Source organism: Zalophus californianus, chromosome X (assembly GCF_009762305.2).
Source record: "Zalophus californianus isolate mZalCal1 chromosome X, mZalCal1.pri.v2, whole genome shotgun sequence".
NCBI lineage: Eukaryota > Metazoa > Chordata > Mammalia > Carnivora > Otariidae > Zalophus > Zalophus californianus.
Genome location: NC_045612.1, coordinates 114,860,164 through 115,004,342, shown reverse-complemented (window position 1 = coordinate 115,004,342; position 144,179 = coordinate 114,860,164). Strand labels below are relative to the sequence as shown.

Here is a 144,179-nt window from a genome sequence, read left to right as displayed (position 1 = left end):
GACCTGTACCTCTGAAACAAATAATACATTATATGTTAAAAAAAAGTAGAAGAAGAAGAAGAAGACAGCAGGAGGGGAAGAATGAAAGGGGGGAAATCGGAGGGGGAGACAAACCATGAGAGACTATAGACTCTGAAAAACAAACTGAGGGCTCTAGGGGTGGGGGGTGGGGGAATGGGTTAGCCTGGTGATGGGTATTAAAGAGGGCACGTATTGAATGGAGCACTGGGTGTTATATGCAAACAATGAATCATGGAACACTACATCAAAAACTAATGATGTAATGTATGGTGATTAACATAATAAAATTACTCCTAGGTATTTTATTCTTTTTGCTATTACTGTAAATGGGGTTGTTTTCTTAATTTTCCTTTCTTCTGTCCCCCTGGTGCTGTAGAGAAATGCAACAAATTTCTGTATATTGATTTTGCATCCTGTCACTTTAATGAATTCATTTATTAGTTCTAACAGATTTTTCGCAGAGTCTTTTAAGATTTTCTATATAGAGTATCATGTCATCTGCAAATAGCCAACAGACACATGAAAAGATGCTCAACATCTCTAATCATTATAGAAATGCAAACTGAAACTGAACCGCACAGCAGGCAGAATGGCTAGTATCAAAAAGACAAGAAATAATAAGTGTTGGTGTGGAAGAAAGGAACCCTTGTGCACTGTTGGTGAGAATGTAAATTGGTGCAACCACTGTGGAAGACATTATGGAGGATCCTCAAAAAACTAAAAAGAGAAGTACCATATAATCCAGTAATACTACTTCTGGGTATTTACGCCCAAAATGAAAACACTAATTAGAAAAGATATATGGACCCCTGGAGGAAGGAGCAAGATGGCAGAGGAGTAGGAGACCTAAATTTCGTCTGGTCCCAAGAATTCAGCTGGATAGGGATCAAACCATTCTGAACACCTACAAACTCAACAGGAGATTGAAGAAAACAATAGCAGCAACTCTCTGAACAGAAAAGCAACCACTATGGAAGCAGGGACCCAACAAGCAGCAGATCCGGGGAGACTCCCCTTCCATCCCTGGGAGGAGCAGAGCCAGAGCACACCACAGGAATCTGCTAGGTTTGGAGACTCCACACGGGGTCACGTGCCAGAGATAGAAACGCTCGGTCACAGGCCACATGAGCTTGGAGTGCGGCCGAAGACCGGGGAGACGGGAGTGACGGACTGCTTTTCTCTGGGGGCGCACTGAGGAGCAGGCCCCTGAGTTCTCCGCTCCTCCAGGGCAGAGATTGGGAGGCCACCATTTTCATTCTCTTCCTCCAAAGCTGTACGGACAAAAGCTCCCTAGAGCAAACCTGAGCAGATTACCTAGCCTGGCCCCTGACAAGGGCGGGGCAATTCCACCTCGGGCAAAGACATTTGAGAATCACTGCAACAGGCCCCTCCACCAGAAGATCAACAAGAACAGCCAGCCAAGACCAAGTTTACTGATCAATGAGAACAGCATGACTCCAGCACTAGGGGAATACAGCACAAAGAATTCATGGCTTTTTCCCCATGATTCTTTAGTCTTTCAAAGTTAATTTTTTAAATTTTCTTTATTTTTCTTTTTCCTTTTTTTTTTTGAATTTTTCTTTTTCCCTTTTTCAACCAACGTCTTATCAATTCCTTTTCTTAAAATCTTTTTTTAAACGATTTTATTTATTTAATCATGAGAGACAAAGAGAAAGAGGCAGAGGCAGAGGCAGAGGGAGAAGCAGGTTCCCTGCAGAGGAGGGAGCGAGATGCGGGACTCAATCCCAGGACCCTGGGATCATGACCTGCACCGAAGGCAGATGCTTAACCAACTGAGCCACCCAGGTGCCCTAAAATCTTTTTTAATGTTCATTTTTAGAGTCATATTCTATCCCTTCATTGTAGGTAACCTTATTTTTTGTATATATATAAGTTTTGCTCTCTTTAAAACTTTGGGATACAGTTTCTTCTAACAAACCAAAATATACCCTAAATCTCCAGTGTATGGCTTTGTTCTAGTCTCCTGCTGGATCACATTCTCTCCCATTTTTATTTTTATTTTTTAAAAATTTTTCTTCTTTCTTTTTTCAACCAACTTATCTTATCAATTCCTTTTACAAAATCTTTTACAATTTTCATCTTTATAGTCATATCCCATCCATTCATTGTATTTACCCTTATTATTGTACATATGTAAGTTTTTCTTTCTTTAAAATTTTGGGAGGCAGTTTCTTCTAACAGACCAAAATACGCCCAAAATCTAGTGTGTGGCTCGGATCTATTCACCAGCCTGATCATATTCTTTTTTTTCTTCTATCCTTTTCTTTTCCCCTGGTTTTGGGTCTCTTCTGATTTGTTTACTGCATATTTTTCTGGGGTCGTTGTTACCCTGTTAGCATTTTGTTCTCTCATTCATCTATTCTCCTCTGGACAAAAGGACAACACGGAAAAAATCACCTCAACAAAAAAAAACAAGAGGCAGGACCAACTGCCAGGGACCTAATCAATACGGACATTAGTAAGATGTCGGAACTAGAGTTCAGAATGACGATTATAAAAGATACTAGTGGGGCTTGAAAAAAGCATGGAAGATACTAAAGAATCCCTTTCTGGAGAACTAAAAGACCTAAAATCTAACCAAGGCAAAGTCAAAGGGCTATTAATGAGGTGAAATAAAAAATGGAGGCTCTAACTGCTACGATAAATGAGGCAGAAGAGAGAATTAGTGATATAGAAGGCCAAATGATGGAGAATAAAGAAGCTGAGAAAAAGAGAGATAAACAACTCCTGGATCATAAGGGCAGAATTCGAGAGATAAAAGACAAAACAATATTAGAATAATTGGGATCCCAGAAGAAGAAGAAAGAGAGAGCGGGGCAGAAGGTATATGGGAGCAAATTATAACAGAGAACTTCCCTAATTTGGGGAAGGAAACAGGCATCAAAATCAAGGAGGCACAGAGAAACCCCCTCAAAATCAATAAAAATAGGTCAACACCCCGACATCTAATAGTAAAACTTACAAGTCTCAGAGACAAAGAGAAAATCCTGAAAGCAGCTGGGGACAAGAGGTCTGTAACCTACAATGGTACAAACATTAGCTTGGCAGCAGACCTCTCCACAGAGACCTGGCAGGCCAGAAAGGACTGGCATGATATATACAGAGCACTAAATGAGAAAAATATGCAGCCAAGAATACTATAGCCAGCTAGGCTGTCATTGAAAATAGAAGGAGAGATAAAAAGCTTCCAGGACAAACAAAAAGAATTTGCAAACACCAAACCAGCCCTACAAGAAATATTGAAAGGGGTCCTCTAAGCAAAGAGAGAGCCTAAAAGTAACATTGACCAGAAAGGAACACAGACAATATACAGTAACAGTCACCTTACAGGCAATACAATGGCACTGAATTCATATCTTTCAATACTTACCCTGAATGTAAATGGGCTAAATGCCCCAATCAAAAGACACAGGGTATCAAATTGGATAAAAAAAACAAGACCCATTGATATGCTGTCTGCAAGAGACTCATTTTAGACCCAGAGACACCTCCAGATTGAAAGTGAAGGGGTGAAAACAATTTACCACGCTAATGGACATCAAAAGAAAGCTGGGGTGGCAATCCTTATATCAGACAAATTAGATTTTAAACCAAAAAGTATAATAAGAGATGAGGAAGGACACTATATCCTACTAAAGGGTCTATCCAGCAAGAAGATCTAACAATTGTAAATATCTATGCCCCTAACATGGGAGCAGCCAATTATATAAACCAATTAATAAAAAGCAAAGAAACACATCGACAACAATACAATAATAGTAGGGGACTTTAACACACCTCTCAAGGAAATGGACAGATCATCTAAGCAAAAGATCAACAGGGAAATAAAGGCTTTAAATGACACATTGAACCAAATGGACTTCACAGATATATTCAGAACATTCCATCCCACAGCAACAGAATATACAATCTTCTCTAGTGCCCATGGAACATTCTCCAGAATAGATCACATCCTGGGTCACAAATCAGGTCTCAACCAGTACCAAAAGACTGGGATCATTCCCTGCATATTTTCAGACCACAATGCTTTGAAACTAGAACTCAATCACAAGAGAAAAGTCCGAAAGAACTCAAATACATGGAGGCTAAAGAGCATCCTACTAAAGAATGAATGGGTCAACCAGGAAATTAAAGAAGAATTAAAAAATTCATGGAAACAAATGGAAATGAAAACACAACTGTTCAAAAACTTTGGGATACAGCAAAGGCCAGGCCTAAGAGGAAAGTATATACCAATACAAGCCTTTCTCAAGAAACAAGAAAGGTCTCAAGTACACAGCGTAACCCTACACCTAAAGGAGCTGGAGAAAGAACAGCAAATAAAGCCTAAACCCAGCAGAAGAGAAATAATAAAGATCAGAGCAGAAATCAACAAAATAGAAACCAAAAGAACAGTAGAATAGATCAATGAAACTAGGAGCTGATTCTTTGAAATAAGATTGATAAACCCCTGGCCGGACTTATCAAAAAGAAAAGAGAAATGACCCAAATAAATAAAATCATGAATGGAAGAGGAGAGATGACAACCAACACCAAAGAAATACAAACAATTATAAGAACATATTATGAGCAACTATATGCCAGCAAATTAGACAATCTGGAAGAAATGGATGCATGCCTAGAGAAGTATAAACTACCAAAACTGAACCAGGAAGAAATAGAAAACCTGTACAGACTCATAACCACTAAGGAAATTGAAGCAGTCCTCAAAAATATCTCAACAAACAAGAGCCCAGGGCCAGATGGCTTCCCAGGGGAATTCTACCAAACACTTAAAGAAGAATTAATACCTATTCATCTGAAACTGTTCCAAAAATTAGAAATGGAAGGAAAACTTCCAAACTCGTTTTATGAGGCCAGCATTACCTTGATCCCAAAATCAGACAAAGACCCCCATCAAAAAGGACAATTACAGACCAATAACCTTGACGAACATGGATACAAAAATTCTCACCAAAATACTAGCCAATAGGATCCAAGAGTACATTAAAAGGATTATTCACCACGACAAAGTGGAATTTACTCCGGGGCTGCAAGGTTGGTTCAACATCCACAAATCAATCAATGTGATACAGTACATTAATAAAAAAAGAACAAGAACCATATGATCCTCTCAATAGATGCAGAAAAAGCATTTGACAAAGTACTGCATCCTTTCTTGATTAAAACTCTTCACAGTGTAGGGATAGAGGGTAAATACCTCAATATCATAAAAGCCATCTATGAAAAACCCACAGCGAGGATCATTCTCAATGGGGAAAGCTAAGAGCTTTTCCCCTAATGTCAGGAACACGGCAGAGATGTCCACTATCACCACTGCTATTCAACATAGTGCTAGAAGTCCTGGCCTCAGCAATCAGACAACAAAAAGAAATAAAAGGCATCTGAAATTGGCAAAGAAGTCAAACTCTCACTCTTTGCAGATGATATGACACTTTATGTGGAAAACACAAAAGACTCCACCCCAAAACTGCTATAACTCATACAGGAATTCAGTGAAGTCACGGGATATAGAATCAATCCACAGAAATCAGTGGCATTCCTACACACCAACAACAAGACAGAAGAAAGAGAAATTAAGGAGTTGACCCCATTTACAACTGCACCCACAACCATAAACCTAGAAATACATCTACCCAGAGAGGCAAAGAATCTGTACTCAGAAAACTATAGAACACTCATGCAAGAAATTGAGGAAGACACAAAGAAATGGAAAAATATTCCATGCTCATGGATTAGAAGAAAAAACATTGCTAAAATGTCTATGCTACCTAGAGCAACCTATACATTTAATGCAATCCCTATCAAAATACCATCCACTTTTTTCAAAGAAATGGAACAAATAATCCTAAAATTTGTATGGAACCAGAAAAGACCCCGAATAACCAGAGGAATGTTGTGAAAAAGAAAACCAAAGCTGGTGGCAACAAAATTCCGGACTTCAAGCTCTATTACAAAGCTGTCATCATCAAGACAGTATGGTCCTGGCACAAAAACAAGACACACAGAGCAATGGAACAGAATAGAGAGCCCAGAAATGGACCCTCAACTCTATGGTCAACTAATCTTCGACAAAGCAGCAAAGAATGTCCAATGGAAAAAAGTCTCTTCTACAAATGGTGTTGGGAAAATTGGACAGCCACATGCAGAAGAATGAAACTAGACCATTTCCTTACACCACACACAAAAATGGACTCAAAATGGATGAAAGACCTAAATGTGAGAGAGGAATCCATCAAAATCCTTGAGGAGAATATAGGCAGCAACCTCTTCGACCTCAGCCGCAGCAACTTCTTCCTAGAAACATTGCCAAAGGCAAGGGAAGCAAGGGCAAAAATGAACTATTGGGACTTCATCAAGATAAGCTTTTGCACAGCAAAGGAAACAGTCAACAAAACCAGAAGACAACTGACAGGATGTGAGAAGGTATTTGAAAATGAGATATAAGATAAAGGGTTAGTATCCAATATCTATAAAGAACTTACCAACTCAACACCCAAAGAACAAATGATTCAATCAAGAAATGGGCAGAAGACATGAACAGACATTTCTGCAAAAAAGACATACAAATAGCCAACAGACACATGAAAAAGTGTTCAACATCACTTGGTATCAGGGAAATAGAAATCAAAACCTCAATGAGAAACCACCTCATACCAGTCAGAATGGCTAAAATTAACAAGTGAGGAAATGACAGATGTTGGCGAGGATGTGGAGAAAGGGGAGCCCTCCTACACTGTTGATGGGAATGCAAGCTGGTGCAGCCACTCTGGAAAACAGTATGGAGGTTCCTCAAAAAGTTGAAAATAGAGGGGCACCTGGGTGGCTCCGTCATTAAGCGTCTGCCTTTGGCTCAGGTCATGATCCCAGGGCCCTGGGATCAAGCCCCGCATCGGGCTCTCTGCTCAGCAGGAAGCCTGCTTCTCCCTCTCCCACTCCCTCTCTCTCCATCAAATGAATAAATAAAATCTTTTAAAAAAAAGTTGAAAACAGAGCTACCCTATGACCCAGCAATTGCACTACTGGGTATTTACCCCAAAGATACAAATGTAGTGATCCGAAGGGGTACGTGCACCCCAATGTTTATAGCAGCAATGTCCAAAATAGCCAAACTATGGGAAGAGCCAAGATGTCCATCAACAGATGAATGGATAAGGAAGATGTGGTATATATATATATACAATGGAATATTAGGCAGCCATCAAAAAATGAAATCTTGCCTTTTGCAATGACATGGATAGAACTAGAGGGTATTATGCTAAGCAAAATAAGTCGATTAGAGAAAGACAAGTATCATATGATCTCACTGATATCAAGAAGTTGAGAAACAAGACAGGGGATCATAGAGGAAGGGAGGAAAAAATGAAACAAGATGAAACCAGAGAGGGAGACAAACCATAAGAGACTCTTAATCTCAGGAAACAAACTGAGGGTTGCTGGAGTGGTGGGGGGGTGGGAGGGATGGGGTGGCTGGGTGATGGACACTGGGGAGGGTATGTGCTATGGTGAGCACTGTGAACTATGTAAGACTGATGAACCACAGACCTGTACCTCTGAAACAAATACATTATATGTTAAAAAAAAGATACATGTACCCCTCCATTAATCATAGCATTATTTACAATTGCCAATATATGGAAGCAACCTAAGTGTCTACTGACAGATGAATGGAAAAAGATGTGTGTGTACACACACACACTGGAATATTACTCAGCCATAAAAAAGAATGAAATCTTGCCATTCGTGACAACATGGATGGACCTAGAGGGCATTAAGCTAAGTGAAATAAAATCAAACAGGGCTGCCTGGGTGGCTCAGTTGGTTAAGCATCTGACTCTTGATTTTGGCTCAGGTAATGATCTCAGGGTTGTGAAATCATGCCCCAGGTCGGACTCTGCACTGGGTGAAGAGTCTGCTTAAGATTCTCTCTCTCTCCCTTTCCCTCTGCCCCTCTGCCCACCGCTTGCACAACACACTCTCTAAAAAAAATAAAAATAAATCAGACGCAGAAGACAAATACCATATGACTCCACTTATATGTGGGCAGAGGGGTGGGGGGATAAGCAAAATAGGTGAAGGACAGTAAGAGGTATAAATTTCCAGTTATAAAATAAGTCATGTGGATGAAAAGTATGGCATAGGGAATATGGTCAATAATACTGTAATAATTTTGTATGATGACAGATGGTAACCACACTTATGTGGTTGCACTATGAAAAGCATTTCATAATGCTTACCACAATTGTCAAATCACTATGTTGTATACCTGAAACTGATATGTCAACTATACCTCAATTTTTAAAAATAAAATTTAAAAAGTAATTTAAAAAAAATAATGCAAAAATTCATGATGAAGATAATATCAAATGTTTAAATGGTAACAGGATCCGCCCAGGCTGGGATTAGGGCAAGGTAAGGGAGGTGGGTCATACAAATACTAGGATGGTACTTCCCCTTCTCTTTGCCTCAAGTATCTCTCAGCATCCTCAGACAATGGGACCAATTTCCTATTGCTTTCCTAAGTGCTCAATTTATATTGCTGAGTAAATGAATAAATGAATGAGCAAACAAATTAAAAAGTCCTTTCTGACTGGTTCTTTAGTATTTAGTCTCAAATTTGATTTTAATTAAAAGCAGTAATATACTGGTTTGACACAATTATAGTCAAAATCCCATTAGAACTTTAACTTGACAAATTGATTCTAGCATTTACAGTGAAGAATAAGTAGATGAGAATAGTGAACAAGAACATGAATGAAAGAGGCCTTTTTACAGTCCAGCAGCCCTCAGCCACCCCCACACAGTCGTGCCCCCGCAGCAGCACTCCAGGGTAGGGCAAATCATACTGTGAGGGATCCCCGACAGATCCTTTTAACCCCTCACTCCTACCCCTAGACCACCCCCCCCCCCAATCCCCAGGTCCTGGCTACCTTGCACCCACCTCTCTTCTAGCAGCATATACTGGTGCACTCCATTTCTACCTCTTGACCATCTCTGGCTGCCCCCACTGAGTGGACTCAAAACCCAAGCTGAAGATGGCACTCTTGCTTGGTGTAACTCTATCACTCATGCTTTTCTCCACCTTTAATGTCCTATTCTCAGCCTCATCTCTCTCTGTCACACACACACACACACACACACACACACACACACACACACACACACACACACACACTCCCTTCTTTCTTGGCCCATCTGTCCCAGACAGTCTACGTGTTCTTCTTTCTCCCTTTTCCATCACCCATGATGCATTTGCATTCACAAACATGCATTTGCCAAATTCTTCACTGCAGGGCGCTCTTTCTGCAGAGGGAAGCCTGGGATGGGGGGCCTGAGGCTGAGAATGGCTACAAGCTTAATGAACTACACTGTCTGCAGATGTGGGGGAGGTTGTGGAGAGCAAAAGCCACATCAGATGGCTGGTTGGTGGGACTTTCTCAGCAGCTGAGGGTCATACACAACCTTGCGTTGTGTCAGTGGGTTGATGCTACATGGCCTCACTGATGCTAAGTGTCAAAGGATTTGAGCAACGGAAAAGGGGCTGTAGGAATCCACCCAGGAGAACTTTGAGATTGGAAATTCGGTACCACTTCTGTCAGTGGAAGGCCATGTCCCAGTGTCCTGATGTCACAGCACACCCTCATTTCCTCTAGCACCAGAGGTAGAAATGGGACAGGAGACAAAGAGCTAGACTCCCTTCTCTAGAATGATGTCTCAGTCCATTCGAGCTGCTATAACAAAACACCATAGGCTTATAAACAACAGAAATGTATTTGTCACAGTTCTAGAGGCTCTAAGTCCAAGATCAAGGTGCCAGCAGATTCGGAGTCTGGTGAGAACCAGCTCCCTGATTCGTACATGGCTGTCTCCTCACTATGTCCTCCTATGGCAGAAGAGGTGAGGGAACGCTCTGTTGTTTCTTTTATGAGGCCACTAATCCCATTCATGAGGGCTCCCCCCTCATGACTTAAGTACCTCCAAAGGTCCTACCTTCTAATACCATCACTTTGAGGGTTGGGTTTCAACATATGGATTTGGGGGAGACACAGACATTCAGACCATAGCAAGTAGGTAGGTACTCATTTCCTTCCTTTCTTCCCTTGAAGTAAGAAGCTTGTCCTTTAGGGATGACCTCTGGCTTTCAGCTTTTTGGCCTTTGAAACTGTACTCTGTAATCTGGCTTCTCTCCAGGAAGTAGTTCTGGCCCAGAGATACAAAAGTTCATGGTTACAGCTTGGGCCTTCCTTGACATCAGTGACTGTGACCCTGGGAATGAGGCCCTGTGTCAATGTCCGGGCCCAAGCCTCTGCCATGCTGCTTCCTTTCAACTCCCCTTCACCCTCCACCCATTCTTCCCCCCATTCATCTTCTCCTAGTACCAGACTCTGGGACAGAGCCTTGAGGAATCTGGGTACCTTCCTGCATCACCCACAGCCAAGGCAACATTTATGAAAGGAAAGCTGATCCAAGAATAACTGCTAGTTAACATATTACTGTGATTACTGAAGTAGTTCTGTACTTTCTGGGAAGAAAATAGCAACTAGCCTGTTAAATGGGTCTTCTTGGTCTGATAGGATCCATCTTCCAACATCTTCCTTTCCTCCAAAGACAACTGAAACTCTAGAACCAAGAATTTTCTGACCCCTCTGCTACTCCTTCCCTGTTCCATCAAAGCGTGCCCATCATGTGTTCACATCATCAGGATTTTCACAGTGCCTTATCAGCTAATTAACAAAGCAGTGATTTTCCATCTGATCTGTCTAAAGATTTAATATGACTTTCTTGCCTATAAAATGTTTACATTATTTTAAAAATCCATTACGTTTCAATAGTTGTGAAAAAATGGTGCCACAATTAACATGCAGGTGAATGTCGCCAAACTTTGGAATAAAGTGTCTCCTGTTGTCTCTGAAAGTATTTTTGAGCTTCTTGTGAATGAGCCCTTGGTCAGAAAGAGAATGCCTAGTGAAAATCTTAAAAAACCTCTAAGCCTGCATACATCTGCTCATATGCTGCTCACATGTCCAGGGGAGGCACAGAGCCAAGCCTGGATGCTAGGCACTCAAGAGCCTGTCAGAAAGTTATAGGAGAACACCACGAAGTAAGACATCATGTTATAGGAAGTCGCTGAATTTTTTCACCTTGGAGTTCTTTTCTGTATTTCCCTGCAGAGGACTCTCGTCTGGATAGCCAGGGGCACCCACGTTGCCTCGAGGATTATTGGAAGCAGAATGCAGAGAGGATGTTCAGACTTTACTGTCCAAAATAAGACCTTAAAGCCCACAAGAGGAAAAAAAAATACAATCATTTTGAAGGTGAGAGCAGGACTGATTAAGAGAAAAAAATCCTGATAAAAAGAGCAGTTTTGTCACTGTGGTACAGTCTATCCCATCGTGATGAATAAAACCCCTGGTGACAGAGAGCAAAGAGCCTAATGGAAACAGACGGCAAATGTCAAAAAATGTGGACTAAAAAACGTGTTCTCCAAAGTGATGACGTATGTTTTCTAAGTTTGAGGTTTTTCAAGTACCTCAATTTATGAAGCTTCACACAGAGGAACTTGACCAACAAAAAGGAGAAAGAAAGTCCTTCCTTTCGGGCTTTTTTTTTTTTTTTTCCTGTGTAGCTGAAGATTTATCTGTCACTTGTCATTTAACATTCCTTCATATGATTTAAGTAAAAGGCAGGTGCTATTCCAAAACACAAAATCAAATAAGCCAAAGCATAAAAAGAGTTCTTCCTTTTTTTCTTAAGCAATTTTATATTAGATGGAAATAAATTCTTAAAACCCTGGAGCTATCCTGTGCATATCATAAGTCTACCCTCTTTTTCTTCTAGAATGAATTTTCCTTGCGTTGTGTCTATTCATACAAAAACACTATAGTAGACCATATATAGTTTTCCTGATCAAATGTGCATGGATTATAGAATGTGCCAGCTATGGAATGCACTTTGTGTGAACTTTAAACCCATTTCAGTCCCCAGTTTTATCGGTTTTTTTCTCCATATAATTTTCTCTAAGTTTCTACTCTGTCCAGGGAACAACTGGGAAGGAAATGTGCAGGTAAAATTAAAACCTGCCATTTCCCACATAAAATATGTAAATAATACAATGCAATTTGGCATTTTTAAAGGCAGCAACTTCAAATTCTCTTAAGTAGTCTAAGAAAAAAACAAGGATTAATTTAACCCTGTGACCTCCAACCCTTCACATTCCACAGAATTTTTATTCTAATTAATGGGAAGGCTTAAACATCTGGATGTTTGGCCTCCCTCTAACATCTGCCATTCAGTTGACTTAGTTTATTATCTGCATATGGCTGAATGAGTCCCTTAATCTCATTCTTCAACTTCTATGAAAAGCGACCAAAATAAAAAATCTCTTCTGGCTCCTGCCTTGGAAAAGAATGTACTGGTCAACATTATCAGAATTAGACTATGGGGAAGCACGGTGCATACTGCCTTAGAGCTAGCTACCAACACTCAGGTGTCTAAATGAGATGCTGGAGCCTTACAGAGACTCCAAAGAACTGAGGACTGTTGAAGGACTTGATTTTACTGATATGTTTTTTTGAAATTGTAATTATTTATAATACACAGTTTTACAGTAGTGGGAATAAATGCACATTGTTAATTGATATACATAAACGCTGATGCGTGCCCCTACATTTCCTCAACTCTTCTAAACTTCTGGAGTTGCCTTTTTTTGTTTTAATTTAAATTCAATTTCGTTAGGATATAGTGTATTATTAGTTTCAGGGGTAGAATTCAGTGATTCTTAAGTTGCATATAACACCCAGTGCTCATTACGTCATGTGCCCTCCTTAACGCCCATCATCCAGTTACCCCTTCACCCCACCCCTCCCCTCCTGCAACCCTCAGTTTGTTTCCTAGAGTTAAGAGTCTCTTATGGTTTGCCTCCCTCTGTTTTTATCTTATTTTTCCTTCCCTTCCCCTTTCTTCATCTGCGTTGTTTCTTAAATTCCACATACGAGTAAAATCATATGGTATTTGTCTTTCTCTTATTTCACTTAGCATAGTACACTCTAGCTCCATCCACATTGTTGCAAATGGCAAGATGTCATTCTTTTTGATGGCTGAGTAATATTTCATTATATGGACTATTCCATTCTTCTTTATCCATTCATCTATTGATAGACATCTGGGCTCTTTCCATAGTGGACCTTGCTGCTATAAACATTGGGGTGCAGGCGCCCCTTCGGATCACTACATTTGCATCCTTTGGATAAATACCTAGTAGTACAATTGCTGGATCATAGGGCAGTTCTATTTTTAGCTTTTTGAGGAACCTCCATACTGTTTTCCAGAGTGGCTGCACCAGCTTGAATTCCCACCAGCAGTGTAGGAGGGTTCCCCTTTCTCCACATCCTCTCCAATATCTGTTGTTTCCTGAGTTGTTCATTATAGCCATTCTGACCGGTGTGAGGTGGTATCTCATTGTGGTTTTGATTTGTATTTCCCTGAGGCTGAGTGATGTTGAGCATTTTTTCATGTGTGTGATAGCCATCTGTACATCTTTTTTAGAGAAATGTCTGTTCATATCTTCTGCCCATTTCTTGATTGGATTTTTTGGGTGTTGAGTTTGATAAATTCTTTATGGATTTTGGATACCAGCGCTTTATCTGATATGTCATTTGCAAATATCTTCTCCCATTCCATAGGTTGCCTTCTAGTTTTGTTGACTGTTTCCTTTGCTGTGCAAAAGCCTTTATCCTGATGAAGTCCCAATAGTTCATGTTTGCTTTTGTTTCCCTTGCCTTTGGAGATGTGTCTAGCAAGAAGTTGCTGTGGCCAAGATCAAAGAGGTTGTTGCCTGTGTTCTCCTCTAGGATTTTGATGGATCCCTGTCTCACATTTAGGTCTTTCATCCATTTTGAATTTATTTTTGTGTATGGTGTAATAAAGTGGTCCAGTTTCATTCTTCTGCATGTGGCTGTCCAATACTCCCAGCACGATTTGTTGAAGAGACTTTTTTTCATTGGATATTTTTCCTGCTTTGTTGAAGATTAGTTGACGATAGAGTTGAGGGTCAATTTCTGGGTTCTCTGTTCTGTTCCACAGATCTATGTGTCTGTTTTTGTGCCAGGACCACACTGTCTTGATGATTACACTTTGTAATAGAGCTTAAAGTCCAGAATTGTGATGCCTCCAGCTTTGGTTTTCTTTTTCAACATTACTTTGGCTATTTGGGATCTCTTCTGGTTGCATACAAATTTTAGAATTGTTTGTTCCAGCTCTGTGAAAAATGCTGGTGTTATTTTGATAGGGATTGCACTGAATGTGTAGATTGGTTTGGGTAGCATAGATATTTTAACAATATTTGTTCTTCCAATCCATGAGCATGGGATGTTTTTCCATTTCTTTGTGTCTTCCTCAATTGCTTTCCTGTGTTCTATAGTTTTCAGAGTACACATCTTTTACCTCCTTGGTTAGGTTTACTCCTAGGCATCTTATGGTTTTTGGTGCAGTTGTAAATGGGATTGATTCCTTGATTTCTCTTTCTGCTGCTTCATTGTTGGTATATAGATATGCAACAGACTTCTGTGCATTGATTTTATATCCTGTGACTTCGCTGAATTCTGGCATCAGTTCTAGCAATTTCGGCAGCTGGGGGGAAATCTTTCAGGTTTCCTACATAAGGTATCGTGTCATCTGTGAAGAGTGAAAGTCTCACTCCTTCTTTGCCAATTTGGATGCCTTTTATTTCTTTTTGTTGTCTGATTGCTGAGACTAGGACTTCCAGTACTATGTTGAACAACAGTTGGAGTTGCAGTACTTTTTAGTATCAAATGTTCTGAGCCCCTGAACTAGTCAGGTTAAGCTAGGCCATGCTGCCATAATTAATTCCAAATTCTAACATATATTACTTCTCACACAAAATCCAGCATGGGTGTTATAGCTGACAGGCTCTCCCAGGTGGCTTTACTTCAAGCAGGGGTCCAGACTCTTAACTTATAAGCCCATCCTTCCCTACCTGCTTGGGATTCTCTGAATTTGGTTAGCTGATGAATAAAGTGACTGAATACAGATGATCACATGGTATGATTTAGGGGCCAGACTTAGAAGTGATGGACAGCACCTCCACCCACATTCAGTTAACCAGAACTGATTACATGGCCCCACCTAGAGATGAGAAAGTTGAGAAATGCAGTTAATTGAGTGCCCATGAAGAGCAAATGGGTCAGATGAGCCTCTAGCCAATCTCTGTCAGAGCCCCATGCCACCCACCAAGAGAAACACAGTGCTTTCTCCCACCAAAATACATCATTAAATATCATTATATGTAGTATTCTACATAGTGTTATAGCAATGATTCGCAAATGAGGGTGATCTGACTTCTCTCCAGAAAAAAACCTAGCAGTTTTGGTTGTCGCAAGTTGAGGGTGGCAAACTTCTGGTTTCTGTCCAGCATGTAAGGATCTTGGAAGTCACTACTCCCATCCTCACAATAAGAAAAAAGCTGAAGAAACTGACAACAACTTCTCTTAGGTCCATCCAAAACTCGAGGTCACAGTGCAAACCCCAAAATTTAGAGAGACAAACTGACAGATACAAAGAATCACGGCTTACTATCAGGAGCAGAAACCACTACTGGAACCAGTACCAGTGAAGAAAAACATACATTTTAATTGATAAAATGCTGCTGGCAAAGTATGGACAAGGCTGTGAAAATTAAAATGGCAGGGGGGCCCAGCCCTAAGGTGAGCCCACAGTTTTGTGAGTTTTACCTTCAGAAGCCCTATCAGGTTCTCACAGTTAAGACTGAGCGGCTGGGGGGGGGGGGGGGGGGGGCGGGATCTCCACTTGCTTCTAGCAGGGGGAGGGGAAAAGTCGTCATTTTAAAATATGCCCAGAGCATTCTGTTTTTCTTAACAAGGCCTACCCTCAAGAAAAACTATTTTGCTAGAGCATAACCAATTGGAGTTTTACTAGAGCCTATGTGACCTGGGAAAAGGGAAATACCCAACTTCAGCCCCATCTACCCTTCCTGTCTCACCTAAGGGTGGGGAGGGATGCAAAGCACTTGTGGAGGTCACAGCCCAGGGGCAGAGGCTCACTAAAAGACCAAGACCTAATCATAGGATTAGAAAATGTGTCTCACCCCCGACACCTCACCACCACATCAGTAGGGTTCTTGTATAATAACAGAGGAATACAAGTGAGAGACTTGTACATCTCAGAGCTTATTTAACAAGTCTCTAGGGAAACCCAAAGGCAACAGCGGTACAAAAATAAGGACAACAGAGAAAATTTTAGCCTTTTCACCTACAGCTACAGCAGACAGGAAACATAGTCTAACTCCTAGCCAGATAAAACATAAAACCTCCCACTAGTGCCCTACTTACCTCAGGTCCTTTTGCCCATTATATCATGTCTGGCTTCCTTCAAAAAAAAAAATTACAAGGCATACCAAAAGGCAAAAATCACAGTCTGAAGAGACAAACCAAGCATCAGAACCAGACTCACACAGATATGGTAGAGATTTTGTAATTATTAGACTGAGAATTTAAAGCTACTATAATTAATATACCAAGAGCTCTAATGGAAACAGTAGACAACATAAAGAAGCAGACAGATAATATAAGTAGAAACATGGAAATTCTAAGAGTCAAAAGGAGACGCTGGAGATAAAAACACTAAAAGAAATGAAGAATGCTTTTGATGGGCTCAGCAACAGGTTAGATGTGGCTGAAGAAGGAATCAGTGAGCTTGAAGATATGTCAACAGAAACTTCTAAAACTGAAATGCAAAGACAAAAAAAAAAAAAATGAAAAGACAGAACAGAACTATGGGATAATTACAAAAGTGTCACATATACACACTGGAATACCAGAAGGAGAAGAAGGAGAGGAAGGAACAAAAGAAATATCTGAAATAATAATGATTAAGTATTTTCTAAAATTAATAACAGACACCAAACCACAGATCCAAGCATTCAGAGAACACCAAGCAAAATAAGTATTTAAACTTCAGAAAATCAAAGACAAAGAAAAATATTGAAAGAAGACAAAGAAATAAAAACACCTTACTTACAGAGAAGCCAAGATAAGAACTACATCTGACTTTTCTTCAGAAATCATGCAAGTAAGAAGAAAGTGAAGTGAAATATTTATCATGTTGAAAGAAAAAACCCAACAACATTTCTGTATCCAACAAAATCATCCTTCAAGAGTGAAGGAGAAATAAAGGCTTTCTCAGACAAACAAAATTAAGGGAATTTGTTGCCAATAGACCTGTCTTGCAAGAATTGTTAAAAGAAGCTCTTCAAAGAGAAGGAAAATGATACAGGTCAGAAAGTCAGATCTACATAAGGAAAGGAAGGATGCTAGAGAAGGAATAAAGGAGAAGAAGGGAAAAATGAAGGGATGGGATATCGGAGGGGGAGATGAACCGTGAGAGACTATGGACTCCGAGAAACAAACTGAGGGTGTTAGAGGGGCGGGGGGTGGGCAGATGGGTTAGCCTGATGATGGGTATTAAGGAGGGCAGTACTGCATGGAGCACTGGGTGTTATACGAAAACAATGAATCATGGAACACTACATCAAAAACTAATGATGTAATGTATGGTGACTAACATAATAAAATAAATTTAAATTTAAAAAATAAATAAAAAGAACTTTTTATATTGAAAAAATAAATAAAAGTAAAATAAAACCTTTTATTTTTCTAATTCTTAATTGACCTAACAGATAACACTTTGTTCAAAATAATAATAGCAGGGGCGCCTGGGTGCCTCAATCATTAAGCATCTGCCTTCAGCTCGGGTCATGATCCCAGGGTCCTGGGATTGAGCCCCACATCGGGCTCCCTGCTCAGTGGGAAGCCTGCTTCTCTCTCTCCCACTCCCCCTGCTTGCATTCCCTCTCTCGCTGTCTCTCTCTCTCTCTCTCTCTGTCAAATAAATAAATAAAATCTTTAAAAAAATAATAGCAACAACATATTCAGCAAATATAGCTTATGGATACGTGAAATAAATGAGAGCTGTGCTGTAAGGGATTAGGCAGATGAAATGGGACTACTCTGCTATAAGGTACTCACACTACCCATGAAGCACTATAGTGTTATTTGAAAGTGGACTAGAAATAGTTATAAATGTACACTGAAAGCTCTAGAGCAGCCACTAAATAAAAGTTATTTAAAACATTATGATTGATATGCTAGGAGAAGAGAGAAAATAGAATCATATAAAATGCTCAGTTAAGGGGCGCCTGGGTGGCTCAGTCATTAAGCGTCTGCCTTCAGCTCAGGTCATGATCCCAGGGTCCTGGGATTGAGCCCCGCATCGGGCTCCCTGCTCTGCGGGAAGCCTGCTTCTCCCTCTCCCACTCCCGCTGCTTGTGTTCCTTCTCTCACTGTGTCTCTCTGTCAAATAAATAAATTAAATCTTTAAAAAAAAATGCTCAGTTAAAATCAGAGAAGACAGAAAAAAAGTGGAAGACCAAGCAAATAAAGAACAAGGGCAGTGAATAGAAAACAGTAACAACTAGAGGTATGCTACTGGCATCTAATAAGAGATCAGAGATGCTACTAAACATCCTAAAATGCACAGGACAAGCCCCCACAACAAAGAATCATTCAATCCAAAATGTCAATAGTGTAAAAGTTGAGACATTCTGTATTATAACAATTCCTCATCTACCCTATGGATTACATACCTGAAAATTTGCTTAGTAAATGTGGCAGAGATAGCTAATTATACAATAAAAATCATACATTCCCTTCCATGGTATAGAACTGTTGCTAAGAAATGGCTTCCCAGCCAGGTACTATATTTCCAGCATCTAGGTGGAGCAATATAGGTAGTTTGTGACAAAGGAAGGTGAGCAAAACGATGTGTGCCCCTTCTGAACCCAGGGGATTAGGAAGCAGGTGTGCCTTCCCTACTTTCTTTTCTTCCACTTGGCTACTAGCTAAATGCAAAGGATTGAACAGTGAAGTCTGATGCCCTGGGCACAGCAAAGACACAAGATGCAAGGAGCCTGGGTCCCTGAATGACTGCATGGAACACTCTGCTGACCAGGAACTGTCCCTTGAATAGTTACGAAGGCAAGAACAAATTCTATTGTGTTAAGCCACTAAAACTGGGGGCCAGACTTGTTATAGCACCTAGAGTCTCCCTAGCTAATACAGCAAAAGTTCTGTTTTGTTTTTGTTTTTGAGAAGGAGAGAGAGGGGAGGGAATGGCAGAGCAAGAGTGAGAATCCTAAGCAGGTTCCAAGCCCAGCGTGGAGCCCAATGCAGGGCTTGATCTCACAACCCTGAGATCATGACCTGACCCAAAATCAAGATTTGGACAATTAACCGGCTGAGCCACCCAGGCGCCCCCAGCAAAAGTTTTAAAAGGCTTTCTTCCAAAAGCATCCTGAATCACCAACATTAAAAACTTACCACTGAGGTAACACATCTTTTGAATCTGTTCTTCAACTGTTCTAAGACACTGCAGATTCTGTCATGAGGGCTAGGTTATGAAGATGCCACAACTCAAAGTTTTCAAGTGAGTTTTTGTTATCTTGAAATAATGACTTTTGCATGTCGTTCTACTTTACCCTACTCCCCCGACCCAGTTTAGTGAGATGTACGGTATCATTTTCTTCTAACAGTCCCTAACTAAATTGCCTGGGGACTCCAGGTCAATCCAGCTTCCAGCCCTTCCACAAAGAGAACTGTAGGTACCATCTCACTTGCTAGTAGAAAACCAATTCTGTTTCTGTTCACTAGAAAACACTGAGTCCAGTAGAGTCTGGTCAGTCCTTGTTAATACTCTGCATATTAAAAGAAGTGACACCTTATCTATATCTAAACATACCCCACCTAAGGCTATAGTGAACTGTGATAGACAAATACATATAAGAATCTGGTATGTAACAAAGGTCATCACACTAATCAGTGGTGAAATAAAGGGTTATTAAATAAACTATCCCAGGTCAACTGGTTGACTAAATCAGAAAAAAAAAAAAAAAAGCCCCAAAGTTAAATTCTTATCTCCCCTCATACCACAAAATAATGTAATGGGTTAATGATTAAAAGAGAAACACAAATTTTAAAACAAATGTTTAAATCATACCGATATGGTAACAACTTTTCTAAGTATAAAAGCAGAGAAAAAAAATACTTGCAGGGAAGATAGTGGAGTAGGAGGACCCTAAACTCACCCTGTCCCATGGATACAACTAGATAGACTCATATCCGTGTAAATAACCCAGAAAACAACCCAAAGACTAGCAGAACAAACTCACAACTAAATGTACAGAAGAGGCCACATCTAAAAGTGCAAGAAGGGTGATGTGGTGGGGAGCTAAATTCCATGGGACTGGCTACTGGAGGGAGGGAGCCCCAGGCATGGAGAGCAGTGAGAAACAGACTATCACACCAGGGAGCCTGCATGGGGAAAATAAATCCCCATGGCATTTGGCTTTGAAAAATCAGACAGGCCAAATTTTGTGAGTTCTTACAACCAGTGGGACTTAAAGCCTAAAACTTTCAAAATTAGCAGGCTCAGCTCTATGAGAGCCCAGAGGTCAATAGGAAGCTGAGTCCCTGCCTTTAAAGAAACAGCACAACAAACAGCCTGTGGAAATACAGCAGAGAAGCAGCAGTTTGAAAAACACCTGCGGCATGTGGGAGAGTTATTTACTTATCTAGAATTCTCTGAGGGACTTCTCCAGGAAAAAAGTTGCTGCTAGGCACCATTTCCTTCCCCCACCCCCCCAGCAAAAAACACATCACCACTTGCAGGAAACAGCCTGGAACCAGCGTTCACTACCTAACTTGCTTACACTGCACTGTGCCCCGCCCCCTCCAACCTCAGTCCCAGCACTGTGGGTACTCTCCCCCAGAAGACTGTTGCAAACCTTACCAACACTGTGTCTCCCCACTGTGTGCCCTGCAGGGCCTTAGTCCCAGCAGAAGCGGCTGGTCACCTCTTTCAGAGGACGCTCACACATTGTTAAAACTGCACCCCCACCCCACCCCACTACTTTGCAGAGCAGCCCCATCCAGCCCTGGTTTCCACAGCAGCTGTGCATCCTGGGGTGGGGGAAGAGGGCTGGCACACAAAGCTTGCAAGGCTGCACCCCCACCCATGTGCACTTTGCAGAGTGGCCTCAGCCAGCCCTGGTTTCAGCAGCAGCTTTTTGTCCCCTGTGGGAGAGGACCAGCACCTTGTTAAAAGTGCGTGCCCTGCCCAATACTTTCAAGAGCAAGAGACAGAACTGACTTTCCTAACAGAGTAACAGACAAAGAGAGGGTGTTAGACAAAATGAGGACACAGAGGAATATGTTCCAAATGAAAGAATAGGACAAACAGTAGAGCAAGAGACCTAAGCTGAACAGAAATAAGTAATAGGCTGATAGACAATTAAAGTAAGGATCATAAAGATACTCACTGGACTTGAGAAAAACATGGAGTACATCAGTGAGACCTTTAACACCGAGATATAAAAGAACCAGTCAGAGATGAAGAACACAATAATTGAAATTAAAAATACACCAGATGGAATAAACAGCAGGCTAGAAGAAGCAGAAGAATGAATCAGCAACATGGAGGACAGAGTAATGGAAAGTAATCAACCTGAGCAGGTGAAAGAAAAAAAATTATGCCAAATGAGAACAGACTTAGGAAACTCAGTGACTCCAAAAGCATAACAACATTTTCATTATAGGGATCGTAGAAGCAGAAGAGAGAGAAAAGGGGGCAGAAATGCATTTGAAGAAATAATAGCCAAAAGCTTCCTAAAGGTGGGAAAAGAAAAAGAAATTAGATCCAAAAGGCACCAAAAACTCCCAACAAATTCAGCCCAAGGAGGTCCAAACCAAGACACATAGTAATTAAAATGTCAAAGAAGAGTAATAAATAAAGAATTTTAAGAGGAAGAGAAAAAGAAAACCGTTGCATACAAGGGAAACCCCATATAGCTATCATCTGACTTTTCAGCAGAAACTTTGCAGGCCAGAAGAGAGTGGCATGATATATTCAAAATGCTGAAAGAAAAAAAAAAAAAAAAAACTGCAAGCAAGATTACTCTATCCAGAAAGGGCATCATTCAGAATAGGAGGAGAGATAAAGAGTTTCCTAGACAAACAAAAGTTAAAGGAGTTCATGACCACTAAATCAGCCCTACAAGAAACATTAAAGGGGACTCTATGAGTGGAAAGAAAAGACCATAAGTGAGAGTAAGAAAAGTAAGAAGCACAAAACCAGTAAAAATAATTATATCTGTAAAAATCGGCCAAGGGATTCACAGAATAAAAGGAAATAAAGTATGATGCCATATACCTAAAAATATGGGGAAGTGAGGAGCAAAAATGGGTTCAAACTTAAGTGACCATCAACTTAAGAAAGACTACTATATGCATATACAAACCTAATGGTAACCACAAATCAAAAACCAGTAATAGATATGCAAAAAATAAAAAGAAATCCAAGTATATCACTAAAGAAAACCAACTTATGGTGAAAGAAGAGAGTAAGGAAAGAAAGGAAATCCATAAAAACAAATACAAAACAAAAAAAAAACAAATAAAATGGCAATAAATATATACCTATCAATAATTACCTGGAATGTAAATGGACTAAATGCTTCAATCAAAATACATAGGGTGATGGAATGGATAAAAAAAACAAGACCCACCTATATGCTGCCTACAAGAGACTCACTTCAGACCTAAGATACACGCAGACTGAAAGTAAGGGGTTGGAGAAATATTTATCATGCAAATGGATGTGAAAAGAAAGCTGGAATGGCAATATTTAACATCAGACAAAATTGACCTTAAAACAAAGACTGTAGGGGCCCCTGGGTGGCTCAGTTGGTTAAGTGTCCGACTCTCAATCTCAGCTTGGGTCTTGACCTCAGTGTCCGGAGTTCAAGCCCTGCATTGGAGCCTACTTTAAAAATTAATTAATTAGTTAATTAATTAAAATAAAGACTGTAGGGGCACCTGGCTGGCTCAGCCAAAAGAAAACATGACTCAGGCGCCTGGGTGGCTCAGTTGGTTAAGCGACTGCCTTCGGCTCAGGTCATGATCCTGGAGTCCCGGGATCGAGTCCTGCATCGGGCTCCCTGCTCAGCAGGGAGTCTGCTTCTCCCTCTGACCCTCCCCCCTCTCATGTGCTCTCTCTCTCTCTCTCTCTCTCTCTCAAATAAATAAAATCTTTAAAAAAAAAGAACACATGACTCTACATCTCAGGGTTATGAGTTTGAGTCCCACATGAGGTGTAGAGATTACTTAAATAAAAAACTTTAAAAAAATTTTAATAAAAAAATAAAACAAAGACTGTACCAAGAGACAAAGAAGGACACTATATAATTATTAATCAACAAGAAGACATAACAATTGTAAATATTTATGCACCCAACACAGGAGCACTCAAATACATAAAAAGTTAGTAACAAATATATAAGAACTAATTGATAGTAATACAATAATAGTAGCAGACTCTTGCATCAATGAACAGATCATCTAAACACAGTATCAAGGAAAGAGTGGCTTTGAATGACACACTGGACCAAATGGATTTAAAGATATTCTCAGAGCATTCCTCCTAAAACAGCAGAAAACACATTCTTTTCAAGTGTACACAGAACATTCTCCAGAATAGATCACATATTTGCCCATAAAACAAACCTCAACAAATTCAAGATCAAAGTCATACCATGCATCTTTTCTGACCCCAATGCTATGAAACAAGAAGCCGACCACAAGAAAAAATCTGGAAAGAACACAAATACATGGAAGTTAAATAACATGCTACTAAACAATGAATGGGTCAACCAGGAAATAAAAAAAGAAATAAAAAGTGCACAGAAACAAATGAAAATAAAAACACAATGGTCCAAAAACTTTGGTATGCAGCAAAAGCAGTTCTAAGAGGGAAGTTTATAGCAATACAGGCCTACCTGAAAAAGCAAGAAAAATCACAAACAAAACTAACCTTACATTTAAAGGAGCTAGAAAAAGAACAACAAATACATAAAACCATCAAAAGGAAGGAAATAACAAATATTAGACCAGAAACAAATTTAACAGAAACTAAAAACAACTATAGAACAGATCAATGAAACCAGAACTTGATCTTCAAAAACATCAATAAAATTAATAAACTTCTAGCCAGACATATCAAGAAAAAAGAGAGAAAGGACTCAAAAAATAAAATCACAAATGACAGAGGAGAAATAACAACCAACACCAGAGAAATACAATTGTAAGAGAATATTATAAAAAACTATATGCCAACAAACCGGACAACCTAGAAAAAAAATGGATAAATTCTTAGAAACATAAAACCCACCAAAAATGAATCAGGAAAAAATAGAAAATCTGAACAGACCAGTTACCAGCAATGAAATTGAATCAGTAATCAAAAAAGTCCCAACAAACAAAAGTCCAGGACCAGACAGCTCCACAGGTGAATTCTAGCAAACATTTAAAGAAGAGTTAATACTTATATTCTTCTCAAACTATTCCAAAAAAATAGAAGAAGGAAAACTTCCACATTCGTTCCATGAGGCCAGCATTACCCTGATATCAAAACCAGTTAAAGACATTACAAAAAAAGAGAACTACAGGTCAGTATCTCTGATGGATATAGATGCCAAAATCCTCAACAAAATATTAGCAAACTGAATCCAACAATACATTAAAAGAATCACTCACCATGATCAAGTGGGATTTATTCCTGGGGTGCAAGGGTGGTTCAACATGTGCAAATCAATCAACATGATACATCACATCAATAAGAGAAAGGATAAGAAACATATGAACATTTCAAAAGATGCAGAAAAGGCTTTTGAAAAAGTACAACATCCAATCATGATAAAAAAAAAAAAGTCTCAACAAAAGTTTAGACAGAACATATCTCAACATAAGAAAGGCCATATATGAAAAACCCAGAGCTAACATTATCCTTAATGGGGGAAAACTGAGAGCTATTCCCCTAAGGTCAGGAATAAGACAAGGATGTCCACTCTTACCACTTTTATTCAGCATAGTACTGGAAGTCCTAGCTACAGCAATCAATCAATCAATCAATCAATGGCATCCAAATTGGTAAGGAAGAAGTAAAACTTTCACTATATGCAGATAACATGATACTCTATATAGAAAACGCGGAAGGCTCCATCAAAAAACTACTAGAACTGATAAACGAATTCAGTAAAGTCACAGGATACAAAATCAATGTACAGAAATCCATTGCAGGGGTGCCTGGGTGGCTCGGTTGTTGGGCGTCTGCCTTCAGCTCAGGTCATGATACCAGAGTCCTGGGATCAAGCCCCACGGCGGGCTCCCTGCTCCACGGGAAGCCGGCTTCTCCCTCTCCCACTCCCCCTGCTTGTGTTCCCTCTCTCGCTGTGTCTCTGTCTGTCAAATAAATAAATAAAAAAATCTTAAAAAAAAAAAAAGAAATCCATTGCATTTCTGTAGACCAATAATGAAGCAGCAGAAAGAGAAATTAAGAGAACAAACCCATTTACAATTGCACTAAAAATAATACGATACCTAGGAATAAAGTTAACTAAAAGGCAACCTACAAAATGGGAGAGGATATTTGCAAATGACATATCTGACAAAGGGTTAGTATCCATATTATAGAAAGAACTTATACAACTCAACACTGAAAAAAACAAATAATCCGATTAAAAAATGGGGAGAAGACACAAAGAGACATTTCTCCAAAGAAAACATACAAATGGCCAACAGACATATGAAAAGATGCTCAACATCATTTATCACCAGGGAAATGCAAATCAAAGCCACAATGAGATATCACCTCAACACCTGTCAGAATGGCTAAAATCAACAACACAAGAAACAAGTGCTGGTGAGGACATGGAGAAATACAAATACTCATGTACTGTTGGTAGAAATGCAAACTGGTGTGGCCACTGTGGAAGACAGTATGGAGGTTCCTCAAAAAATTAAAAATAGAAATACCATGTGATCGATTCAGTAATTCACTACTGGGTATGTACCTAAAGAATATGAAAACACTAAATCAAAGGGTTACATGAACCCCTATGTTTATTGCAGCATTATTCACAACAGCCAAATTATGGTAGCAACCTAAGTGTCCATCACTAGATGAATGGATAAAGATATGGAGATACACACACACACACACACACACACACACACACACACACACACATATACACACAGAGGAATATTATTCAGCCATAAAAAATAATGAAATCTTGCCATTTTCAATGACATGGATGGAGCTAGAGAATACAATGCTTCGTAAGTAAGGCAGTCAGAGAAAGAAAAATACCATATGATTTCACTCATATGTGAAATTTAAGGAACAAAACAAAGAGAGAAAAAAAGGAGAGAGAAACAAATCAAGAAATAGACTCTCAACTATAGAGAACAAACTGGTGGTTACCACAGAAGAGGTGGATGGGGGAGACAGGTAAAATAGGTGATGGGGATTAAGGAGTGCACATGTCCTGATGAGCACTGAGTAACTTACAGAATTGCTGAATCACTATATTGTACACCTGAAACTAATATAACACGGTACGTTAACTCTACTATCCTGACAATGCCCACTTCCTGACAATACCTCAGACTTCCGTATAGGTGTCTTTCCTCCTCACTCCACCTACACCTGTGAAAGGAAGCTGACTCATCCCCAATACTACTGGTAGGGCTAACTGGGCTAAATAATTACAGCCCCTTTGACAGCGATTGGACAGACTGCCAGGCCTAAGCCTGTTAGCACATGGTATTCTCCCAGCTTCCTGGATTATCCAGAGGCTGGTGTACAACCAGATTTGGGCCAATGAGGAATAAAGGACAATTTGGGGGCACTTCTTAAAAGAGAGCCAGTTCCTGTCTTCCTTGGGTATTTGGGGGTGTGGATCTGAGCCCCCAAGGGCGCTGCAGTATCCTCTAGCAGCCTGAGAATCAAGCCACACTGTGGAGGAGAGCTGAGAGATTCTCAAGAGAAAATAAGTCAGAGCCTTGAAAGACCCAGGGCTGATCACTGCCCTGCCACTGGGGTCTTCCTTTATGTGGGGCTATTAACTTCCCATATTTTTGAAGCCACTTTAACATAGGTTTCCTAGTATATGAAACCAAAACTGATTTTTCCCACTTGCAAAATGAAGCTATCATGACGCAAGAAGAAATGAAGACAAAACACTTTGAAAACGAAAAGAAATTTTGCTCTTTAACATAGGGATAATTCAGGTGACTGAGTGGCTCAGTTGGTTGGGTGTCTGCCTTCGGCTCAGGTCATGATCCCAGGGTCCTGGGATCGAGCCCCGCATCGGGCTCCCTGCTCGGCGGGAAGCCTGCTTCTCCCTCTCCCTCTGCCGCTCCCCCTCCTTGTGCTTTCTCTCTCTCTTCCTCTCCCTCTCTGTCAAATAAGTAAATAAAATCTAAAACAACAAAAACATTAGGGATAATTATATCTATTTGAAGCAAACCAAAGTTTAGGACAGCTCTCCTGTAATATGGACAAGGGTATTACCAAGCAGGTCTGGTCCAGTATGTCCAGAACCAATAAAGGTTATGCCCGTAGGCCCAACAGACAACTGCTTTGGGGATTGCCTGAACGGGATGTGGTGGTGTGGGTCTGGGGTCCCAGATGGGAGAACCAAAAGTTCTGGAACTCTGAGCTGTGGTGAGGAACAGCAGGAAAATCCACAGAAAACTGGTCGTCAGAATGGGTAGGAAGTGGCACTGAGAGGTCCACCACTTTTGGCCAGTGCCCAAAATGCCATGAGCCCCTTGATTTTTAAAGCTAAGAAGAGGAACATGATGAAGTTTATGAGTCACTAGCATCTCACCACAAATTGGGATTTTTAGCCCCTACTGAGATTTGTGTAGAATATTTGTATGGAATAAGAGAACAGTGGGATGCCACAAAGGTGAAGGGAGAGAGAAAGAGATCCCAAAATCTAGAGGGCACTGAAGACCAACTGCTGAATCACACTTCTGCAGATGGCAGAAAAATGTGGTTGACACAGTTTTGCCAATGGCAGGCCATTTATGTTATTTAAGAGATCTAGAAATAGACCTGCTACATACCAGGCACTGTTCTGAGTGCTTTACAAACATTTATTTATTCCCCTCAACAACCCCATGAAATAGGTATTCTTATCATCCTTAAAGATCAGCAAACTGAGGCACAGAGAGGTTAAGAAACTTGCCCAAGTTCACACAGCTAGAAACCAAGGCACAAAGAGATTAAGAAATTGGCTCTAGGTCACACAGCTGGAAAGTGAGGTACAGCTGGTCACACAGCTGGTCAGTGGTAGAGTCAGGATTCGAACGCAGGATTTACAGCCAGGGCCCATGCTCCTGACCCACCATGTTCCACTGCATAGGCTATCACATTTCAGTGTCTTTGCCGACTTGCTGCTAAATATCCCCTCATAGGGATGTTCCTCTCTGCGTGACAGATCCCCCTGGGGCTTTAGTGAAGCTACGACAGATTTCAGTACATGTGATAGTTGTGGGTGGTTTTTATGTCAGGTCTGGCCCTCAATTCTGGGACCTCGTGTTGCCACAAACTCTGGTTCTGTCACCTTTAACAGCTTGAAGAACAGCCATAACTTTGGGCTTGTTAAAAATGCAGCTGATCAGGAGGGTCAGGCCAACCATTTCCCTCTTTACCCAAGCTTCCTGATCATTCCAGTCCTCTGCCCATCACACACCCTCCTTCTTAAATACTATCATCAGTGCCGGGGTCATTAGGGAGAAAACCAATGAAGAGGAAATGATTATAAAAGTTACATCTGCTGTTCAGGCAGCTGTTCTCTTTCCTCATTAGGACAATCAATCATTTTTCAACATCATTTTTGTAACTAGGAAAAGGCTTCATTTATTCTAAGACTAAGGAGCAGGAATAAGGGAATTAAACCCCACAGGTCTTTAGCTGATGGAATTTTTTTAATATTCTGTCCTCACCAGTGACCTAATTAAGCTTTCAGAGAATGATAAACTCTCAGCTCCTCTGTCTCGTGTCCATCTGTGCCTTTGCAGAAGGGGAGCTCCACACCCCTAGGAGTCCACGCCTTTTCTTCTGGCTTTCTGTTTAGCTTCATCTTCACAGATTAAGCCCAACTTTCTCTCACTTCCTGCAAGGGCTTCTTGGAAAGATGTCATCATCACTAAAACCTTACCATTAAGCCGCAGATTTTCACAGAGACATTAAGTCATATTTCTGTGGAGTCACAGAACAGTAGGGAAGGAAAATTACCCCTTGTAATGACCATGAGCCCCAACCACAGGGGAGAAACTGCCCAGGTTCATATATCAACTTTGTCCCTTACTAGTTATTTGATCTTGGGCACATTACTTAGCCTCTTGGTGCCTTGGTGTCTTCATTTGTAAAATGGAGAAGGAAAGGACATACCTACCTCCTAGGGTTGTCATGAGGATTAAGCTGACAGTACATGTAAAGCACTTACAATGCCTGGCACACAGTAAAGGCAGAATTGTAGGTTTCTCTATTATCATCGTGGCTACTGCTGTTGCTGCTACCATTGGTATTATCTGGTCCGCCCGGCTCTGATGCTTAGGTGCCCTCTTGAACATCCTCCTCTTCAAACCATCAAGGTCGGTTCACCCCAACCACATGCCTTCTCCATGCCTATGCCCTGGCTCTCAAGAGCTTTGGGGAAAATCAAACAAGTGTGTGAACTACAAACTCATCGTCTCCCAGCTAAGCCGACTCCCCAGATACTCTGTCGTCTTGTGCCTCTCTGCATCGGTCATGGTCCAGGAAGAAAGACAAGCAGCACAGTTAGTTCTGCAGAGGTAAAGCAGGGATTGGAGGTGAAATTGCTGAAGTGAGTACTGGAGGACTCAAAAGGTAGACAGGGGATGCTGAGATAACACAGAGATGGGAGCTGCAGGAATTAGAGAGAGACTGGGGTTATCAGAGCCTGGAAGCCCGGAAGAGGGACCCCATGGGGCTGTGACCCAGGCCCCCAAAGAGGCGCGTCACCCATCTCTGATGCGACACAATAAGGCTGATTATGAGACTGTTGGGAAAAATCACAAACTGGATGATTTGAACTGCTACCACCAGGCTGATGCTCACAGCAATAGGAAATAGACACAAAACCCACAGGAAGCAAATGGGAAGGAGTAGCCACCTGTTCTGGCTACCACAGCCAGACTGATCTTTCTAAAAAGCAAGTATGGGGGCGCCTGGGTGGCTCAGTCGTTAAGCGTCTATCTTCGGCTCGGGTCATGATCACAGGGTCCTGGGACTGAGCCCTGCATCGGCCTCCCTGCTCTGCAGGAAGCCTGCTTCTCCCTCTCCCACTCCCCCTGCTTGTGTTCCCTCTCCCACTCCCCCTGCTTGTGTTCCCTCTCTTGCTGTGTCTCTCTCTGTCAAATAAATAAAATCTTAAAATAAATAAATAAATAAAAATAAAATAAAAAGCAAGCACGGCCGGGTCACAAGCCTTCTTAAAGCCCTTCTGTGGCTCTCTCTGCATCTCCAGCGAGTCTGGAATGTAGTTTGGCATAGGGGGGTACTGGAGCCAGCCCTCACCTACGCCTAGTACTTTCCCACACCCGACACTCTCTCCCCTGTGACAGCAGTGCCAGCCATATTGAATGCATCGCATTCTTCCAAACACTCCATGCCTTGTTCCAGCCTGGAAAGCTCTTGTCTCTGAAGTCTTTGTTGATCACCTAAGCTAGGAATGGCTAACCCGGTGTGCACTCACTGTAAGCCCAACATACTTCTTTTAGCAGATGCTGCTGGGGCCCTTCCCACATCTCTTTGGCCTCTGCCTCTACATGGAAGGCTGCTTACTATAAACACCAGTGGCTCCACTTGGGGCTGTGTATCTGCCCACCAGCATGCATTTGGCCAGGTGGTCAGGAGTTGCGCTAGGGAGTTAATCTCCCTTGGGGCAGTCTTCAAACACTGATGGAGAGAGATGTGATGGCTAACTGGCCCAGCTGCATGGCCCCTTGGTGGGGAGAACAAGGCATGTTTTATGCTCCCAGAGCTCCCTGGGGAGGTTGAACCCCAGTTGCCTCTAGTAGTAACTACATGGATAGGCTTTCTTCTGTTCCCTTCCTCAACTCCCTGATCTTTTCTACCAGTGCTTCCTGGGATTGCTTCCCAAATAAACTACTTACACTCAAATCCTTTTCCCACAGCCTGTTTTGGGAGAAAGCCAAAGGAAGACACTTTTCTGATAGCCCATTACATAGTGCTGTACTTATTTGCTTAAAGGTCCCCACCACCCTAACGGCTTTCAACTCTCTGAGGGCCAGGACCTTTTATCATTCTTTTTTGTATCCTCAGATCATAACACAGTGCCAGGCACATAATATGCCCTCCATCCATGCTTATTGACTGAGGGGAGATATCTGAAAACCAGAACAGTGACACTGTAGAATGTGATGCGTGATGAGCACGGATTACTGAAGGAAGCTGGCAAAAAGCTTTGAGATTACAATTCACATTTTTGGAGGGAGGGCTCCTCAGGCAGCCAAAGCAAGGGAGTACAACTGCTACTTTTAATCCCTCCATTTCTTCAGAGGAGAATGAAATAGCAGTACCAGAATTGTAGACACATCCACACACACAATGAAATGTGAGTCACAGGCATTTTGCCCCTTCACCATGTCCCATAGGTATGGTCCCCAGAGCAGCTGTCACCTCTGATTCTAACAAGCATAGATCCCTTCACCGGGCTCGAAGAAATGTCACACCAAAGTCGTATCAGTGGGCCAGCCCTTTTACTCTGAGAAGCTCAGAGAACACGCAGTCTTAATACTGGCATGGCCCATGTCCAGATTAAAGGCCATCTGCTTCCTCTCTAATCAGGACCAGCCATGTTGGGAATACTCCCTCCCACTTAATCCTTCCTCTGAATGAGATTGACCATAAATAAGAGCCCTGCCACAATGCCCAAGAGTGTCCCAGTTCTCTTATGATTGCCAGCATTAGAAATAAAACCTCCATGTACTGGAGTCATCTCAGCTTCTTGCCCAGGAAGACTTCTGCACCGCCCAAGGGCTGGGTTCTATGATGTAAGCTACTCTCACCTCTTCTAGCCAAGTTCCACATCAACAGTTTCCTACCATATGCCCTCCTGCCTGGACAGCTTGGGGGCCTCTAAATCAAGACATTTCCTGACTTTTTCCAATACTGTAACTACTAGACAAGATTTTAAAAATAATAATTATTTTATTTTCTAACTTTTTTGAGCACCTACAATATGCCAGTACCAGTTACAAGCGCTGTGCAAAATGTCTTACATACAGTAGCCCATTCAAACCTCCAAACAACTCAATAGGAAAGGTAGGTGGATTAGCCTCATGTCACAGCAGGGGAAACAGAGGGTGTGCCTGACTTGCTTAAACACAGGCTTTCCAACTCCCAAGCCTGGACACTCTACCACAGTATTATTCTGGCATTATTTCAAATGTGATACAATAGAGTTTTAGTTCTGGAAGGGACCACAGAGATTAACCAAAATCCAACACCCTTCTGAGGTGCTGTTCCTTGGTAATTTAAGGCATGGTCTTGGCAGCCAGACAGACCTCAGTAAGACTTACAGACCTGCTACTTAACAATCTGTGTGATCACAGACAAGCCTCAATCTCCCCCATCTGTAAAATGGGGGTAATAATAGGTACCTGCTGAGGATAGGATTGCTGTGAAGAAAAAATGAGATCCTGTATGAAAAGCGTTTAGCAAGTGCTGATTAAATATTAGCTAACACTTATGTAGTACTAACTACATTCCAGGTACTCATCTAAGTGCTTGTCACATATTGAATTAATCTTAATTCCCACAACATGAAGTAGCTATTATAATCCCTACTTTACAGATGGATTAACTGAGGCACATGCTGGCCACCAAACCACAGATCCAAGAAGCTCAGAGAACACCAAGCAGGATAAATACCAAAAAACCCCACCAAAAATCAAAAACCAAAAAACAAAAACCCACTGCACCTAAACATAGCACATTCAAACTGCAGAAAATCAAAGATAAAGAAAAAAAAAATCTCGAAAGAAGCCAGAGGAAAAAACACGTTACCAATAAAGAAACAAGGATAAGAATTATATCTGATTTCTTATAAACCATCCAAGCAAGAAGACAGTGAAATGAAATATATAAAGTATGAAGAGAAAAAAACCCCACCAACCTAAAACTCTGTACCATTTGAAATTATCCTTCAAAAGTAAAGGAGAAACAAAGACTTTCTAAGACAAAAATGAAGAGAATTTGTTGCCAGTAGACCCGCCTTGCAAGAAATGTTAAAAGAAGTGCTTCCAGTTATAGAACGAGTAAGTCACAGGAAAGAAGTCACAATATAAGGAATATAGTCAATGATATTGTAATACTGATGTATTGAGATAGATGGTAGCTACACGTGTAGTGAACATAGCATAATAGGTAAACTTGTTGAATCACTATGCTATACACTTGAAACTACTGTAATGCTGTATGTCAACTACACTAAAAAAAAGTTCCTCAGAGAAAAGGAAAATTGTATAGATCAGAAACTTGGACATACATAAAGAAAGGAAGAACATCAAAGAATAAGAGAAGGTAAAAACTTATTTTTCTTATTCTTAACTGCTCTAACAGAAAATTTGTTCAAAAAATGGCAACAATGTATGCAATTATGTATGCTTACATGTATATATTTATGCTTACTTATATGTATATATAAGTGAAATGAATGACAGTAATGATTCAAGAGATGGGAGGGAGGAATTAGGATTCTTTTGTTATTATAAGGTACCTGCACGATTCATGAAGTGGTATAGTGTTACTTTAAAGTGGACTTGGGGCCATGCGGCTGGCTCAGTCAGTGGAGTGTGTGACTCTTGATCTCAGGGTTGTGAGTTCAAGCCCCATGTTGGGTGTAGAGATTAAACATAAAACCTTTAAAAAATAAAATTAAATTAAAAAATAAAGTGGACATGGATTCACTGTACTTGTATACTGCAAACTCTAGAGCAGCCACTATAAAAGTAAATTAAGTAGTAGATATACTAAAAAATGAGACAAATGAAATCATATAAAATGCTCAGTCAAAACCACAAAAGGCAGAAAATGTATGGGAGACAAAAGTAGGACCAATATGGGAGACAAAAGTAGGACCAAAAAATAAGGGCAACAGAGTAACAAATATTGTAGATAGCAATCCAACTATATCAATAATCACTTTAAACATCAGTGGTCTAAATACACCAATTAAAAGGCAGTGATTGTCAGAGTAGATCAAAAAAACAAGATTCAACTATATGTCATCTACAAGAAACTCACTTTAAGGGCGCCTGGGTGGGTCAGTTGGTTAAGCGACTGCCTTCGGCTCAGGTCATGATCCTGGAGTCCCGGGATCGAGTCCCGCGTTGGGCTCCCTGCTCGGCGGGGAGTCTGCTTCTCCCTCTGACCCTCTTCCCTCTTGTGCTCTCTGTCTCTCATTCTCTCTCTCTCAAATAAATAAATAAAATCTTAAAAAAAAAAAAGAAACACACTTTAAATATAATAACACAGGAGTGCCTGGGTGGCTCAGTCAGTTAGGCATCCGACTCTTGATTTTGGCTCAGGTCATGATCTCAGGGTCATGGGATCATGCCCCACATCAGGCTCCGCACTGGGCATGGAGCCTGCTTAAGATTCTCTCTCTCCCTCGCCCTCTGCCCCTCCCCCCACCACTCACATGCATGCACACTCTCTCTCTCAAAAATAAATCATAAATATATCAAATAAATATTATTGATTTAATATAATTTATTTAATATAATTACAATTATTAAATAAATAACATATAGATGAAATATAAAAGAATGGAGAAAGATATGCCATGCTAACGCTACTTGAAAGAAAGCAGGAGTAGCTATATTAATTTCAGACAAAGCAGACTTTAAACAAGGAAAGTTTTCAGGGATAAAGAGGGGCATTTCATAATGATTAAAAGGTCAGTACTCTAAGAAGACAATGTGTATGCACCTAACAACAGAGCATCAAAACACGTGAGGCAAAACAGATAAAACTGCAAGGAGAAATAGATAAATCCACTATTGGAGGTGGAGACTTCAACATCCCTCTACCAGAAATAGACAGATACAGCAGGCAGAAAATCAGTAAATGTAGTTGAACTCAACAGCACCATCAATCAACTGGATTTCATTGACATCTATAGATGACTTCATTCAACAATAGCAGAATACAAATTCTTCTCTAGCTCACATGGAACATTCAGCAAGATAGACCACATTCTGGGCCATAAAATGCACCTTAATAAATTTAAAATATACCTTAATAAGTTCAAAAGAATAGAAATCATATAATGGGTGCTCTCAGACCACAATGGAATTAAAGTAGAAATCAGTAACAGAAAGATAGCTGGAAAATACCAAAATACTTGGAGATTAACAATACACTTCTAATTAACATGTAATTCAAAGAAGAAATCAAGAGAAATTTAAAAATATTTCAAATTAAAGTGAAAATACAACTTAACAAAGCTCGTGGGACACAGTGAAAACAGTGCTTTAAAGGTTATTTATAGCATCGAATGCACATATTGCAAAAGCATAAAGATCTAAAATCAATAATCTAAGCTTCTACCTTAGAAAACTAGAAAAAGAAGAGCAAATTAAATCCAAAGCAGAAGAAATAAAAATTCAAGCAGAAATCAATGAAACTGAAATCAATAGAGAAAATCAACAAAACCAAAAGCCATTTCTTTGAAAAGATCAATAAAATCGATGAGCTTCAAGCCAGGCTAAAAAAAAAAAAAAAGAGAGAGAGTAGACACAAATTACTAGCATCAGAAATGAAAGAGGAGACATCACTCAAGATAAAGGACATTTAAAGATCTCATGGACATTAAAAAGAAGATAAAGGAATATTATGGACAACTCCATGCCAGAAACTGATAACCTAGATGAAACAAACCAATCCCTTAGAACACAAAAACTGCTAAAACTCACACTTGATAAGCTGTTTTAAAAAATAGCTAAAAATACTCTTAACATACGATTGGTCCTCGGTATTCATCCAAATGAATTAGAAACTTAGATCCACACAAAAACCTGCACATGGATGTTTGCGGCAGGTTTTTATTTTTAATAAATTGACAAATTATTAATAATTGCCAAAACTTGGAAGCAATCAAAATGTCCTTCAAAAGCTAAATGGATAAACTGTAGTATGTCCAGACAATAGAATAGTATTCAGTGCTAAAAAAAAATGAGCTAGATGAAAAGACATGGAGGAAACTTAATGCATACTACTAATTGAAAGAAGCCAGTCTGAAAAGGCTACATACTGTATGATTCCAAATATCTGACATTCTGGAAAAGGCAAAACTATGGAGAGAGTGAAAAGATCAGTGGTTGCCAGGGGTTAGCAGGGAGACAGGAATAAAGAGAGCACAGTGGATTTTTAGGGCACTGAAACTATCCTGTTATAACACTATAATGTTGGATACATGTCATTATACATTTGTCCAAATCCAGAGACTGTACAATATCAAAATTGAACCCCTAATGTAAACTGTGGTCTTTGGATGATTATGATATGTCAATATAGGTTCATTGATTGTAACAAATGTCCCAGTCTGGTGGGGAATGTTGTTAGCGGGGGAGGCTGAGCATGTGCATGTATGGGACCAGGGGATAAATGGGTCTCTGTACTTTCGCTCAATTTTGCTGTGAACCTAAAACTTCTCTAAAAAAATAAAGTTTATTAATATTTTAATAAGTAAAATGGTACACTCTGCAACCAGCAAACGAGGTCAAGCTTCAGCTAAATGTAATATAAAGAAGAAAAAGAAAGAAAGAAGCTGAGGTACAGACTGTTTTAGGTAATAACAGCAGAGCCAGAATTTGAACCCTGGCAACCTTTCTCTGGAATGTGTTCACTTGCCCTCTATACCACCTTGCCTCTCAACTGTTTGTTACTATTATTACTATTATTTTGCAAATGGGAAAATTAAGGCTCAGAGGGATCTGCCCACTTGCCAGAGTCCTAGATTCAGTGAGAAACAGTCTAAGATTCTGGGTTTCCTGAACCCCTAAATCCCAGTTCTTCCTCCACTCTCTCACATTGCCTCTACATGTCCCCATGCCCCCCCCCCCACCCAACAATATCTGGAAAGATCCATGTGTATTGTCCTGGAAAGGGGGAAACTTTTGTCCAAAGCACATTTCAATATTCAAATCCTTTTGGAAGCAAAACGGTCTCCTCCTCACTTTCAACCTGGCTTTACCATCTAACTGAGAAGATGATATGTGCTAATGCAAGCCATCAGTAAATAAATGGTAGGTAGGGCCAATCTGCTCAGGACTCCAGCACTTTCAGCATGCCCGGTTTGGGCACCAATTTGCATGGATGCATGAGACACATAGCATGAGTAGAACAGAGACCAGAATGAAATTCAAGTAGGTATACAGCTGGAAAATGGCTGGTAGATGCAGATTTAAAAAAGAAAAATAAAAGATACCCATTGAGAGGCACTAGAAAAGAACAGGAGACCATTTTTTTTCTTTTAAAGCTTGTCCAGCTGAAAGAGATCTGCTTTGGTACAATTCCCTGACCCACTTTTTTTTTCCTGATAAGAGATAGATAGCCAAGATACCCAGATGTGAGGGACAGTCTATCTCTAGAAGGCACTTATTTGATTAGACACTGCTTTCATTTTATAGCAATGCATATTTCCAAGGGCATCTCCTTCTTTGCTTCATTTTACATCCCAATTTCTATTTCCTTCCACAAAACCCAAAGCTCTATATATTTCAAGTTAATACCACAGTGCACCAGAATGCATGATTATGTGCAGTCTAATTTCCTTTAGGTCATGCGCTCACATTCAGTTATTTTATACATATTGAGAATAGAGCTATCTTTGCTTTGAATTTTTAAGCTGTGAGTTCTGGCTGCTCTAAGATAAATTAGACATAATTCCTAAGGCTTAGTGTGCTCTGGTGAACTACCCTAAGGCCCCAGAGTTTCAAACAAATGCCTTTCTTTTTCTCCTTTCAGAAAACTAAGCTGGGTCTCAATGTATGTCCCTCACTATTGTGATTTCTTATTATTTTCTTTCATCCTTAGAAGAAATCTTGCAGTTCAGCATGATCCAGTGCCTCGGTCACAATTGGCTGAGTGATGTTTGTTTAAATAATAACACTTCCCAGATGGCTGATGTTAGCTTTAGGTCAAAACATCATGAAATTAAAGAGTGAACAACGTTCAAAAATCATTGACATGTTGCTAGGTATGTAGGCATAAATCAGATTCTTTGATTCATAGCAAACCTGAGAAGAAGAAGTTGGAGGAGGCAATTTTTTTGTTTGTTTGTTTGCTTAGTTGGGGAGTTAGTGGTTAAGAGGAGTTTCTGACTGCTGAGGATGAAGGGCTTCAGAAAAATGACAAAGGAGGGGCACCTGGGTGGCTCAGTTGGTTAAGTGTCTGCCTTCAGCTCAGGTCATGTTCCCAGGTTCCTGGGATTGAGCCCCAAAGCTGAGTGGGGAGGCTGTTTCTCCTTCTCCTCCCTGCTCATGCTCTCTCTCACTATCTCTGGCTCGCTCTCTCTCTCAAATAAATAAATAAAATCTTTTAAAAAATGACAAAGGAGCTGTGTGTATGTGTGTCCATAATTAGATGTCATGCGCAACAATCCTAATAAATATTCCATTTACAATACCCAGTCCAGGGAAGACTTTCAAAGAGGGAAGAATGTACCACCTATTATCAAACCTATGGTAGGGGCACCTGGGTGGCTCAGTTGGTTAAGCGACTGCCTTCGGCTCAGGTCATGATCCTGGAGTCCTGGGATCGAGTCCCGCATCGGGCTCCCTGCTCAGCAGGGAGTCTGCTTGTCCCTCTGACCCTCTTCCCTCTCGTGCTCTCTATCTCTCATTCTCTCTCTCTCTCTCAAATAAATAAGATCTTTAAAAAAAACCAAACCTATGGTAGGTTTTATTGTCTGGGAGGTTAGAAGTGTCTTCAGGAGCCTGGAAAAAATTAGGCTTGAACACAAAATGGTATTTCCCTTAAATCCATCCTAGTATACTTCCACCAAGGCATTCATGTTATGAAATGCCAAAGGTTCATTTACAATCTCTACTTTTGCCCCATATGAGAAAATGTATTATCCCATTAAATATACTTATACTTGGTATATACTGTGACCAACTTATAAGGAGTCCTACCAAAGACAGAACACGTTTTTTTCCACTCCTAAAATTAACACTCAAAGGTAGGTAAGCTAAGCAATAATGATTCCCTTCCTGTATATCCTGTATACGTAGATTTACAGTTTTCAAGACTTTTTCACACAGGTAATCTCCTTTGACCTTTACAATAACTCCATGGAGAAGGAAGAACAGATTTTATTTGAATCATTTTACCATTGAGGAAACCAAAACCTAGAGCGTAAGGCCAGTTATTTACCAAACAGTGTCCCTTTTCCTTTTTGGCATACATCAAGACTACATTTTTCAAGTTCCTTTGCAGTTAGGTGTGAACATGGGATGGGTCCTGTCCGGTAGAAGGTAGGAAGAAGTGATTTGTATCACTACAAGGCCGGACCCATAAAATCCTCCAAAATATAAGCTCCCCGTTTTGTTTTGTTTTTTTTTAACACCAGCAGTTTAGCAAATATTTACTGAGTATTAGCAAGACCAGGCATCAGAAGCTGTAGTACAAGATGTCAGGGAGTAAGTAGAGAGAGAACAGCATTCCAAGATGACGGCAGAACAACTATGAAGAGCTGGGAGAGAACTGGGTGCAAGAGAACAGACTGCCCAAAACAGGCCCCAGCAGGAACCCACTGAAGAATAACCAAAGGGCTAGAACACTGGTCTTGACTGTCCCCTAAGGAATTGGGCAGTGGTCCCAGTGAGAATGATAGGTCAGTACAGTCAGAGAAAGCACACCCCCCATTTTTTCCCCTCACTGACTAGCTGAATGAAGATTACTCAAAAAACTTAGAGAATAGCAAGGCTATAATCTGGAAGAAGTTTGAGTCACCACTTGGAGGAAAGTTATCCAGGAAAGTCAGTCAACCAGGAATATGTATTAGATTGTTGTATGAGTGACAAAGAAGCTTACACTGTTTTAAGTGATTGCAATTTGGGGGCTGTTTGCTGCAGCAGTTACCTTACATTGATAAAGAGAAGTTAAATGATTTGCTCAATGTTATACAATTAGTTAAAAAAAAAATAAAGCCATGGGGCACGTGGGTGGCTCAGTCGGTTAAGCATCTGCCTTCGGCTCAGGTCATGATCCCGGGGTCCTGGGATCGAGTCCCGCATCGGGCTCCCTGCTCGGCGGGGAGTCTGCTTCTCCCTCTGCCTCTGCCTGCCGCTCCCCCTGCTTGTGCTCTCTCTCTCTGGCAAATAAATAAATAAAATCTTTTTAAAAAAAAAGTCAGGACTAGAACTTTGTTCTTCTAGTACATAGTTTAATATTCATTTGTTTACCAGCACCAACCTTATATAAGGTACCTTGCTATACCCTGTTGCTATGCAGTAAGTGAAGGATTGAAAAGTATGACAAATGAGTCACATGTAGTCAACTCTCTGAAGGTGTCTTCTTTCTGTTTCTTTCATGTGTTCTTCTAGTACTTTCTCAGATATGAAGACATATATGAAAATTATCTCTCCTGAGTTCCTTTCCTTCCTGATAGTACAACCAAAAGTTAATAAAACATGTACTCTCTCCTACTGAGATAACTTCAAATAGACTTCCTTTAGGACAATGATAAATGAAGCGGCCAGTACGGGCAGATAAAAAACAGTGACTGAAGTCCCACTAGGCATGAGTCACAGACAGATTGTATCAAGGAGTTAGAGTCCAGAGGCAAGTGTCAAGGCGAGAAGAGGTAGTGAACCCTTTAGGTGAGAGACATTAGTGAGATGATTCCATCAGGTTGGAGAAAGGCGCAGGCAGTTTTTTCAGAACCTTGGAGAGCTCCTAGTGCTCATTACTGCTCTGAGAATGTTTATTCTTAAACCCAAACATGTAGTTTGCCTGTTCTTCTGAACTCTCTAGCTGATAAGTGGGGTCTTATCTTTTCTGTGAAAGTCTTCATCTGTATAGAATAAGAGATTCATTCTCATTCCTCTGAGTTCAAGGCCTGTGTCCAGTAGGTAAGTTGGAGCTGCCTCATCTAGCCTTACTGAAAACCACATGAGAGGCTCACACCATGGAAAAACCAGAGAAGTGAATTCTCAAGGGACTTCGTCCTCTTTATGTTTTAGAAACTCTCTTCTGGGTTAGAGGCTGGTGCTTAGGTGGGCCTGGGCTCCAAACATTTTACCCAACCAAAACCATATTACTCTATGAACTACCTCATAGCCCTATAATCTTAACTGGATGATCATCAAAATTATGGGTCCCTTTCTTCCTGAAGGTGTGTTCTCAAACTTCTTAATAGTCTATGAAAAAGAATTCTATAGAAAAATTAATTTGAGAAAACTTGGATTAAAATATTTAATACTTAAGGTGCTTTCATACATGTTTTCTCTCTCTTTATAAAATACAATGTGATGAACGTCTTCAGGTATGTAAGTTTTTTTTCCTCTCTTGGGATTATTTTTCCTTTTGGAGATTTGTTCCCCCAAGTAGAATTCCTAAGTTAAAGGATTTGAACAATGCTATCAATTGAGAGGTATGGCCAAATCCAAATGGGACTGTGTAATTTTACTTTCAATGGCAGTGTATAAAAGTATCAGTTCCGGGGTGCCTGGGTGGCACAGTCAGTTAAGCATCCAACTCTTGGTTTTGGCTCAGGTCGTGAGATCAAGCCCTGCATCAGGCTCCATGCTTAGCATGGAGCCTGCTTGAGATTCTCTCTCTCCCTCTCCCTCTGCCCCTCCTGCTCATGTTCTCTCTCTCTCTCATGCTCTCTCTAAAATAAATAAACCTAAAATATATATGTAAGTATCAGTCTCATTAGTATCTGATCAGTAATTTGATTTGTATTCTTTGGTGTCTGTACCTAGAACTCCTTTGATAAAGTGCCTAGAATTGTGTCTGGCCCATTGTAGATGCTTAGTGAGTATTTAAGATTGAAGTGAAAGGCAGTATAAATGTGGTTTCTCTATTCCCTAAAAACCTAATATAATTATTTTTCACAAATCCCTACGGCACTTATTTCTGACCCCTGAGGACTTCTCAAGGCTAGAGCCTGGGTGATGGAAATGGAACTGGTCTTGGAGAAAAGGTGTCCTTGTATTCTCTGGTGCTGTGTCCCCCACTAGCCTTGAGGTCAGGGTCCACAGCTTATGACCTTTTTGTCTATTTCTGTTTTTGTTTTTTTGCCTCAGTCACTATTCTAGGAGCATATTGACCCTCTCCCTCTAGTTGCTTCAATCTCATCTCTAGAAATCCTCTGACTCCCTGTCACAACTTCCTTCTCACCCCAGAGTTCACCATTTATTCTCTGTGGTGGCCAGCCTCTTGGCAGGCTTCCAGGCTCCAACACATGGGAACTAAGGTTGACTCAGATGTGTTAATCAAGTCCTCACTGCAGAGGACACTATTGGTACTCCACAGTGATCCCCTTTGCCAACCAATTCAAGAATCCTTCCAGAGGTTGTGTGTTGGTTGCTAACTGTGTACAATGTCCCTTTCTTTAAAGAATGTCACCCAGCTGAGTGGGGGCCACTTTTACCCAGGAAGCTAGGCTTACCCCACCTTTGGGATACAGCCCACAGCCAAGGACTAAATGCTGCAGGGGGGTATGGAATTCTGACCCCCTTGCCTCAAGGGGAAGCAACACTATGGCACAAGTCATACTACAGAACTCCCTATGGGATCAGGCTAGAGCTAAGAACGCATCCTTGCTCAGCACCTTCCCCTGCCCTGTCCCACTTCCCTCACTCCCCTTCTCCTGAGAGCATTCCTCCAATATACAGCAGTCACCACAATCTTTGTCTCAAGCTCTGCTTCTAATGAACATGACCTAAGACACTCACAAGGTCTGATAATGCCTCTCTTTACTAGGCTGAGTCATCCCATGTTGGCAAACAGGTCTCTGTCCAGAGGACTCTTCTGAGACTTTCAAACCATGAATGAGACAAAAGTTTCCTGGCCTCAGTTTTCCCCAGATTTGTCCGTCAGCACAACCCCATCCTTTTCCCCAGGCCATGCCTATATGAGAGTTCTTAATACATCAAAATACTAGTTTTCTCAGTTTTGTGAATTGAAAATACCTTCCCTCACTCTCTTTCTTGGTTTATCTTTGTACTCCTTGTATTGTTCTTTGATGAACAGAAGTCCCCTTTCCCTAAGTTATCTTTTGCATCTTGTTTATGCAATTCTTCTCTACCCACTAGCTCATGAAGATATTTCCCTATATTATCTTCTACAAGCTTCTTATTTTTCCTTTCATGTTTAGGTTTTTAATACATGAGTATACAGGAATATATTTGGGGGTATAGTGTGAGATAGGGGTTTAATTTAATTATAGCCACTCATCTCAGTACTATTTATTATAAGGACTGACATTTCTCCCCTGTTCTACAGTATAACACATGTCAAGTACTGACCTTCTGCATGGATATGTTTCTGAGTTCTCCATTCTATTTCACTGGTCTATTTTTCTATCCCTGAAAAAAATACACACTGTCTTGATTACTAAAGCTTTATAATACTCTTCTTATCCAGTAAAGTCTTCCCCTTTATTCTTCTACTTCAAAAGGTTAATGGCTATCCTTATCTTTTTGTATTTCTATATGAATTTTAAAATCAGTTTGTCAGGTTCCACCAAAACACATTTATTGCAATTGCATTGAATTTAGAATTAAATTTGGGATATACTGGCATCTTTTTTGCTCATATTTACTATGGCATATCTCCCCCTTTTTATATTTCTCTAATGTCTCAGAATAAGGTTTGATCATTTTTTTCTGTAGATGTCTTGAACATCTTTTATTAGATTTATTCCTCAGTATTTTATATTAATTTCATTTTGTTTGTTGCTGGTATGAAGAAATATATTGGCTTTTGGGATACTGAGCTTTTATATCCTGAGACTAGGTTAAATTCTCTTATTAATTCCAAATTCTCTTATTAATTCCAATAGTTTATCTGCCAAACCATTTGGAATTTCTATGAATATAGTTATATCATACGCAAATACTGCCCGTTTTCGGTTCCTTTCTTTCTAATTCTTATGCCTTTTTCTTGTTTTGTGCACTGGCCAGAACACTGAAAGATGTTGAATAGCAGTGATTGTCAGGGGCATCCTTGTCTTGTTCCTGATCTCCAAGGAAAAGTTTTCAACATTTTATCATTTAGTATGTTTGCAGTAGGTTTTTTAGAGACTAAAAAAGTTCTCTTCTGAGAACTTCCAGGGAAGATGGCAGAGTAGGAGGACTCTAGGCTCACCATAGATATGCCTAGATAACACCCACATCAGTGTAAATAACCCAGAAAACAACCCAAAGACTGGCAGAACAGACTCTCCACAGCTAAATGTAGAGTAGAGGCCATATCAAAGAGGATAGGGAGGGCAGAGACACATGGTCAGGAAGCAAGCTGACCTGTAGGACTGTCCACAGGAAGGAGGGGTGCTGCAGGCACAGAAGAGAGAGGAGCACACCCCACCCCAGGCATCCCAGGCATAGGGAACAAGCACCAGAAGACAAATCCCCATAACATTTGGCTTTGAAAACTAGAGAGGCTTACCTTCATGAGTTCTTAAAACCAGTGAAACTTAACAAGTAGAACTTTTAAAAAACAGTGGGCTTGGCTCTTGGAGAGCCAAAGGGTGACAGGAAACAGAGTCCCCCACCCTTAAAGAGACAGCACAACAAACAGCCCCACAGAGATACAGCATAGAAGCAGCAGTTTGAAAAATGCCTGCGGTATACAGGATGGAGATTTATCTACTAATCTCAGGGTGTGGTGGAGGGGCAGGGATCTTTGGGAAACTTCTCTAGGAACAAAAGAGCTTGTAGGCACCATTTCACTAACCCATCCCCCAGCCTAGATTCACAGTCACCTGTGAGAACCAGCAGAGTGTGAACACTCTCCACCTAGCTTGTTAATAGTGCACCTACCCCTGCACTCTTCTGCAGATTCACCCCTTCCAAACCAGCCATGGCAGAAGAACTCCAAAGTAGCTACAAGTCGCCTCCCACAGTAAACCAGCCCAGACCTTGCTAACACCACACACCTCACCCCTGTGTCTCCTGCAGACCCTCCCCCTCCAACACCACCTCCGCAGGAGTCCATCCAAACTGGCACCACAAGCCGCAGTGTGAAAGCAGCCCTAACAGTGGTTAGCACCACCCCAAACTGACTCCTGCCCTGGAGAGAGAGGAGAAGAAAGCCACACATACCAGTCCAACTGAGGCCCCAGCAGTGGGCTGGGGGCAGACATCTGGTCTGCCTGCAGGCCCCACCCACCAATGAAAGCTTTTCAGGGGACAACACAGGGAGAGCACCCTGCAGTTCACTGCTACTGCAGCTCTGGCAAACACCTGGTCTGACCAAACTCAGGCCCAAGGTGGCCCCAGACTGGCCCACTAACACCACCATGACCAATCCCTGCCCATAACAGGCAGAGAAAGCCACTGCAGATGATTGGACTGCAGGCAAATGCAGCTCAGCCACAATAGTAAGGCACATGCAACACGTATGGAATATACCCCTGAAGCACCAGGTTCTGGCGAACAGGGCACATTGCACTGCAGGGCACTACAGGACCTCTTACTCATAAGCAGGATATATAGCTGACTTTCTTAACACAGAGAAACAGACACAGAGAAATAGACAAAATGAGGAGACAGAGGAATGTGTCCCAAATGAAAGAACAGGAAAAAAAAATCACAGCAAGAGAGCTAAAAGAAACAGAGATAAGTAAGCCTGATAGAGAATTTAAAGTAATTGTCATAATTGTCACTGGACTTGAGAAAAGAATGGAGGACCTCAGTGAGACCTTCAACAAAGACATATAAAACATAAAAAAGAACCAACCAGAGATGAAGAACTCAATAACTGAAATTAAAAACACACTAAAGGGAATAAATAATAGAATGAAAGAGCAGAAGAATGGATCCATGGCCTGGAGGACAGAGTATGAGAAAGAAATCCAGCTGAACAGGAGAGAGAAAAAAGAATAATAAAAAATGAAAATGGACTACAGGAACTCAGTGATATCATCAAGTGTAGTAATACTGATATTATAGGGATCCCAGAAGAAGAGAGAAGATGGGGGGCAGAAAATGTATTTGAGGAAAAAATAGCTGAAAATTCCCCCAATCTGGAGAAGGAATTAGAAATCCAGATCCAGGAGGCAGAGAGGTCCCAACAAAATCAACCCAAGGAGGTCCACACCGAGACACACAGTAATTAAAATGGCAAAAAGTAGTGATAGAGAATTTAAAGGTAGCAAGAAAAAAGAAAACAGTTATGTACAGGGGAAACCCCATAAGCTATCAGCTGATTTTTCAGCAGAAACTTTGCAGGCCAGAAGAGAATGGCATGATATATTCAAAGCGTTGAAAGAAAAATCTGTAGCCAAGAATACTCTATCCAGCAATGGGATCATTCAGAATAGAAGGAGAGATAAAGAATTTCCTAGACACAAAAAAGTTAAAGGAGTTAATGACCACTAGACCAGCCCTACAAGAAATGTTAAAGGGGACTCTTTGAGTAGAAAGGAAAGTCCATAAGCAGAATTAAGAAAAGTAGGAGACACAAAGGCAGTAAAATTAAGTATATGCATAAAAATCAGTGAAGGGATTCACAAAATAACAAGATGTAAAGTATGACACAATATACCTAAAACGTAGGGGAGAGAGGAGTAAAAATGTAGGGCTTCTGGAATGGGTTCAAACTTAAGCAACCATCACCTTAATATAGAACGCTATATGCAGAAAATGTTATAAATAAACCTAATGGTCACTATATATAAATCAATAACTGGTAATAGATAAGTTAAAAATAAAGAAAAAGGAATACAAGCCTGTCACTAAAGAAAGCCAGCAAGCTGTAAGAGAAGAAAGAGAAGAAAGGAACAGAGAAAAACTACAAAAACAACCATAAAACAAGTAACAAAATGGTAATAAGTACATACTCATTGATTGATAGTTACTTTGAGTGTAAATGGACTAAATGCATCAGTCAAAAGACAAAAGGTGACAGAAAGGATAAAAAAGCAAGACTTATCTATATGCTGCATACAAGTATTCATTTCACACTTAAAGACACATGCAGATTGAAGTGAAGGGATGAAAAATCATTTATCATGCAAATGGAAGTGAAAAGAAAGCCAGGTTAGCAATACTAATATCACACAAAATAGACTTCAAAACGAAGACTGTAACAAGAGACAAAGAGGGATACTACATAATCATAAAGGGAACAATTCAACAAGAAGATGTAACAATTGTAAATATTTATGCACCCAATATGGGAGCATCCAAATACATAAAACAACTAATAACAAACATAAAGAAAGTAATCAATAGTAATACAAAAATGGTAGGAGACTTTTACACCTCACTTACATCAATGGATAGATCATCCAAACAGAAAATGAACAAGGAAACAGTGTCTTTGAATGACACATTGGACCAGATGGATCTAACAGATATATTCAGAACATTCCACCCTAAAACAGAATACACATTCATTTCAAGTGCATATGGAATATTCTCCAAAATTGATCACGTTAGGCCACAAAACAAGTCTCAACAAATTCAAAAAGACTGAAGTCAAATCATGCATCTTTTCCAACCACAACACTACGAAACTAGAAATCACAAGAAAAAAAATCTTGAAAGAACATACATACATGGAGGTTAAATAACATGCTATTAAATGGTGATTGGGTCAACCAAGAAGTCAAAAAGGAAGTTAAAAAATACACAGAGATAAATGAAAATGAAAATACAACAGTCCAAAATCTTTGGGATGCAGAAAAGGCTGTTCTAAGAGGGAAGTTCATAGCAATACAAGCCTACCTCATGAAGCAAGAAAATTCTCAAATAAACAACCTAGCCTTACACCTAAAGGAGCTAGAAAAAGAACAACAAACAAAACCCAAAACTGGTAGAAAGAAAGAAATAATAAAGATTAGAGCAGAAATAAATGTAACAGAAACTAAAAAACAATAGAACAGATCAATGAAACTAGGAGCTGTTTCTTTGAAAAGATAAACAAAAGTCATAAACCTCTGGCCAGATTCATCAAAAGAGAGAGAGGACTCAAATAAACAAAATCAGAAATGAAAGAAGAGAAATAACAACAGACACCACAGAAATACAATTATAACAGAAATATTATGAAAAATTATATGCCAACAAACTGAACAACCTAGAAAAAATGGATAAATTCCTAGAAACCTATATCCTACTAAAACTGAATCAAGAAGAAATAGAAAATTGAACAGACTGATTACCAGCAACGAAATTGAAACAGTAATCAAAAAACTCCCAACAATTAAAGAACAGTTAATACGTATTCTTCTCACACTATTCCAAAAATAGAAGAGGAAGGAAAACCCAAATTCATTCTATGAGGCCAGCATTAGCCTTCTACCAAAACCAGATAACACTACAAAAAAAGAGAACTATAGACCAATATCTCTGATGGACACAGATGTCAAAAATCTGAACATTAGCAAACCAAATCCAACAATACATTAAAAGAATCATTCACCATGACCAAGTGGGATTTATTCCTGGGATGCAAAGGTTGCAAATCAATCAACATGATACATCACATCAGTAAGAGAAAAGATAAGAAACATAAGATCATTTCAATAGATGCAGAAAAATCATTTGATAAAGTACAACATACATTCATGATAAAAACTCTCAACAAAGTAGGTTTAGATGAAACACAACTTAACATAATAAAGGCCACATATGAAAAACCCACAGTTAACATCATCCTCAGTGGTGAAAAACTGAGAGCTTTTCCCCTAAGTCCAGGAACAAGACAAGGATGTCCACTCTCACCACTTTTACTCAACACAATATGGAAGTCCTAGCCACAGCAATCAGACAACAAAAATAAAAAGCAACCAAATTGGTAAGAAAGAAGTGAAACTTCCACTATTTGCAGAGGACATGATACCATATATAGAAAACCTGGGGTGCCTGGATGGCTCAGTCGGCTGAGCATCCAACTCCTGATTTCAGCTCAGGTTATGATTTCAGGGTTGTGAAATCAGGCCCCACTTCAGGCTCCATACTGGGCATGGAGACTGCTTGGAATTCTTTCTCTCCCTCTCCCTTTGCCCCTCCCCCCCATAAAAAAAAAAAACCTGCAAGACTCCACCAAAAAACTACTAGAACTGATAAATGAATTCAACAAGTTTACAGAATATACAATCAATATACAGAAATTCATTGCATTTCTATACACTAATAATAAAGTAGCAGAAAGAGAAATTAAGAAAACAATCCCGGGCGCCTGGATGGCTCAGTCATTAAGCGTCTGCCTTCAGCTCAGGTCGTGATCCCAGGGTTCCGGGATCGAGCCCCACATCAGGCTCCCTGCTCGACGGGAAGCCTGCTTCTCCCTCTCCCACTCCCCCTGTTTGTGTTCCCTCTCTCGCTATGTCTCTGTCAAATAAATAAATAAAATCTTAAAAAAAAAGAAAACAATCCTATTTACAATTATACCAAAAATAATAAAATACTTAGGAATAAACCTAACCAAGGATGTGAAAGACCTAGACTCTGAAAACTATAAAACACTGATGAAAGAAATTGAAGAGGACACAAAGAAATGGAAAGACATTCCATGCTCGTGGATCAGAAGAACAAATACTGTTAAAATGTCCATACTACCCAAAGCAATCTATACATTTAATGCAATCCCTATCAAAATACCAACAGCATTTTTCACAGAGCTAGAACAAACAATCCTAAAATTAGTATGGAACCACAAAAGACTCCAAATAGCCAAAGCAACCTTGAAAAAGAAAAGCAAAACTAGAGGCATCACAATTCTGTACTTCAAGTTATATTACAAAGCTCTAGGGATCAAAACATTATGGCACTGGCACAAAAATAGACACATAGATCAATAGAACAGAACAGAAAACCCAGAGATAAGCCCATAATTACATGGTCAAATAATCTTCAGCAAACGAGGAAAAAATATACAATGGGAAAAAGATAGCCTCTTCAACAAATAGTGCTGGGAAAACTGGAGAGCTACATGCAAAAGAATGAAACTGGGCCACTTTCTTACACAAAAATAAATTCGAAATGGATTAAAGACCTAAATGTGAGACCTGAAACCATTAAAATCCTAGAAGAGAGCAGAGGCAGTAATTTCTCTGACACTGGCCATAGTAATATTTTTCTAGGTATGTCTCTTGAGGCAAGGAAAACAAAAGCAAAAATAAACAATTGGGACTATCAAAATAAAAAGCTTCTACACAGCGGAGGAAACAATCAATAAAACTAAAAGGCAACCTATGGAATGGGAGAAGATATTTGCAAATGACATATATGAATAAGGGGTTAGTATCCAAAATATATAAAGAACTTTATACAACTTAACACCCAAAACAAACCAAATAATCCAATTAAAAAATGGGCAGAAGACATGAGCAGACATTTCTCCAAAGAAGACATCTAGATGGCCAAGAGACACATAAAAAGATGCTCAACATCACTTATTATCAGGGAAATGCACATCAAAACCACAATGAGATATCACCTCACGCCTGTCAGAATGGTTAGTATCAAAAACACAAGGAATGGGCACCTGGGTGGCTCAGTTGGTTAAGCAACTGCCTTCGGCTCAGGTCATGATCCTGGAGTCCCAGGATCGAGTCCCGCATCGAGTCCCGCATTGGGCTCCCTGCTCGGCAGGGAGTCTGCTTCTGCCTCTGACCCTCCCCCCTCTCATGTTCTCTCCCTCATTCTCTCTCTCAGATAAATAAATAAAATGTTAAACACACACACACACACACACAAGAAATAAGTGCTGCTGAAAAGGTAGAGAAAAAGGAATCCTCGTGCACTGTTGGGAATGCAAACTGGTGCAGCCACTGTGAAGACAGTATGGCGGTTCCTCAAAACTTAAAAATAGAGTTACCATAGGATCCAGTAATTCCACTACTATTTGCCCAAAAAGTACAAAAACACTAATTTGAAAAGACATATGCACCCGTTTATCGCAGCATTATTTACAATAGCCAAATTATGGAAGTAAGCCAAGTGTCCATCAATAGATGAAAGGATAAGACATGGGGTGTGTGTGTGTGTGTGTGTGTGTGTGTGTGTGTGTGGGTGTGTGTGTGTGTGTGTGTGTGTGTGTGTGTGTGTGTGTGCGCGCGCGCAGAGAGAGAGAGGAATAAATATTACTGAGCCATAAAAAAGAATGAAATCTTGCCATTTGTAACAATATGGATGAATCTAGAGTATAATGCTAAGTGAAATAAGTCAGAGAAAGACAAATGCATAATTTCACTCATATGAGGAATTTAAGAAACAAAACAAAGAAAAAAGAGACAAATAAAAATCACTCTGAAGGGGCACGCCTGGGTGGCTCAGTCAGTTAAGCATCGGCCTTCAGCTCAGGTCATGATCCTGGAGTCCTGAGATCTAGCCCTGCACTGGGCTCCCTGCTCAGTAAGGAGCCTGCTTCTCCCTCTCCCTCTGCTGCTCGCCCCTGCCTGTGCTCTCTCACTCTCTCTCAAATAAATAAATAAATAAAATCTTTTTTAAAAAATCACTCTGGGGGTGCCTGGGTGGCTCAGTTGTTAAGCGTCTGCCTTAGGCTCAGGTCATGATCCCAGGGTCCTGGGATCGAGCCCCACATCGGGCTCTCTGCTCCACGGGAAGCCCGCTTCCCCCTCTCCCACTCCCCCTGCTTTTGTTCCCTCCCTCGCTGTCTCTCTGTCAAATAAATAAAATCTTAAAAATAAAATAAAAAATCACTCTGAAATACAGAGAACAACCTAGTGGTAATCGGAAGGGAGGTGGGGGGGGGAATGGGTGAAATATGTGAAGGAGATTAAGAATACACCCATCATGGGGCGCCTGGGTGGCTCAGGTGGTTAAGTGACTGTCTTCGGCTCGGGTCATGATCCTGGAGTCCTGGGATCGAGTCCCACATCAGGCTCCCTGCTCAGCAGGGAGTCTGCTTCTCCCTCTGACCCTCCCCCTCTCATGCTCTCTTTCTCATTCTCGCTCTCAAATAAATAAATAAAATCTTTAAAAAAAAAAAAAGAATACGTTCATCATGATGAGCACTGAGTAATATACAGAACTGTTGAATCATGAGTGGGGGAAGACGGCAGCAGCCATTCCACGGTGGACCTAGACCATGGAACAGCAAGCAGCTACCCAAGAAGGACATTATCAAGTTTTTATAGGACTACAGTTCAGATTTGTTTCTTGCAGAACATAAGTTATTAGGAAACATTGAAAAGGTGGTCAAAACAGCTAACAGGGACCATTTGGTTACAGCCTATAATCGTCTTTTTGAAAGTAAGCATTTCAAGGGTACTGAAAATTTAAGTAAAGTGTCTGAGCAGGTGAAAAATGTGAAGCTTAATGAAGATAAACCCAAAGAAACCAAGTCTGAAGAGACTCTGGATGAGGGTCCACCAAAATATATAAACTGTGTTCTTAAAAAAGGAGATAAAACTAACTTTCCCAAAACAGGAGATGTTGTCCACTGCTGGTATACAGGAACACCACAGGATGGGACTGGTTTCGATACTATATTCAAACAAGTTCAAAGAAGAAAAATGCCACACCCTTAAGTTTTAAGGTTGGAATAGGCAAAGTTATCAGAGGATGGGATGAAGCACTCTTGACCAGCAGTAAAGGAGAAAAGGCTCGACCGGAGATCGAAGCAGAATGGGCTCATGGTAAGAAAGGACAGCCTGATGCCAAAACTCCACCAAATGCAAAACTCAGTTTCAAAGTGGAATTACTGGATATTGAGTAAAAGAACAATGCTTCAGGTATAAAGACATCAGCAACAATAAAACATGGCTTTGAAGAAACTTATGTAACTAATTAAAGCTGGTTACCACTGTTAGGGAAGAGTCAACTCGAAAATTCAAGAAGCCAAATATTGTTTACTCGATTCCCAACTTTTAAGATATGTAAACCATTAAAATTCCCTAAAGTTTGAAATATTTTACTACAGCTGTGTAAAATATTGGTTAAGGAGAACTGACATTCCTTTTACCTCGTGTTGTAAACTAAAAGGCTCAATAAAAATATATCCAGTGTCCAAAAAAAAAAAAAAACAATTTTTGAGTCACTATGTTGTATACCTGAAACTAATATAACATTGCATGTTAATTATACTGGATTTAAAATTTAAAAGAAAGAATATTCTCTTCTCCTACTTTGCTAAGAGTTTTTACATGAAAGGATGTTTAATATTGTCAATGAACTTTCTATATCTATTAAAATCATCACATGATTCCCCCCTTATTCTGTTAATGTGATGAATTAAACGGTTTGATTTTTAAATTTAAACCCAACTTTGCATTCCTGGGTGAAGCCGCATTTGGTCATGATGTGTCATGCCCTATGAACACTCTTATACATGTCTTTTGATGCACTGTGCACACATTTCCTTTAGCTACACATATAGGAGTGGAAATGCTGGGTCATAAAGTATGGAAGTTGGTTTTAAGGAAAGAGCAAGGCTTTAGGTGTACTGAGTCAAGGCTTCAGGAGGACCTCTAGGGGTAAATGTCCAGCAGACAATTAGAAATGTGGGACTGGAGTTTGGGTAGCACCAGAGGTGTGGATTTGCAAGTCATCAACATAAAGCTTACGTCTGAAACCACTGGGACAGAATGCTCTGTGTGGGGGGAGCATCACTGAAGAGAGAAGAGGACTCCAGGTCGATACTTGAGAAACATCTGAGGCTAGGAGGCAGGATGACAAAGAGCCAAGACAGAGAGGCATGACTTCAAATGGGTGGCACAAAAACAAAGAGTATCAAGTTTTCAACATTATGGAGAAAACAAGGGTGGGGAGTCCATAGTTCTGGTGACCAAGAGGCCTTCGTACTCTGTCCTCCCTTGCCGTAGCTACTGCTAGGTTCTTCTGTTTACTTTCCATCTTTATAAAGTTCTTTGGCTACTTCTGGAATCATGCCAATTTGCAGGACTGTTATCACCCTGGCAGCTGCTAAGAACATTCTCTACCACCCCACAGAAATACTCAGGACACAGTACTTAATGAGCACTTACTAATTATAGGCCTATCAGTCAAAATTATGCCCTCCAAAATAGCAGGTTTTCAAAAGGCAGCTGAAGGTGCATGTGTCACAGGACAAAGCAGTGACACAAATGAACAAAGAGAAAAAGAGGTTGCCTTTAAAAAACTATTAACTTCATAGAATTGGGAAGCTGAGATTTCATGACTTGATATACTGAACTTTCCTTCATGCTACCTCTTGTAATTTCCTGTCATACTATTTAAGGCACCTTTCCAAAGGCTACTGGAGAAAAATCATGAGAAAAGAGAAATGGGAAGAAGAGGCAGGTCAGCTGAGTTCTGAGGATAGAAACACTGCAGAAAGTTCGGGAAGGTTTCAGTAGCTTGCCCTACACTCTCTGTGAGCAGAAAGTAAAGCAACATATACACTGTATGTTATTAGGTACACAGCAGCATCCCTCAATATGCAGTGAATGTTATTCCACAAAATAGTTATCATGCTTTTACTCTATTCCAAACAAAACAAAGATAACTAACCTTGCAGTAAGTATCTTCTCGGCAACATAAAAGGTTAAAAGGCAATGGAAAGTGAGGGCAGGGGCCCCTGGGTGGCTCAGTAGATTAAGCGTATGACTCTTGGTTTCTGCTCAGGTCCTGATTTCAGGGTTGTGCGATCGAGCCCTGGGTCACGCTCCTCGCTCAGTGCACAGTCTTCTTAAAATCTCTCCCTCTCCGCTCCCCAATCTCTCTCTTTCTCTTTTCCCCTCTCTAAAATCAATAAATAAATCTTTAAAAAAAAAAAGTGAGAGGGTAAGTGTTAAAAAAACAAAATGGATAACTTCCAAAACAGAAGAAAGCAAAAATCAAATAAACAGGAACAAGAAAGCAAAAATTGAACTCAAGCATATTTGTAATCTAAATTTTTAATCACTATCCTTAATAGATAATTAAGTCTGTTCATACTGGGTGAGTGAAAACAAAAACTAGAGATAGGCACACCTAAAACACAATGACATACATAAGCCAAAATAAAAGGAATGGGAAAAAATATACTAGACAAATAACAAAAAATCTATCTAGCAAAATTAGTAACAGGCAAAACAAAATTTAAAGGGGAAAGACATAGTAGTAATAAAGCAGGACCTCATTTGATGACAAAAAAAGCAACCTACAAGAAGCTATAACAATTTTGAACTTCCATGCATTAACAGTTTAGAATTATATAAAGCAACACTTTTATAAAATCTACCATTCTAGAAGATTTTAGTTTATTTCTCTTAAAAAGTTATCAATAAAAGGAGCAAGATGGCAGAGGAGTAGGAGACCTAAATTCCATCTGGTCTCAGGAACTCAGCTGGATAGGGATCAGACCATTCTGAACACCTACGAACCCAACAGGAGATCGAAGAAAAGAATAGCAACAACTCTGAACAGAAAAGCGACCGCTTTCTGGAAGGTAGGACGTGTGGAGAAGTGAATCCGAGGCGATATTCGGGAGGATACACGGCGGGGGAGGGGGCCTCCGACGGCCGCTTCTGGCAAGTGATAGAGCCGCGGAGCACAAAATCGGAACTTTGAGAAGTCAGCTCCGCTGAGGGACGTCGCTCCAGCGGCTAAGCGGGGGGTGGGACCCTCGCGGGACAGTGTGGTCTCAGGACCCTCAGGGTCACAGAAAGACTGGGGGTGCCTGAGTGCTGCAGAGCTCCCAGGGATCGGAGCGGGGAAGCCAGCTGCAAAGACGGAGCCAAGGGGCGGGCTCTCAGCTCGGGGTTGCCATAAACTGTGATCCGCGGCCCAGTCGGGCCACTGCTCCTCCAGCAGGGACCCAACAAGCGGCAGATCCGGGGAGACTCCCCTTCCTCCCCCGGGAGGAGGGGCGCGGGAGCGCACCGCGGGGATCTGCTGGGTTTGGAGACTCCACACGGGGCCGGGTGCCAGAGATAGAAACACTCGGTCACAGGCCGAGGGAGCGCGGAGTGCGGCTGGAGACCGGGGACACGGGAGTGATTGACTGCTTTTCTCTGGGGGTGCACTGAAGAGCGGGGCCCAGTTCTGGGATCCTCCAGGACGGAGATTGGGAGGCCGCCATTTTCACTCTCGTCCTCCAAAGCCCAGCGGAAAGCTTGCAGGGAACAAAAGCTCCCGAGAGCAAACCCGAGCAGCTTGCTTAGCCAGGACCAGCAAGGGCAGGGCAATTCCGCCTCCGGCAAAGACATTTGGGAACCATGGCAACAGGCCCCTCCCCCAGAAGATCAGCAAGAACAGCCAGCAAGCCAAGACCAAGTTACCGATCAATGAGAACGGCAGAAGTCCAGCGCTAGGGGAATACTGCACATAGAATCCATGGATTTTTTCCCATGATTCTTTAGTGTTTCAAAGTTAATTTTTTAAATTTTTTTCTTTTTCTTTTTTTGAATTTTTCTTTTTCCCTTTTTCAATCAACATCTTATCAATCCCTTTTCTAAAAAATCTTTTTTATTTTTCATTTTTAGACTCATATTCTTTCCCTTCATAGTAGTTAACCTTATTTTTGGTATATATATAAATTGTTCTCTCTTTAAAATTTTGGGAGAGAGTTTCTTCTAACAGACCAAACTATACCCTAAATCTCTAGTGTATGGCTTTGTTCTAGTCTCCTGACTGATCACATTTTCTCCCTTTTTTTTTTAAATCCTCTTCTTTCTTTTTTCAACCAACTTATCTTATCAATTCCTTTTATACAATGTTTTATAATTATCATCTTCACAGTCATATTCCATCCCTTCATCGTATTTACCCTTATTTTGTAGATATATAAGTTTTTCTTTCTTTAAAATTTTGGGAGGCACATTCTTCTAAACAAACCAAAATACACCCAAAATCTAGTGTGTGGCACTGATCTATGCACCAGCCTGATCATATTTGATCATATTCTGTTTTTTGTTTTTTATCTTTATCTTTATTCTTTCTTTCCCTTTCTTTTCCCCTGCCTTCAGGTCCCATCTGATTTGTTTAGTGTATGTTTTTCTGAGGTCGTGTTACCCTGTTAGCATTTTGTTCTCTCATTCATCTATTCTCCTCTGGAAAAAATGAAAACACAGAAAAAGTCATCTCAACAAAAAGAACAAGAGGCAGTACCAACTGCCAGGGACCTAATCAGTATGGACATTAGTAAGATGTCGGAACTAGAGTTCAGAATGACGATTTTAAAGATACTAGCTAGACTTGAAAAAAGCATGAAAGATATTAGAGAAACCCTTTCTGGAGAAATAAAAGAACTAAAATCTAAACAAGTTGAAATCAAAAAGACTATTAATGAGGTGCAATCAAAAATGGAGGTTCTAACTGCTACGATAAATGAGGCAGAAGAGAGAATTAGTGATATAGAAGACCAAATGATGGAAAATAAAGAAGCTGAGAAAAAGAGAGATAAACAACTACTGGATCACGAGGGCAGAATTCGAGAGATAAGTGATACCATAAGATGAAACAATATTAGAATAATTGGGATCCCAGAAGAAGAAAGAGAGAGAGGGGCAAAAGGAATACTGGAGCAAATTATAGTAGAGAACTTCCCTAATTTGGGGAAGGAAACAGGCATCAAAACCCAGGAGGTACAGAGAACCCCTCTCAAAATCAATAAAAATAGGTAAACACCCCGACATCTAATAGTAAAACTTACGAGTCTCAGAGACAAACAGAAAATCCCAAAAGCAGCTTGGGATAAGAGGTCTGTAACCTACAATGGTAGAAAGATTAGATTGGCAACAGACCTATCCACAGAGACATGGCAGGCCAGAAAGGACTGGCATGATATATTCAGAGCACTAAATGAGAAAAATATGCAGCCAAGAATACTATAGCCAGCTAGGTTGTCATTGAAAATAGAAGGAGAGATAAAAAGCTTCCAGGACAAACAAAAACTAAAGGAATTTGCAAACACGAAACCAGCCCTACAAGAAATATTAAAAGGGGTCCTCTAAGGAAAGAGAGAGCCTAAAAGTAACAGACCAGAAAGGAACACAGACAATATACGGTAACAGTCACCTTACAGGCAATACAATGGCACTAAATTCATACCTTTCAATAGTTACCCTGAATGTAAATGGGCTAAATGCCCCAATCAAAAGACACAGGGTATCAGACTGGATAAAAAAAACAAGACCCATCGACATGCTGTCTGCAAGACACTCATTTTAGACCAAAAGACACCCCCAGATTGAAAGTCAGGGGTGGAAAACCATTTACCATGCTAATGGACACCAAAAGAAAGCTGGGGTGGCAATCCTTATATCAGACAAATTAGATTTTAAACCAAAGACTGTAATAAGAGATGAGGAAGGACACTACATCCTACTTAAAGGGTCTATCCAACGAGAAGATCTAACAACTGTAAATATCTATGCCCCTAACATGGGAGCAGCCAATTATATAAGCCAATTAATAACAAAGCAAAGAAACACATCGACAACAATACAATAACAGTAGGGGACTTTAACACCCCCCTCACTGAAATGGACAGATCGTCTAAGCAAAAGATCAACAAGGAAATAAAGACTTTAAATGACACACTGGACCAAATGGACTTCGCAGATATATTCAGAACATTCCATCCCAAAGCAACGGAATACACATTCTTCTCCAGTGCCCATGGAACATTCTCCAGAATAGATCACATCCTGGGTCACAAATCAGGTCTCAACCGGTACCAAAAGACTGGGATCACTCCCTGGATATTTTCAGACCACAATGCTTTGAAACTAGAACTCAATCACAAGAGGAAAGTCGGAAAGAACTCAAATGCATGGAGGCTAAAGAGCATTCTAGTAAAGAATGAACGGGTCAACCAGGAAATTAAACAAGAATTAACAAATTCATGGAAACAAATGAAAATGAAAACACAACTGTTCAAAATCTTAGGGATGCAGAAAAGGCAGTCCTAAGAGGAAAGTATATACCAATACAAGCCTTTCTCAAGAAACAAGAAAGTTCTCAAGTACACAGCGTAACCCTACACCTAAAGGAGCTGGAGAAAGAACAGCAAATAAAGCCTAACGCAGCAGGAGAAGAGAAATAATAAAGATCAGAGCAGAAATCAATGAAACAGAAACCAAAAGAACAGAACAGATCAACGAAACTAGGAGCTTGTTCTTTGAAAGAATTAATAAGATTGATAAACCCCTGGCCAGACTTATCAAAAAGAAAAGAGAAATGACCCAAATCAACAAAATCATGAATGAAAGAGGAGAGATCACAACCAACACCAAAGAAATACAAACAATTATAAGAACATATTATAAGCAACTATATGCCAACAAATTAGATAATCTGGAAGAAATGGATGCATTCCTAGAGATGTATCAACTACCAAAACTGAACCAGGAAGAAATAGAAAACCTGAACAGACCTATAACCACTAAGGAAATTGAAGCAGTCCTCAAAAATCTCCCAACAAACAAGAGCCCAGGGCCAGATGGCTTCCCAGGGGAATTCTACCAAACATTTAAAGAAGAATTAATACCTATTCATCTGAAACTGTTCCAAAAAATAGAAATGGAAGGAAAACTTCCAAACTTGTTTTATGAGGCCAGCATTACCTTGATCCCAAAACCAGACAAAGACCCCATCAAAAAGGACAATTACAGACCATATCCTTGATGAACATGGATGCAAAAATTCTCACCAAAATACTAGCCAGTAGGATCCAAGAGTACATTAAAAGGATTATTCACCACGGCAAAGTGGAATTTATCCCTGGGTTGCAAGGTTGGTTCAACATCCGCAAATCAATCAATGTGATACAGTACATTAATAAAAAAAAGAACAAGAACGATATGATCGTCTCAATAGATGCAGAAAAAGCATTTGACAAAGTACAGCATCCTTTCTTGATCAAAACTCTACAGAGTATAGGGATAGAGGGTACATACCTCAATATCATAAAAGCCATCTATGAAAAACCCACAGCGAATATCATTCTCAATGGGGAAAAACTGAGAGCTTTCCCCCCAAGGTCAGGAACATGGCAGGGATGTCCACTATCACCACTGTTATTCAACATATTATTAGAAGTCCTAGCCATAGCAATCAGACAACAAAAAGAAATCAAAGGCATCCGGATCAGCAAAGAAGAAGTCAAACTCTCACTCTTTGCAGATGATATGATACTTTATGTGGAAAACCCAAAAGGCTCCACCCCAAAACTGCTAGAACTCATCCGGGAATTCAGTAAAGTGGCAGGATATAAAATCAGTGCACACAAATCAGTGGCATTCCTATACACCAACAACAAGACAGAAGAAAGGGAAATTAAGGAGTTGATCTCATTTACAATTGCACCCAAAACCATAAGATACCTAGGAATAAATCTAACCAAAGAGGCAAAGAATCTGTGCTCCGAAAACTATAAAATACTCATGAAAGAAATTGAGGAAGACACAAAGAAATGGAAAAACGTTCCATGCTCACGGATTGGAAGAACAAATATTGTGAAGTTGTCAATGCTACCTAGAGCAATCTACACATTTAATGCAATCCCTATCAAAATACCATCCACTTTTTTCAAAGAAATGGAACAAATAATCTTAAAATTTGTATGGAACCAGAAAAGACCCCGAATAACCAGAGGAATGTTGTGAAAAAGAAAACCAAAGCTGGTGGCATCAAAATTCCAGACTTCAAGCTCTATTACAAAGCTGTCATCATCAAGACAGTATGGTCCTGGCACAAGAACAGACACACAGAGCAATGGAACAGAAGAGAGAGCCCAGAAATGGACCCTCAACTCTATGGTCAACTAATCTTCAATAAAGCAGGAAAGAATGTCCAATGGCAAAAAGACAGTCTCTTCAACAAATGGTGTTGGGAAAATTGGACAGCCACATGCAGAAGAATGAGACTGGACCATTTCCTTACACCACACACAAAAAAAGACTCAAAATGGATGAAAGACCTAAATGTGAGACAAGATCCATCAAAATCCTAAAGGAGAACACAGGCAGCAACCTCTTCGACCTCAGCCGCAGCAACTTCTTCCTAGGAACATTGCCAAAGGCAAGGGAAGCAAGGGCAAAAAATGAACTATTGGGACTTCATCAAGATAAAAAGCTTTTACACAGCAAAAGAAACAGTCAACAAAACCAAAAGACAGCTAACAGAATGGGAGAAGATATTTGCAAATGACATATCAGATAAAGGGCTAGTATCCAATATCTATAAAGAACTTATCAAACTCGACACCCAAAGAACAAATAATCCAATCAAGAAATGGGCAGAAGACATGAACATTTTTCCAAAGAAGACATCCAAATGGCCAATGACACATGAAAAAGTGCTCAACATCGCTTGGCATCAGGGAAATCCAAATCAAAACCTCAATGACATACCACCTCACACCAGTCAGAATGGCTAAAATTAAGAAGTCAGGAAACGGCAGATGTTGGCAGGGATGCGGAGAAAGGGGAACCTGCCTACACTGTTGGTGGGAATGCAAGCTGGTGCAGCCACTCTGGAAAACAGTATGGAGGTTCCTCAAACAGTTGAAAATAGAGTTACCATACGATCCAGCAATTGCACTACTGGGCATTTACCCCAAAGATACAAATGTAGGGATCCAAAGGGGTACATGCATCCTGATGTTTATAGCAGCAGTGTCCACAATAGCAAACTATGGATAGAGCCAAGATGTCCATCAACAGGGGCGCCTGGGTGGCTCAGTCGTTAAGCATCTGCCTTCGGCTCAGGTCATGATCCCAGGGTCCTAGGATCAAGCCCCACATCAGGCTCCCCGCACCGCGGGAAGCCTGCTTCTCCCTCTCCCACTCCCCCCGCTTGTGTTCCCTCTCTCGCTGTGTCTCTCACTGTCGGATAAATAAAATCTTAAAAAAAAAAAAAAAAGATGTCCATCAACAGATGAATGGATAAAGAAGATGTGGTATATGTATACACACACACACACACACACACACACACACACACACACACACAATGGAATATTATGCAGCCATCAAGAGGAATGAAATCTTGCCATTTGCAACGACGTGGATGGAACTGGAGGGTATTATGCTGAGTGAAATAAGTCAATCAGAGAAAGACATGTATCATATGACCTCACTGATATGAGGAATTCTTAATCTCAGGAAACAAACTGAGGGTTGCTGGAGTGGTGGGGGGTGGGAGGGATGGGGTGGCTGGGTGATAGTCACTGGGGAGGGTATGTGCTACGGTGAGCGCTGTGAATTGTGTAAGACTGTTGAATCAAATAATACATTATATGTTAAGAAAAAAAGAAGATAGTAGGAAGGGAAGAATGAAGGGGGGGAATCGGAGGAGATGAACCATGAGAGACTATGGACTCTGAGAAACAAACTGAGGGTTCTAGAGGGGAACCTGGTGACGGGTATTAAGGAGGGCACGTTCTGCATGGAGCACTGGGTGTTATACACAAACAATGAATCATGGAACACTACATCAAAAACTAATGATGTAATGCATGGTGATTAACATAATAAAATAAAATAAATAGTATAAATTATCAGGGATAATAGAAAAGATAAAAAAAAGTTATCAATAAGGTGAGTCAAAAATACACATATTAAGAATAACAAAACTTTAATCATGTCAAATTCCAAGAAGGTTTTCTGATGAATCAGAAAATATGACATAACCGGGCGCCTGGGTGGCTCAGTTGGTTAAGCGACTGCCTTCGGCTCAGGTCATGATCCTGGAGTCCCGGGATCGAGTCCCGCATCGGGCTCCCTGCTCAGTAGTGAGTCTGCTTCTCCCTCGGACCCTCCCCCCTCTCATGCTCTATCTCATTCTCTCTCTCAAATAAATAAAAACTTTAAAAAAAAAAATGACATAACCTAAATCATTGGAAACTCCACATTTTGGGGTTCAGAAGCAAAACCATTTAAAACTCAGTAAAATGAGAAATGACTGTGATAGTTTTATTTTAGAGTTTACTGCTTTTCTTTGGTTCCTATTTCTATCCAGTTGGAAACTGTCAAATCATTTCAAATGCCATCTTGTATTTGTTATACTTTCACAGATATTAATTCACTTGATTCTCATAATAAGCCTGTGAGGTTTAAAAAGTATTATTCTTATCTATTTAACTCAAGTAAATGAAAACTGCTCCCACCCATGTCCAGAAAATTCTTTGGTGGTAGAAGTATCAGAGTTTGGTGAAAATTATCTGAATAATATTCTAGATATCCAAGAGCATCTTTGTAGCACCCACCCATATCCCTACCCCGCCAGCATTTTTTTTAAAGATTTGATTGATTGATTTTAGGTTGGGGTGGGGGCGTGAAGCAGAAGAAAGAATCCCAAGCAAACTCCACGTTGAGCGCAAAGTCCGACACAGGGCTCAATCTCACGACTCTTAGATAAGGACCCAAGCCAAAACCAAGAGTCAGTCACTCAACCAACAGCGCCACCCAGGCGCCCCACTAACCCACCAGCATTTTAAAGCCCATTTTGCCACCAGGGTAGCAGGCTGAAAGTGCTGGGAAATTAAGGCTCCCCCAACAGTCGTCCACCCAGAACTGAGAGGATTTGCTATGTAAGTTTCCACTTCCTCACTCTGACGTGGGACAACTCTGAGGCACGTTTTCTACACCTCTCCCAGAGATCGCCAGCAGGCTTAAGTTCTAGCTGCACCCCATAATGGTCCCTTCCTCTGCCTGTCTCACTTCCCCACTCCCCTACATTGCTTCCTTCCCCTCCCAATTCCATGATTTGCACTTGAGTTCTTATCTCGGATCTACTTCTACAGAAACCCAAACTAAGACAATCTTTCATTCTGAAACAAAAATGCATGCTTTCCACAATTTCTGCTTATTGTTTAATGTCAAAGATAACGGAGTCAGTAACATTTGTTTCTGATCTCCTGAAACACAGAGAATTCACAAGAAAATGCAGGGAGCACCCCAGCATGCACAGCCGGGAACTAATGGCCTTATTTGCAACAGAACACCACAAACTAAGTGTCATACTGGGCTACAGCAGAGGGAGAAGGAAGAGTAGAATATTAAGGAATTTATGAAGGACGTGGGGCCAGGGAGAGGTTAACAATTCTTCATGCTATGCGTATCACAAATGATTTGTCTGTGTGTGCTCTAAAGAGCTGCACAGGTCAACTCTCCAAAGGCTCCTTGAGATTGCAATGGGGGTTCACATGGCCCTGATTCCAAGTGGGAACTGGTACACTCAGCATCACTGCTACTTTCAGTGGGGACTGGTCTTTACCTGGAGACCCTCCGTGAAAGCCGAGACGTCGTCTGGGCAAACCTGCCTGCTCTCTGTAAGATCAGAGAGAAGCCTGGCTCCAGACTGCCCAACTTTATGGCTCCAACCACTTCTGGAGTAAATTATTAAGGAACATTTCTTCTGCTCTTTATGCTTTACAAGAAGATTTGCAACCATTCATCCCTCATTCCTTACAATGCTCCTATGAGGAAATACAGGGAAAGCTGGGAGATTTGTGGATGAGCTCCTTGGTTCAAATTATACTTTCCAGTGTCCTTACAGCCTTCCTTGGACAGAAGAAAGGCTCTAAAGATCATGCCAAATCTTCCTTTGAAGTGACAGGTAGGACAGTAAAAAATAGTTCAAAAAGATCTTTCATTTTCTGAAAGAATTTAAGATCTTGCTTCACCACTCTGCAGTTTAAAAAGCTTTATAGAGATTTGGAGGTTATATTTACATTCCCCCTCCTGCTTTATATCCATGTTTTAAAAGGCCAAATCCATTCTAAGATAAATAAAGCTTTATCCCCAGGAAAAGTGACTTTGAGTTCTTTGCAATGCATGGCTTCTGCTTCTGGAACTATTGTTTTTCTTCTCCAGTGGGATAATGTTGTCCCCCTTGACTGAATAAATGAAGCACATATTAAAAACCATGGCAAAGAGAGGAAAAAAGAAAATCAGAAGAAAGCAAATGTTTAAAATAACAAGAGATCTTCCCTTGTTCATTCTTGTCCTTGTTCCAGAAAGCGACTAGTGCAAGCAGAAAGGGCAAAGTGTTCTTGCTCAGTTATGATCAGGATGGAGAGGCTCAGCAGAGTCAGATGCCAGTTATGCTTAGCATCACAAGCCTTTCCTTTTTATCTTTTATTGTTTTCAAACTTCACATTCATATTTGGAAGTCCAGAACTGTCTCATCTTGGCTACAGATAGGAGAGGGACTGGAGATCAATGGTTTTCAAGGGGCAAATTCCTTTTTAAGCAAAATAATCTTATTTGAATCTTCAACATAAAAAGCAGCTTTAAAAGTGGCATTTTGTCTAAATTTATTCTTTAAGTTCTAAGTCAGATAAAAAGCACCCAAGACTTACAAAAAAAAAAAAAAAAACAGTAAATGAAAAAAAGGAAAGGAAAAAACCCTAAAAACCTGCAACTCTATGTAACATGATACTGACACAGTGAAAGCTCTTACAAGTTCCCTATTTGGGGGACAATGACATTTAATTGAGTGTAGTACGTATGAGTTGAGAAGGTGTTTTACATGAGCACCAACCACAGGCCTGAATTACTGAAACGAAACAAAAACACTTGACAAAGCTGTAACCTTGCAAAACAATGATACATCTCTAAGAATGTGACTCCAATAAACAAATAAACAAGCCATAAAGAAAAGCTGTGTACTGGATGCTGTGGGGAGCCACCCAGAACCCCCTTGAGGAACAACACATCCATCCCCCAGACACTGTGAGTGCTACGTTCTCCCCCACTTGACCCCCATCCCCAGGGTAGCTCACATCCAATGACCGGCGGGTAAGGAGGCATGAAGCCCTGGCCCCCTTGCCTCAAGGACAACCAGGAAGGGCCATCCCAGCTGCTGAGCTCCCGTGATTTGGGTTGAGGCCTTGGTTAGTACTCCATCACAGCTCAGCAGTGATGTACACCCCTGCTGAATCCTGCTGCCTTCCCCAGCGAGAGCACTCCACCATTAACTTCTGCACATCTGTCTTAGGGTCTCAGGTGAAAGTACAACCAAGACCCATACAGCCTACACATGGATCCAATGAGCACTCTCATTTTGTTATATTTACTTTAACTCTGTCTCTCCACATATACATATTTGTAACATATGTATATTTCACCTAATTTTTATTTTGAAAATTGTCAAGCCAACAGAAAGAATCCCACAAACACTCATATATCCATATACCACCGGGTTCAACAGTTCTTAGCATTTTAGCATACCGTACCCTTCCACACCTGCGTTTTCTTTTGCTATACCGTGTCAAAGGATTACTGAAGACGTCATATCGCTTAGCTCCTAAATACTTCTGCACGCATCTCCCAAGAATCAGCACAATCTACACCCACCACAACACGATCACCACACCTGAGAAAATCAACAATTCCATTCATTACAGGCTTAAAATATTTTTAATGTTGTTTTCAATGATACTCCAATCAAATATTTGTGAAACCCATGAGGTTTCTTACAATCAAGTTTGAAAAACATTTTTCTGGGGTGTCTGGCTGGCTCAGTCGGTTAAGCATCTGCCTTCGGCTCAGGTCATGGTCCCAGGGTCCTGGGATCGAGCCCTGCATCGGGCTCCCTGCTCGGCCGGGAGGCCTGCTTCTCCCTCTCCCTCTCCCCCTCCCCCCTGCTCACGCTCTCTCTCTCTTTCTCTTGCTCTCACTCTCTCACTCTCAAATAAATAAAGTCTTAAAAAAAAAAAAAAGAAAAACACTTTTCTAGAGTAACAGCTAGGAAGAACAGGCAGAAAAAAAAGATCAGTCTTCAATTTCATCCGTCACCTGGTTAGTATTGAAAGAGTGACTAACAAAGCTTGACCCCCTCTGCCCCCAACAGAACAAAATAGTATTCTATAGGCTTGTGTATCAGACCCATCACACACTAGAACACGTACCCGTGTACACAGATACACGCTAAGGCCTATGAATTGGTTAATATCTTTTAATAAGTGGCAAGCTGGCAAGTGTGCCTATGTGAACACTTCTGTCCTCAAACCCACAGTTTGTAAATTTGGTAAGGACTTTTCTTATTAGGCTGGTATTCTTAGGCAGATCAAAAGGGTATTTAAATAATAATTACCCTGGGAACCCAGTAGGTAAGTACAAGCACAGGATACTCTATTACCAGGCACCACAAAAACATATAATGTGTTGTATCTTCCTTAAATAAACATCATTCATCACTTAAGTAAACCAACAATTAGGATGAAAACACAAGTGCTAAGAGAGAAAAGGGATATCCACTGAAATGTACATTTCATTTCAGGAACATCACTTTTCAGAAAGTGACTTACTTGGAAACTCACTTAAGTGGTGCCATTAAAAACTTGAAGTGCCAACGTTCTTCGGAAATAGCATATATTAGCAATGCAATTGTACAAGCACCTCCTCAGGCTGGGCTTGGGTAGTCCTGTTTAAGACATCTTAGTTAAGCAGGGCCTTAGCTGGTCATTTAGTGATAAGGAAAATATATTGGACCATAAGCATGCATATATATGCTTCTCTCTCTCTCTCTCTCTCTCTCTCTCTCTCTCTCTCTCTCCTTACCCCCGCCCCCCCCCACACCACTCTTCCTGTGTTTGAGAGGGGAAAAGAAAAGAAACCTGCCATAGCCTACACCTTGAAGGCTGGTGGCTGGCATTTCCTTTAAACAGACATCTGAAATAGCTTCTGTTTAAAACAACAAGGATTTCAAGGATTAAAAAGCAAGTATTACAAGGGTCAGATGATGGGTGGAATGTAAAAAGTTCACTCCACTAAATACAACCCACTATGGTCAAATCCCTGCTTCCTAAGCCTGATGTGGATGCCAAAGGCCTGCTGAAGGAGTCACTTGTGGCTCTGCCTAAAGGAAAGCTCGTGTTCTCCTTGTAGCCAGAGGTAAAGTCCTTCTCATTCCTCCTGGCCCCCAGATCTCTCGAAATTACAGGGCAAGGGAAAACCAAGCCACCCTACGCTTGTCAACACAGTGAGCTAAGTAAGCAGACAACTGAACTTACTAGAGCCAGTGGCTTTCAAATAGTTTTGAATTGTGACCCAAATAAGAAATGCGTTTTACAGGGCAACCCAGTTCCTATATACAGTAGGAATATAAAACTGAGACAAACATTTTCCAAAATCATATTGTCCTCAGATATTCTCTATTCTCTTTCTTAGAAATGCTAGTCCCAACTCATTAAACTGATTTTATCACCCACTGGCAGTAAATGCCCTGCAGTGTGAAAGACATGGGCTGAGACTAAAACCATATTTTTGTGCTGGACTGGATTCACAGAAGATCTTTGCCTATGGCTTTATTTAGAGCTAACTAAAATCCCACTGTTACAACCATACATTCACATTGTAGGTGATTCAAACAACAGTGCCTTTCCACACCTATTCCCATTCACTGCCCAGGATAGCCACAGTAAATAACCAGACAAGTATCTTCCATCTTTTGTGATGCATTCCCATATTACACATAACCACACCCATGGTTTTTAATAACATTAAATGGAATTGTATTACATTTACTGTTCTGTAACTCAGTGAACTTAAGAGATAAGTCTTTTGGAGTCAGGACATAATTTTCAAATCAGTTTATCTAGATTGACTACATTCTTTTTGTCAACAGTACTTTGTTGAGGTATAATTTATACAGTTAATGCACGTAACTTAAGTACAGCTTGAGGACTTTTTACATATGTATATCCCTGTATGACCACCATCCAAATCAATACAGAGAACATTTCCATTATCCCAGAAAGGCTCCTTCATGGCCCTTCCAGTCAATACCATCCCCACAGAGGTATCCACTACTCTGACTTCCGACACTATACAGTAGTTTTGCCTGTTAATTTCATATGCATGCAATCATAGAGTAGCTATTCCTCTGCGCCTGGGTTCCTTCACACAACCTAATATTTCTGAGGTTCATTTCTGGTTTTGCATGTATTAGTTTTGTGGGGTGTCTGTTTTTGTTGCCACGTGGTATACCCAACACAGTTTCAGTTGTTTTCCGTCTGGGGCTCTTTGAATGAAGCTACTATGGAGCATTCTTTCAGAAATCTTTCTGTGGACATATGCACTAATTTCTCTTGAGAATATACTTCTGGGTCATAGGTTGTGTGCAACTGTATTAGAGACTACAAACATTTTGCAACTATGCCATTTTACCTTCCCACCAGCAGTGTAGAAACTTCCAGTGGTCCAATCCTCATCAGCATCTTGCACTGTCAGTCTTTACAATGTTAGTCATTCTGGTGGGTGTACGCTGGTATCTTGTTACAATTTTAATTTGCATTTTCCTGATGACCAACAGTGTTGAGCACTTTTTCATGTACTTATTGGCCATTCCAATATTTTCTTTTATGAAATACCCATTTGAGAATTTTGACCAATTTTTTAATTGGGTTGTTCATCTTTTTGTGATTGGTTTATAGAATTTTATTAAGACATAATGGATACAAGTCCTCTATCAGACATATGTATGCTGAATATTTTCGATCTCTGGTCTGCCTTTCACTTTAGTTTCTGCCACACTCTTTGCAACGGATGCTTCTTTTCCCAATGTAGTAGCAGTTTCTTAATGTTACCCTTTCTCTATTAATGGATATTTATACTCATGAGTAAAAATTTGTGCTTCAATGGAAAACTGTTCATTGTTTGGAGCACATCATTCTTGGTTAGCTGATTCTGATTTTCCATTCTGTAAATTGTATATTACTGATAGCAATGGAAAATAATTCTTAGGTATAGACATGCAAACAAATTCTCCAGTGGAGAATCAATTAATTGCCTTCCCCGACGGTAGGAGAAGTCAGTTTTGCCTCCATGTGCACTCTCCTTTCAATATTCCCAATCTAATAAAAATACATTGTTTGGTTATCCTTTGAAATTGTTGTGGCACCCTACTGGCCCCCTAATTAGTAATGCGTTAAGTAAAATCTCTAACATATGTTCATTTTTATCTGTATGAGAGCCATAATTTTCGTGTTCTAAAAAATATTCTTTAGGGGTGCCTGGGTGGCTCAGATGGTTAAGCGACTGCCTTCGGCTCAGGTCATGATCCCAGGGTCCTCGGATCGAGTCCCGCATCGGGCTCCCTGCTCGGTGGCGAGCCTGCTTCTCCCTCTGCCTCTCTCTCTCTCCCTGCTTATACTCTCTCTCTCTTTCTCTCTCTGTATCTCTGTGTCTCAAATGAATGAATAAAATCTTTAAAAATAAATAAATAAAATTAAAAATATTCTTTAACGCATTGTTTCCAATTTTTTTTTGTCCTATTACAGAGAATGCTGCAACCCTTCTTGCACATTTATCTTTGTGTAGAAGTCTCTCTCAAGACTAAGAAGTCCTCAGGCTCTCATGTTCCAAATTGAACCAATTTTGAGGAATGGATTTAACAAGTTCAGCTCCATGAAGGCATAGAGGATGAATACTAAGAACTTAGATTTTTACAGGGGAAAAGGTCAAATTAGCACAAGTCAAAGAAATCAAACCAATGGTGAAATTTCAGGCATGGTAAGGCAGAATGTATGAGGCATGCCTTTGTTTACTGGGCACCTACTACTCCGAGACCATTGAGTTAGGCACTGAAGACAAGAAAGTCAGGCTAGAGTGGGAGACAAATACTTGAGCAATTAAGCAAAGTGAAGGCAGACTCTGTGTGCTCCAATACACCAACTGGAAGAAAGGGAGTTAATCCATCTCTAGTCTTCAGGTTATGGTCTCTGAAAGCTTTCAGAGTACCTGGGAATGCTTTCATATGGAAACAGATTTTTATATTTGAAAAAGAAAAAGAAAAGAGAAATTGTCATTTTGAGTTTTTTCTTACTGAAATACAATTGACATACGTCATATTAGTTTCAGGTGTACAACATACTGATTCAACAATGCTATACATTATTCGATGCTCGCCACAATAAATGCAGTTACCGTCTGTCACCATACAATGTTATTACAATACCATTGACTATACTCCCTAGGCTGTACTTTTCATTTCTATGACATTTATAACTGGAAGTTTGTACCTCTTAACCCCCTTCACCTAATTTGCCCATCCCCACACACACTTCCCTTCAAGGAACCACCAGTTTGTTCTCTGTATTTAAAAGTCTGTTTTTAGCCTGTTTGGTTTTTTGTTTGTTTCTTCATTCACTTTTTTAGATTCCAAATATAAGTGGGATCATATGGTATTTATCATTGTCTGACTTACTTCACTTCGCATAATACTCTCTAGGTTCATCCATGTTGTCACAAATGACAAAATCTCATCCATTTTATAGCTGAGTAATATTCCATTGTATATACATCACATCTTCTTCATCCATTCATCAATTGATGGACACCTGAGTTGCTTCCGTATCTTGAATACTGTAAATAATAGTGTAATAAACATAGGGGTGCATGCATCTTTTCAAATTAGTGTTTTCATTTTCTTTGGGTAAATACCCAGTAATGGAATTACTGGATCGTAAGGTAGTTCTGTTTGTTTTTTGTGTGTTTTTTTTTTTAAAGATTTTATTTATTTATTTGACAGAGAGAGACACAGCAAGAGAGGGAACACAAGCTGGGAGAGTGAGAGAGGGAGAAGCAGGCTTCCTGCTGAGCAGGGAGCCTGATGTGGGGCTCGAACCCAGGACCCTGGGATCATGACCTGAGCCGAAGGCAGACACTTAACGACTAAGCCACCCAGGCGCCCCAAGGTAGTTCTATTTGTAATTTTTTAAGTAACATCCATACTGTTTTCCACGGTGGTTGTGCCAATTTACATTCCCACCAAAATGCATGAGGGTTCCCTTTTCTCCACACCCTGGCCAGCACTTGTTATTTCTTGTCTTTTTCATGATAGCCATTCTGACAGGTGTGAGGTGATAGCTCACTGTGGTTTGGATTTGCATTTCCCTGATGATTAGTGATGTTGAGCACCTTTTCCCATGTTAAGAAATTAAGTCTTGGGGCGCCTGGGTGGCTCAGTCGTTAAGCGTCTGCCTTCAGCTCAGGTCATGATCCCAGGGTCCTGGGATCGAGCCCCGCATCGGGCTCCCTGCTCAGCGGGAAGCCTGCTTCTCCCTCTCCCACTCCCGCTGCTTGTTTTCCTTCTCTCGCTGTGTCTCTCTCTGTCAAATAAATAAATAAAATCTTTAAAAAAAAATTAAGTCTTGACCATCATTCTTTTCATGTAGGAACACCCACTCTGACAACCCGTTCTGATAACGAAGATGTTTAGCTTTATTGCTAAGAACTATCTGAAGTAGTCATTAAACTGCTCGTGGGTGGACACGGGAGCGGCACAGCTGACTTGTGAGTTCCCCCGTTTCTAATGGCGCCTTCTTACTCCTGGACAGTGAGAGGATTAAATGCATGAACACAGGTTGTACTACGTCAGGGGTCAGTTAAGAAAGCAGAAATAAAGAGTTTTAGCATGGAAAATAGTAGTTTATGGGACTATTAAACAAGGTAGAAAAGACAAGGTCAAAGAAGGTGTCACCAAAGGTCACGAAAGCAAACACTGGAGACCTCAGCTTGAAGCACCAAGGAAAATTCTTGAAAGGTTACTGGAAAGTTGAAGAATCTCCGAAAATCCCCTCACTCTACCCCCACCTGTCTGCAGCAGTGAAGTATGTGATCCTCATGAATTCTTCAGGAAGCTTCTGTAAATCTCACATCTGCCCATGCATCCTCGTTGTGTTGCAAAACAGCTTCTTTTCTTCTGCCTTCAAATTTCGTGCAAGTTCCTCTCATCAACAAACTCTAAACTGGGACCATACTGAGACAGAGGTTATGGGAAATGTGGCTCTCAGCTTCTCTTTTGCAAAGCCCAAGTCCTAGAGTGGGAAGTGGTGATGCTGGGTTGAGACCTGGCCCACAGCTGAAGCTCTCTAAGTGGTGACCAAAATCACCACCGTCCATGAAGCAGCAGGAACACTGAGCAAGTGCTTAACCTCACAGTGTTTGGAGTACTATTTTTTTCCTACGTTATCTGTCCATTGTTCAGCCTCCCCTTTCCCCTACTTCATTGTGCAGGGACCAAACAAGGACTCGATGGTCACAATCCTAAAAGTCAAATGCTTAATAAGCAGTAGTTTAGAAAAACATATGAAAGGATTTATAGGTTTGTGTTAATAAACCCTCGCATAAAAGTGAGACTTGAGGTCCAGTCCTGGCTTTGGTGCTAACAACTCTAGGACTTGGGGCAAACTGCTGAACCTTCTAGTAACTGTTTTATTGGAAAATTCAAGAGGCTGTGAAGCTTTGAGAAGAGCACATCATTCCCAAGAGTGCATAACCTCAGTCTCATAAGGGAACACTAGACAAACGCAAATTGAGGTACATGCTACAAAATGTGTCAAGGTCAGGAAGAACAAGGAAAGACTGAGAACTGCCATAGATTGGAGGAGATTAGGAGACGTGAGAATTAAATGCAATACAGGATCTTGGATTGAATACTGAAAGTGAGAAAGAGTTTTCTTTAGTGAAAAACCTGGCAAAATATACAAATAAAGTCTGGACTTAACAGGATTGTACCATGTTAATTTCTGAATTTGGTAATTATACCATGATTATGAAAGCTGTTAACATTAGGAGAAGCTGGGTGAAGGGTGTACGGGAACTCTGTGTACTATTTTTACAACTCTTCTGTAAGTCCAAAATTCTCTCAAAATAAAATGTTAAAATATAAAACTGTGCTACTTAAATAGTACCAAATTTTAATTCCTCATTTTCATTGGGCCCTGCAAATTATGTAGCCAGTCCTACATGGAAGTCTATGGAGAACTGGATAAAACCCTTCCTGTGACACAAAATAATGAAGCAGCAGCCAAACGATTCCCATGAGCTTGAAGGGAACCTGGAAGGAGCAGAGATAGGAGCTTCTCCAATCGAACGGGTCTTGAGGACAGGAATAGGAATGGCTCTAGGCCAATGACTAAAGACCAGAGGAGACAAAGAGATATCTCAGCTGATGATGGCTAAGAAGTATGACAAAAACCTGATTCTGAACCCTCTCCTCAGCTTTGGCAATATAAAGACAACTAAAACCTAGAATCAATTCTGGATAAAAGGATGAAAATACCCACCCATTGGTATTCTCCCCGACCTATCTCCATTCATGTCTTGGGCTCTTTACTTGCATTCTTGGGAAACTCAAAAGCCTTGAATGACGAAGGCTAAGTTTCTACTCCCAGTGCATGAAGGCTCAAAAATAGAAAGCAAGAGTGACGTCACCAAGATGGCGACAGAGTCCCGATTTCACTCTCCCTCACTACAACTAACAACTATTCCTGAACAAAACACCACCGAAAGAATGCTGGAACACCGGGCTGACGCCGAGGCATCCCCTGCACTATAGAGACCAAGGCAGACGGCCTCACAGGGCTAAGAGATGACACACACGGACCGCACTGCCCCTTCCCAGATCAGCACAGCACCACAGGGAGGGGCCTCCCCTGGGCCTCAGGTTCCTCCAGTGGGGAGAGAGAGCCCAGGTGACAAGCAGCGCCCCGACACTGCGGGTAGCTCCGCGGGGGCCCCTACCTGGATTGCAGGGCAATCTGAGTGGGACTGAGAAGGGGGTGGGGCTTGCAACAATTCACGCAGGCCAGGCGGGGCTCCTAACTGCGGTGCCCAAGCAGTAGCCTCAACCACGAGTTTTGCTCACCTGCAGAACCACTGAACTTGGCAAGGTGCACGTCTGCCGGACTCGGGTCCTCAAACAAGGCGTTCTGCCCACCTTAGAGCCTAGTCGGCCCAGGCCCCCGCCAGGTGCTGAGTCACAGCCGCACCTGCGGCGTGGAGAACGTCTCGGGCCCGACCAGAGAGACTGGCGGGGACAGCTCGAAGCCTGAGCCTGCGCGCCTGAGCTCAGTGGTGGGTAGGCGGGGCTGCTGCTCCGCCCAGACCCGGGCATTAATTCATAGCCAGGGCTGAGGGTAGCTGAGGGTAGCTTCTACCCACTGAAAAGCCTGTTTGAAAAATTGGGAGCTTCCGGGAGCGGCCCCACCCCGTCACACCAAGGCCTGGGAGCTGAAACATAGCCCCACCCATCACGGGTCCCAGGCCCACCTAACTGGAACGTCTAGTGAGAACACCTGGAGGCTGTGTAATCAAAATAGAAATCAAGCTGTTATAGAAAAATAAAGTAATATTTCTTGCCCAGCTATGTTGGTGTAGACATTTGCACCTGTCACTCGTCAATCTTACAAATTAATTTTACTAATTGAGATTACCAAGTATTCCATCTCAAAGAGGACGAGGAGGATTTTTATCATGGTGAAAAAAGTCATTGCAAACTTAACATATTGTGAGTTAAAATAAATTAGGCTGGAGGAGGTAGCAGGGGAAATTTAAAAAAAAAAAATGTTAGTGTGAAGGAAGCAGTGAGCGTGAATGTGGTTAGGCCACCACTGTTGCAGAGATAGTCCTCTACTACATGCAGAAATAGTCTCTCAAAAGCGAGAAACAGGGACGCCTGAGTGGCTCAGTCATTAAGCGTCTACCTTGGGCTCAGGTCATGAGCCCAGGGTCCTGGGATGGAGCCCCGCATCAGGCTGCATCAGGCTCCCCGCTCGGCGGGAAGTCCGCTTCTCCCTCTCCCACTCCCCCTGCTTGTGTTCCCTTCTCGCTGCGGTGCTTCTCTGTCAAATACGTAAAATCTTTTTTTAAAAAGTGAAAAACAGCTGAAATATCTAAGCCTTGCTGGCCGAAATAAAAATGTTACCATATGGGCACCTGGGTGGCTCAGTCGGTGAAGCGTCTGCCTTGGGCTCAGGTCATGATCCCTGCTCGACAGGAAGCCTGCTTCTCCCTCTCCCTCTCCCACTCCCCCTACTTTGTGTTCCCTCTCTCGCTGTCTCTCTCTCTGTGTCAAATAAATAAATAAAATCTTTTAAAAAAAGTTACCATATGTTTAAGTAAATATTAAAGTATAAAATGATATTATGCTTTAGTAACACTTCGATTTTACCCAGGAAGTGTAAAACACTTCCAAAGTTTTCAATATACTTATGACTATGCCCACAATAGTAAATTACTGTTGCTGGGTTCAACTATTCTACTTTGCTTACTAAGCAAGAAAGCAAACATTCTAAGTGTGTCACATTTATGTAACTGGATGAAAAATATGTTATTAATTTTTTAAAAACCACTGTGGATTGCATTAGTAAAAGTGCTGTAAAATTACTCCATTGTAAAGAACAACCTAAGCATCTGTATTAAGAATATCTTAAATGTTTATTCATTGTATTTATTTGTAAAACAAGACAACATAACAAATATAAACTTATTTATCAAAAACTAGTCTTATGAACAGGCATTTAAAATCTTTAACATTGGATGAATACAGTAATGGAATGAACCTGTGAAATTTTGAAGGCAGGAAAGGTCTAATTTAGTTTAAAATAAAATATGAAGCACCTTTGTGAAATTTATTTTGCTCAATCAGTGTGATTGTAAAGAAGCCGTGTGTAAAAAAACAAAAATAAATTGTGTATATAATTTTATAATTCAAACCATGGGAATCATTTTAAACACTTTCTTAAAAAAAATAATGAGTTTATAAACTGTGCTAGCCAATACAGCACCCACTATTCACATACGGTTATCTAAATTTAATTTTTAATTAGCTAAAATGAGGTAAAATTTATAAAGTTTAGTTCCTCTAATTTTTTAAAAGGTTTTATTTATTTATTTGACAGAGAGAGTGAGAGAGTACAAGCTGGGGGTGGGGGCAGCAGAGGGAGAAGCAGACTCCCCGCCAAGCAGGGAGCCCGACACGAGGCTCCGTCCCAGGACCCTGGCTGGGATGAGGATCAAGCCAAAGGCAGACATTTAACCAACTGAGCCACCCAGGCACCCCCTACATGTGGCTCTTAAGCACTTGAGATGTAGTCATTAGAGGAACTAAATTTGGGGGCACCTGGGTGGCTCAGTTGGTTAAGCATCTGCCTGGGTGGTTGTCGGTTACGTGTTCCCCTTTGACCTGGGTCCTGATCCTGGGATGGAGCCCCACCGCTTCTCCCTCCCCCTCTGCTGCTCCTCCTGCTTGTACTCTCTGTCAAATAAATAAATAAAATCTTAAAAAAAAACAAAAAAGCCACATGTGGCTAGTGACTACCATACCGGACAACATAAAATTATAGAACATTACCAATATAATGGTACTGGACAGGACTGGTCTAACAAATTATATAAGCAACCACCATAATAAAGTCTACCATGTCAATCTTGAAAAATTTTTGTAAATATAAAGTTTTTGTTTTTGTATTGCTTCTAGTCCAGGGACTATTTCAGATAGCACAAAATACAAATCAAATTTGAAATCTGCATATACAGTTTAAAATATAATCTTGCCTAGAATATAATTTTACTTTTCCATATTAGCTGTATTACCAATAGTGTGTAAAATTATTTATAAAACTGAATGGTGAAGACAAAGACTATCTTAGATGAATTAATCTGAATAACTCTGGTCAAAACTCTTTTGCCCTGTATGGAAGATTTTTTGGCTTGAATTATTTACTTTTTAAGACAACTGTAGGCATAGCCTAAACATATAAAGATATGCATAGAAATACTGTAATTTTATTAATCTAAAGGCAACTAACAACAAATTATTTATTTGGAGAACAGGGTTGTAAAAATTCTATCTTACGTCTTCATCTTTCTAAAATTGGTTATACTATATTTCACTAAAATACTCTAAAAATTGAATTTAATTTTCAAAAGACATATCATTTGAAAAAATGTATATATTCTACAAATTGACCATATAAAACCATCCTAAACTACTTTACGAGTCACAAAAATAACAAGACTTGTCAACTTTCACACTAATTACTGTGACTGACTTATTACTTTCTATTAAATTTCTTCTTTGCCTTATCAAAAGAGCAAAGTTAATTAGTGTCAACTATCTAAGAAAACCCATGGGTCATAAGCAAATGTGCACAACTAAAGCCTGAACTCTCACAAGGAAAAACACTGTTTTTTGAACAATAACTAAGAATGTGATAAAGCAAATATAACTGAGAACTGTTCCATAGGTTGAAAGCTGAGAGATGACATTATAACTAACAAAACGTTTCTCTTTTTTCTGACAAAATGCTTCTTAAACACAAATGATCAAACAATGAAATTATACAGTATTTTCTATGGCTAAAACATTCAATAACTTTAAAGTGCTTAAGCTAAACATAAAATCCTACTCATGAGCGAAATGGAATTATTGTTTTCATTTGCCAATATTCCTGCCAATATACTTCAAGATCACTTTTTTCTAATTGAATTTCTGATCAATGTTTTTTTCATTTAAACACTGTAAGGTTTAAATTTGTATGCACTTCAACTAGTAGAATCAATCAGAAAAACACAGTAAATATAAAGAACCTTCATCCAGGCATTTCAGAAACAACAACAAAAAACATTCGAATCTGGTCAGATTCTTTTTATTCATCGTGATATATTCTTAAATTTGAATTACTTCAATGGGACCAAAAAGCCTCCTGACATGAGTTTCTGTGTTGACTCTTAGAAAACTGCTGTGATAAAATATTATCAGGAGGTAAATAAAAGGATGCTGTTCTTATCAGGAGTAAATAAAAAAAAAAACCCCATAGGGCTCGTGCCTGGAAAACTTGGGTCAAACAATAGGATGTCAGTCTTATGAATCCCCTACTGATGGATATTTAAGAAAGCCAACATGGGTGTCTGGGTTATGTGTAAACCATACCTCCCTTCTGAATCAGTGGAGCTTAGACCTCAGATCTGCAGTGACAATTCACTTGACGAATATTGAATGTCTACTACCTACCTGGAATTATGGTCTGCCTATCCAACCATGTCTCTCTACCTCACTATCTATTATGTGTGTCACTGATGCTCAGATCTCATCTATCACTAAGAGCTAAACGTGCTATTCTCATTCTACCTTAAAACAGCAATGAAAACCACCTTTAGGAGTTTACCACCATTCCTTTAATCAGAGGTTCTTCTCGGAGTACTGCCCATCACTTTGTTCACAAGATGAAACATTACACATCTTCCTAAAGCAATACACATCTTCCTAAAGCAATTCTGTGGGCAGAAAAAGAACATCGGATATTTCTTCAGTTGTGAATGCAGAACTACACCGCCGCTACAACAAGCTAATTTTGGAATTACGACTCGAGAAACTTAGGGGATGATACAACAATTAAAAAAAAAAAAAAGTAGGGTTGGCATTCAAGTACTTCAGTCATTATCTCTTGGTTCTGACTCTGTTGGAGTTGTTAAGCTGCTATGCTTTGAGTATGAACTTCTTAAGGTCATAGCGAAGACTACGGATGGAGCTGTTGATAGCTGTCACACACAACTTCCAGTTATATCCGGTTTCTGAGAGATTGCAAGTCGGGAAGATGTCTTGAAGAAATTCTGGTGGTAAAGCCCGAAAACATAAGTTACTTAGAAATCACTTCTCAGAGAAATGAATTTATTCAACCTTAGTTCTATTGCTATGACTATGAAAGGGTCGTTGAAACTTTAATTAAAACACATGGAGTATTATAACTATTATTAAATTAGCTGAACAAATCTTTTCATCTAAAAGGATAATGGCAAATAGCACCATTCTTAAATCACAGTAAAATAAAAGTATCCCATGACCTTGCTACATAACCAGAATGGAAATCCTCTCGTCTTCGACACCCAACGTAAACTTTTCTCATTCTTAAATTTATCAAACATGCATGTTATTCATTATATCAAGACTTGCTAAGGCTTTGTAACACGCTAGAGGCTGCAATGTCTTTATACTTTTAGAGGCAAGAAGCTATAACTGCTAAATATTTTGGTACTGCTTGATTTCTCTCAGACAAGAAAGGAGTCTCTAGATCTTGCAGTTAGAGGAAAACGTCTATAAACGAAGGTAACAGAGCAACATGGCTCAAGGAGCACACTTAGAGAAAGTGGGTGGACAGACGAAGGGAAAGGTGGAGAAGAGAGATGTTTTTAACGAGAAGAGCAGAACTGTCCTCGGATACATTTTTAGGTAACTTCCAAAGTACCTCTGAGGCCTTAGAAAAGGATCTGATGAGCACTACAGGCCTGCATTAGTTGGCTACATTAATCTCATTTGTTTTTCAATAAGATTAAGAAGCTGGGAAATCAGGACAATGACATAAACACAACATAGGTCCAAAATTTTTAGCAAGGCATGTGACAGTTAAAAAGCTTTTATACTCAAAGGACTACTTAATACACCAGTGGTAGCCTGGAAGGAGGCTTTCAGTGGTATGTCCCTGGATTCAGTATCAGGCAGTGTTTTGATGCTGCCGGCCATCTTTTCTTATTATTATTTTATTTTTATTATTATTATTTTGCTGCCGGACATTTTTATTACCAAGAAAGAAGTTCTGGAAAGCAGGCTTGTCCCATCTGCCCAGGACAGTGAAGCTGGGAGGGATAACTAAGAGACTGGAAGACAAATACAGCCGCAAAGCTTTCAACAGGCTGCAACAAGGAGCCTAAAGTGGCTGGTATTTCCCAAAAAGTGCTCTCTGAAACACTAGTCATGAAGAAGTTTCCTGGGGAAAGAGATTCCGGTTGTGCAAACGAGCAATGCTACCCTCCAGAGTTAGTTCCCACTGAAAAATCCCACAGCAAAGAGACCTGCTGATTCAAAGGTGACAGATGCAGATGCGTTAGTTGGGCTTATAAAATGAGGAAGGTGGCAATGCAAAAAAACAACAGAAGGTCAGGACTGTGGAGATCTGGAAGGGCTTCAGAGCTAAAGGCATTCAAAACATGTTTTAAAACAGAGTCAAGTGAAATAGATCTATGGACTAAGGCCCTGGGGGTGCCAAATCAAGAGCTTCCCTAGCCACTTGACTAAAAAGCACCTTATTCATGAAGCACCCATTAACATTCAGCTGTCTTTAAGAAATATTGTTTGGGGGACGCCTAGGTGGCTCGGTTGATTGAACATCTGCCTTTGGCTCGGGTCATGATCCCAAGGTCCTGGGATTGAGCCCCGCATCGGGCTCCTTGCTCAGTGGGGAGCCTGCTTCTCTCTCTACCTGCCACTCCCCCTGCTTATGCTCGCTCTCACGTTCTCTCTCTGACAAATAAATAAATAAAATCTTTCAGAAAAAAAGAAACACAGTTTAGGAAATGCTAGTCTACACTAACAGGATAAAATGCAGGAGGAATAAATATAAAATCCTACACTTACATTAAAAAAATAGTAACAGTATAAATAGAAATAGCCCAAACACTAACAACATAAGTACTAGATAAACATCAGTATATAGAAGAAAAGATCTAGGGGTCTTAGTTAACCATAAAATTAAAAATGGCAAGTGCCATTATAGTCCGGATTAACATTGACATTGGTCTTGGCAATGATTTTTTTATTCTGACACCAAAAGCAAAAGCAACAAAAGCAAAAATAAACAAGGAAGCCATCAACAAAATGAAAAGGCAACCCACTGAATGGGAGAAAAGATTTGTAAATCATATATCTGATAAGGGGTTGATATCCAAAATATAAAATAACTCATACAATTCAACAGGAAAAACACCAACCACATGTTTTAAAATATGGGCAAAAGATCTGAATAGACATTTTCCCAAAGAAGACAAAGAGATGGCCAACAGGTATTTGAAAAGATACTAAACATCATTAACCATCAGGGAAATGCAAATCCAAACCACAATGAGATATCACCTCACCCCTGTCAGAATGGCTAAAATCAAAAAGACCAAGTACTGGCGAGGATGTGGAGAAAAGGAAACACTGGTGCCCTGTTGCTGGGAATGTAAATCGGTGCAGCCACTATAAAATAAAACAGTAATGGAAGTTCCTCAAAAAATTAAAAATAAAACTACCATACGATCCAGCAAGTCCACCTCTGAGTATTTATCCAAAGAAAACAAAAATGCTAACTCAAAAAGATATAGGCACCCGCCCTGTTCACTCTAGCATTATTTACAATAGCCAAGATAGACAACCTAAGTGTCCAAGTGTCCATGGATGGATGAATGAATAAAGAAATTGTGGTGTACACACACACACACACACACACACACACACACACACACACACACACACACACACACACACACATTTTTATTCGGCCATAAAAAATAATGAAACCTTGTCATTTGTGACAACATGGACGGACCTTGAGGACATTATACAAAGTGAAATAAGCCAGACAGAGAAAGACAAATACCACATGATTTTACTTATGTGTGGAATCTAAAACAACAACAAAACAACAAGAAGATACAGAGAACAGACAGGTAGTTGCCAGAGGTAGGAGGTAGGGAGAGGAAGAAATGGGTGAAGGGGGTCAAAAGGTAAAAAGAAAAAAAATAATAAAATGAATACATTTTGCAACATGTATACACATAAGAAGGAAGGAAGGAAGGAAGGGAGAGAGGGAGGGAAGGAGAAAGGAAGGAGGGAAGAGAAAGAATGACCTCTTTGCAGGAACAATTTTCAGAGACAGCGTGTTTATTAAAAAAATAAAATTTAAAAATTAAAATTATAATGGCAAGTGCCATTTTAGACTGCATTAACAGCCTAAAAGGAAAGAGTACCATTGTATTCTGGGTTAACTTGAGAACATCTGAAGTTGGTCACTGAATCAGATCATGAAAGATGAGGAAAATATTTCTATGAGGACTTACTGAAGGAAATGGAGATATTTACCTGTAAAAGTGTAAGACTTAGTGGGGGAAAAGTTGTGAATTACACTTATTTTCTCAAATTCTCATGCTTCCATGTCGAGGGATCTCCAAATTGGAAAGTTTGAAAAAACTGTGCGATTAAAAAATAAAGCTGATATTTTTATCTCCACCTGCCAGATTCTAGTGGCTGTCTCTCACTTGGTTTTGAACTTGAAAGTGGGGGGAGAGGGTGTATTTACTATCTCCTAGTGCTCCACCAGGAAGTAATAGCTGTCTCTACATACTTGAAGGCCTATCATGTGAAAAGTAACTGGATCTACCCTATTTAGCTCTAGAAGGGATAAGTAGAACAAATGTGTATTACATGCAGGGAAGTAAATTTTGAGTCACTTGGAGGAAAAACTTTCTCATGAATTAGAGCCCCTTTAAAATGTATTGGGTTACTACTGGAGGTAAGAGAAGATGGTGACGGAGTAGGAGGACCCTAGGCTTGTCTCATCCCATGAACACAACTAGACAGCTATCAAATCATCCTAAATACCCCAGAAATCAACCTGAACCCTGACACAACAAACCCCACAATTAAAGGAAGAGAAGAGGCCACATGGAAGAAGGTAGGAAGTGTGGGGATATGGTTTAGGGGAGAAATGGATCGCAGGTGCTATAGAGGGGAGGGAGCTGTGGTTGCAGAGAGAGAGAGGGGAGCACACAGGGGAAAGATGCACAGGAAGAACAAGACGGGCTGAATTTCCTGACTTCTTGCAATCAGCAGGGATTAAAGCCTGGAGTTTTAAAGGTCAGCAGGCTTGTCTGGGATAGAGCCCAGAGGGCACTGCACTACTCCTGGGGGGGGGAAGGCAGGCAAACAACTCAAGGGCAGATGGTGTGGAAAGAGTGATTTGAAGACTGCCTGGGGCACACAGGGGGTAGATTGCTCACTCTTCTTGGAGCGCTCTCCCTGAGAGGCAACGTTCACAGAGACGCCTCTCTGAGAACAAAGGACCTGGCTGGTGCCTTTTCCCTCCCCTGCCCATCAGCATAAATACAGAGCCACCCGTGGGAAGCAGCACAGGGAGGACACTGGCTGCCTAACTTGCTTATACCGAGCCCCACCCCCACCACACTCTGGCAGGACTGCCCTTCTCCGTCAAGCTTGCCTCTGTCCCAGCCCAGGGGGGGCCCCTTCCCCAGAAACCAGCAGAAACCCCTGCCCATACCACGGCTCCCAACCAGAGAGTTCTGTGGGGCTTCAGTTCTAGTGGAAGTAGTATCAGGTCTCATTGAACAAGCAGATCATAGCACACCTAGTTAAAACTCACCACATTCTGGGGCAAAGACCAACCACAGCCCACTGCAAGCAAGGAGAGCCTCTGCAGATGACTGGCCTGAGGGACAGAGCAGCCAAAACACAGCAGCAGAGTGCACACAGCACACACCAGAGACACCCCTGAAGCACCAGGCCCTGGGCTTTACATGACCACTTCTTCATAAAGCCGCACTCTCAGAAGCAGGAAACATAACTGGCTTTTCTAACACAGACAAGAAGACAGAGACTTAGACAAAATGCAAAGACAGAGGAATTCATCGCAAACGAAAGAGCAAGATAAGGCCACGGCCAGAGATCTAAGTGAGAGAGATCTAAGTAACATGCCTGATGGAGAATTTAAAGCAACAATCATAAGGATACTCGCTGGGCTAGAGAAAAGAATGGAAGGCATCAGGGAGATCCTTACCACAGAGATAAAAGAGTTAAAAAAAGAATTAGTCAGAAATGAAGAATGCAATAAATAAGATTGGAAACAGGCTTGATGCACTGAACAGCAGGCTGGAAGAAGTGACAAAGTGACAAAGACAAGAAAGGATCAGAGAAAATCTCCAGAAACAATGCCAAAACAAGTAATAAAATGGCACTAAATACATATCTATCAATAATCACTCGGGGGGCGCCCGGGTGGCTCAGTCGTTAAGCGTCTGCCTTCGGCTCAGGTCATGATTCCAAGTCCTGGGATCGAGCCCCACATTGGGCTCCCTGCTCAGCGGGAAGCCTGCTTCTCCCTCTCCCACTCCCCCTGCTTGTGTTCCCTCTCTCGCTGTGTCTCTCTCTGTCAAATAAATAAATAAAATCTTTAATAAATAAATAAATAAATAAATAAATAAATAAATAAATAATCACTCGGAATGTAAATGGACTAAATGTTCCAATCAAAAGACCTAGGATGTCAGAATGGATAAATAAACAAGACCCACCTATATGCTGCCTGCAAGAAACTCATTTTAGACCTAAAGACACCCATCACTTCTCGGCCTTTTGGCTAAGATCAAGTGTAGACCTAAAGACACCTGCAGATTGAAAGTGAGGGGGTGGGGCACCTCAGTGGCTCAGTCGTTAAGCGTCTGCCTTCGGCTCAGGTCATGATCCCGGGGTCCTGGGATCGAGCCCCACATCAGGCTCCCTGCTCTGCAGAAAGCCTGCTTCTCCCTCCCGCACTCCCCCTGCTTGTGTTCCCTCTCTCACTGTCTTTCTTTCTGTCAAATAAATAAATAAAATCTTAAAAAAAAAAAAGTGAGGGGATAGAGAAACATTTATCATACAAATGGACATCAAAAGAAAGCCAGAGTAGCAACAGTCCTATCAGACAAACTAGATTTTTAAACCAAAGACTGTAACAAGAGATGAAGAAGGCCACTATATCATAATAAAGGGGACAAACCAACAAGAAGATCTAACAACTATAAATATTTATGCACCCAACATGGGAGTACCAAAATATATAAAACAATAACAAACATAAAGGAACTCATTGATAATTATACAATAATAGTAGGGGACTTTAACACCCCAATTACATCAATGGCAGATCATCTAAGCACAAAATCAACAAGGAAACAATGGCTTTGAATGACACACTAGAACAGATGGACTTAACAGATCTATTCCGAACATCCCATCCTAAAACAACAGAATACACATTCTTTTCAAGTGCACATGAGACATTATGCAGAAGAGATCACATACTAGATCACAAATCAGGCTTTAACCAATACAAAAAGACTGAGATCATACCATGTACATTTTCTGACCCCAACACTATGAAACTAGAAGTCAGTCACAAGAAAAGTCTGGAAAGACCATAAATACATGGAGGTTAAATAACATGCTACTAAAAAAATGAATGGGTCAACCAGGAACTCAAAGAAGAAATTTAAAAAAATACATGGAAACAAATGAAAATGAAAACACAATGGTCCAAAACCTCTGGGATGCAGCAAAAGCAGTTGTGTTAAGAGGGAAATTTACAGCAATCCAGGCCTGCCTCAAGAAGCAAGAGAAGTCTCAAATATGCAACCTAACCTTACACCTAAAGGAGCTAGAAAGAGAACAATACAACCTAAATCCAGCAGAAGGAAGGAAATAATAAATATTAGAGGAAAAATAAATGATATAGAAACTAAAAAACAACAGAACAGATCAACGAAGTCAGGAGCTGATTCTTTGAAAGAAGTAATAAAATTGATAAACCTCTAGCCAGACGTATCAAAGAGGAAAGAGAAATGACCCAAATAAATAAAATCACAAATAAGAGAGGAGAAATAACAACCAACATCACAGAAATACAAACTATCATAAAAGAATATTAAGAAAAACTATATGCCAACAAATTGGACAACCTGGAAGAAATGCGTAAATTCCTAGAAACCTATAAACTACCAAAACCAAAACAGGGAGAAATAGAAAACTTGAACAGACCGATAACCAGCAAAAAAAAAAAAAAAAAAAAATTGAATCGGTAATAAAAAATCTCCCAATAAACAAAAATCCAGAACCAGATGACATCACAGGTCAATTCTACCAAATATTTAAAGAGTTAATACCTATTCTTCTCTAACTATTCCAAAACATAGAAAAGGAAGGGAAACTTCCAAATTCATTCTATGAGGCCAGCATTACCTGATACCAAAACAGATAAAGATTCCACTAAAAAAGAAAACTACAGGCCAATATTCCTGATGAACCTGGATGCAAAAATTCTCAATAAAATACCAGCAAACCGAATGTTTCCTGAGGCAAGGGAAACAAAAGCAAAAATAAACTATTGGGACTTCATTAAAATAAAAACTTCTGCACAGTGGAGAAAACAATCAAACTAAACTAAAAGGCAACCTATGGAATGGGAGAAGATATTTGCAAATGACATATCTGATAAAAGGTTAGTATCCAAAATATATAAAGAACTTATAAAACTCAACACCCAAAAAATTGAATAATCCAATTAAAAAATGGACAGAAGAGATGAGCAGCCACTTCTGCAAAGAAGACATCCAGATGGCCAACAGACACATGAAAAGATGCTCAAAATTACTCATCATCAGGGAAATGCAAATCAAAAGCACACTGAGAGATCACCTCACACCTGTCAGAATGGCTAAAATCAAGAACACAAGAAACACCAAATGTTGGTGAGGATGTGGAGAAAGAGGAACCCTCCCACACCATTGGTGGATATGCAAATTCCACGGTGGATATGCAAATTCCGTGGAAGACAGTATGGAGGTTCCTCAAAAAGTTTTTTTAAAAGTTAAAAATAGAAGTACCCTATGATCCAGCAACTGCACTACTGTGTATTTACCCAAAGTATACAAGAACGCTAATGCAAAGGGGTACACGCACCCTGATGTTTACAGCAGCATTACCTACAACAGCCAAATTATGAAACCAGCCCACATGTCCATCGACTGATGAATGGATAAAGAAGAAGTGGTGTATATATATGCATTGGAATGTTACTCAGCCATAAAAAAGAATAAAACCTTGCCATTTGCAAGGACATGAAAAGAACTACAAAGTATTGCACTAAGCAAAATAAGTCAGTCCAAGAAAGACAAATTCTACTCATATGTGGAATGTAATAAACAAAACAAATGAGCAGATGGAAAAAGGGGGGGGGGCAAACCAAGAAACAGACTCTTAACTATAAAGAACACAGTGATGGTTACCAGAGGGGAGGTGGGTGGGGGATGAGTGAAACAGGTGATGGGGATTAAGGAGGACACTTGTCCTGATGAGCACCGGGTGAGGTATGGAAGTGCTGAATCACTACATTGTACACCTGAAACTAATATTACACTCTATGTTAACTAAGTGCAATTTAAATAAAAACTTAAAATAAATGAATAAATACAAACAAGCTTTTAAAAAATATAGTGGATTGCTATCAATGCAAGTGTTCGAACTGAGGGGAGGCAACTATATGTCAAAGCTGAGACCAAATTCCTGCTCTGGGGGAAAAGTTGTATTAGAGGATGTTTAATGTACTTCCTATTGCTAAGACTTTACCGTTCTGTAATATGCAGAAATGGATGGGAGGGTATAGGAGTAAGGGTTGTTCACTGATTGCAAATCTGCAGCCCACTAACTTTCTCCATGTAAACCATTCTCTAAGGAGCCCTTAAGTGATACTGAACTCTCATCAGAGAGCATCAAATAATAGTTTCTTCTGTGAAATCAATACCTTTGGCTAGTAGACATATTTACTTTTGACTACTAATTTCCAGAAGAGTTCCCCCAAATAATAAAATCTTAGAATAAGAAATTATATTAGAATAGAAGAATAAGCTGGCTTATTCAGTCAGTGGGATACCACTCAGCAGTTAAAATGCATGAACTAGATCTCAAAAACACAATGTTGAGTGATAAAAATTTGCAAAAGGATACATACTATATATCCCCATTTATGTACATTAAAACAACCATAGAACGACATTATATATTATTTATGGCTCTATCAACATAGGTAGCAAAAGCATAAAATATGCATGGGAATGGTACATCTAACTCCAAGACTGTGGTTGTTTCTGGGGAGAAAGACAGGGGAAAGGGATGATGATGAGTTTTAATTATATCAGTAATGTTTTATTACTTAAAAAAATAACCTACAGCACAAAGACCAAAATATCTATATCTATACTGGGCTGACAGGTGCTTATTATATTACTGTATCATTTTCTGTACATTTTTGTGTGTTTTTAAATTATACTGAACCAAAACTTCTAAAGAAATTATGTTGGAGGCTATAATGCCCAGTCCTTCTATGAGTGCAGGAATCGCCTCTCCTCTCTGGTCACTCAGCCTTTGTTCTTTTTGTTCTCCAAGTTCATTTTATCCTTATATTAAAGTAAAACATGCTTTCTGGTCAGATTCTCCTCCTTGGGCCTGGCTCTGCCCACACCCCTAGGAAAGTGATGATGATTCTATCACATTCTCGCTGCTGAAATAACTCACAGGGCTGCCCTTCTACACAGGAATAGAACTTTGAGTCTTATGGGAAATTTGTTAAAATATGCCCCATGTGGATAGTACGTCAAACTTGTACTGAGTATATTTTACTACAAAAGACATCTTCTCAATTTGTAATATAATTCAATAGGGATAAAACAAAATGAAATGCACAGAATAATATCTTTAGTCCACTTTTAAGGAACTAATATATTCAGATATTTAAAGAACTATAAAAGTCACCTTTTACCCTCATTTACAATTTTTTTTATTTAGAATGGGGCACCTGGGTGGCTCAGTCAGTTAAGCATCCAGCTCTTGGTTCTGGCTCAGGTCACGATCTCAGGATGGTGAGATGGTGCCCTACATGGGGCTCCACCCTCGGGGGCGGGGGGGGGGGGGGGAGTCTGCTTCTCTCCTTATCCCTCTCCCTCTGCCCCTCCCTGCTCCTTGCACTCACGCACGTGCACTCTCTCTCTCTCTCTCTCCCTCTCGCTCTATCTCTCAAAAATAAATAAATCTTAAAAAAAATTTTTTTAATTAGAAAGATAATATTTCTCCTATAAACACCTTCATTTCCAAATTGGTTACAAAGTCTGTTTTCTTTTTTTACCATAATATAAGGGGAATTAGGTTTTGGTTTTTTGCCTGGTGGGTTAGCTCAGCGATGTCCAAATTGCCAACTGTGACCAATTATTAGGTCGTGATATCAGTGGTGGCAGCAATTTTAAAAAATGTAATACAGGGGCGCCTAAGTGGCTCAGTTGGTTAAGCGTCTGCCTTCGGCTCAGGTCATGATCCCGGGGTCCTGGGATGGAGCCCCACAGCGGGCTCCCTGCTCAATGGGGAGCCTGCTTCTCCTTCTCCCTCTGCCTGCCACTCCCCCTGCTTGTGCTCTCTCTCTCTCTCTCTCTGTCAAATAAATAAATAATCTTTTTAAAAAGTGTAATAGAATAGAAACCATTGGAACGTAATTCTCATAGAAATAATAAGCATTGTGAAGCTTTTGGTTGCGTTTTTAAAAACTCATACACACATGTACTGAGTCAGAACATAAACTGTATTTTCTACTACGAGTTGCAATAAAAAAAAAAGACAAGTTTGAAAACAAGTGGATTAGATGATAGCAATTGCTTACAGAAGGCACTGTAAGCCAGGCCTCTTTAGTTTAGTCTGAAATACAAAGTGTTCACATTTGTTGGGTATGTGTGATATGAAGGCAGGAACCAAAGAAGAACCAACTAAGATCAGGCTGGGGCTCAGAATCTCTCTTTGCTGGGGACCAGTGACACAAGTAAGAAATATTCTGCTTCCTGCTTTGTCCAAATTTAAATTTTCACAGAATCGCTTTTGGAAGCTGTATTACTTCATCTATATACGTCACAGATAAAGACTGCACCGGGCTCATGCGCACAAGAAAAATCTAGCCAATTAACCTGCTGTGCTATTGTTGGCACTTTGGCAAATTGACAAAGCCCAGCAGCTTCGACCTTGATCCTCAGTAAACAAAGGTGTTTGAGTTTCCATAAGCCTGGCAAGACAGAGCAATTAGCCCGGAGAACCCAAAAGCTGAAGAAACACAATTCATGAAACCACTCCTTGTTACATCCTAAGGAGGGAATTAGTAAGATCTCCATCTCTCCTCAGAACACATACAAACTGAATGGATTGTAGTTTCTGCCCCTCTGTAATGCAATTTGCTTTTTATTTATTCTCACATACTCAACATGGAACCAACCTCGAAGAGCGTTAATCCTATTCGGGTTAAGGGCGTTCATGCCATACCCCAGATTGCCATAGACGTTACTTTTTACCAAGACGTCCTCTGTGAACAGTTTGCGAATAAGGTATCTGGCTGCCAGCTCTGGGCGAGACTTCCCTTTGGCTATATTCAGTACTGAATGTGGCAACTGTACATTTCTACCTGGATTTCCAAGATATTCTAGAAGCGAAAGAGAAAGAAGATGTCAAGTTTCATGGCAGACGTTAGGTTCAAGTTTTTTTTTTTAAAGGCTTTAAGAGAAAGGTTGATTTTTCTGAATTTTTTAGGCTCCAGAATTCGAGAAGTTAAAAAAAGTAATCCCTTAAGTTTTTAGCGTATCATGAGATAGCAGGAGAAATGAAACAAGAATCACTGCTGATGTGATTGCACATGCTCTGATTGTTCAGGAAAACGATTCAGTGTTCTGTTACCTTTCAGGACAGAATCAGTTTGAACATTATGATTAGTAACAAATTCTAAGTAATTTCAATGGTCTCTTGTCCTCTTTATAACAAAGGCTTGTTCAAAAAGAAGCAACAAGATTCTTACTGAAATATTTATAATTTTTAAGTAGGTTTTCTATTAGGTATTAAAGTCATCATTTAAGAATTAGCAAACTCAGCTATCATATTTTAGTTAACTTATTTGAACTGAAAAATAAATTTTAAACCTATTTTCATTTCTCAACTCCACAGCCTAATCATCCCCATCTCTCCTCAGTCCTAGTGATTCAAATTAACCACATTTTAAAATGCCCTATTTTATATACAATAAAGAATTCTTTGTTGGAGAAAATATGTTAGAGAAATACAGTATGATTCTTACAAGTCAATAAGCATATTTTTCATCTTGGAACATTCATCATTTAATGGGTGACCATATTAATTACTGAATCCCCCAGACCCAACATTTACCAAGAGACACTGAATTATTTAAAAGTCCACTTAGTGGGTCCAAAGACTTCACTCTAGAAGATTAACCCAGCAGTATTTATCAAGGTCAGAAAAAAAAGGTTAATACTCTTTAACCTGGTAATTTCAATGCGGAGAACCTAACTTAAGGATCCAAGGGGTGCCTGGGTGGCTCAGTTGGTTAAGTGTCCGACTCTTGATTTCAGCTCGGGTCGTGATCTCAGGGTCTCGGGACTGAGTCTCGCGTCCAGCTCCGTGCTCAGTGCAGAGTCAGCTTGTCCCTGTCCCTCTCTTCCTCCCCCTACTTGCATGTTCTCTCTCCTCGTCTCTCTTTCTCTCAAATAAATAAATGAATAAAATATTTTTTAAAAATAACAGAGTCTTGGGCGCCTGGGTGGCTCAGTTGGTTGAGCGACTGCCTTCGGCTCAGGTCATGATCCTGGAGTCCCGGGATCGAGTCCCGCATCGGGCTCCCTGCTCAGCGGGGAGTCTGCTTCTCCCTCTGACCCTCTTCCCTCTCATGTGCTCTCTCTCTCTCTCTCTCTCAAATAAATAAATAAAACCTTTAAAAAAATAAAAATAAAAAAATAACAGAGTCTTCTAGTTCATGAACATGGGATATCTACGTATCTAGGTCTTCCTTAATTTATTTCAACAATATTTTATGGTTTTCAGAAAGCACATCTGGCACTTCTTTTGATAAATCCATCCCTAAGCATTTTAATTGAACATCAGGCTCCATGCTCAGTGGGGAGTCTGCTGGAGATTCTCTCTCTCCCTCTCCCTCTCCCCCTCTCGCTCACACTCTCTCTCTCAAATAAATAAATCAATCTTAAAAAAAGAAAAGAATCTAAAATATGTACAAAGCTACACAAATGAATTTTTTGGCAGCATGATCTGTATGACTGATAATCCCCTCCCCAACAAATCCCCCACCGCAAAAAAAAAAAGAGGAAGGTAGTTAAATAAATTAGGGTATACTTACTCAATTGAATATTATATACCTGTTAAAAGCAATGATCATAAACAACGGAGATTCTTGATAAAAAACATACACATACCATGTTTAAAAAGAAGAGTGAATATATAGAGACCATAATGTTTTAAAACGTAAGAAAAAAACTAGAAGAAAATTAAAATATCCACAATAGTTTTTTATGGTATCTTGATTGTGGGAGCTTTCCTTCCCTGCTGAATTTTTTCCACTTTTTCAAAATAAAATGGTGTAACAGAAAATACACAAACTGGGCAGCTGCCTGGCTCCCAATTCACTTAGTTGGCCCTATCTCCTGGTTCTAGACCTGTGACTTAAGTGCTCCAAATCAGATTCTTTGTCCTAGGAATCTGAGCAGTGACGAGAGGAAACTAGACCCTAGAACTCATGCAAGATGCAGACAGAGCCCCACAGACCTCAGGGGACGCCAGCTGCCACAATCAGGGCTGGCGGTTTGGCTCCTGCCTTCGGCTCGGTTGGTTTGTTCTCTGCTTCTTTAAATCTAGGAGCTATTCGTCCACTGATTTTTGTTATGGTTTAATTGGGCCAGAGTTTGTTTCTACGGCATACAGCCTGAACAAAGATAGTAGTTATATTGATTTTATAATGGAAAAAATACAAAGATGCATCATTTAAATAATTTCATTTGAACGGGTTCACAGGTAATATGCTACTGAGGGTTGACAGGGGGGCAGGGGAGAGACAGAAAATAGTTTTGCCAGCTCAGATGCCACTAAACCCTAGCACACTGAGGAGGAGGCGCTGGGAAGCATGAGTGGCAGGTGGCACCGTCACCTATGGAACCCACTGCCACTTGATGCTAATGAAGTAGGATGTGCCTCCAGCAGACAGCGAGCAGTGGGGGCAAAATGTTCTGAGGAATGGGATTTATTAATTCATACAAAAACTCTTCAAGGAGCACCCGCCACGTGTCAGGCACAGAGAGAGCAAGACCCCTGAATTGCTGCTGGCTCCACCAGCTGTAGCTCCTTCTCATGCCTAACGTGAGAGCTCACACGGGTTGAAGGAATCGACTGAGAGCTGCTTTCCGAAGGAAAAAGAGCAGATTTAGCTTAATGTTCAAAACTATCAGTCTCAGGGGCACCTGGGGGGCGCAGTCACTTAAGTGTCCGACTCTTGGTTTCGGCTCAGGGCTGATCTCAGGGTCGTGAAATCGAGCCCTCCGTCGGGCTCCATGCTCAGCACGGAGTCTGCTGGAGATTCTCTCCCTCTGCCCCTCCCCCCTGAACGCGCATGCTAGCGCGCTCACTCCCTCTCTCAAATAAATAATAAATCAATCTCTCTCAAATAAATAAATCTAAAAAAAAAAACTATTGGTCCCAAAACTAGGTATCTGTATTTCATTAACTCATTAATATAAGAGATTAAGTTGTTTAGATTTCTCATCATGAAAAATGTCAAACATACTTGAAAGTAGAACAGTACAATGAGGCCCACAATCGCATCACCCAGATTCAACATTTATCATCAAGAGAACTTATTTTAATAACTCACCCAGTATGTCATCAGATACCACTGAATTCTCCATGGAAGGTTTTTTAATTCCTTGATGGCAAACACTGCTCTTCCACTGAAAATTCCCTTTTACTCTTGTTCCTGAGGCAGCTGTTGGCTGAGATAACTGGGAAATGCTTTCACCGCCTTTGCCACCTCTTTCATCATTCACATCTGCAGACGCTGGAATGCCAAGACTGGTAGGGCCTTTTTTGCAGCCACCAGCTTTCTGCTGAAACACAACATGTGTCTGTACCCAAAGTCCCCTCATGAGAAAATATAGACATGCTCCATCATCTACCAGGGCCCCCCAGGTTGGTAGGGAAGCAACTATCTCTAACAAGGTCAGAAAAAGCGCACAGATACTGTGCACCATGATAGAAGAAGTAGACATGTGGCTTATTCCTCAAGCAGCCGTGATGTGCTGCCTCTTGGAGGCCTTGGTAGCTTTAGCTAATGATAACTGCTGGCACAAAACAAGTGCTTAGTAAACGTTTCAGGAATAAACGAATAAATGAGTCTCTTCAAGATGACAACTTCGGTTTTTGGTTTTTTCTTAAATGTTCTTGTTTGTTTTCTCTTTCCCCAGGGGCTAGCGACTCTAGGGATCTCTAAAGACCCTGGGGACCTTTTTTTTTTTTTTTAAGCTGTGCTTGAGACCCACTTTCTTGGCATATTTAACCAGAATCTCTGGTGGAAGGAGTGGGAGAGCTCAGGCATTAATGACTTTCTTTAAAAGTGTCTCCCATGACTCTAATATATTCCTAGGGTTAACAACCACTACTCTAGGTTGGGGCTTCTCAAAGGGCTATGGACACACAAATCACCCGGGGGTCTTGCTAAAATGCAAATTCTGCCTCCATGAGTCTAGTGTGGAGCTCAAGACTCTGCATTTCTCACAAGCTTTCCTGCGGTGCTGCTGGTGTTGCTGGTCCGCGGACCCACTTTGAGTGGCAAGGACCCGTCCCTCTCCTAGTCAAGCACACAGCAGGTATTTGGCAGATGCCAAATTCTGACGCCTAAGCAAATATGCAAATTACCATTTTCCAGGCAGTATGATAATTTTACATTCAAATGTTTAGGGTGCAATTTTTGTAGGATATAAAAGGGAATGTGAAAAATAAGCAGATTTGGTTTCACACAGATGGTGCTTGAGCTATCACTGAAATCAAGCCGTTCACTAGGAAAACATAAGCTCAGCTACAGATATTCTTGGCAAAGTTTCCATGCACTTACTCTAGAGATGCAGGACTGGCTGGACATGGCGAGAATAACATGCGGTTTTCAGAGAGGTGGGCAGAAATGAGAAATTGTTAAGTTAAATGCTTCAACAGGAGAAGGCAGTAGACATGACTCTCTCCCCTGCTGGCCCATTCGTGTTAAAAAAAAAAAAAAAAACTCTAATGCACTTTCAAGACAGAATGGATGTGAGAAAAGCCAGATTCCTGTTTGCCATGGAACTATAGAAAGTATAAGGTATCGGCAGTAGCCAAACCTCACGGCCAGCATGACGTCCGCCAGGTTCTGCCATCACTGAGGGCAGACAAGGACAGAAGCTCCTGCCTTCACTCCCGTACCACAGTCTGCTCTTCTCTGCGGTACTCAGTGAGATACTGAAAAAGATTTGCCAAACATCTCTGGAGCTGAAAACTCTTTCCTGGTATACCCCATGGCTTCAAATATACTGATTATAACACTCCATTTGATTTATTTTCTCTTTAGGATATTTGTATGGAGCATAAATGTCAAAGAGTAAAATAAATAGGCAGAGACCATACACTGCCCCTAAATTAAATAAACAAGATTTTGAGCACATGGCTTGAAGATCCTGTGTGTCATGCTCTTCACTTGGGAATTGTATACAGTATGCACTGATACAGCAGTGACCATATTTAAATTAAAAAATAACTTACTGGTGTTGTTGTGGCTTCGGCACATAAACAATAGATCAGAGAATTGATATCGGCAATACAGGTTTTCCAGTCTTTTCCACATTCACGCAAATCATGGTTGGGAAAATTTGTTGCCAGATATTCTGCAAATAGCGAAAGCATTCATGAAAATTTTTTAAAAAGAAAAAAAAACCCAAAGAATTGACAAGACATTTTTTTATTGAAAATACTGACATTTTCTATTTTGAATTGCTGCTCTTTTCTCTCTTTCTGAGAGTTGAGAAATTCTACTCAAAGAGGATGCTTTGCTGAATATCTCACTTCTAATGTGCAATTCCCCTATAAAACACTGACGTAGGGAGCCACTAAGGAGGTTTTGGTGCTTTTATTAAACTAAGAACAGATACTAAATTTAAATCTTAGCCGGAAAGGCTGAGAAGTGATGAGGTTATGGGGCTTTTAAAAAAAAGTGTGTAACAGAAAGTCAATATTTCTGGGTGCTAATGCCATTGAATAACCCTGTGGATATATTAAAACTAAAAAGGAAACCTGTAAGCAGAAAATGGTGTTATTGCCAATATTCTTAGACCAGGGTATATTTATTTGTGCACACTACATGTCTACTATCTTCCCCAGAAGAAGCTATTCCTTCGGCCTAGAGTACCCTTCCTATTTATCTAGCTAAGGATTCCAAATCTAGCTCAAGTGTTTTGTCCCTAGTAAGCCTCCCTTAATGCCCTCAAAGTAGTTGCTCTGCTCTCTGAGCTTCTACAACATTACCGCCCTGGATTGGGATTGATCTGTTTCCCTCAAAAGTCCCTTTCTAGACTGTGAACTCCTTGAGGGCAGAAATACTTATTTGTTGTTGTAGTCTCAGTGCCCATTAGTTCTACAAACTTCATCCAAATCTCTGGAAGGCGGGAAGGCAGGAGACCAAAATGGATTAATCATGACATTCTATTTCTGTGTTGCCAGTTAGTAGCACCGAAGTGTGTTTTATTCTCCTGCATTTTTTTTTTTGGCTTTTTCTTTATTTTTTAGTACCAAGCTTGAGCACTGAAGAATTGACTTAGTTCTAGCCATAAGCAGCTATAATCAATAAAGCTCGTTTTATTCCATTAGTCTATGGACAAATGGCATTCTTTACAAGTTGTTACCCATTATGTAATGTTAAATTGTAAAATCAGGGTCAGGCAGGTGAAAAACAGCTCTAAGATTTACACAGACTTGATCATTATCTCTTAAACTACCAATAACATTCATCAGATGACCAAATGATGATAAAAACAAGATTTCATAATGACTTTACATACCTCTTATTGCAGCCATTTTGTTTGGGTCTAGAGGTTGGCGGCCTTGGGAATTAAAACCTACCCAGCTGTGCATCAGAATTTCCTTGGAGAACAAAACATGAACCAAGTAGCGGGCTGCATGCCTAGGATGGCTCTTCTTTTGTGCAGTCACCAAATTAATATTAAGCACCCTGACATTCCTTCTCGGATCACCAAGATAGCCTTTTAAAACACAGGGAAAAAGTAAAATCTTTGTTTTCTCATGCAAGGCTACCATGAAAGTGCCCAAGAAAATTAAACTAATTGATTTCTAATTCACTAATTTTTCTTTTAAGATTTTATTTATCTATTTGACAGAGAGAGAGACAGCAAGAGAGGAAAAACAAGCAGGGGGAGTGGGAGAGGGAGAAGCAGGCCTCCCGCTGAGCAGGGAGCCCGATGCGGGGCTCGATCCCAGGACCCTGGGATCATGACCTGAGCTGAAGGCAGATGCTTAACAACTGAGCCACCCAGGCGCCCCCAGAGCCAGTTTTTAAATCTGTTTATAAGCCAAGTGCTCTGAACCATTAATCTGCTAATGCCTTCTATTCTTTTTGCTATTTCTTCTTTTTTAAACATAAAACTGAAATCATACTTTATATATAGTCTGAATCCTGCTTTTTCGGTTACCATTCTATTTTGAGCATTTCTCCATTTTCTTTAGTTCTTTTTCAAGTCAGCATTCCTATCTTCATGATTTTCCTGACAGGTGACGTTTATGTTGCACTTAGGTTCTAAGCATTGTGTTAAGAGCTTACAATGAATTATTCCATTTGAGCCTCACAATTCTATGAAATAGGTACCATGATTTTTGTTACTTCACAGAGGAAGAAACAAATACTTAGGTTAGAGAAGTGGCTGAAGATCACATGGTTAGTAAGACACAGAGCTGGGATTTGAACCCAGACAGTCTGACTCGGGAGCCCCTGCTCTTAACCATTATGCTTTACTGTTTCATACACCATGGATATACCAGGAGTTACTTAACTAACTCCCTATGGCTGCTTATTTGGTTGTTTCCAATTTTTCATGATTCTGTAAAGAACATTCCTGTACCAAAATTTAAATACAAATCTTTTTTATTGATTAAATCTTCAGATATTAGTGGGATTACTGAGTCAACTGGCATAAATACCTTTACGGATTTTTATTCAAATTACCTTTCAGAAAGTTTTCACCAGCGTTTACTTCTAACAACAGCATATCATAGTGCCCATTTAGTAACAAAGAGCACAATTTTTGAGGGTTTTTTTCTAGTTTGCCTAACAAAACAATTTAAAAGAAAAGCATCTCCTCTAGGACAGGAGTCAGCAAACTACGGTCCCCAGGCCAATCCCAACACCAGTCTGTGTAAAGCGAGTTACCCTGGCACACAGCCACACCCATCCATCTACCTACATCTGGGGCTGCTTTCATGTGACAGCAGCAGAGCGGAGTAGTTGTGACAGACACCAGATGGCCCACAGAGCCCAAAATAGTTCCTATCTAGCCCTTTACTGAAAAAGTTTGCTGAGCCCTGTGCTAGAATATTAATAAGAGAATAGCTACTTAGAAGTAGAGACACAAAGGAACCAAAAAATATTGGGAAGGTTTGCCCTTAGAAACCACGGAACTTAGGGTCCCCTCCTCTCTGCTACCGTGGCTTGGCAGGCAATACAGGAGGCTGTGAAAAAACATGAGCTTTAAGTCAGAGAGGACCGAGTGTTCCAGAACTGCCACTCACCCGCTCTGTGACTTTGAGAATGGGAGTAATAAAAATACCTACTTATGGAGTCATTTGAATGTTAATAGAGAAGCGACATGTCAGTTGATTAGCACAGTGCCTTGTACATAACACTCAATAAATATTACCCATTATGATTAAGATAACCTAAAACCAACCCTTAAAATAGGAAACAAAAAGCTTCCATTAGCCTGTATCAAGGATGGTGAAGAATATCGGTTAAATGGCACTACTTGTAGTATGTGTCATTTCGCACTCACCAAAACCGGAAGGGATGCAGGCAGATGATGAGACAGAATCTCGGCTCTTGTCCTTTTCCAATACAGCTGGGTAATTCATTATTTCAGGGACGTTTTCCACGCTGTTTTCTGCTTTTACCAATATTTCTACAGGTAAAAGTGCTGAAAGAAAAGGAACCTCAACTGCAAATTCACTACCCAGCAAACTATCATTCAGGTGTGAAAGGGAAACAAACACATTCTCAAAGAAAACTAAGTGTTTGTCACTAGTAGACCTACTCTTAAAGAGTGGCTAAAGGAAGATCATCAAACAGAAAGGTTATGATGACAGAAAGAATCCTGGAGCATCAGGAAGGAAAAGAGAACAACAGAAATAGCAGAAGTATGCATGAAGAGAAACTTGATCATTCATTCAGTGTAAAATCGAACAGCTACGTTGGAAAACAGTTTGGCAGCTTCTTATAAAACTAAATCTTCAATTATCACATGACACAGCAATTTCACTCTTGGACATTTATCCCAGAGAAATAAAAGCTCGTGATATGACACAAAAGCCTGCACATGAGTGTTCTTAGCTTTATTCATAATAGCCAAAACCACGAACAACGCAGATGTCCTTCAACAGATGAATGGTTAAACAAACGGTGGTAAATCCAATACCATAGAATACCATTCAATAATAAAAAGAAATAAAGAACAGAAGAGGCAGAAATATGGATGAATATAATACAGTCATGAGTTTTATAAATCATCCATGATGACGGAAACGAAAATGAAAACACCATCTGACATCCAAGACAGTAAGTTAAAAGTGAGGAGGGCAAAGGAAACTAAGTGGAATTAAAATTTCAACACTTCATTCCAAGTGGTAAAATGCTGATACCAGTAGACTGTGGTAAGTCACATACATAAATAATAACATCCAGAGCAACCACCAGGAAAATTATATATAGCAATATATTCCTAAATAAAGCAATATATTCAAAAACATAAATAAAGATGGAACACCAGAAAATGTTCAGGTAACCCCCAGGAAGGCAAAAAAAGATAAACAAAAAAAGAATGAGAGGGGCATCTGGCCGGCCCAGTCAGTAGGTCATGCTGCTCTTGGTCTCGGGGTCATGAGTTCAAGCCCCACACTGGGAGTAGAGATTACTTTAAAAAATTAATTTAATAAACTTTAAAAAAAGTAATGAGAATAGGAAACAAAAAGAAATATAATAAAACGGTAGACTTAGGTCTATGATATCAATAATTATCTTAAATGTAGTTAACCTAACCATATCAATTAAATGGCAGCAAGTGATAATGTGGATAAAAAAAGATCAACTAGGTGGTGTTTACAAGAAACTCTACAAATTCAATTACATAGGTAGCTTGAAAGTAAAAGGATGGGAAAGCATATACCATGCAAACATTAGTCCAGAAAAAAGCAGAGTAGCTGTGTTTACATCAGATAAAGCAGATTTCAGAGCACAGAAATTTACTACAAACAAATAAAAATGAAAAGATCAACCCCGAGGAAGACAATGATTCTCAACATACCAAACGACAAATTCTCAAAATACATGAAGCAAAAACTGAAAGAGCTGAAAGGAGAAATAATCAAATCCATAATTAAAGCTGAGGATCTCACATTCCCCCCTCTCTCAGCAACCGGTGGAACAACCAGACCAAAAATCAACAAGGATACGGAAGATCTGAACAACACACTCAACCAACAAGATCCTCATTATAGAACGTTCCACCCAACAAAAAGAGAATACCTATTTTTTTCAAATGCCAAGGGAGCGAATGTGTCCTCCTTGCCAGGTACTATGTGCAAAGTTCAAATGCCTATGGATGGTTCACCAAGACAAACCACATCCTAGACCAGAGGAAAAAAGTCTCAACAAATTTAAAAGAAAAGATATCATACAGAGTATATTTTCTGACCATAATAGAATCAAATTAGAAATCAATAATAGAAAGACAATAGAAAGTTTCCAAAGAAGTAATAAAATACATAGGACTTAATGAAAATACAACACATCAAAATATAACTAAGGCAGTATTGAAAGTGAAATCTACAGCACTAAATTCTTGTATTAGAAAAGAGGACAGTTCTGAATCTATAATCTAAATTCCTACACCAAAAACTAAGAAAAGAAAAAGCAAAATAAACCTCAAATAAGCAAAAAGAATGAAATAATAAAGAGCAGAAATCAATGAAATGGAAAATATGACAACAACAGGAAATCAGTGAAACAAAAAGCTGGTGCCTCAAAAAGATTAATAAAGCTAATAAAGCTCTAAAAAGAATTACAAAAGGAAAAAGATGACACAAATCATCGATATCAGGAATGAAACAAGTTATCCATCACCCATCAAAAGGATAATAGGGAATACAACAAACCACTTTACATTCATAAATTTGATAACTTAGAAGAGTTGAATCAATTCCACCTAAGTTACATAGACCAAAACTCAACCAAGACGACATAAATTTCTAAATAGTCCTATAACCATCAAAAGACATTAAATTTGCAATTAAAAGCCTTCAGAAAAGGAATCTACAGGCCCAGATGATTTTACTAGAGATTTTTTACCAAACATTTAAAAAATTAACACCAATTTCTCATATACTCTTCCATAAAATGGTATACAATTATAAAGGAGGAGAGAACACATTAGCCCTTGAATGGGTTAGAGATGGAAGCCAGGGAAGGAATGACATATGACATGGTTATAAACAGGCAACGAGGGGGTTCCTGGAAGTAAAGGGACAGTTCTGTATCATGACTATGCTGGTGAACAGCTGAACGCAAACATGTTACAAATGTGCAGAGCTCTAAACACACACGCACACATACAAATGAATACAACTAAAGCTGGGGACATATGAATAGATGTGTAGATTGTACTGATGTCAAAATCCTAGTTGTGATATTTTACTCTATTTTTGCAAAAGATTAGCCTTGGGATAAATTTGGTTAAGGGTACACCAGATCTCTCTGTATTAACTTCATGCACTACATGTGATTCTGAAATATCTCCAAATGAAAAATCTAATTTTGAAAAAACTATCACTAAAAATTCATATTAAGAATGTTGATGAACCTAAATTAGAGAGTGCTACTTATAATATGTATCATTTCAAACTCACCAAAACCAGGAGCGAGAAAGTAAGTTTCTGAGTCAGTATCTTGGTCGCTGTCATGTTTCATTAAAGTTGGGGAACTCATTGTCTCGGAACTCACTTCTATGCTGGATTCTGTTTGAACAACATTTTGATCAGGAAAACATTTTTAAGTGCTGCAAGACAAGAAATCTCAACAGTGATTTTTCCATCAGGTGAAACTATCTTCTAAGAATGAAGCAGAAATAGAGGGGCAGAGCAAGATGGCGGAGGTGTAGGAGAACTGGATTTTGTCTGGTCCCGGGAATTCAGCTGGATAGGGATCAAACCATTCTGAACACCTACAAACTCAACAGGAGATCGAAGAAAAGAATAGCAACAACTCTCTGAACAGAAAAGCGACCACTTTCTGGAAGGTAGGACGTGCAGGGGAGGGGGCCTCCATTGGCTGCTCCTGGCAAGTGATAGAGCAGCGGAACACAAAATCAGAACTTTTAAGAAATCTGATCTGCTGAGGGATGTTGCTCCAGTGGCTAATTGCGGGGTGGAACCCTCACAGGGAGAGTGTGGTCTCAGGACCCTCGGGGTCACAGAAAGACAGGGGGTGCCTGAGTGCGGCAGAGCTCCCAGGTATCGGAGCAGGGAAGCCGGCTGCAGAGAGGAGCCGAGGAGCGGGCTCTAAGCTCAGGGTTGCCATAAACTGTGATCCGCGGCCCAGTCGGGCCACTGCTCCTCCAGCAGGGACCCAACAAGCAGCAGATCCGGGGAGACTCCCTTCCTCCCCGGGGAGGAGCGGTGCGGGAGCACACCGCAGGGATCTGCTGGGTTTGGAGACTCCACACGGGATAGGGTGCCAGAGATAGAAATGCTGGGACACAGGCCAGGTGAGAACGGAGTGCTGCCAGAGACCGGGGACACGGGAGTGATCAACTGCTTTTCTCTGGGGGCGCATTGAGGAGTAGGGCCCCGAGTTCTTGGCTCCTCCGGGGCAGAGATTGGGAGGCCACCATTTTCACTCTTGTCCTCCAAAGCTGTACCGAGGGGCGCCTGGGTGGCTCAGTCCTTGAGCGTCTGCCTTCAGCTCGGGTCATGATCCCAGGGTCCTGGGATCGAGCCCCACATCGGGCTCCCTGCTCCATGTGAAGCCTGCTTCTCCCTCTACCACTCCCTCTGCTTGTGTTCCCTCTCTCGCTATGTCTCTGTCAAATAAATAAAATCTTAAAAAAAAAAAAAAAGCTTGTACGGAAAGCTTGCAAGGAACAAAAGCTCCCGAGAGCAAAACTGAGCGGATTACTGAGCCCGGACAGCAAGGGCGGGGCAATTCCGCCTCCGGCAAAGACATTTGGGAACCACGGCAACAGGCCCCTCCCCCAGGAGATCAGCAAGAACAGCCAGCCAAGACCAAGTTTACCCATCAATGAGAACAGCCGAACTCCAGCACTAGGGGAATACTGCACATAGAATTCATAGCTTTTTTACCATGGTTCTTTAGTCTTTCAAAGTTATTTTTTTAACTGTCTTTTCTTTTTTTTTTTTTGAATTTTAATTTTTTCCTTTTTCAACCAACATCTTATCAATCCCTTTTTTAAAAAACTATTTTTTAATTTTCATTTTTAGAGTCATATTCTATCCCTTCATAGTAGTTACCCTTATTTTTGGTATATATATATATAAGTTCTTCTCTCCTTAAAATTTTGAGATACAGTTTCTTCTAACAGATCAAAATATACCCTAAATCCCTAGTGTATGCCTTTGTTCTAGTCTACTGCCTGATCACATTCTCTCCCATTTTTTTTTTAAATCCTCTTCTTTCTTTTTTCAACCAACTTCTTATCTTATCAATTCCTTTTATAAAATCTTTTATAATTTTCATCTTTACATTCATATTCCATCCCTTCACCATATTAACCCTTATTTTTGTACATATATAAGTTTTTCTTTCATTAAAATTTTGGGAGGCACTTTCTTCTAACAAACCAAAATACGCCCAAAATCTAGTGTGTTGCACTGATCTATGCCTCAGCCTGATCATATTTGATCATATTCTGTTATTTCTGTTTTGTTTTTGTTTGTTTTACCTTTTTCTTTTTCTTTTTTCTCTCTTTCCCTTTCTTTTCCCCCGGTTTCAGGTCCCATCTGATTTGTTTAGTATATATTTTCTGGGGACATTGTTAACCTGTTAGCATTTTGTTCTCTCATCTATTCTCCTCTGGACAAAATGACAACACGGAAAAAATCACCTCAACAAAAAGAACAAGAAGCAGTACTGACTGCCACGGACCTAATCAATATGGACATTAGTAAGATGTTGGAACTAGAGTTCAGAATGATGATTTTAAAGATACTACCTGGGCTTGAAAAAGCATGGAATATATTAGAGAAACCCTTTCTGGAGAAATAAAAGAACTAAAATCTAAACAAGTTGAAATCAAAAAGACTATTAATGAGGTGCAATCAAAAATGGAGGCTCTGACTGCTACGATAAATGAGGTAGAAGAGAGAATTAGTGATATAGAAGACCAAATGACGGAAAATAAAGAAGCTGAGAAAAAGAGAGATAAACAACTACTGGATCACGAGGGCAGAATTCAAGAGATAAGCGATACGATAAGATGAAACAACATTAGAATAATTGGGATCCCAGAAGAAGAAGAAAGAGAGAGAGAGGCAGAAGGTATATTGGAACAAATTATAGCAGAGAACTTCCCTAATGTGGGGAAGGAAACAGGCATCAAAATCCAGGAGGCACAGAGAACCTCTCTCAAAATCAATAAAAATAGGTCAACACCCCAACATCTAATAGTAAAGCTTACGAGTTTCAGAGAGAAAGAGAAAATCCTGAAAGCAGCTCAGGAGAAGAGATCTGTAACCTACAATGGTAGAAACATTAGATTGGCAACAGACCTATCCACAGAGACCTGGCAGGCCAGAAAGGACTGGCATGATATATTCAGAGCACTAAATGAGAAAAATATGCAGCCAAGAATACTATAGCCAGCTACGCTGTCATTGAAAATAGAAGGAGAGATAAAAAGCTTCCAGGACAAACAAAAACTAAAGGAATTTGCAAACACGAAACCAGCCCTACAAGAAATATTGAAAGGGGTCCTCTAAGCAAAGAGAGAGCCTAAAAGTAACAGACCAGAAAGGAACACAGACAATACACAGTAACAGTCACCTTACAGGCAATACAATGCAATGACACTAAATTCATACCTTTCAATAGTTACCCTGAATGTAAATGGGCTAAATGCCCCAATCAAAAGACACAGGCTGTCAGACTGGATAAAAAAACAAGACCCATCGACATGCTGTCTGCAAGAGACTCATTTTAGACCCAAAGACACCCCCACATTGAAAGTGAGGGGGTGGAAAACCATTTACCATGCTAATGGACACCAAAAGAAAGCTGGGGTGGCAATTCTTATATCAGACAAATTAGATTTTAAACCAAAGACTGTAATAAGAGATGAGGAAGGACACTATATCCTACTTAAAGGGTCTGCCCAACAAGAATATCTAGCAATTGTAAATATCTATGCCCCTAACATGGGAGGGCCAATTATATAAGCCAATTAATAACAAAGCAAAGAAACACATCGACAACAATACAATAATAGTAGGGGACTTTAACACCCCCCTCACTGAAATGGACAGATCGTCTAAGCAAAAGATCAACAAGGAAATAAAGACTTTAAATGACACACTGGACCAAATGGACTTCACAGACATATTCAGAACATTCCATCCCAAAGCAACGGAATACACATTCTTCTCTAGTGCCCATGGAACATTCTCCAGAATTGATCACATCCTAGGTCACAAATCAGGTCTCAACCAGTACCAAAAGATTGGGATCATTCCCTGCATATTTTCAGACCACAGTGCTTTGAAACTAGAACTCAATCACAAGAGGAAAGTCGGAAAGAACTCAAATACATGGAGGCTAAAGAGCATCCTACAAAAGAATGAACGGGTCAACCAGGAAATTAAAGAAGAATTTAAAAAAATTCATGGAAACAAATGGAAATGAAAACACAACCGTTCAAAAACTTTGGGATACAGCAAAGGCCAGCCCTAAGAGGAAAGTATATAGCAATACAAGCCCTTCTCAAGAAACAAGAAAGGTCTCAAACCCAAACCTAACCCTACACCTAAAGGAGCTGGAGAAAGAACAGCAAATAAAGCCTAAACCCAACAGGAGAAGAGAAATAATAAAGATCAGAGCAGAAATCATTGAAATAGAAACCAAAAGAACAATAGTACAGATCAATGAAACTAGGAGGTGGTTCTTTGAAAGAATTAACAAGATTGATAAACCCCTGGCCAGACTTATCAAAAAGAAAAGAGAAATGACCCAAATCAACAAAATCATGAATGAAAGAGGAGAGATCACAACCAACACCAAAGAAATACAAACAATTATAAGAACATATTATGAGCAACTATATGTCAGCAGATTAGATCATCTGAAAGAAATGGGTGCATTCCTAGAGATGTATCAACTACCAAAACTGAACCAGGAAGAAATAGAAAACCTGAACAGACCTATAACCACTAAGGAAATGGAACCAGTCCTCAAAAATCTCCCAACAAATAAGAGCCCAGGGCCAGATGGCTTCCCAGGGGAATTCTACCAAACATTTAAAGAAGAATTAATACCTATTCCTCCGAAACTGTTCCAAAAAATAGAAATGGAAGGAAAACTTCCAAACTCGTTTTATGAGGCCAGCATTACCTTGATCCCAAAACCAGACAAAGACCCCATCAAAAAGGACAATTACAGACCAATATCCTTGACGAACCTGGATGCAAAAATTCTCACCAAAATACTAGCCAATAGGATCCAACAGTACATTAAAAGGATTATTCACCACGACCAAGTGGGATTTATCCCTGGGCTGCAAGGTTGGTTCAACGTGTGCAAATCAATCAATGTGATACAGTACACTAATAAAAAAAAGAACAAGAACCATATGGTCCTCTCAATAGATGCAGAAAAAGCATTTGACAAAGTACAGCATCCTTTCTTGATCAAAACTCTTCAGAGTATAGGGATAGAGGGTACATACCTCAATACCATAAAACCATCTATGAAAAACCCACAGCGAATATCATTCTCAATGGGGAAAAACTGAGAGCTTTCCCCCTAAGGTCAGGAACGCGGCAGGGATGTCCACTCTCACCACTGCTATTCAACATAGTATTAGAAGTCCTAGCCATAGCAATCAGACAACAAAAAGAAATCAAAGGCATCCGGATCGGCAAAGAAGTCAAACTCTCACTCTTTGCAGATGATATGATACTTTATGTGGAAAACCCAAAAGGCTCCACCCCAAAACTGCTAGAACTCATCCAGGAATTCAGTAAAGTGGCAGGATATAAAATCAGTGCACACAAATCAGTGGCATTCCTATACACCAACAACAAGACAGAAGAAAGAGAAATTAAGGAGTTGATCTCATTTACAATTGCACCCAAAACCATAAGATACCTGGGAATAAATCTAACCAAAGAGGCAAAGAATCTGTGCTCCAAAAACTATAAAATACTCATGAAAGAAATTGAGGACGACACAAAGAAATGGAAAAACGTTCCATGCTGTTAGATTGGAAGAATAAATATTGTGAAGTTGTCAATGCTACCTAGAGCAATCTACACATTCAATGCAATCCCCATCAAAATACCATCCACTTTTTTCAAAGAAATGGAACAAATAATCCTAAAATTTGTATGGAACCAGAAAAGACCCCGAATAGCCAGAGGAATGTTAAAAAAGCAAAGCAAAGCTGGCGGCATCACAATTCCGGACTTCAAGCTCTATTACAAAATTGTCATCATCAAGACAGTATGGTCCTGGCACAAGAACAGACGCACAGAGCAATGGAACAGAATAGAGAGCCCAGAAATGGACCCTCAACTCTATGGTCAACCAATCTTCGACAAAGCAGGAAAGAATGTCCAATGGCAAAAAGACAGTCTCTTCAACAAATGGTGTTGGGAAAATTGGACAGCCACATGCAGAAGAATGAGACTGGACCATTTCCTTACACCACACACAATAATAGACTCAAAACGGATGAAAGACCTAAACGTGAGACAAGATCCATCAAAATCCTAAAGGAGAACACAGGCAGCAACCTCTTCGACCTCAGCCGCAGCAACTTCTTCCTAGGAACATCGCCAAAGGCAAGGGAAGCCAGGGCAAAAATGAACTATTGGGACTTCATCAAGATAAAAAGCTTTTGCACAGTAAAAGAAACAGTCCACAAAACCAAAAGACAGCTAAGAGAATGGGAAAAGATATTTGCAAATGACATATCAGATAAAGGGCTAGTATCCAATATCTATAAAGAACTTATCAAACTCAACACCCAAGGAACAAATGATCCAGTCAAGAAATGGGCAGAAGACATGAATAGACATTTCTGCAAAAACGACATTCAAATGGCCAACAGACACATGAAAAAGTGCTCCACATTGCTCGGCATCAGGGAAATCCAAATCAAAACCTCGATGAGATATCACCTCACACCAGTCAGAATGGCTAAAATTAACAAGTCAGGAAACGACAGATGTTGGCGGGGATGTGGAGAGAGGGGAACTGTCCTACACCGTTCGTGGGAATGCAAACTGGTGCAGCCACTCTGGAAAACAGTATGGAGGTTCTTCAAAAAGTTGAAAATAGAGCTACCCTACGATCCAGCAATTGCACTACTGGGCATTTACCCCAAAGATACAAATGTAGGGATCCGAAGGGATACGTGCACCCCGATGTTTATCACAGCAATGCCCACAATAGCCAAACTGTGAAAGAGCCAAGATGTCCATCGACAGATGAATGGATAAAGAAGATGTGGTGTGTATATATATATATATATATATATATATATATATATATATATATATATATATATATATATATACAATGGAATATTATGCAGCCATCAAAAGGAATGAAATCTTGCCACTTGCAACGACGTGGATGGAACTGGAGGGTGTTATGCTGAGTGAAATAAGTCAATCAGAGAAAGACATGTATCATATGACCTCACTGATATGAGGAATTCTTAATCTCAGGAAACAAACTGAGTGTTGCTGGAGTGGTGGGGGGTGGGAGGGATGGGGGTGGCTGGGTGATAGACATCGGGGAGGGTATGTGCTATGGTGAGCGCTGTGAATTGTGCAAGACTGTTGAATCACAGACCTGTACCTCTGAAACAAATAATTCATTATATGTTAAAAAAAAAAAAAAAGAACAAGAAGAAGATAGCAGGAGGGGAAGAATGAAGGGGGGGAAATCGGAGGGGGAGATGAACCGTGAGAGACGATGGACTCACGTCCAAAAACAAACGGAGGGTTCTAGAGGGGGTGGGGTGGGAGGATGGGTTAGCCTGGTGATGGGTATTAAAGAGGGCACGTTCTGCATGGAGCACTGGGTGTTATATGCAAACAATCATGGAACACTACATCAAAAATTAATGATGTATGGTGATTAACATAACATAATAAAAAAAAAGAATGAAGCAGAAATAAAGACATCGTCAGACAAAGGAAAACTAAATACAAAAAAAAAAAAAACAAAAAACTTTGCTGGCTGACTTATCCTTAAAACATGGCTAAAGGGAAATCTTCTGACCAAAACGATATGATGAAGGAAGGAGTCTTAGAGCATAACGAAGGAAGAAAGAGCAATAGAAAGAGGAGAATCATGCACACAGAAAAACTAGATCAATCACAAGTCACTGGTGGGAATGGAAATGGTACAGGTATACTGGAAAGCAGTTAGGCAGTATTTTACAAAACTCAGCTTACCATGACCATAAGACCCAGCCACTGTGCTCTTGGGCATTATCTCAGAAAAATGAAAACTGATGTTCACACCGAAACCTTGTACATGAGTGTACATGGCAGCTTTACTCCTAATAGCCCCAAACTGGGAACAACGCAGACATCGTTCAACCAGTGAGCAGATAAACCACGGTACACCCATACCATCGAACAGTAGTCAACAATAAAAAGAAGAACTAGTGATGTACACGGCCACTTAGATGAAGCTGCAGGGAATCATGCTGAATGAGAAAAGGCCATCCTGAAAGATTATATACCATGTGAGTCTATTTACAGAAAGCTCTTGAAATGACAAAATTCTAAAAAGAAGAGCAGATCAGTGGCTGCCAAGGGGAGGGACAAGGCAGAGTAGAGGCAGGAGAGTAGGAAGCAAAAAGCAGGTATGGGTTTAAAGGGTGATGGAAGGTATGGAACCCTACTCACATCATTAAATTACATAATATAAAACTGAATCCCCCCCCACACACACACAAACATAAACCCATGCACAAATACAAATAAAACTGAGAACATCTCAATAAAATCTGTGGAATCTATCAATGTCTATACACTGGTTGTGATCCTGTAGTTCGGCGAGATGACATCACTGGGTGATGATGGGTGAAGTCTACACAGATCTCTCTTAAAATTACATGTGCGGCTAAAATTTTCTCAAAATAAAACTTCTTCTAATTTTTACCTAATTAGTTCTAATTAATTTTTAATTAGGAAAAGCTACCACTAGGTCACATTAGTAATGAATCTAGATTAAACAGTGCTACTTGTAATATGAATCATTTCAACTCACCCAAACTGGAAGGGATGAAGAAATATGGTGAAGTTTCTTGACCACTGTCATTTTCCAGCAAAGGTTGGTAATTTGTCATCTGAGTGCTATTTTCCAGGCCGGTTTCTGCTTTGACCATCACTTCTGTAAGGACAACATTTTTTAAGTGCTGCAAGAAAAGACCATCAACCTCATGTTCTATAACCAATGAAACTATTCTTCTGTATTGAAGCAAAAATAAAGGTATTTATGGACAAAGGAAAACCAAAAATATTTGTCACTAACTGATTTATGCTTTCAAAATGGCTAAAGGAAAATCTTCTTAAGAAAGCATATAAAAGATACTACATCAAAAACTAATGATGTATGGTGATTAACATAACAATAAAAAATTTAAAGGGGCAAAAAAAGCATATAAAAGAAAGAATTCCAGAGCATCAAGGAGAAAGAACAATTGAAAGAGCAGAAATATGGATGCAGAGAAACTGGATCACTCATACATTGCTGACAGGAATGGAAAAAGGTACAACTACGCTGAAAAGCGGTTTGTCAATTTCTTATAAAACTAAGGATGCAATTACCAAAGGACCCAGCAATTACACTCTTGGGCATTCATCCCAGAGAAATAAAAACTTGTGTGAAGGAGTGAAATGAATGACATGAAGCAAAACGAAAAATGATAAACAAGTATTCATAGCAGCTCTACCCCTAACAGCTGAAAACAGGGAAACCCGGAGGTTTTGAATACGTGAACAGATAAATAAATCTCAGTGTATCCACACATTGGAATAGTACTCAGCAATAAAAAGGAAGAAAGGACTGATGCATGCAGCAACATGGATGAGTCCCCACGGAAGTACACTGAGGGAAAGAAGCCAATCTCAAACACCATGCGATTCCATTTCTATAACAACATTAAATGGACAAATTATAGATCTGGAGGGCAGATGCCAGATCGCCAGTAGTTAGAGACAGGGCAGGGCATGGAACTGGGGAGAAAAGTCCTCTGGAGGGAGGTGGGTGTGGTTACAAAAGAGCAATATGAGGGAAAATGGTGATGAGGGAACTGTTTTAGGGCTTGCTGTGGCAGAGGATACATGAACCTACGCACATGATAAAATTGTACAGAACTAAACACACACACACACACACACACGCACAAATTAATACAAGTGAAACTGGGGACATCTCAATTGTATCTGTGGATGGTATCATATCAATATCTTGGATGTGATAATTTTCTCTTTTTTTTGCAAGATGTTAACCATTGGGGAATATTGGAGAATGGGAACACAGAATCTGTCTATTCTTTTTTACAACTGCATGTGCAGCTAAATTTTTCTGAAAATTAAAACTTTGATCAGAAAAAGCTACCACTATCAGGGCGCCTGGGTGGCCTAGTCGGTTAAGTGTCTGCCTTTGGCTCAGGTCATGACCCCAGGGTCTTGGGATCGAGTCTCATATCGGGCTCCCTGCTCCGCAGGAAGCCTGCTTCTCCCTCTGCCTCTGCCCCTCACCCCTGCTCGTGCCGTCTCGCTCTCTCTCTGCTCTCTCAAATAAATAAATAAATAAAATCTTTTTCTTTTAATTAAAGAAAAGAAAAAGCTACCACTATCTTACACTAAGGATGTTGATGGCTCTAGATTAAATATGCTACATGTCAAATGTATCATTTCAAACTCACCAAAACTGGGAGGAACGCAGCAACCTGATGAGGGAACGTCTTGATTGCCGCTGTCTTCCAATAAGACTGGGTAACTTATTGTCTCCAGGCTCTCTTCTGGGCTGGTTTCAGCCTTTGCCATCATTCCTACAGATAAAATATTTTCAAATACTAAAGACAAGAAATCTCAACCATGAAGTCTAGATCGGGCAAAACCGTCCTTCAATAAAGGAGCAGATTTGTGAGAACATTAACAAATGGACTTGGAGGGCATTATACTAAGTGAAATACCAGACAGTAAAAAGGACAAATACTGCATGGTATCACTTACATGGGGAATCTAACAAGAAAAAAAGTCAAATTCATAAAAACAGAAGGTAGAATAAACGAATGGCAGTTGCCAGGGGCCAGGGCGGTGAGGGAAGTAGGGTGAGGCTGGTAAAAAGGTACCAGTTTTCAGTTATAAGGTAAGTAAGGATGGAGGATCTAATGTACAGCATGGTAACTTTAGCTGATAATACTGTATTGTATCACTGAAATTTGCTTAGGGGCGCCCGGGTGGCTCAGCTGGTTAAGCAGCTGCCTTCAGCTCAGGTCATGATCCCAGGGTCCTGGGAGAGAGTCCAGCATCGGGCTCCCTGCTCAGCAGAGAGTCTGCTTCTCCCTCTCCCTCTGCCTCTCCTCTTTGCTCTTGCTCTCTCTCTCTCTCTCAAATAAATAAAATTAAAAAAAAAAAAAGAAATTTGCTTAGAGACTAGAACTTAAGCATTCCCCCCACCAAAATATAAAAGGTAAATATGTGAGATGGTGGATATGTTAATGAACTCAATGGCAGGAATCATATCACTATGTACATGTACATCAAGTCATCATCCTGTACACTCTCTAAATATATTACAGCTTTATCTGTCAATTATACCTCAGTGATGCTGAAAACAAGAAATGAATATCCAAACTCTTAAAAAAAAATGAATGAATGAAGGGGAAATCGTGATCATGACATTCTCACACAAAGGAGAGCCAAAAGTCTTTGTCACTAGCCGACTTACATTTGAGAATGGTTAAATGAAAATCTATCAGAAAAGAATGATGAAAAAACAAAATGTGGAGCATTAAAAAGGAAGAAAGAACAAAAAAGCAGCAGAAATCTGGATGCAGAGAAACTGGACCACTCACACACTGCTGGTGGGAAAGTAAAATGGTACCGCCTCTCTGGAAAACCATGGGGCAGTTTCTTATAAAACTAAACATGCAATTACCATAGAACCAAGCATTTGCACTCTTGGGCATTTATCTAAGAGAAATCAAAATTTATGTTTACACAAAAACCTGTCCATAAATGGTCACAGCAATTTTACTTGCAATACTGAAAGCTGGAAAAAAGTCCAGACATTCTTCAACCAATACACAAACCGTGAACACCCACACCACGGAATAGTACAAAGCAATAAAAAAGAAGGAAATGTTAATACACGCAACAAGTCAGATGACTCTCCAGGGAATTATGCTCAGATGGGTGCAGTTACAAAAAGGCAAGATGAGGCATCCTCATGGTGATGGAAATGTTCTGTATCCTGACTGTGGCGGTGGACGTCAAACCTACTCATGTGATAAAATCAAACAGAACTAAACACATACACAAAATCAATACAATGAAACTGGGGACATCTCAATAAGATCTGTGGATGATATCAATGTCAGTACCCTGGTTGTGATGTGCTATATTAGTTTTGCAAGATGTTATTGTGGGCAGAAATGGATAAAGCATAAATGAGATCTCTCTGTATTACATCTTACAACTACATGGGTATCTTAAATTACCACAGTATCAAAAGTTTAATTTAAAAAAAGCTATCACTAGCTGACACGAAGGATGGTGATACTTCTAGATTCAACAGTGCTACTTGAAATAAGTATCATTTCAAACTAACCGAAATTGAGTGGGATGGAGAGAGATGAAGAGGCAGGAGCTGAGCCACTGTCATTTCCCGATGAAGTTTGGTAACACACTATCTGAGAGCTGATTTCCAGGCTGGGTTCCGCTTTTTCTGGCATTTCTACAAGTATAACTTTTTCAAGTCCTGAAAGACAAGAACTCTCAACTGTGAATTCTATACTGAGTGGGATTATCTTTCAGGAAAGAAGGGGGGAATAAAGACATTCTCACACAAAGGAAAATTTTTTAAAAAATTGTTCCTAGCAGGTTTGTTCCTAGCAGATTTACTATTAAAAGATAGCTAAAGAAAAATCTTCAAACAGAAAGGATAGTATGAAAGAAGGAATCTTGCAGCATCAGTAGAGAAGAAATAATGACAGAAGGATCAGAAATATAGATGAGGAGAAACTGGATCACCCATACATTGTTACTAGGAATGTAGAATAGTCCAGCCTCTCCAGAAAATTGTTTGGCAGTTTTTATAAAACTAAACATGCTATTACCATAAGACCCAGCAATTGCACTCTTGGCATTCATGACAGAGAAATGAAAACTTGTATTTACACAAAAATCAGTACATGAATGTTCACAGCAGCTCAGCTTTACTTCTAGTATCCACAAACTTGGAAAGAAAAAAAAAAAAGATGTCCTTCAATGTGTGAATGTTTAAAAAAAAAAAAAAAAACAACTGCTGTGTATCTATACCATGGGAAACTCTCCATCAATAGATGAGAAATGAAAACTTCTATTTACCCAAAAATGTGTACATGGATATTTATAGCTGCTTTACTCCTAATAGCCAAACACTGAAAAAAATCCAGATGTCCTTCAACAGGTGAACGATTAGGCAAAATGTAATATATCCATCGCACTATTTTCAGCACTAATAGTAATGAACTATTGATACATTCAACAAACCGGATGAGTCTCCACGCGATTAATCTGAGTGGGGAAAAAAAAAAAGCTAATCCCAAAAGATTACATCATATATGACTCCACTTATATAACAATCTGAAGAGACAAAATTACAGAAATGGAGAAAAGATCAGCGATAGCCCAGTGTTAAAGATGGGTCTTGGGGGGACGCCTGGGTGGCTCAGTCGGTTAAGCGTCTGCCTTCGGCTCAGGTCATGATCCCAGGGTCCTGGGATCGAGTCCCACATTGGGCTCTCTGCTGCGCGGGGAGCCTGCTTCTCCCTCTGCCTCTGTATCTCATGAATAAATAAATAAAATCTTAAAAAAAAAAAAAAAGATGGGTCTTGGGGGCAGGGAAGGTAGGTGTGGTTGTAAAAAGACACAGTAACGAGGGAGCCCTGAGTGATGGAAATGATCTCTACCTTGACTGTGGCAGGAGACGTGGGAACCCACTCACACGATAAAATTACATAGTTCTAAATACACACACACACACACACACACACACACACACACACACACATACACACAGAGATACAAGTAAAAATGGAGGCATCTCGATAACACCTGTGAATTGTATCAATGTCAATGTCTGGGTTGTAACACTAACTATGGTTCTGCAAGGTGGTGTCACTGGGGAAAATACATAAAGCATAAACGGGATCTCTCTGTATTATTTCTTACAACTGCACTGAATCTTAAATTACGTCAAAATTAGAAGTTTCAAAAAGAGCTGTAACTGGCTTGTATTAAGGGTGTTGATGGGTCTGGATTCAACAGTGCTACATGTGATATGTGTCATTTCAAACTCACCGAAATTGGGTGGGAGCGAGGCAGATGAGGAGTTAGTATCTGGGCCACTGATACTTCCCAATAAAGCTGGGTAATACATGGTCTCGGAGTTGTTTTCCTGGCCGGTTTCTGATTTTTCCGACCTTTTTATAAGTATGAATTTTTCAACCGCTGAAAGACAAGAACCCTCAACTGTGAATTCTACATGAGGCAAAACTATCCTTCAGGAAAAAGGTGAAAGAAAGACATTGTGCAACAAAGGAAATCTAAAACAATCTGTCCCCAGCAAACTTACCTGTAGAGAAAGATCAAAGGAAAATCTTCAAACAGAAAGGACATGAGGAAGGAAGGAAATTTGGAACATCAGGAAGGAAGAAAGAACAACGGGAAGAACAGAAACGTGGACTCGGAGAGACACGATCACCAATACATTGCTGGTGAGAAGGAAAATTGGTACAGTCTCTCCGGAAAGCTGTTTGACAGTTGCTTATAAAACTAAACAAGCTATTACCATAAGATTCAACAACAGCACTCCTTTGACATTCACGACAGAAACAAAAACATATTTACACAAAAACCAGGACGTGGATGTTCACAGCAGCTTTACTCCTAACACCAAAAACTGGGGGGGGAAGGGGAGAGGGGAACAACAACTAATGTGCCTCAGTGGGCAAAAGGCTGCGAGCGACCATTGCACATCGCCAACCACAGGAAAGGGAGGAAGTACTGATACATGCAACAATCTGGACGAATCTTCAGGGAACTACGCTGACTGAAAAAACAGAACAATCTTCAAAGGTTATATACCATAAGATTCCCTTTACAGAACACTCTTGGAGTGACAAAATGATGGAGAGCAGTGTCTGCCAGGGGCTAGGGAAATGGACAATGAGGAAGGAAAGGGCAGCCTGAGAGAGGCGAGTGTGGTTCTAAAAGTGCAAGATGAGGGGCGCCTGGGTGGCTCAGTCTGTTAAGCCTCGGACTCTTGGTTCCAGCTCAGGTCATGATCCCAGGGTTGTGGGATCGAGTCCTACATTGGGCTTCTCCGCACTCAGTGAGGAGTCTGCTTGAGATTCTCTCTCCTCCTCTCCCTCTGCCCCTGCCCCCCACTCGTGCACTCTCTCTCTCACATAATAAATAAATAAATAAATAAATAAATAAATAAAATCTTTTAAAAAGGGGGCAAGATGAGGCATTCCAATGGCAATGGAAATGTCCTGTATCCTGACTGTGGTGGTGGACATCAAACCTACTCGTGTGATAAAATGAGATCAAAATAAATACAAATGCACACAAAACACTACAAGTAGAACTGGGCACATTTCAATAACATCTGTGTACTGTATCAATGTCAGTACTCTGGTTGTGATATTTTACTACAGCTTTGCAAGATGTTAACAGTGGGAGAAATGGGCAAAGTGTAAAATAGATGTCTTGATATTATTTCTTATAAATATACATGAATCTAAAATTGTTTCAAAATAAAAAGCTTAATTTTAAAAAAAAGAGCTACCACTAGCTTCCATTAAAGATGTTGATGCATCCAGATTAAACAGTGATACTTGTAATATGCATTATTTGAAACTCACCAAAATTGGGTGGGAGGCAGATAGATGAACACTGGTCACCGTTATTTCCCGATGAAGTTGGGTAATTTGTCGGCTTGGGGTTGTTTTCCAAGCTGGTCTCTGCTATTACTGGCATTTGTAAGGAAAGAACATTTTTCAAGTGCTTAAGGAAAGATCTCTCAACCGTTAATTCTATATGTAGCAAAACTATCCTTCCTTACTGTACAGGAAATAAAGACATTGTCACATGAAGAAAAACTAAAAGAACTTGTCCCTTGCAGACTTACCCTTAAAGAAAGACAAAAGGAAAATATTCAAACAGAAAAGATATGATGAAAGAATCGATCTTTAAGCATCAAGAAGAAAGAACAATGGAAAGAAAAGATATAGGCATACAGAGAAATTATATCACTTCTATATTACAGGTGGAAGGTCAAATGGCACAGTTCCTCTGAAAAAAAGTTTTAGCAGTTTCTTAAAAAACTACACACGAAATTATCATATGACCCAGAATTGCCCTCACGGGCATTCACCTCAAAAAAATATAAACTTAAGTGTACACAAAAGCGAGTACATAACTGTTCACAGAGTTAAACTTCTGATGGCCCCAAATTGGAAATATCCTCGACATCCTTCCATGGGTAAAGAAAGAGATAAACAGTTGTACATCCATACTATGGGAGAGCATTCAACAATAAAAAGGAAGAAACTCCTGATACATGCAACAATTGGTATGAATCTCCAGAAGATTATGTTTAGGGGGGAAAAAAGCTATGCCCAAAAGGTTATATAGTATTTTATTCCATGTAAATAACAATATTCAAGTGACAAAATTCTAGAAAGGGAGATGAGTTCACTCTTTGCTAGGGTAGGAGGAAAGGGTGGCCAAGAGGGAGGTGCTTAAGGTCATAAAGGGCAATAGGCGGTGACAACGGAAGCATTCTGGATCACAACTGTGATGATAAATAAAACTCATGGAATAAAATTGCATAGAACTGAATACACACACACATACAAATGTGGATTGAATCAATGCCAGTACCTAGTTGTGTTATTTTACTATCGTTTTACAAGAGGTTATCATTGGAGAAAATGCATAAAACATAAATGGGATCCCTACATAATTTCTGACATCTACATGTGAATCTACAATTATCTAAAAATAAAAAGCTTCATTAAAAAAGGAGCTGGCCCTGACTTGGCACTAAGGATGTTGGTGAATCCATGTATCATTTCAAACTCACCCAAATTAGGAAGGATGTAAACAGATGAGATAGTATCTTGGCCACTGTCATCTCCCAATGGAGTTGGGCAATATATTGACTCAGTGCTGTTTCCAAGGCTGGCTTCTGCTTTTCTTGGCATTTCTATAAATAAAAAGTTTTCAGGGGCTGTAATAAAAGAACTCGTATGCACAAATTCTATACTGGATGAAACTATCCTTCCAGAAAGAAAGGGAAATAAAGACATCTCACACAAAGGAAAACTAAAAGATTTTTGTCCCCAGCAGACTTACTCCTACAGAAAGGTAGGAAAATCTTCTATGAGGAAGGATATGAGGAAAGAAGGAATCATGAAACGTCAGAAGAAAGAACGATGGAAAGATCAGAAATATAGATGCAGAGAAACTGGATCACTCATACATAGCTGGCCGAAACATGAAACGGTACGTGTAGTTTCTCCTAAAACTAAACATGCAATTAACATATAACCAGGAATTGCACTCCTAGGTATTCATCTCCAAGAAATGAAAACTTGTATTTACGCAAAAACCTGTGCATGAATATTCATAGCAGCCTTACTCCCAATAATCAAACACTGGGGGGGGGCGGGGTCACAACCAAAACTCTGCCTCGACAGATGAACTGTTAAACTACAACATCCCTATACCATGGAACAGGACCGAGCAATAAAAAGGAAGGAACTAGTGATACATGTAACAACTTGGTATAATCTTCAGGGACTTACCTGGAATAATAATAATTTAAAAAAGTGCCAATTTCAAAAGGTGACATACTATATGCATACAACTATGTAACATTGTTGAAGCGACAAAGTTTTAGAGATAGAGAACAGGTCAGTGGTTGCCAAGAGTCAGGGAAAGGAGAATAGGGAGGGCGCGACCACCAGAGGATGATGGGTGTGGTATAGAGGGGCAACTCAAGCGATCCTCCTGGTGATGGAAACGTTCTGTACCTTGACTGTGGCTGTGGACGTGCCAACCTCACTTGATGAAACTGCACGGAACGAAACGCACAAATACACAGTGAAAACGAGTCAACCCAGGGACAGCTGAATAAGATCTGTGGGTTATAGCAACATCAATATCCTGCTCGGGACATTTCACTGGAGTTTTACAAGATGTTACCTTCTAGGGAAATTGGGTATGGGGCATCACTCGATTGTTTCTTAAAACTACATGTGAATCTACACTTCTCTCCTAAACCTTTTAGTGAAAAAAATAGCTATAGCCAACTATAGTTCAATTTAAAAACCAGCTATTGCTAGTTTGCATTAAGAATGCTTTTTAATCCAGATAAAAGGATGCTATTTGTAAACTCACCGAAACCGGGGGGGATGCAGAAAGCCGATGAGGCCGGGCCCGGGCCCGGGCCCGCGCAGCCTTGTCCCCATACAGTTGGGCATCTGGCCATCGTGGGGGCGTGTGCCACACGGGGTTCTCCTGGGGGCAGAAGTGCTGCAGGCAGAGCCAGGGGAAGCTGGACAGAGGAGAGATCCCCGGTGGCCCCTTCACCTCCTTCACTGAAAATGTAGGACAACACAGCAAAACCAGGAACTGGGTTGCCTGGTATGACACTAGGCTGTAATGAATATGTGGAGACAATTTTGGGAGGTGGTGGACTCTCTCTGACGACCAGCTCCTGCAGCTCCGGGAGAGGGGCTGGCTGGAGAGCTATCCTTACAGGGTTACGCCGGGCAAGGTTCTCCTGCCTTCTCACTGGTCTGGATGGGCCGCCGTCTTCCTGTCCAGGGTAAGAGAACACAATGGGTTATGCTCTCTTCTTTGGTTCCTGAACTTGAACTTCTCCATGAGGCAGACAATTAAAACTTTTTTTGTGTAAATCCAGATGACCTCTAAAATAACACAAACCCATTATAAATCATCTTAAAAAGTCGATACAAACATGAATGCCTCGGGGCACCTGGGTGGCTCAGTCGTTAAGCGCCTGCCTTCGGCTCAGGTCATGATCCCAGGGTCCTGGGATCGAGCCCCACATCAGGCTCCCTGCTCGGCGGGAAGCCTGCTTCTCCCTCTCCCACTCCCCCTGCTTGTGTTCCCTCTCTCTCTGTGTCTCTCTCTCTCTGTCAAATAAATAAATAAATAAATAATCTTTTAAAAAAACATGAGTGCCTCCTTTCTTTGCAATATCATTTTCCACAGTTCAGGATAAAGGCTGAATTTTTATTATGTGATTTTTATTTCTCTTCAACCCTACATTTTGATTGCATTTTATACATTATGGTTACAAACATAAAAATATTCAGTATCATGATTTCTCAAACCTAAACTTCAGCATTCTTCCAAGAGAGGTTGACTGTCCCACCTGTTGCTAAAGTTAAGTGTACGGCGGCCTTGCTAATCTCGGAGTCATTAGTTCTCTCTCACTTCTCAGTGACTGGTATCTTTAGGAACTAGAGGCTTATCAAAGTAGCAAAAATGTTTTCATAATACTTACACAGTTTGGCAGCGGTGGTTTCTCCCAAGAAGGCTGTATTTTTGAAATGATTCCACAAAGGTTGTTTACCTGCTTATTTGTGTTTTCAGTAAGTTCTTGCAAACCCTATTATAATAAAACAAGTATTTTAGCAGCTCCTATTTCAAAAGAAAAGTAACATATAAGAAAATACCATTAAGCCAATTTTAATTGTTACATGAAACGCTCTCAAGCCATCAGAAATGTCTGGTTAATGCCACTTGATGCCTGGTTTTGGTGACACAGAGCCCAGCTGGCTGAGATAAGGAGCCCCAACCACCTATTCAACTACTCCAGGCCATACAGGCATTTTAAGAAGCTTTAGGGGCGCCTGAGTGGCTCAGTTGGTTAAGCGACTGCCTTCAGCTCAGGTCATGATCCCAGGGTCCTGGGATCGAGCCCCGCATCGGGCTCCCTGCTCAGCAGGAAGCGTGCTTCTCCCTCTCCCACTCCCCCTGCTTGTATTCCCTCTCTCACTGTGTGTGTCTCTCTCTCTGTCAATTAAATAAATAAACAAAATCTTTAAAAAAAATAAGAAGCTTTAATACAGGAAAGTAAATGTACCACCATTCTTATAAGCCACCACATTTATGATAGAGTCATTTTATGTCAAGGAAGGGGCTATTGTAGGTAAGAAAGCTTCAAATCTGCTAAAAGGCCAAAGAGCCTCTTTCCATAGAACCATGGTGTAAATTCACAGGCAGTGAGCATTCTATGCCGGGAAGAACAGTGAGCCAAATATAACAGGTGTGACTTCTGGCTTCAAAATATTTCAAAATCAGGCAATCAACAATTAACCTTACGAAAACCTTTGAGTACATGTCCCCTATAGCCAACCAGTATGTGACTAAAAAACCTGAGAATTCTTCAAATACACAGAAATTTCATTCAGGCCAAAAATACACTTAAACAGGAGGCCAGAACCATTTCCTTATTCATTCACTCAAATAAACATTTATCGAGGGCCTACTTATTACTTCTCAGAACTGCTTGGCTAGGTGCTGGGAATATGCACAGAAAGAAAACAAGAAAACAACCAGCTCCTGCCCTAAGGAACTGCCATGTTCGCTGGAGAGAACGGATTTCAGTAAAGTGATGGGCAGCCCAGAGCAGCAGTTTTCAAAGCGCGGTCTCAGACCAGTAGCATTAACGTCTCCCGCTGGCTTGTTGGAAATGCACCATCTCCCACCCCTCACTTGCTGAACTGGGAACTCTGCGAGCGGGGGCAGCGATCTGCTTTCACAAGCCCTCCAGGTGGTTCTGCTGCCTGATCAAGTGAGACCCACTGGCTTATAGAACTGAAGTCAACAGGGCAGGCTCTAGGGGAACACACTTGGGTGCAAAGACTAGCGTTCTGTCGCTTATCAGCTGTGTGACCTTGGGTGAGTCACTTAACTTCTCTGTGCCTCAATTTCCTCATGTATAGAATCGAGATGAGACTCTCAGAGTTCTCTTGAGGACTAAGTGAGACGCCATGGTATAATGTTAATACTACCATCCTAACAACAGTGCTACATGACGACTGGTCCAATAGTGCTCAATCATCCATTACTATACCTATTATTATTATGACTCTGATGGCTACAACACAGGTGAGAATGGGAGGCCAAGTGTGCACAGAAGGGCAAGACCTAACCCAGGCGGGCAGTCGTGGCAGGCTTTTCAGAGAAGATGTCTACATTGAGGATTAAAAGACAAGACGGTGTTCACTAGGTAAAGATGCACAGAAGGGCAGAGAGGGCAGAAGGAAGAGTAGATTCAAAAATACCGAAACAGAGAGAACACAGGAAGTCAGATGCTTAGACAGTGAACATAAATGATGTTCAAAGAACTGGGTTTTTAAGGGAAGGAGAGAGAAGGCATGTCAGAAAGAGGGATGGGAGGCCCAAAGCAGAGGTGTGGTTAAGCTGTGGGAGGGGACGAAGAGAGTGATGGAGACGGAAGCTGAGGGTGCAGGAAGTGGCCACTGATGAAGGGAGGTGTCCCGGCACAGGGAAAGAGGCTCAGAGGCAGAAAGCAGTGCCGGCCTTAGCCTTATAGAGGGAGATGCCCGAAGGACAGATCCCAGGCTAGTGGCTGGCTGTGGGGAGAAGAATCGAGACTTGGAAGGATTTCAGCCTCACTCCCCCGCTCCCCCTCGGCCTCCCTGAAATAAGAGGCAAAGGCCGGGCCATCCAGAGCTTGTGGGGGATGAAGAGGGAACTGATCAGAGCGCTGTCGAAGGACCACAGGACAGTGGACGGGTCCCAGCAGGTGCCCCCTCTGCTTCCCAGCCTGTGCAGGGCTGGGGTCTTCCTAAAGAGGACTCTGGGCAAGGACAGAAAAGGAAAAAATGGAAGTGTGCAGCAACTGGTCTAGACTGGTAAGGGAAGGGGTCGAAGAAAGGAGAGAGTTAGCACACTGGGAGAAATGGGGAGGATCCCCGATGGTCCGTTTCAGGGCTGTGACTTGGGCCCCTGGGCCTTTCTCCTCCTCCACGTTCTAGCCCACCACATCTTGCACCGTCACTCGGAAAGGAGGCCCTGGCAGAGCAGTGGCAGCCCGGGGTGTCGTGGGTGCTTATGTGAGGCAGGCCATCAGAATCCCCCTTCCACCGCCCCCCCCCCCCCCCGGCCATACATCCTTCCCCAAAGACCTGATGTGTTCCCTTGAAGCAGTGCACTTCTGTTCTCAATAACAGTGATAAAGACTCACCTAAACATTCTTTACTTAGGCACGGTAGCTCATTTTAATCCAACAAACTTTGTATGTTAACTACTTTTTAAAAAGCAAACTTCCATTACCTCTAGAGGATGCAGCTCACAAAATCCTTGATAATTACACCCATCAACCTCCACCAGCAAGCTAACTTTTACAAAATTCCCTCCAAACTACAAACTACGCAAGATATGCTCTTTAAAAAAACAATGGTATGCTGCCATTTTCTTTCAATTGAGATATTTTGATAGGCATTTAGGCACATACTAAATCTCATTGAAATCAGCCAATTTCCATGAGAGAGTATATTGGAGAAATTAAATATTGAACAATCTAGATGAAAGAGATTTAACTACATTTGACCAGTTATGGGCTGTTGGGTTTCGTTTAAGCTACAAAAGCCATATTTTTATTTCAAATTTTTCACCTAGGGATACTGTTCTAACTAGAAAATTTTTTGAAATGCATCACAATGGACTGATAATCATACAGAATTTGACATGACAAAATTTCTATTAATAGCACAGTGATATTAAATGAGGTAAAAAAAACATTTCCCTCAAAATTTTGAAGAACTACATTTTTCCTGCTGTCGCTATCTCTCTCTCTGTCAAATAAATAAATAAAATCTTTGAAAAAAGAAAAGATTAAAAGACCGAAATCTGATAACCTCGCAATGGTGTTGGAGTTCCATAAGTTGGTTTTGATGATTTTCTTCACAGAAACTTTCAGATTCATTTCTCTCCTATTCATATTATAAAAATAAGTAGTCAATGCTTAATATCACTAGGACCCAAACTAAGCAGTAGAAAAAGCAGTACTCTATTTTTATTTATTTATTTATTTGACAGAGAGAGAGAGAGAGAGAGAGGCACCAAGAGCGGGAACACAAGCAGGGGCAGTGGGAGAGGGAGAAGCAGGCTTCCCACTGAGCGGGGAGCCCGATGCGGGGCTCGATCCCAGGACCCTGGGATCATGACCTGAGCTGAAGGCAGACGCTTAACGACTGAGCCACCCAGGCGCCCCAAAGCAGTACGTTATATATTTTTCTGTTTTAATTATTTTCTTTTTCATCTACGTTCCAAAAGCATTTCAAGTCTTGTAATATAAAACAGAGAGATAAAGTAAAACCAAAACCCATATTCACACGAGAATGAAACAGGTAAGAGCTGATTAAAAAGGGGATGAGGAAAGAAGTTATCATATAAGAACCTAGGTTTAAGAAAAGCTACTGAATATCAGTATGAACCCATAGTTTATAATATATACAAAGACAGATATAGAAATAAAGATGTATGTGTATGCATGGAATAGTATACATATATTTCCTAGCTCTGTTCACTGGGAGGACCTAAGATCAATGACAAAAAACTAGCAATGAACATATCTAGTGTCCAGATTTTGGTTTCTAAATACCAGTCTCCAATAAAGGAACCAGGGCTCCTTGGAGAAAGGTGAATTCCAGGGCTGGGTTAGGAAAAGTATGAATGAGCCTAGTACATCTTGTGATGTCAGGAAATCAGGAAGTGCTCAAAAAAAAGTGGGGGATGGGGCGTCTGGGCGGCTCCGTCGTTAATCCTCTGCGTTCGGCTCAGGTTATGATCCCAGCGTCGGGCTCCCTGCTCCGCGGGAAGCCTGCTTCTCCCTCTCCCACTCCCCCTGCTTGTGGTTCCTTCTCTAGCTTTGTCTCTCTCTGTCAAATAAATAAATAAATAAATAAAATCTTTAAAAAAAAAAAAAGTGGGGGCATGTAAAAAGGCCACAAGATCCAACTGGAAGGACCTCCCTATAACCAAGGTTGGAAAATTTGATCAATAAAATAATAACATTGGATTATAAAAAACTCATACAATATACAGTGAATGCCCATGAGTCCATATAGATATAAAATATATAACTGAATAAATAAATGGAATAGAAAAGATAGCTCTTCCTTACAAATGAATTCCTTTTAATATATACATGGGAATGAGGGAAATGGTCACCATTTGGCCAACACCATAGTAGTGAATGTTGCAGGTAAAATCCACGAGCTAACTCAACTCAGTGGGCAAAAAATTGAGGAGAAACAGGATATCAGCAGAGTCCCAAAGTACCCCCCACCTAAGATTTATTAGCCACAAAGGAAAAAACAGTAACTTTACAGCAGGAAAATCCAGAAGATACCACATTAACCAAGAGATCGATGTTAACATCACCAGTCAAAAGATACATGTACATCCTGTTCCCCTGAGAACGATTCAATAAGGAGACAACATTTGTGTGGTGTTCTTGCAAAAATGCATAACCTCAATCTATTCAAGAGAAAATATCAGACATACCAAAATTGAGAGGCATTTTACAAAATAACTGATTGGTACACTCATCACAAATGTCAAGGTCATGAAAGACAAGGAAAGAATGAGGAACCGTCACAGACTGGAAGAAACTGAGGAGAGACAACTAAACTCAATGTGGGGTACTGGAATGGATCCTGGAACAGAAAAAGGACAAGGGGTGAAGAATGTTGAAATTCTAACAAGTACTGCAGTTTAGCTAATAGTACTGTAACAATGTTAATATCATGGCTATGAAAACAGTACTATGCTTATATAATTACCCTAATTTTAAGTTATACAGTAAGTTAACATTAAGGGAAGTTGTATGAAGTGTATACATGAGAACTCTGTAATATATTTGCACCTGTTTTGTAAATCTAAAATTATTTCAAAAATGAGAAAAGCTACTCAAACAGGGTAGGAAACTGCTGTGAATCTCCTATTAGATAAGGAAAAGAAGGAAATCAAATGGTTAAGTGTTGTCTTGTTCATTGCTATGGAAGCATACAAAGTCACGAGAGAGAAATATTTCCTTCAGTTCTCAAGTTGAGTTACTCCACAGTACGTGAAGGCTGAAAAAGAACTTAAATAATTTTCTTTACGATAGTAAGTGTGAATATTTGGGAATTAGCAATTAATATTATGTAAATATTCAGTCTGATATGCATCCATTAATGACACTTCCAACTTCTTCCCAATCGGGTATTCGTGTTCTTGTCCAGGAACAATTTATTAATAAACCAAAAGAAAATATGAACGAAAAGAACTGAAGAAACATTCAGAACTTCAATTCTGCTTTCAACAAGCGCCAAAGGCTCACCACAAATACAACAACACAAAAAGATATACAGCTGACCCTTGAACAACACGGGTGTAAATTGTGCAAGTCCACTTATATGCGGAGTTTTTTCAAAGAATATAGTGCAATACTATACATGTATTTTCTCTTCCTTATGATTTTCTTACTAGCATTCTTTTCTCTAGCCTGCTTTTTTGTTCAAATACAGTATGTGATACATATAACATGCAAAATATGTGTTAATTGACTGTTGGTAAGGTTTCTGGCTAACAGTAGGCTATTAGTAGTTAAGTTTTGGGGGAGTCAAAAGTTACACAGGGATTTTCGACTGTGCAGGGGGTCAGCACCCCTAACGCCCGCATTGTTCAAGGGCCAACTGTACTCACTGAACTGTTTTCTCATTCACCCAACTATACTTAAGACGCCATTTTCTACCAAGCTTAACCCCTTCTGCACTTCAGGGTAAAAAGACTAGTCTTCTAGTAATCTGGCACCAGAACTGCTTTAAAAAGCAAATATTTCTAACCAGAAACAAAGAACCAAAGGTTTTATGGCTTTTGGTTTTCAAATAATCCAACAGTGACACTCTGTGGACAAAAGAAGAAGCACTAAACACCTATTTTTCTCAATAAATTAATCTCCAGGACACCTTAAATTGTTTTTTGGAATAAAACAGGGTCTAAGTATGTAGACGGACAGCAAATAACCATTATATTTAATTATAAGGACTCTATTCTAAGGATGAATTATGGACTATAATAATAATTTTGACATAAACATACCAAGTAGTTATCAATGTTTTTGCTTTAAAATTTTATGAATCAGCCCTGCATTACCAACTTATCAGACAGCAAAAATTATACGGAATTATAATATAGACTAGTCATTATAAAAACAATATTGTCATCTTACCCTTGTGTAGTGCTTTATACTTTTCAAAGTGCTTTCACATAATTATGTCAGAAACCATTACTCCTGGTAGGCAGTTAACATTATGCCCATAGATGAACATATTGGGGCTGTCAGAAGTTAAAATTGCCTATACTACTCAGGTACTTACTAGTGTCCTCCTCCTTATATAAGTAAATCAATGCACTTTCTGGTAAGCTAGATTATATATAGTCTAATAATCTATTTTGTTCTCCTTCAGAGATCAAGAAGCACAGCAAAATATGATGGAAATGTCAAACAGTACAACTACATCAGGAAACCGGCAGTTTCTTCTAAACTTTATCTGTTCTGTGACCCAGTGTTTGCACTCCTGAGTCTTCACTCAAATTAAATGTAAACATACATTCATAAAAACACTTCCATAATAATGTTCAGAGCTACTTTACTCATAATACCCCAAACTGGAAATAACCCAAGTGTCCGTCAAAAGGAGAATAGATAAACAAATTATGGACATTCATACAACAGAATATTACTCAGCAATGAATGGGAATGAAATGTCACTATAACCAGATGAATCTCCAAAACATTATTCTAAGAAAAAGAGACCGTGACACAAGAGTACATACTGTATGATTCTGTTTTTATGAAATTCTAGAACAGGCAAAACTAATCTATGATGAGAAAAATATCAGAATGTCGTTTCTCCAAAGTTTGGGGGGGCACTTACTGGGAATAGGCATGAGGGAACTTTCTGGGATGGTGGAAATGTTCTCTATCTTGACTGGGGGGGTATACATATTTGTCAAAACCATTGAACTGTTCACTATATGAAATTAAACTCAATTTTTAAAAAAAGAGATAAGGCAGAATGAAAAAAACAAAGAAAAATTTTCAATTTAATATACAAACCGTATTATCCCTCCTTGGAAAAGATGTACGTCCTCTTTTACGCAGTGGGAGAAGCTCCATTTCCACTGAGTTGGAGCTGTATCTTTTTAAATTTGCCAGATGGTTCATTTGCGGAACTGCTTGGTCACCTAGGGGTGGTAAACCACCTACTCCTAAAAAGCAACACATAAAAAAGGTACTTCACAGACTTACTACCATAATCAACTTAAATAGGGTTATGTTCTCCGAATGCCAACTCAAACTGAATTGGAGTCCCGAATTTTAGAGAGTGACAAAACAATAATTCTTCCATTAGTGATTTAGAATAAACCCTTAATAATTGAAGGGCTAGGCTGCCACACCTAGGAATAAGAATGAAGATCACACGCAAATTCCAAATTGTGAAGTGAATGCTTCACAACTGAAAGACTACAGAGTAAATGCTGGAAACAAATGAACAAGGGAACACAACTCCTAAATGCTTTTTGAAAAGAGCCCAAAAACCTTTTTACTTAGGAAGGCAGCAGGCCTCCAAATGTGAGTCAGGAGTCTATTTTGGCTTGCCCCTCCCCCCTGCACAGTGTGGCCTGGGCAGACCACAAAGACACCACCTCCTCATCTGCCAGGTGAAAACCGGTCGACATTATCTCCAACGTCACTTGAACTCTAAAATTATGATTTTTTTCCATAGTTACACGTTATCTTAAACCTAAATGAACGTATGTGAAATATAAGCCCACATATATTCTAGAATTCTGTAGGCTCAGTTATGGTTCTGAGTCAGTTAACTCTGCAACGAGGCAAAGACCCGGAATGCAGTGCTATCACAGTCTATCTTGTAGTAGGAGAGACCTGGCGGCTGGCATCACTGTGTGGGGTGGGGCGCCTTAATGACAGACTTAATTCCCATTAGCCATCCTGGGCCAGGGAAGGAATCAGAGGCAGAGTGAAGGGAGAATTAACTCCCAAGTTAGATAAAGGCAGGCCAATATGGTGGGGAAAATTCAATGATAAAATACCTCCAATTTGAGGTGTAACTTCAATTTTTATTTTTTAAAGTGGTTGTTTTATTCTGATTAAGACTAATAATGAATAATTAAATGGGGGTGTTTTCATACAAAGAAAGCCTACACAGCAATGAGTATGAACCAACTATTGCTACACACGAGGATGAACCTCACAACCAGAGTACTGAGCAAAAGCCAGACACCAAAGAATATAGTTGTGATGTGATTTATATTAAGAAATATCTATTTTGGGCGCCTGGGTGGCTCGGTCGGTTAAGCGTCTGCCTTCAGCTCAGGTCATGATCCCGGGGCCCTGGGATGGAGCCCCTCGGGTGGGCGGGCTCCCTGCTCAGCGGGGAGCCTGCTTCTCCCTCTCCCTCTGCCTCTGCCTCTGCCGCTCCCCGCTGCTCGTGCTCTCTCTCTCTCTCTTTCACTCTCTCTCAAATATAAAATCTTAAAAAAAAGAAATATATATTTGGTCTTTATCTGTTTCTGGCAGAGCCCCTAAAACCCTTGGAATTTCTTAAGTGCGGAGAGTGATAAAGGTGTCTTTTGTTATATTAATGAAGTGGAAAGCCTCTAGATCACCTGAGGATGGGGGCGGGTCACCAGGGGAAGGAAGCTGTGATTAGAGGGTTGGACCTTTCAGTCCCACCCATTGACCTTCAGGGAGGGGAGAGGGCTGGAGGTCGAATCAGTTGGCCAATGACTTAATGAGTCATGCGTCTGTAAGGAAGCCTCCATAAACACCCCAAGCACAGGGTTCGGAGAGCTTCCGGGTTGTGGAGTGCGTGGAGATCTGAGAAGAATGGCCTGCTCTGAGAGGGCCTGGAAGCCCCACGCCCTTTCCCCATTCCTTGTCCCTTGCATCGCTTCCATCCGGCTGTTCCACGGTTATATCCTTTTCTAATAAACCGGCAATGTGGTAAGTAAAATGTTTCTCTGAGTTCTGTGGGCCGCTCTAGCAAATGAACCAAACCTGAGGAGGGGGCCACGGGAACCTGTTAAAGCCGTTCGGTCAGAAGCCTGGGAATCGCCCAGGCTTGCAACTGGTGTCTGAAGGGGAAGGGGGGTGCAGTCTTGTGGGACTGAGCCCCCCACCTGTGGAACCTGATGCTGGCTCTGGGTGGATAGTGTCAGAATTGAGTTGAATTCTCACCCTGCTTGTGTCCAGGAATTGCCTGGTGTTATGTGAGAAGCCCTCACCACCAGTACCAACACACAGTTTGGAACTGGGTCCAGGAACCTAAATGAATTGTATATGATTCAACTGTTCTGAAGCTCAAAAATAGGCAAAAGTAATCAATGGTGGGAGATGTCAGGATAGTGCTACTTTGCAAGAGGGGCAGTGACTGCAAGGGAGGTGAGGGCTGATTCTGGGGCACTCAGGACCTTCTGTTTCTTGGTGCGGTTGCTGGTTGGACTTGTGTGTTAACTTGAATATTCCTTAAGCTGAATATGATTTGTGCATATTTTTGTATATGGTAGATTTCTATAAAAAAATCTACCTAAAGGGGCGCCTGGGTGGCTCAGTCGGTTAAGCGTCTGCCTTCAGCTCAGGTCATGATCCCGGGGTGCTGGGATCGAGCCCCGCATCAGGCTCCCTGCTCAGCGGGGAGCCTGCTTCTCCCTCTCCCTCTGCCTGCTGCTCTCCCTGCTTGTGTGCTCTCTCTCTGTCAAATAAATAAATAAAATCTTTAAAAAAACTACCTAAAAATTAAGCTCTTTAAAAAAATTCAGAATCTAAATAAAGTAATCCATCACCAATAAACATCATAACCTTTAGATATATTTCCTTCTCTTTTTCTTACTCCATATATATTTAATATAGTTTGAATTACACCATATATAAATTCTGAACAATTTTATATGTCCTTTATATTTTTTTTAAAAATAGTTTTCTCCTTTATTTTTTCTTTATTTTCAATTGAAATATACTTGACATACAATAAATTTAAAAAAAATAGTTTAGAAATACCTGCATAATATTCCACTGTGGATGTCCATAGGTTATCTGATTTCTGTTGTGGGACATTTATATGGCTTCCAATTTTTCACTATTTTGCTATAATGCTATAAATACAATGCAAATATTTATGCACATCTCTGAAAAGCTCCTTATAATGGATTTTTAGGAGAATCACTAGGTTAAAGGCTATGAACATTCCAGGGGCCTCTGACAGGTGTTGCTAAAAGGATTGAGTAACTTATATTTGTAGAGAACTGCAATGAAATAGTTTTTCTCCATTATCAGTAAACTGAATTACCGTGTAAAAATAGCTAATTTTGTAGAGGAAAGTTTAAAGTCTGTATCTCATTTTAATTTGCATTTCTCTTGTTACTAATGCAGTTGAATATTTTCCGAATGTTTTCTATCCATTAAGATTTCTTGTTCTGCCATCTGTTATTTTTTGTGTCCTGTGCTCATTGCCCAATGTTTTCTGTTTGATTTGTATGAGGTCTTTTTAACTTAAGAATAGTAACCCTCGAAAATGTATATTTTCAGCAAATATTTTTCTCAAGTGCTGATGTGATTTTGAAGTCTGATATTTTTAAGATTGGGAGGGGTTCTCTGTTTTTATTTTACCAAATTCATTAATATTTTTACGATTTCTTCAACTGCTGTTACACTCAGTCTTTCACTAGGAATAAAAAAACATTCAACTAGATTTTCTCCTAGTTTTCTATACTTCCATTCATTAGATATTCAACTCTTTAATCCATCTTGAAATTATTTAACTGTGTGATATGAGGTGAAACCCAATGGGCTTTTCCCCCCAATAGTTAAGCATATGTACCACCATGATTTACTATCTATGCTTCTCTTCCTAAAATACTACAGTATATTAACTCCAAATTCTTTGTTTTTATGAGCTTCCTGCTACATTAAATCTGGCTCTTTATTTCAAAACTAGTAGCATCATATTTTAATAATTGTACTTCTAAAATGTTTTAGTGTTTGATATGGTAAATTACCACCTGTCCTTAAACACATTTTCTCAAGATCTTTTTTTTTTTAAGTTATATGAGAGTGTTTTTTCTCCTCTAGGAACAACTTATGTCTCTCCACTTAAGCCTTATTTTATGACCTTCATTAAAGTATTTGCTCCACTTTCATACAGATTCTGCTATTTTTATTCATTTATTCCTTAGAATTTTTAATATTTAGTTGTAGCCATTATCAACTGGGTTTTCATCCATATATATATATATATATATATATATATATATATATATATATATATTCTTTTTTTTTTAATAGGCTCTATGCCCGATGTGGGGCTTGAACTCACGACCCCAAGTCCAAGAGTTGCATGCTCTATCCACTGAGCCAGCCAGGTGCCCCAACCCTATATATATTCTAATTGCTTGATGTTGGTATATAAGAAAACAATTTGTTGTTGTTTTTTAAGATTTTATGTATTTATTTATTTGACAGAGAGAGGACAAGCAGGGGGAGCAGCAGAGGGAGAGGGAGAAGCAGGCTCCCCACTGAGCAAGGAGCCCGATGTGGGGCTTGTTCCCAGGACCCCGGGTCATGACCTGAGCTAAAGGCAGACACTTAACCGACTGAGCCACCCAGGCACCCCAACAATTTGTTTTTATAATTTAAAAAAGTTATTATCTAAAGCGACTCAAGAAAAAATAGAAAATCTGAACAGACCTATAACAGGTAAAGAGATTCAATCAGTCATCATAAACCTCCCAGCAAAGAAAAGACCTGATCAGAGGGCTTCACTGGTGGATCTACCAAACATTTAAAGAATTAACACCAATCTTTCTCAACCTCCTCCAAAAAACTAAAAAGAGGGAACACTTCCTTATTCATTCTATGAGGCCAGAATTACCCGGATACCAAAGCCAAAGCCAGAAAAAGACATTAAAAGAAAAGCAAATCTAATTCAACAGCAAATTGAAAGGATTATTCACCATGACCAAGAGGGATCTATCCCAGGAATGCAAGGGTGGTTCAACAAAAGAAAACCAATCAGCATAACACCTCACAGTAATAGAACAAAGGGAAAAAGCATGATGTTATGTATATTCTACCACAATAAAAAATTACCTCACCACCTTTTCTGAAATCCCTTATCCTAAATTTTTGCATCACTTAGAAAGATAAAAGGGATCAGACTATAAGTACTGCATTGCAGTCTCCTTTTTTTTTTTTTTACTAAATATGTATTGGTCTTTCCAAACTAATACTTTTAGATATATTGCAACCCCTATAACAGCTTCTTAATTTCCTATCATGCAAATAGGCTATGATTCTTTGAACTAGTCCCTAATTCATGGATATTCAAGTTACTTCTCAAGTTTTGCTCCTGCAAAGAACACTGCTAAACAGTCTTACCCTTCTGCAAGTAGTTCTATGGGATAAAGTCCTAGAAGTAGAAATAATAGGTCAAATGGTATCCACATTTGAAAAGTCTCTTCTAGTTCTCTCCCACTAAAGAGGGCTATCTGAATAAGCCAGACGTTGTGTAACACACTAGAAAGTATTCTGCTGGTTCTGCACGTAGTTTTCAAAACCAGAACAGAGGACAAGTACTGTCAAAAATTTTTGGCATCAGTTAGATCTGGGGTTGGCAAATGACAGCCTACAGACCAAATCCACCTTGCTGCCTATTTTTACTTAGCCCACAAGCTAAGAATGGTTCTGTTTTTTGTTTTTTTACATTTTTAAAAAATGATTAAAAAACGGGCGCCTGGCTGGCTCAGTCGGTAGAGCATGCAGCTCTCGATCTTGGAGCTGTGAGTTCAAGCACCACATTGGGTGTAGAGCTTACTTAAAAAAAATTAAAATGTAATTGGATTTGAAGTGTATAAAATTTGTGTAACTCCTAAAAATGGAGAGTAAATATAAAATATCAAAAAACTATCTCAGGGGCGCCTGGGTGGCTGTCGTTAAGCGTCTGCCTTCGACTCAGGTCATGATCCCAGAGTCCTGGGATCGAGCCCCACATCAGGCTCCCTGCTCCGCGGGAAGCCTGCTTCTCCCTCTCCCACTCCCCCTGCTGTGTTCCTTCTCTCGCTGTGTCTCTCACTGTCAAATAAATAAAAAGAATCTTTAAAAAAAAAAAACTATTTTAGTTATTTTAATATCAAAAATTATTTTTAAAAATGATTAAAAAACAAAACCAAAAGAAGAATATTTCATGAAATGGAAAAATGATAGGAAATTCAAATTACAGTGTTCATAAATAAAGTTTTACTGAAATACAGCCACACTCATGTTTATATATCAGCTGCTTTCTTACTTCAACAGCAGAGTTGAGTAGTTGCAACAGAGCCTTTATGGCTGTAAAGCCTAAGATATTCACTGTCTGGCCCTTTACAGAAACAGTTTGCTGATCTCCAGTCTAAGCAGTAACATTTGTTTTTAAGGATTTTATGTATTTGAGAGAGAGAGAGCACAGTAGGGGGAGCAGCAAAGGGAGAGGGAGAAGCAGACTCCCCACCCACTTAGCAGAGAGCACGATGTGGGGCTCAATCCCAGGACCCCAGGATCATGACCTGAGCCAAAGGCAGCCGCTTAACCGACTGAGCCACCCAGGCACCCCTAAGCAGTAACATTTTTAAGGAGTAGGAAACCCAATTCTCTAAACAAAGGGCAAAGAACAAATTGTCATATAGCTAACAAAGAAATGTTCCAAGGGGTTAGTGTCTCTTGGCTCTTTGTGTGAGTGAGGAGGTGAATGGCTTCACATTTCCTTCATTACTGTGAGAAGCAGCCATTGGAAGGCCAAGTAGCTACCGCACTTCTGGTTACAAGACTCCACTTTCCATGGACTATTTTTTGGGTACTAATGTAAATGCTGCTGTGTTTTTAATTTCAAGTTCCAGTTGTTTACTGCTGGTATACAGGAAAGGGATTGACTTTTGCATATTAACCTTGTATCCTACAATCATGCTATAATTGCTTATTAGTTCCAGTTTTTGTTGATTCCTTAGATCTACATAGACAGTCGTGTCATCTGTTCCATGAACTCTTGATCCAAGTTGTTTTTCCCATAAATTCAGTTTTTCCTTTGCCACCAAATAGTTACAATTAGAGATGCCAGCTATAGGGCGCCTGGGTGGCTCAGTTGGTTGGGTGACTGCCTTCGGCTCAGGTCATGATCCTGGAGTTCTGGGATCGAGTCCCGCATCGGGCTCCCTGCTCAGCAGGGAGTCTGCTTCTCCCTCTGACCCTCCCCCCTCTCTTGTGCTCTCTCTCTCTCATTCTCTCAAATAAATAAATAAAATCGTTAAAAAAAAAAAAAGATGCCAGCTATAAATAATTTTTCAGAGATAGAGTATATTCTCCCAATGCTTTCTGAGGCTACCTTTGCACTCGATAGAGCGAAAATGGAACAGGAGACGTGACAAAGCTTAAATGAAGAGAAAAAGCAAGCACACATAAACACTGACGTTACCATGAAACCTGCCCTGATTAGAACTGACTAATGTAAAAGTTACAGGATTATTTAAGCAGTTTACCAGATATCAGGACCAGGGAGCAAAATTTTGCAGAGGAGGAAACAGAAAAAAATTACCATATGTCATTTGGGATAGTTGCTGGTAGTTATCATTGCTGGATCGACAATTTGGTTCTATAGTCAACATGCCATCAGTGGAAAGTGTGTTCTCAGTAAGTTCTGTTTCAGAATCTTCCATTATCACAACATCAATATCATTGCCATCACTGTCATCCTCAACAGTTACAATAATATAATCTAGGAATAAGCAAAGAGAAAGTTTAGATACCACATAAATCAGTGTCTAGAGGAAACCACCTTATAAAGTTATGGATTTAAAAACACATTTTTACTGAAAAAATTGCATGAAATATTTTCATGTCTCTAATCCCTGCAAGTCAGCTAAGAAATAAATTGCTTAGTATGAAGCTTTAAGATATATATGAATGTTTATATGCATGTATATACACACATACACTAGTATCTCTAGTACTTCCAGTTTTATAGAGCAATAAATTTCTTCTTTAAAAAACGTGACCACCTGGCCGTGCTGCTCTGTGTTCAGTGATATGCGTTTAACTTTTAAATGCTACAGCTGATGTTACATAGCCACACTCTACTGACCAAGAGTTCCCAAACTTGGTCTCTAAAACTCAGTATTAATCTTTGATAATAAATAATGTAGAAATAAAGTACAGTCATAACTGTTGTTATGAAACAAATTAAATTCAAATTGAATCTCACAGAATGTAAAATAAGTGGCCACATATAAACTAGATGTGAAATATCAACTCCATAAACCATTTTAATGAATATGACAAATAGCACACCATGCATAATGTATGCTATATAAACGGGCTTTTTTGCTTTTTACAATTGGCCTGAAAAAGAAGAACATGTTTAAGCTCGAAGTATTAACTCGCCGATCACATGTACAATGCATCACAACTTGGACTCTACATTTATTTGAAATAGACCAAAGCATTACAATCAAGTAATTAGCCAGTGTGTGGGAATGTGCTGGTGTGAAAATGATACTGAATTAGGAATCACATGATGTGGGTTCCAATTCAGGCTCTTTAGCCATCCAGAGGTATGACCTTTCAGCCACATACATTTATTCTTTTGCCTCTGTTTTCTCATCCTTAAAAACATGGCACTGGGTTTGGAGATGTACTGTGAAGTCCACTTAATAGTCTTCATGGAAAAAATGGAACATTAGAAACTATCTAATTATTCAAACAAAAGGGAATTGGTTAAATAAATTATGGCATTTCCATATGATGAAATGGCATACTGCCAATGAGAAACACATTCTCATTTAGTGATATTAGAAATGCTAGTGAAATAATGTCAAAGCAGGGAGAAAGGCTCAAAGCAGAAAAAATACGATGTAATCCTAACTTTGAGAACAGAAGGAAACATACTAATTGTTATCTCTAAGTCACTATCTCTGGGTGGCAAAATGACCTTCATTAGACTTCTCTGTATTTGTTAAGAGTCTCTACAATAAACTTTATAGAATTCATAATCAGAAGAAAATAACAAAGGTAATTAAAGTCTTATTTTTAAGATAAGCTTTTATATGTCAACAGATTTTTTGCACTAGACCCAGTAAAGCTACTGACAATTCCACCCAGGTTTCTCAGTAAATTTGTAAAATTCCAATTAATTCCTTTAGATATATACATAACCTTCATAAGCCATTTTTAGAAGACATTAAAACATTTAGAAGCTTTTGGAAGGTTACGCTTCTAAGGTGCAAGGAACCAAGTTGCCATGAACTTAATCAGACAAGGCACAGTTCAGAAAGATGCAGGCTGCAACTTTCCTTTCAGATGAGGACCACTGCAAGAAATCCACCCCAAAACACAGCAGATGACAACGGCCAGACTGGTCTGCTTTTCTAGCAAAACTGTGTCAATACATTGAACAACCACTTTCTAAATCTCCTAGCAGAACTCTCAAAAGCAGCCCTTCCACATCCATATCGGAACTTTAGAGACTACGAAGTTAACCAAATGAGAGATAATGCCACCAAAACTGTATCCCAGAGCCCAGCACTTGCTGCAGGCAGGCTTGAAACTGAATTGAGCCCATGCCCTGCTTTAGAAAACACTGTGCAGAAGAGTTGTTTGTAAAATCATTATCAGCAAACATTAAATCAGTTTACCACTTAATGTCTTAAAACCACAAAGCAGTCCCAATTTGGGGAGAGCTAGGTAGAGGCAGAAAGGGGGCAGTTCCCAACACATTAAGTTAGAGCCTTTTCTGTCAAACAACGGTGCTCAGTCGTACAGCAGGTGGGATGGGCCCTGAAGTATGCTTGGAAGTGCACCCCTATGTTCTAGGGGTCCTAACATTTTGTAGTATCCTCTGACTCCTTTTTAAGTCTCATCTGCCCTCTTGAAGCAAAGAACTGGCTCTTTACCCAGGGACTTCGCCACACCTACATCTTTATTTTCTTTCTCCTTCTGTATGTTTTCACAATAAAACAGCAAGGCTGCACTGTCTGAGCAAACGCAGTCACTACCAAAGCCTCAAAAATCAACTTCTCAATTTCAAGAGATGTCATAATGAATCGACTACTAATCTGTCAATCTTTTAAACTCAAAATTCTAATAGTCTAAGAGTCTTCGTCCTTTTCTTTTTTAAGATTTTATTTACTTACTCATGAGAGACAGAGAGAGAGAGAGGCAGAAGGAGAAGCAGGCTGCCCGCTGAGCAGGGAGCCCGATGCGGGACTCGATCCCAGTATCCTGGGATCATGACCTGAGCCGAAGGCAGACGCTTAACCATCTGAGCCACCCAGGCGCCCCTGTCTTCGTCCTTTTGGACCCCTACTTCCTCCGACAGGGAATGAGAAAGGATAAAGGATCAACTCGTCCCAGGAAGTCAGCACCAAGTACTTAACAAGTAGCCAAATCTCAAAAGCTTGCACGCACAAGCATCTTAGGAGAGGTGGTGAGAAACAGCCCAAACCACCCCACCGCAGCGCTGCTGAATACAAGGCTGTAAAGTGCAGATTTAACCTTCCGCAAATCAAATCTTCTCCTCCCAGGAGTTCCCCCCGCCCCCCCCCCCCACTAAGCCAAGTCACTTTCGTGCCCTAATGGTCCATGCTCCACAGCTGTTTGTGCTGTGCACACATCCCACAAGGCCTTTTGGAAAAAAAGCTCAAGGAAAAAGCGCCGCTGTACAGACCTATTCTGGCGCCAGTGCCTACCACACCACCTTGCAGAAGGCTCAGGAAAACAGATCACAGCGCCCCCGCCTCCCCTGTGGAGACCGCTGAGGCTGTTTTATGACCACGAGGGGTCCTAGAAAGAACCAACGCCCTCGTGCCAGAAACCAAGCCCCGCCTCTCACAATGCGGCTCTCTTGAGCCCCAGTGTCACCTCGAGCCTCTCAGACACCAGGAGCCCCGGAAACGCCATGAGCCCCAGAGACCCCTCAAACCCCAGGATCACCTCAGGCTCCGAGGATACCACCGAAGAATCCAGTGAGCCCTAGGGCCAACTCAAGCCCCGAAGTACACCATTAACCCCAGCGACCCCTCAAATTCTAGAATCACCTTGACCCCTAGGATGCCATGAACTCCAGGGACCCCACGAGCCCCAGGATCAGCTCGAGCCCTTGAAACACCATGAACCCAAGGATGCCCCGGACCCAGGGCCAGACCAAGCCTGCAACACCTCGGTTCCTATATGCCCACCAAATGGGGACAGCAGTCCAGACGTCATCACCGGACACGCCATAGCCGATGACGAGACAATGCCTTAGTCGCCTGCAAGGCCCTCTAGGTAGGCAGAGGGCGAACCCTCTGTTTCCCCTTCCCCCACCACCCGGTAGAGTGAAGAAAGAGGCAGAAGCGAGTGGAACAGATTTGGAAGGGCTTCTTACCGTCCTTTTCAGACATCGTGAGGCAGGGAGTCCCACTCTGAGTGCCTTAGGCTCGGCGTCTGCGCTGCAGCTGGATCGGCTGGATCGTGACCGTGCCCACGAGGCAACTGCAGCAGAGAGAGGCACCAAGCGGAAGGCGCCCAGCGGAAGGCGCCCAAACTTCCCCCCCAAGAGAAGTTTCTGCGACTGCGCAGTAGCGCCCAGAGCCCGCCGTGGGAGCACAACTGTTGGGGGGAAGGGCAGAAGTGGCGCCAAGCGTGGTGCCTTGCCTGGCTCCGTTTCTGTCTATATGTACACATTTTTAAGCGTGTTTCCCCCTTCCCCCAAAATGTGAACCAGTAGCCACCAGTGTAATTCTGCTCTTCTCAAAATGCTCCTCACACAATACATCATAGAAAAAATGTACAATGTCAGAATTCAGACTTTGTAATGTTTTCCGGGTTGTGTACTCACCGAGTCCAGCACCAGCTTTGGGAACAAATCCGAACACAATCCAACTTTTAAAATGTGTCCGTAATAAAACCCGCTAAATCCACGCCACCCTGCGCTTCAGCTGTCCTACTCTCTACTTGCCGTTTTCCAAAAAGCCATGTCCTTCATCCCAACTTAAAACAGTAATAGCTAAAAATTTACTAACTGCTCACCACAAACCAGCCGCTTAGTATGGCTCACCTTATGTGGTCCTCAATGACTATAACAAGTCAGTATTATTGTCCCATTTTATTTACTTTTTTAAAAGATTTTATTTATTTGACAGAGAGAGACAGCGAGAGCAGGAACACAAGCAGGGGGAGTGGGAGAGGGAGAAGCAGGCTTTCCGCTAAGCTTGGAGCCTGACTCGGGGCTCGATCTGAGGACCCAGAGATCATGACCTGAGCCGAAGGCAGACACTTAACTGAGCTAACCCAGGCGGCCTTACCCATTTTAAAGATACAGAAACAGATGCTTAGAGAGTTTAACTCGCTCAAACCCACAAGGCTAGCAGCAGGATTATGATTTGAACACACATACCCCACCCCACAAAGCACATGCTCACATCCCCTATATTATCCTTTCTCCTACTCAGTTGCTTATGGAAATTTTCCACACCCTTCAAATCTTGTTCCAGACATCTATTCTTTTTTTTTTTTAAGATTTTTTAAAATTTATTTATTTGAGAGAGAGCACGGTGAGGGGCAGAGGGAGAAGCAGGCTCCCGGCTGAGCAGGGAGCCCAATTCCCACCCATTGGGGAGAGGGGGGCTCCAGGATTATGACCTGAGCCACCCAGATGCCCCTGCTACACACACATCTATTTGAATAATACCTGCACCAAGACACTTTGCTACAGCCCCCTGGTAAGAATGAGGACCAACACCATGCATTATTTATATTAAATAGCAGTTCCATCACAAGGTTCGAAGAATTAAAAGTTAGGAAATATAAAGCACCCAGCACAGTGCCTGGAATTCTAGTTCATTTTGCTGTGTCAGTTACACAGTGACTCCTGGTGCCATGCATCTCTTCATCATAGGGGAAGGGAAATCTCTTCGCTTGTGAAAAAGAAAAGTGCATTTTGTTAAGTGGAAATATACAGTTGTTTCCCTGTTGTAAGGGAGTGTAAATGTGTGCAGGAGGGTGCATAAGGAAGCTCAAGAGAAGAATGTTTGCACTATACAGTTTGATACATTACCTCTCAGCCAAATTCAGCCCTTTTTCCTGCTCTGAGAAAATGGATATGGGCCCTTTAAATGTTTTCCTTTTGCCAGTAGCACAGTTGAACACTTTTCAGTAGGAAACATGGGAAAGAGAGTGTAGAAGAAACAAGTTGTGCTTCCTAGTCCCCGTTTGCTCTCTAGGCAGGCTGCTGCAGAGTGCAGCCTCCCAACCCAAACACACACCCAACAGAGCATGTTTCCAGCACGTTCTAGAGGGCAGCTCTACAACAAGTCCCACCAATGCTGCACCTACTTACCTCACTCAGTGAGTCAGAGTGGAGCCTCCTTCGGTGTAATGTCTAGTCCTGGAGGTAGTAGCTCTTGTTTGTCAGTCTTATTACTATACTCTTTTGAGTTTCCTTTTTTTCTTACTAGCCAGTCCCGCATTACTCCAATCCTGATACACTTAATACTTCCTTGTATTAAACATTCTCTGTTCAAATTACTGTGTGGTCTTTCTCTTCATCTTGGACCCAGACTGATCCACTCACCCTTTTGAGTTTCATCAGCTAGTGCTCAATGGGAACACAAGGTCTGTTCCTACACTGTAATCAAGCATCCAACAAGATGTTCAACAACCACTTCAGTTTCATTTCTAGTCAATCCTCTCCATTCATTCCTCTGACCCCTTTTCTCTATAGAAAGATGCAGAATGGAAGGATAGACTTTCCTACTGTCACTCCTAAGGCTAGCTCTTCTTCTGGGCTACCTAGGCTGCATCAACCTAAGTAAGGCAAAGTAGAATGCCCGACGGGCAAGGGAGACCTGCCGGTGGTGAAGGAGAAGCAATGGTGGTAGTGCCATCTACATGTGCTCACCGGAGAGATGATTCCCACAAGGTATTGACACAGCAGTGTTTCTATCAAAACCCTGTGCAGCCATGGGAACCTGGAGTTCTAATTCTTTTTTTTTTTTCTTTAACATTTTATTTATTTGAGAGAGCAGAGCGACAGAGCCCGAGTTGGGGGGAGGGACAGACGGAGAGGGACAAGCAGAGGACCTACTCAGTAAGAACCCTGACGCAGAGCTCAAGCCCAGGATTCCAAGATCATGATCTAAGCCAAAGGCAGACACTTCAGCGACTGAGCCACCCAGGTGCCCCTGGAGTTCTAATTCTTGCAGTGATGAACTACATAATACAGAGCCACCAGGCCCCTGAGAAACAACTAAAAAAGCTGGATGAACTGTTCTTAAAATACTCTCAAGAACAACAAAAAGCAATTACTGAACTAAGAGCTCTGAAAGACCAGAAACCTAGAAAAATGTAAAAAGCTGGCAGGACTGCTTTTATTCTACAACATTAATCCAGAAAAGTCAGAAAGAGGCCAGGCTGTACTTCTGGTGATTTTGTAGGACTAGAGGCAAAAGTCAGAATCTGGGACCCACCAATGGCAGAGGGCTGGTAAACCACCCTCTGCTTGAACAGGGACCATAGTCACCCCGTCAGAGTAAAAGTGATCAAGGGGCACCTGGGTGGCTCAGTTGGTTGAGCGACTGCCTTTAGCTCAGGTCATGATCCTGGAGTCCTGGGATCAAACCCCACATTGAGCTCCCTGCTGAGCAAGGAGCCTACTTCTCCCTCATCCTTTGCCTGCCGCTCCTGCTTGTGTTCTCTCTCTCTGTCGAATAAATAAATAAAATCGTTAATTTAAACAAAAACAATTAAACAACAGTTAACAACGCAGACTATGGTTCACTCTCATATTATAGAAGGATTTAACACACCGAGGTGCCTGG

At 40.4% G+C, this 144,179-nt stretch overlaps 1 protein-coding gene and 1 pseudogene across 6 annotated transcripts; one reads left to right on the top strand and one right to left on the bottom strand.

Annotated features, from left to right (window-relative positions):
- Window positions 1-52,282: 52,282 nt before the first annotated feature.
- On the top strand, window positions 52,283-52,959 carry LOC113931244 (annotated as a pseudogene).
- Window positions 52,960-76,977: 24,018 nt separating this feature from the next.
- On the bottom strand, window positions 76,978-140,939 carry BEND2 (BEN domain containing 2). 6 transcript variants are annotated; one of them, XM_027608659.1, is made up of 19 exons: window positions 140,747-140,939; window positions 136,922-137,101; window positions 129,397-129,548; window positions 121,762-121,866; window positions 120,627-121,047; window positions 119,308-119,430; window positions 118,085-118,192; window positions 116,517-116,666; window positions 114,784-114,933; window positions 112,874-112,999; window positions 111,211-111,333; window positions 102,600-102,707; window positions 99,476-99,616; window positions 97,475-97,675; window positions 96,183-96,304; window positions 94,270-94,501; window positions 90,826-91,029; window positions 79,372-79,552; window positions 76,978-79,216 (listed from the first exon to the last, which is right to left on the bottom strand). In XM_027608659.1, exons 1-18 carry the CDS (start codon window positions 140,760-140,762, stop codon window positions 79,419-79,421), a joined length of 2,796 nt encoding a protein of 931 aa, XP_027464460.1. In that variant the 5' UTR covers window positions 140,763-140,939; the 3' UTR covers window positions 76,978-79,216; window positions 79,372-79,418. The 6 variants fall into 6 exon arrangements, with proteins under 6 accessions (XP_027464460.1, XP_027464461.1, XP_027464462.1 ...); XM_027608660.1 differs by having other exon boundaries at window positions 94,270-94,498; XM_027608661.1 differs by lacking the exon at window positions 140,747-140,939 and adding an exon at window positions 140,418-140,547.
- Window positions 140,940-144,179: the final 3,240 nt, after the last annotated feature.

Coding starts and splice junctions, on each gene's coding strand:
- BEND2 (XM_027608659.1), bottom strand. Junction 97,676..99,475: donor CTGCATCCCTTCCGGTTTTG/GTGAGTGCGAAA, acceptor GTGTTTTAAAAG/GCTATCTTGGTGATCCGAGA. Junction 94,502..96,182: donor CCGAAGCCACAACAACACCA/GTAAGTTATTTT, acceptor GTTGTGTTTCAG/CAGAAAGCTGGTGGCTGCAA.